This window comes from Musca autumnalis, unplaced genomic scaffold (genome assembly GCF_047663935.1).
Source record: "Musca autumnalis isolate F117 unplaced genomic scaffold, ASM4766393v1 scaffold_3, whole genome shotgun sequence".
Lineage (NCBI taxonomy): Eukaryota > Metazoa > Arthropoda > Insecta > Diptera > Muscidae > Musca > Musca autumnalis.
This window is the reverse complement of record NW_027411866.1, coordinates 71,248,747-71,392,925: the sequence shown is the minus strand read 5'-3', so window position 1 is coordinate 71,392,925 and position 144,179 is coordinate 71,248,747. Positions and strand designations below refer to the sequence as shown.

General features: G+C 35.7%; 2 protein-coding genes across 3 annotated transcripts; one reads left to right on the top strand and one right to left on the bottom strand.

Annotated features, from left to right (window-relative positions):
* Positions 1–35,969: 35,969 nt before the first annotated feature.
* LOC141400121 (uncharacterized) lies at positions 35,970–137,218 on the bottom strand. Its single transcript, XM_073979565.1, has 4 exons — positions 136,010–137,218; positions 57,055–57,277; positions 36,352–37,165; positions 35,970–36,262 (listed from the first exon to the last, which is right to left on the bottom strand). The coding sequence occupies exons 1-3, from the start codon at positions 136,824–136,826 to the stop codon at positions 36,448–36,450; spliced, it is 1,758 nt and encodes a 585-aa protein (XP_073835666.1). The 5' UTR covers positions 136,827–137,218; the 3' UTR covers positions 35,970–36,262; positions 36,352–36,447.
* On the top strand, positions 112,298–117,848 carry LOC141400120 (uncharacterized). 2 transcript variants are annotated; one of them, XM_073979562.1, is made up of 2 exons: positions 112,298–117,051; positions 117,132–117,848. In XM_073979562.1, the coding sequence occupies exons 1-2, from the start codon at positions 113,449–113,451 to the stop codon at positions 117,171–117,173; spliced, it is 3,645 nt and encodes a 1,214-aa protein (XP_073835663.1). In that variant the 5' UTR covers positions 112,298–113,448; the 3' UTR covers positions 117,174–117,848. The 2 variants fall into 2 exon arrangements, with proteins under 2 accessions (XP_073835663.1, XP_073835665.1); XM_073979564.1 differs by lacking the exon at positions 117,132–117,848 and having other exon boundaries at positions 112,298–116,626; positions 116,697–116,839.
* Positions 137,219–144,179: the final 6,961 nt, after the last annotated feature.

Here is a 144,179-nt window from a genome sequence, read left to right as displayed (position 1 = left end):
GGTTACTTCCTACCAGAGTGGGAGGTACCTGGAGGAGTGGGCCGATATGACCCATCTGCGAGCTTAAACTAAGTTTGGTGAAAATATTAGGATTTACAAAATATGGACCCAATCTGGTCAATTGACCAATATCAATCACTTCTTTCAGGCATATTAGGTGGTTCCGGCAGGGTTTTTTGTTGACATTTTGGAACATTATCTCACGAAGTATGCTTGCCCCCAAAACAAATTGTACCGTCGAAAAATCGACCTCGAGCACAACCTGTTACAAATGCAAAATTCATGCCGATCCGACAAGAGTCTCTAAACTGCACTCGTGCTAAAAATTTTGAAAATTGGTGTGGGATGTTCAAATTCATCCAACCGAAATATAAAGGAAATATTATGTTAGGTTTAAAGACGCGCAGCTGCCATGAGCGACAGCTACTTCTCTCGGAGACCTTGTGATCCATTGTATTCATCCTGATAAAGTGCTGAAAAAAGTTATAGAGAGAAAAAAGGTGTTTTGGAAAGAACTAAAAAGACGTCTAACAGAGATTTGAGGGAGATATTGAAAAGATATTGAAGATTTAGGTTTAGAGAATAGAGAGAAAGAAAGAGTGTGTCATTTTGTGGTACAATATATATTTTGTTCTCGGTGAAGCCATTTTAGAACCTTGGCAAAAAGAAAAGTCTCGGATTGGCAAAAGGTTGTCAGAGATTGGATCGTGTGTTCACCCATGATTCGTATTTGCAGCAGATACATATTAAATGATCGATTGCTTCTGTTTTCTCTTCATCTTCGCATATCCTGCAATAGTCCACAGTATCGCCCTTTTCCCATTTGCAGGACATTGATCTTATTCTGCAAAAATTTCAGGTCGTATTTTTTCATGGAGTGTAGGGATGTACTTCTTCGCTTGTAAGGGATAAGCCATATAATCATGGTTCGTTGTACCAAATCTGGCTAGCATTGTCTCGATATCATTGTTCCAACTCTCTCATGAAATGGCACAAGACTGGCTTAATCGAGTTGCTGACTTCAATATCGGTTGGTTCCGATACGTTACGCTCAAGTTCATCCGCTTTTTATTTCCTGCAACGACCCGGAACCCAACACAAGGTATCGATTGATTTTAGCTCTTCCAAGATGTTCTTACAATACAAAACTGCTGCAGACTTGATAGAGTGTTTTATAAGTGATTTAAGGTCCGCATGACTATCCACATAGATAGTCACCGGTCCAGCCATGTCCTTTTTCATATTACTTATCAACTTTCCTGTTTTTTTATTGCAAAGATCTCAGCTTGGAAGACATTAACATTTTCATTTAACCTGTATGAGAGCCGCAAATTGAGAGTATTGCTGTAACTGCCTGCCCCTGTTCCCGTTTCCATTTTAGAGCCATTGGTTATACCTCTATACCGGGAACCGGGTAGAGGTGCGGAGTTGTAGGCCCAGGCCTCTCTGTGGGGTATTTGTACATTAAGCTTGTCGAAGTGTAGTTGTGGTGATATGTATGCGCCATGAATTCATCGCCTTTAGTCGGATAGCACTCTTGGCTCCTTCACTACACGCCTTAACCAAAAATGGATAAAAATTTGGAGGACAAAAAATCGTGTATTACAATTTGAAAGCTTATTGTTAGCTAGCGACACAGTATTTACGCTAGGACAAGGTAATTATACAAAGAAGAGACGGCGCCCTAATGTGGATTATAGTAAAGGAAGAAAACTAGCTTCGGAAGTCTCCTATGAACACGGCAACAATATTAAGCTCTTGATTCATGCCGCCTCTGTTTCGGCCAATTTTTCAAAAGAAAAATATACAAATTATGTTCTCAAGGAAGTTCGGTATCAACCAACTAAAGTGAGAAAACAATTAACTTCGACAGGGAAAATTTAACAACGAAGACTGTTTGTGCCAAACAACACTAAAATCAGCAATTAAATCCCTAACTGCCAAAACATACAAAAATCCCCAATTACTTTACCAGCAATTTTAAGCTTAATATTGGCATCATCTTTTATGTAAAAATTGACATAAATTTTTCTGTAAAAGAAACTGCCTTGACAGCTTCCGCTCAACGTACAAAAACTTATTTCTTGTTCAACATCAACTGCCATACTGGTAAGATCTATGATCTCCAAATAAATCCAAATTGTATCAATCCATCCTGAAACCACATCTTTTTGTTTTCATTTTTTTTTTCTTCCCACACTCCTAATTGGACACATCCATTCCAATCTCTCTTGGAGTTGCAAAGACAAAGTTCTTACTTTGTTTCTTTGCATTGTGCTCATTGTGTTCTATTACAAAACCATGTCCAACTCCCCCGTTATCCCCAACAAAGACATTCTAAGCTTTAAAATATTCCCAATTGCGTTACCAAAATTGATGAAATGCTTGTGGTTATGAAAAAGACGCTGGGATATCCCAATTTCCAATTTATTGAATTTTATTTCCATGTCAGATATTTCTGCTTCTGTTGGACATATTCCAAGGTGAGAGCTTGATAATGAAGCTAAACCATCTGAGCTTTAAATTAATACAAAATGCTGCATTGATAGTTATTGCAAAATTACATAAAATATTAAGATATTTTGAATTTTTATGTTAATGACAATACCTCTGATTGTATTTGGTGTATTAAAAACATGTAAAATGCTAATCAAGAAGACCAGCAGAGCCTTCAATCAGTACCAAGAAGATGTCGACAGTAGTCAAATATAAAATTAAATATTAATTTTTTTGGTTCAGTTCGCCTTAAGTCATTTGGTGTAAAAGCCGGATAGGTGAAAACTTTAATATCTCCCTAAAAGAAATGTTTACGAGTGAAAAGCTAATGCATAGGGATAGTGGTGTAGGGTATCACATAGCCTTTTCTCACTAGTTTTTATATAAATTTCAATATAAGCTACCTGCGAAAATTGTCTATGTTTGAGGAGCTATAACATTCTAGTAACACCAAAATTCTTTGACGATTGACCTATTTGAAGTGGTCTAAATAAAATAAAACCATAAAATTATACAAAAGTCAACAATATATTTTCGGGATAGTAACCCACCCATCAAAAACATCCAACTATGAAACAAGTAAAAAAAAGTGTTAAATTCGGCAGCGCCGAACTTTATATACCCTCCACCATGAAGTATTCTGATAGGGTGGTGCCATGGCTATGTTGGTTATTCCAAAACGGGATCTTATATTCACAATTTATGGTGTAGGCTTTTTTGTCCACTTTGAGACCTAAATGTCAAATTATATCCAATTTGGGCAGAAAATCTCGATCAAAACTTCAAAATGCCTGAAATCGGACGGTATCGTGATATGGGAGATATTCAAATTCAGAAGATTTCTGACCATTAGGAACCCTAAATGCCAAATTAAAGCTAATTCGCTCGGAAAATATAGCTAAAACCTACTGCTTACTTTGAACCTTAACTGTCGAAAAACTTCAACATACTTGAAATCGGGCGGTACTGTTATGTGGGGACTATTCCAAAACATGGACCTTTGTCCACAATTTTTTGTGGATAAGCTGTCGCACAACAAGAACCCTAAATTCGGAATTTTACCTAATTCGTGCAGAAATTGTAGCTAAAAACATCACATTACCTGAAATCGGGCGGAAACGTTATATGTGGGCTCTACCAAAACGTGAACCGATGTAGCCCATCTTCAAACTTTACCTGCCTGCAATTTTACCCTGATCAAGAATATATTACTTTATATAATCGCAAATGATTATTTCAATGTATTACAAACGGAAAACAAACTTAATAAGAAAAAACGATGATTCATTGAAGGAACTGTTTGACGTCAGCAAGAATAAATGTGCAAAGAGGAAAGTAACCTCAGCAAACTGCAAATTGAGAGTAAATCACTGCCTTGGTCATTCCAGAGGCAAACCTGCTGATGCCAATATCACCCACCTATCCGCACCACCTTATCAGCTTTGCGATACCTGTTCCGAAAGTAACACGGACTCATCACGGTGCTCTTGAACCAACTTTAAATGAAAGAAGTTTTTTGTTCATGGATGAGAAAAATCAAAAAAACAAAAAAAATCTACGGAACGCTCACGGTCAAAGTTCACATTTTTAGGGTTTTTTAGGTTTCCACGATTTTGGTGGGAAACCGCAAGCCATATAAAATGGAACTAAAGAAAATGTTGTAGCAGTGAAAATTCTCTATAAGATTGTCATCTATGCTAGTTTCGTAGCTTTTACCATTTTTGAAAATAGAAGTTCAAATTGGGACAATTCACTGACTGTATCGTCTCCTTATAAAACAATGTCATGACTGCAATTTCCCAACTTATCTATCTCAAAAATGGTACAACCTAGGAAAAAACTAACAAATCACGAAAACCTAACAAAAAAACTAAAAATTGTGAACTGAAAAATGTGAGCTCAAAAATGGTATAACAAAGGAACAAATCATAACGGTCAATCCTCTAGAGAATTTTCACAGCTACAACATTTTCTTTAGCCGCATTTGATAGGACTTGCGGTTTTTCAAGCAAAATCGCGAAAACCTAAAAATGCGGTTTCCAAGCAAAATCGCGAAAACCTAAAGATGCGAACTCTGACCGCGGTTTATTTAAAAATCCCTACAGCGATTTTTTTCTTTTTTAGATTTTTCTCATCTGTTTAAGAATCCGCAAAAACTTTGCAGGTGTAAGCGGTTTTTATTTAAAGTTAGTTAAGGCACAGCATACATGGCATTGTTTTATAAGGAGGCGATACAGTCAGCGCATTGTGCCAATTTGAATTTCTATATCTCAAAAATGGTAAAACCTACGAAAATATCATAATGGTCGATCTTGTAAGAATTTTAACAGCTACAATATTTTTTCTTTTTTATTTTCCAAGCAAAATCGTGAAAACCTAAAAAACCCTAAAAATGTGAACTTTGATATTCCGTTTGCAACACATCGAAATATTCGTCGGAGATCCTATAAAGTATTTATATTATTGATCAGCATAAAATTCTATGTCGATTTAACCATGTCCGTCCGTCCGTCTGTCTGTTGAAATCAAGATACAGCTCGCAATTTTAAAGATAGAGAGTCAATATTTTGTACAGAAGTTTTTATTACTTGCAGGATGGTTGGTATTGAAAATGGTATATATCGGTCCACGTTTTGATATAGCCCCCATAGAACGGTACCTCCCGATTTTTAAGGTTTTAGCTTCATTATTCTACCAAAATGGCTGAAATTTGGTACGTAGTCTTCTATAGGTATAAAACTTTCCCCCAGAACTTTGTCGGTATCGGTCCATGCCTTCATATAGCCCCCATAGAACGGTACCTCCCGATTTTCGGTATTTTGAAGGTGTGGCCTCAATATTCCACCGAAATGGCTGAAATTTGGTATTTAGACTTCGTTGAGGGTACTCAAATTTCCCCTTTAAATTTGTCGTTATAGATCCATGCCTTCATATAGCCCCCATGGAAAGGTACCTCCCGATTTTTTGTATTTTGAAGGTTGTGACGTCAATATCCCACCGAAATGGCTGAAATTCGTTATTTAGTCTTCCAATAGCTATAAAATATTCCAGAAGAGTATTATCAGTATAGGTTCACGTGTTCCTATATCCCCATAGAAGCGTACTTCTTGATTTTCGGTATTTTTTAGGTTTTAGCCACATTCTCTTACCGAAATATAGAAAATTTGGTATTTAGTCTTCTTTGAGTCTAAAAACTTTCTGTCAGAAATTTGTCGGTATAGATCGACGTTTTGAAATAGCCACCCATAGAACGGTGCCTCACATTGTTTTACCGAAATTGCTGAAATTTAGTATTAAGCCTTCTTCATACACGAAAGGAAACTAATTATTCCATTTTACTTCAATACAACTTGTGGTGGAGGGTATAACAAGAACTTAACGCCTTTCTTACTTGTTTTTTTTTTTTTTTTTTTTTTTTTTTGGTTTTCCTCATTTATGAAAATTGAAGTTTCAGAATCCGCAAAAACTTCCCAGGTATAAGCTCCTTTCATTTAAAGTTGCTTCAAGAGCACCGTGTCATCCGAGAGTAGTAGGGTAACAGTGCTGTATTAACAAGCAAACAGAAGCATAAGTCAAAAGGCATTGCAAGACGCTTTGTTAAACGCTCAATGCTGTCGTGCCACAAGGCAGCAACCCGCTTTTCGCTAAGGGCATTGAAGATCCTAACCAATGTCCATCAGGAAACCACAAGGCTATCAACACGGAAGTGGTTCGCGTGAAGGAGTACTTGGTAAGCACACTTTATCTGGAGAAGTGGAGCATGCACGTTGACAACAAACACCCTGAGAACTTTGAATATCACACCCAAAATGAATCGACGTAGATTAAGTTGGCTGCGTTCAAATTGCGAGTTGGGAAATCTCAAACAATCTCCAGAATGTGTTACATGAGTTCAATTTATGGGGATCAATTGTGATGATTGTTGCCGATGCAAGAAGCGTAAATACCGACAAAAATATAGGTGTTGTAGTTCGACTGCAGCAGACGTTCGAAAAAAAGTTTACCCCGCGCCCCAGTTCGCCAGTTAACAGCTCCATGTACTGACCGCGATCTTCGCATTGTCATGGAATATGAGCTCTGTGGGTTGACTATATCATAAATCATCGAGCACTTCTTTGTGCAGGATATGATGAGCAATTATGCCAAATCGGTTACTTCCTACCAGAGTGGGAGGTACCTGGAGGAGTGGGCCGATATGACCCATCTGCGAGCTTAAACTAAGTTTGGTGAAAATATTAGGATTTACAAAATATGGACCCAATCTGGTCAATTGACCAATATCAATCACTTCTTTCAGGCATATTAGGTGGTTCCGGCAGGGTTTTTTGTTGACATTTTGGAACATTATCTCACGAAGTATGCTTGCCCCCAAAACAAATTGTACCGTCGAAAAATCGACCTCGAGCACAACCTGTTACAAATGCAAAATTCATGCCGATCCGACAAGAGTCTCTAAACTGCACTCGTGCTAAAAATTTTGAAAATTGGTGTGGGATGTTCAAATTCATCCAACCGAAATATAAAGGAAATATTATGTTAGGTTTAAAGACGCGCAGCTGCCATGAGCGGCAGCTACTTCTCTCGGAGACCTTGTGATCCATTGTATTCATCCTGATAAAGTGCTGAAAAAAGTTATAGAGAGAAAAAATGTGTTTTGGAAAGAACTAAAAAGACGTCTAACAGAGATTTGAGGGAGATATTGAAAAGATATTGAAGATTTAGGTTTAGAGAATAGAGAGAAAGAAAGAGTATGTCATTTTGTGGTACAATATATATTTTGTTCTCGGTGAAGCCATTTTAGACCCTTGGCAAAAAGAAAAGTCTCGGATTGGCAAAAGGTTGTCAGAGATTGGATCGTGTGTTCACCCATGATTCGTATTTGCAGCAGATACATATTAAATGATCGATTGCTTCTGTTTTCTCTTCATCTTCGCATAACCTGCAATAGTCCACAGTATCGCCCTTTTCCCATTTGCAGGACATTGATCTTATTCTGCAAAAATTTCAGGTCGTATTTTTTCATGGAGTGTAGGGATGTACTTCTTCGCTTGTAAGGGATAAGCCATATAATCATGGTTCGTTGTACCAAATCTGGCTAGCATTGTCTCGATATCATTGTTCCAACTCTCTCATGAAATGGCACAAGACTGGCTTAATCGAGTTGCTGACTTCAATATCGGTTGGTTCCGATACGTTACGCTCAAGTTCATCCGCTTTTTATTTCCTGCAACGACCCGGAACCCAACACAAGGTATCAATTGATTTTAGCTCTTCCAAGATGTTCTTACAATACAAAACTGCTGCAGACTTGATAGAGTGTTTTATAAGTGATTTAAGGTCCGCATGACTATCCACATAGATAGTCACCGGTCCAGCCATGTCCTTTTTCATATTACTTATCAACTTTCCTGTTTTTTTATTGCAAAGATCTCAGCTTGGAAGACATTAACATTTTCATTTAACCTGTATGAGAGCCGCAAATTGAGAGTATTGCTGTAACTGCCTGCCCCTGTTCCCGTTTCCATTTTAGAGCCATTGGTTATACCTCTATACCGGGAACCGGGTAGAGGTGCGGAGTTGTAGGCCCAGGCCTCTCTGTGGGGTATTTGTACATTAAGCTTGTCGAAGTGTAGTTGTGGTGATATGTATGCGCCATGAATTCATCGCCTTTAGTCGGATAGCACTCTTGGCTCCTTCACTACAATATTCAACAGGTGAAGGTCAAGTAGTACGATGAGGACAGCCTGTGGAGTGCTTTTCAGGCACCGGTGATTAGTAGTGATGCTGCTCCTTGGACATAGTTTATTATATGAAGCAATTATTTCTTACACAAAGCTTTCCACCATACCAGAGAACCACACTGAAAGAAAAATGCTTCGTTGTATCAATGAACGGGTTTCATTGATTATTTTTCATTGATGCTATGAAATGTTACATTAATACAATGAAATGTTAAGTTAATGCTATGAAACCTTAAGTTAACTAAAATTTAATGATTTTTGGTTTCATTGAATAAATGAAACGTATTTCATTGATGTAATGAAACTTCTAATTTCTTTAAATTTTAAAAAAATATGTGAGTATTGAAACTATGCTGCTTAAAAAAACTAGTATTCAAATATCTTTTAAGAAAATGGTGGAAAATTGGATATATTTGATGTTTTTAGTTGGCTCCAAAATTAATGATATAGTTTCATTAAATAAATGAAATAGTTTCATTAAATAAATGAAACAGTTTCATTGAATAAATGAAACATTTTCATTAAATAAATGCAAGAGTTTCAATAAATAATTGAAACATTTCTGAAGTTCCCAATACTATTTTGCGGAATGAAAAAAGGGTCTGAAAACTTATCTATTTTATGACCCTTATATTATCATTTTTCTTCTAATTATTTTTCTTTATTAAACAAATGTTTTAAATTTTCCACAATCATAAACAGAACACATTTATAAATCTGCCAAGTACATACATATGTGTGTATAGAATCACATACATCAAACATACATATGTATGTACGAATATTAGCAGAAGCGTCTCTAAAAGCGTAACTGTACAAAAATTCCTTACTTGCTTTACTAGCGACTGGCTTTGATATACATACATATTCATTCTCATTAAAATGTTTGTCTCATTTTTTCTACTTGGGTATCAAGGCTTATATTTCATTCATTCATTGTTGTTATGAAGTAAATTCCAGCTGTGCGGTGTGAATGTGCGTGTGTGCGTTTAACAAGCAGAAAACAAGATTAGGCAAAACAACCCTGTCTGCCAAAAAGTTGACCAGCAAATTGTCAACAACATTGTTTTAGTTGACATTATAACGCCGCCAAGTGCGGATGAATAAAAATTTTACGATTCGTGTTTTTAACTTAGAAAAGTAAGTATGTAAATATTGGACAAACTATTTCTGTTAAGTTTTATGTATTCATTTGTTTATATATTTATTTTGGAGAAAATGCCAAGAGTTTGGTGTCCAGCGACAAATAAAGACAAATAAATTACTAACAGTTTTTATGATTTTCAATTTTACTTAATGGTGACAATGCCCAATAGGATCATAAACTTCGTTGAAAGTAGGTATGAAGTGTTTATTGTGAAAAGAAAATACAAATATTAAACTAAAACTCTTTCATGTAGTTTTTATATGTACAGTTGTTTTATGTGAACTTTACATGTGAACTAGTACACAGGGGATGACTAAGCGGCAAAATATGAAGGTAAGTTATTGTGTAGAAAACCAGTTATTTAGTAACAAATTGTTCTTTCAATTTTACTTACAGATGACAACAACCAATGGTATCATTAATGTATTTAGTTAATACCTAAGGAATCAAAAATGACGTATTGTATCCATGGTCAAAACTAATTGCAATAAAATGAATTAAACATATTTAGCGTTGACTTAATTTTTATGCATTACGTGAGTATGAAATGACTTCATAAAATAAATGAAATCTTACGTTACATCAATGAAATGTATCATTGATTTTGAGCCAACGTAAGGCTTCATTGCATTAATGAAAGTATTTCTTTACATTAATGAAAGTATTTCATTACACTAATAAAAATATTTCATTGCATTAATGAAAGTATTTCATTGTATTAATGAAAGTATTTCATTATATTAATGAAAGTATTTCATTATATTAATGAAAGTATTTCATTGCAATAATGAAGAAGTTTCATTGCATTAATGAAGAGGTTTCATTGTACTAATGAAGAGGTTTCATTGCATCAATGAAGAAGTTTCATTGCACTAATGAAGAGGTTTCATTTCATCAATGAAAAAGTTTCATTTCATTAATGAAGATATTTCATTGCATCAATGAAGAAGTTTCATTGCATTAATGAAGAGATTTCATTGCATCAATGAAGAAGTTTCATTGCAATAATGAACAAATTCGTTAAATTTACTTCAATGAAACTCAATGAAACTTTTTTCGTTTATTCAATGAAGCTCTACGTTGGCCCAAAATCAATGACAAATTTCATTGATGGAACGTAAGATTTCGTTTATATTATGAAGCTGTTTCTTTCAGTGCATAAGCAAGAATTGAGCGTACTATGGTCGTGAAGATCCAATGGATGAACTGTGGCTTCAGCCCCCAACTCTAACTAATGGAGTTCTTGCTATTAGACCTATCTTGGCACGTTCTTCGACATTCATGGTGGTCCAGGACGATGCCTATGTACTTAGCTTACAAAGAGAGTTCGTTCTTCGACATTCATGGTGGTCCAGGACGATGCCGATGTACTTAGCTTACAAAGAGAGTTCTAGGAGGATATACCACAACGTGCAATGTTTATACCCAATCGGTTACTCCCTTCGAGAGTTTGGGTGCGCACCATTTTTGGGGAAAGATTTTGAAGTTCTCTTGGGTAGGTACCCGAAGGAGTGGACCAATCTTCGAACTTGATCTATGTTTTGGGCATAATATTACGAGAGCCAAATGAGTGTTAAGACCGAATATGTTTCAGTCAATTTAGAGACGACTTAGCCATGTTTTCTCGTCCGTCTGCTTGTGCGCATGAAAACTCTCGAAGGCGGTAACCGATTGGGTACGAACTTTGTACATATTTCATCCTATCGTTGATCAAATTAGAAGACGGGATATATCGGCCATTTAATTTCGACAACTCCCTTACATATCTTAAAACATTTCTCTTAAGAGAAGTTATAATGCTGAACATGATAACTCTCAACGAGAGTACCCACTTCAATATGTACATTACGTTGGTTTACGGAGAAAGTTCAAATATTTTTGCTTAAGTTCACATTAAGGGCTGTTCGATTATCGACTTTCAAATTTTATTACTCGTAGTCCTTTTGTCCTTTATAATTTCCGGAAAAGTCCATACCTTCCTTAAACCATTGGAACCCTTCACTAAAATTTTTCTGTAGTTCTAAATACATTTTCTGATGCAACAAGTTTAGTTTAGCTTTGAATAATGTGCCACCTTTGTTCATAGACATATTATTGTATCGACTAATATACTATATTATCCCATCGATTCTAATATATTATCCCATCTGCTAGCTCTAATGTATCCATTTATTATCGATTAAAAACCATTTTAAGTCAACGCTCCTCAAAGTGCCAACAACAAATACATATTTGTACAAAACTGAACTAATGAAAATTCATGAAATCGAAATTTAAAAAATATACGTTTATATTGAATTTATGTTTTTTGTATTCTAAATATAAAATCGTTTATAATAAATTTGTTTCATTAACGAAAATCAATTTATAAAAGTAGACCTTTTAGCAAACAATAACAATAAAAGAAATTTAAATAAAGCCATTAAAGAAACATCAAAATATACAAAAAATATCCATACATATATTTTTGAATGAATACGAAATATGTATATGTTTAAACATGTGTCAGTTTTATCATATCGAAGGTAGACATAGGCGAATATTTCACACTTACATTCGGACAAAACTCGAGTCAAATTGAAAACCCACTCAAAAGCACACAAATACATACATACTTGAGGTCGTTATAAATGTTTTCACGCTTTAAATGTGTTAAAAATAGCATTTAAATACGTTATCTTTCGTTTGATACTTAATAAAAATATTTGTTTTGAAGTTGAACTTCGGTTCATCGTTTTAGGTACGATCTCTCATTCACTTAACCCTTAAGGAAACAACAAGGTGTTTTGGGTTTTGTTGTTTTTGTTTGAAGACGACACCAAAATATACACACACCTCATTTTTTCAAGTCACATAAAATACGTGATTTCACTTAAGAGCATCTCAGTCCATTCAAATGGCCACACGACCAAGGGCAGGCTGACAACAACAACAGATTCAACCCAATTTGAAAATACACCATCCGAAAAGCAACAGCTCCACTAAAAAAACGATATAAATTCATTTTGAAATCGTTCGCATTGGGTGAATGTGTTGATAAGCTGAACGTTTAAAAACTATTTTAAAGTCATTTATAAAATTAAGAAAATACTCCAACACCAACAACACCATGAAAAATGTCCACTTCATATTGAGGTAGAAGAATACGGCCCTCGTGTACGAAAACCTCACATAAAAATTCCAAAACTGATCTTTCGATTAGGAGAACAAATTAAAGCAACATAACTATCTATTTTTTTGTTAATGGACACGTGTCTTCAGAGTTTCTCAAACTGTAAATTTTGTGCCTGTGTTGAACTATCACCGACAAATTCAACGAAACCAAACGACACACAGTGGTTCAGAACAGTTTTTTTGCCTGATCAAAACTCTGCACACATATGTCCCAAACATATTTTGCAGCAAACATATATTTGTTTGCAGGCAGTCTCAAACATAACATATGTTTGGGTCCTGCAAACAAATATATATTTGGGTGCCAACAAATTATATGTTTGGGTGTAACCAAATTATATGTTTGGGTGCAAACAAATTATAAAGCCACAAAAAACCAAACACATGCACCAGTGAGCGCCTACTGAAAGCAAGGGAGCGTAAATTTCAATGTAAAACACATTGAAATGTATGCTCACTTGCCCTCAATAAGCGCTCACTGGATATCTGTAACATATACACGCATTTATTAATAATGGTGGTTGTTTATTAAAACGCATGAAAATAAGCAACAAAAGACACATAGGTACATAAAATATTACAAAGAAATACATAACAGACTTTAATAAAAGAAAAACGAAATGAAATAATCTATAAAAAGTTACACTTTTAAAAAGAAATAAATATATAGAAACATCGATGAATGCTTCCCCTTAGTTGTGAAATAAAACACATTTTCCTCAAAGTTGAAATCATCCGCGGGAAATCGGCTTTTGGTATGGAAAATTTGGAATATTTTAAACATACATATGTATGTATGTATATGAAAAATGTATTGATGTAATTACCAATATAAATGCGATTTCTTCCTTGTTCAATAAAATATTTCCATTCACCTTTTTGATTCAATTATAACATTTCCAATTATAAAATGTATTGGGCATTTATTTACTAAAAACACCATTTCTTTAAGAAAACACAAAACACTGTTTTATTCACTCACATTATCGTCTTTACTCAACGATTTTTTTTAGACAACTGAACAAAAGAACAACATAATTATTTTTTTTTCTTTTCCTCTACGCTTGCTACGTTGGTTAACAGCAACAAAGCACGAAACACACGTGGTTGGCCAAATCTTCTGCGTCTCCTATTGCACCACACACACACAGCTCTTTGCCATAAAACAGCATTCCGCATCCGCGAGAGCCCTGTTGTTACTCTCTTTGAAAACATCCTCTCTCCACCCATAAAAAATATGTTCTAACATAAACCAACAAAACAAATAAAAGTGAGATATGTTACAAAATGTTGCAAATATATATTTGTTTGCAACCAGTCCCAAACAAATATTTGTTTGGATCCAAACATATTTCTAACAAATATTTTTCTGCGTGTACATTCAGATATATAAATGACAACGATTAACATATTCTAGAAATTTTGTTATGAAAAAAAAAAAAACTGAAAAGTCGCTTTTTGAATAAGAACGCGTTACTGGTGCTTTGAATTTCGGGAAGGAGAGTGTTCCAAAGACGTATTGAACTTATATAAAAATGCCATTGGATACTAGACTCAGTCGTCTAAAAGGTATTAACCTTCTGCCTCTGTTAGAGCGATTGAATCGCAGTTTGTTGAAGAGATGTTTTGGTTTTTGCTTTGTGATTATTTTATGCAAAATATTAAGGATCTTATATTAAGAAGAGTATTAAGATTGCATCCATAAAGTGAATTAACAAGGAGAGAAACATGTTGAGTTCTCTTTAACCCATATACATATCGTATGATATTGTTGAAAGCAATGTTCAGTTTTCTACGGCTCGACGAGTCACGGTTGGCGAATAGGTCGCAGCCATAAATAAGCCCAGGGACTAAAAGAGTTTTTGCTAACAGTTTTCTAATTTTAATTGGAGTGACGGAATATGTTAGCCATAACCTACGCAATTTAGCATATCGACGCCTCCAAACAATAGTATGCTAAGTCGACTTAGCATGTTTTCAAGTTCTTTATATTTTTATATTTAACGTCCTTTAACTTAAATTCTGTCAAATTTTGGTAATAATCGGACAATCCGAACAGAAGTTATAAACAAATATTTACTTAGCATAGTACTGAAGGTCAAAGAAATTTCCAAACTTTTAGAGCTTGTCCTGCAAAACTCACTGTTCAGAATTAGCACACTATTATTTGGAAGTGTCGAACGTCCTTTAACTTAAATTCTGTCAAATTTTGGTAATGATCGGTCAATCCGAACAGAAGTTATAAACAAATATTGACTTAGCATAGTACTGAAGTTCAAAAAAATGTCCACACTTTGAGAGCTTCTCCTGCAAAACTCACTTTTTAGACTTAGCATACTATTATTTGGAGGTGTCGATATGTAAGGCCAGCGATTGCATTGACGTGCTTTGTCCGGGTTAGTGAGCTTTTGAAAATTACACCTAAATTTTTTGCGTTTGAAACAATATCAATTATTTGTTGGTTTATGATATCCGGAGCTTCTAAAGAAAAGTTTTTATTTTTATGAACAATTAGGTACTTCGATTTTTTTGGATTTAGCAAAAGACTAGCAGAAGTCCACTTAAACACTCGCGAGAGATCTTCACTGAGTTTAGTAACACATTCGTTGATGTTGGTAACTGTATCACTAAGGAATATTTGGGACCAATTATTGAACTTTGTGGTACTCCTTTTGGCACTTGTAACGGCTTTGATTTCGCGTGTCCAACGTAGACAATTTGTAATTTGTTGCTGAGGTATTAAGTTCGTATCTTCATGCAAAAAATGAGTGATCGACATAGTCAAATGCTTTGGGGTGATCTAGAAGAACTAAGAAACTGACTTTGTTAGCATCTATGTCATTTCTAATAGATTCGGATACTTCAACTAGAGCACTTATGCAGCTGTGATCTGTCAGCAAAGACTCGCGTTGAAGATGTGTTGTTATTTGTAAATGTAATATTTTCTGAAATACCTTAGATAAATAGCATAAGGTTGAAATGGGCCGGAAATCAGCATTAGTTTTGGGGATTGGAAATGTATGCTCACTTGCCCTCAATAAGCGCTCACTGGATATCTGTAACATATACACGCATTTATTAATAATGGTGGTTGTTTATTAAAACGCATGAAAATAAGCAACAAAAGACACATAGGTACATAAAATATTACAAAGAAATACATAACAGACTTTAATAAAAGAAAAACGAAATGAAATAATCTATAAAAAGTTACACTTTTAAAAAGAAATAAATATATAGAAACATCGATGAATGCTTCCCCTTAGTTGTGAAATAAAACACATTTTCCTCAAAGTTGAAATCATCCGCGGGAAATCGGCTTTTGGTATGGAAAATTTAGAATATTTTAAACATACATATGTATGTATGTATATGAAAAATGTATTGATGTAATTACCAATATAAATGCGATTTCTTCCTTGTTCAATAAAATATTTCCATTCACCTTTTTGATTCAATTATAACATTTCCAATTATAAAATGTATTGGGCATTTATTTACTAAAAACACCATTTCTTTAAGAAAACACAAAACACTGTTTTATTCACTCACATTATCGTCTTTACTCAACGATTTTATTTAGACAACTGAACAAAAGAACAACATAATTATTTTTCTTTTCTTTTCCTCTACGCTTGCTACGTTGGTTAACAGCAACAAAGCACGAAACACACGTGGTTGGCCAAATCTTCTGCGTCTCCTATTGCACCACACACACACACACAGCTCTTTGCCATAAAACAGCATTCCGCATCCGCGAGAGCCCTGTTGTTACTCTCTTTGAAAACATCCTCTCTCCACCCATAAAAAATATGTTCTAACATAAACCAACAAAACAAATAAAAGTGAGATATGTTACAAAATGTTGCAAATATATTTGTTTGCAACCAGTCCCAAACAAATATTTGTTTGGATCCAAACATATTTCTAACAAATATTTTTCTGCGTGTACATTCAGATATATAAATGACAACGATTAACATATTTTAGAAATTTTGTTATGAAAAAAAAAACTGAAAAGTCGCTTTTTGAATAAGAACGCGTTACTGGAGCTTTGAATTTCGGGAAGGAGAGTGTTCCAAAGACGTATTGAACTTATATAAAAATGCCATTGGATACTAGACTCAGTCGTCTAAAAGGTATTAACCTTCTGCCTCTGTTAGAGCGATTGAATCGCAGTTTGTTGAAGAGATGTTTTGGTTTTTGCTTTGTGATTATTTTATGCAAAATATTAAGGATCTTATATTAAGAAGAGTATTAAGATTGCATCCATAAAGTGAATTAACAAGGAGAGAAACATGTTGAGTTCTCTTTAACCCATATACATATCGTATGATATTGTTGAAAGCAATGTTCAGTTTTCTACGGCTCGACGAGTCACAGTTGGCGAATAGGTCGCAGCCATAAATAAGCCCAGGGACTAAACGAGTTTTTGCTAACAGTTTTCTAATTTTAATTGGAGTGACGGAATATGTTAGCCATAACCTACGCAATTTAGCATATGTAAGGCCAGCGATTGCATTGACGTGCTTTGTCCGGGTTAGTGAGCTTTTGAAAATTACACCTAAATTTTTTGCGTTTGAAACAATATCAATTATTTGTTGGTTTATGATATCCGGAGCTTCTAAAGAAAAGTTTTTATTTTTATGAATAATTAGGTACTTCGATTTTTTTGGATTTAGCAAAAGACTAGCAGAAGTCCACTTAAACACTCGCGAGAGATCTTCACTGAGTTTAGTAACACATTCGTTGATGTTGGTAACTGTATCACTAAGGAATATTTGGGACCAATTATTGAACTTTGTGGTACTCCTTTTGGCACTTGTAACGGCTTTGATTTCGCGTGTCCAACGTAGACAATTTGTAATTTGTTGCTGAGGTATTAAGTTCGTATCTTCATGCAAAAAATGAGTGATCGACATAGTCAAATGCTTTGGGGTGATCTAGAAGAACTAAGAAACTGACTTTGTTAGCATCTATGTCATTTCTAATAGATTCGGATACTTCAACTAGAGCACTTATGCAGCTGTGATCTGTCAGCAAAGACTCGCGTTGAAGATGTGTTGTTATTTGTAAATGTAATATTTTCTGAAATACCTTAGATAAATAGCATAAGGTTGAAATGGGCCGGAAATCAGCATTAGTTTTGGGGATTGGAATTACTTTAGCATGTTTCCACAAGTCTGGATAATCGCTTGTAGTTAAAATATGATTAAAAAGATGAGTGAAAACAGGTAAAGACGCGGAAGTAATATTCGTTTAAATTTAGGATTCATGTCGTCAAGGCCAATAGCATTAGATCTCACTCTAGAAAAACTCCTCATGACTTCCATCGGAACTAGAAAAAGCAATCATTAGATGGAATACCAAGAGACTCGATATTATTACTGTAGAATGAGTTTACTGTAGGTAAAGATGGTATATCCACAAAAGCTTTGTTACCCATGTAATTTCAATAAATTTAAAAAAGTGTTAACTGACGGAACGCGACGGGGTGGGCACAAAAGTACTAAAATTTAGTACCTAGGGGGAAAAGTAGCTCACTTCGTGTAAAACAAACGGTAATTTATTAAAGGCAACAATCCCACCTACCTAACAAAAAAAGCCAACGAACACAATATCTGTTATAGTTTCCAATAAATAGACATTGTTTTATCCAGAAATTTACTAAAATGACGTATTTTCTAAGATACAGTTGGCTATTTTTAAGATAGAGATTTGTAATTTGGTATAGAATTTTCTATTACTCCTAGGATCTTTGGTATTGCAAATGGTCTATATCGGTCCACGTTTTCATGTAGCCCCGATAGAACAGTACCCACCGATTTTCGGTATTTTGAAGGTTTTTGCCTCATTATCAAACCGAAATGGGTGAAATTTGGTAATCAGTCTTCGTTGGGTGTATATAGAACGATACCTCCCGATTTTCGGTATTTTGAAGGTTGTGGCCATAACAACCCACCAAAATGGCTGAAATTTGGTATTTAGTCTTCGTTGGGTATATAAAACGTTCCCCCAGAAAATTGTCGGTATAGGTCCACGCCTTCATATAGCCCCCATCGAACGGTACCTCCCGATTTTTGATATTTTTAAGGTTGTGGTCTTAATATTCCTCGAAATAGCTGGAATTTGGTATTTAGCATTCGTCAGTTTGTCAGTATACCCCCATAGAATGTTACCTCCCGATTTTCGGTATTTTGAAGGTTGTTGCCAGAATAACCCACCGAAATGACTGAAATTTGGTATTTAGTTTCGGTCCAGAAAATAACTCTCAGTATAGGTAAACGTCTTCCTATATCCCTCATATAAGCGTACCTCTTGATTTTCCGTATTTTAAAGGTTTTAGCCGCATTATCTTACCGAAATATAGGAAATTTGGTATTTAGTCTTCTTTGAGTCCGCCAGAAATGTGTAGGTATAAATTGACGTTTTGATATAGCCCCCATAGTAAGGTACCTCCCGAATTTCGGTATTTTGAAGGTTAGCCACACTGTTATAATGAAATTGCTGAAATTTGGAATTTAGTCTTCCTCATAAACGAAAGGAAACTAATTGTTCCATTTTACTTCAATACAACACGTGGCCCGAAAGAAACTTAACGCCGTTCTTATATGTTTGGTTTCCTAACTTTTAATATGTTTACTATCGAAGCGCATATAGAAATTAACAAATGACAAAATTTGGGGATTTGACAAAGAAAATAGATTCCTGAACCATTACGCGACTTAGCCAGGGTATAGGATAGGATTTCTCTACTTTTTTAAGGGTAAACACACAATTTAGAATAATTGTAATAAAATTTAGACGTCCTTGCCTCCCATTATAAATCAAATCAATTAAGGGGAGAACATAGACAGGGTGTGCCGACCATACCTTTCTGGAAAGTTAGATTCTTTCCGAATTTTAGCTGGGCTAAAACGACTCGTGTTTACTTTTGGCAGCTGGTGTTATTTGCTGCGATGGATGGGGGATTGTCGTCGTGTACGGCATTCACACTGTACCTTTGTACTGTCAGCACAGCTATAGGCAGTATGAATGCTTATCAAGCCTGCCTGATAGATACCTTAGCACCTCTCTTTCCAGGTCATGAAGATCTCTCCTGACGTGCCTGGGTGGGGGAGCCTGCCCACTAGAACGTGGCAGGGATGCTCACGTCAGTAATACCCAAGCAAGTAATGCACCGAAAACATCTTGTTGGGTTGAGGTACCGGTAAAATCTTCGTCCCCATTTGTGTCATGAATAGGCACCCTGTTACATTCCTGAGAGCGGCGTTCTGCCAGATTCGAATATTCTTCTACTGCATAACGCTAACATTTGCATACCACACTGGCGCCGCACAGCTTTCCACAGATCGGTCTACTGTTTAATAAGAGGTTATCATGCTTTTGCATGCTTTGTCAGCAACCCAAGTGCTGCCGGCCAGCGACTTAAGAACAGCTTTGGGTTGGGCGGAAAACGTAAACATGCTGTCCAACGTTAGACCCAATATCTTGGTGTTGTTAGTAGTAGGAACCGGGACACCATCGACCAATATGTTCAGTGTGAGCCATATTTCAGCCGTCCAGTTGGTGAACAGTATGGCAGTGAATTTAGCGGCAAATATTTTCATAATCGTCAGATGGTAGAATTCTATGCCGTTTTTAGGGTGTGGAATTTCAAAAGAGGTAGAGGTTAAACAGTTCCGGAGGTATCACCGCGGGTTTTGAACTTCTTGGACTGGTCTCCACTAGGGTTATGACTTTTTTACAACCTCGTATCCGTGTATGATATACTGATGAGTTTTTACGTAAGTTTACATAAAATCTAAATTATAAAGTGATTCGATAAAAAGATTGCGCACAAAAAGCGTTTCAAGTTTTCATTTTTCAGAACTTTTGAAAATTTGTTGAAGTCACTGTAAGCAGATAATTAACTGAAGACAAAGGTATAGGGGCACATGACATAACCAAAATGACAAAACCGTTTGTTTCTCACAAATTTCATCATCGTATTATTACATAAATATCACTTTGTATTATACATAACTTCATTTCATATGTCATAAAAATTAAAAATGGTATGTGCGGGACCTTTTTTATGAAATAAAAGTTATTTAAGACATTAATAGGCCAAAGTTCATTAATTCCTGCAAAAGGAAATAATTACACTGTGATACAAAAGTGGACAACATTTTTTTGCAGGATTTCTGATGCACAAATTCGGTTTTGTGGGAGTCCATAGAAGACGAAAATACCTTTGGTTTCTTTGGGTTACTTCGGGTTTTGATTTTATAACGGTAAATGTAGTGAAAAACTGACTTTCTTGGATTTTCAAATTTAAACGGACATTACTTTTTTTTCCACAACCAATTTGCACACACTGTTTTTCATTATAAAGTGGAGAGTAATGCCTTTCGAACAAGCCATAGATTTTTCGGTTAACAAATGGCTAAGTAATAGTGGTTTAAGTGTGACAAAAACGCATTAAAAAACAGTAAATGTTTTTCCTTGTGCTCTAGGCTGCGTAAACGACACCTAACAGTACAATTATTTACTGTTAGCAAGTAGGAAATTTAGTTGGCTTTACAAAATGGGAAAAATCAACGAAATCGGTTGAAAAATGAATGCGTTATGGCATTTTTTGTTTTTCAACTTTTTGGTTTTTTTCATCATTTCGGTGGAAAAAAGAAGTAATGTCCGTTTAAAGTTGAAAATCCAAGAAAGCCCATTTTTCACTACATTTACCGTTATAAAATGAAAAACCGAAGTGACCCTAAGAAACCAAAGGTATTTTCTACGTCTTCTGTGGACTCCCACAAAACCGAATTTATGCATTAGAACCCCTGCAAATTTTCACTGTAGCACAGTGTTATTTTTACTAAAATTAGATCTGACGTGGAGGATTGTGATTGTGCTTCAATGTTATTTTTATGTATATAATATCTGTGCAACCGCGGATGTATGAAGAATTTTAAGAGTTTCGTCATAGTTTTCTTACCAGTAAATTAAAATGCCTATAATTTTGGTAATTAACGAATTTTTTCGGTAAGTTAGCGACCAAAATAATACTACCGATAGCAACAGTTTTGTAAACATTTACTGGTACTTTTAATTCATAATTTTGAATTTTAAATTTACCGATTTTTGTCGGTAATCAAAAAATGCGTTAGAGAATCCCACTATAGGTGCCGTTTGTTCTCTTTATTTAATGGGAATAATTTTACCCAATCTTACTATATCTTTGGTGCTGTCTAATGATTTACAGAATTCAATGATGGATTGCTCTTTTTCACTGCACAGCTTAAACTTATCTCTGTCTGATTGCCAGGATCAGCTAGTAGCTGATGTTGAAAGCTTTTCGTTTTTAGGGCACGGATATCCCCCGTGATGAATTATTTTTCATTCGGGCTCGTTAGTGTGCATGATGCATTTAAAAGCTGTATCCAAGGAATTCTCTAGAATGGATGCGTTACAGGTCCACGTTTTGATAAATCCCCAACGGTACCTTCCTATTTTCATTATTTTAAAGGTTTTAGCCCCATTAGCACAACGAAATGGCTGAAAATTGATAATTAATCTTCTTTGGGCCCAAAACCGTTTCACCAGATTTTTTTTAGTTCAGACCCATATTTGTATATGGCAAAATTCAAATTTCATTTACAATACCGTCGAAAAAAAAAATTAAAAAAAAATTTGGTAGCACATTCACGATTTTTGGTACATGGGTTATGAAAAAATCGTAGTTTCAAATCTGTTCCCGTTCACAAAATTGGATGCTGCGCCCAAAAGTTATGGAGATTTTATTCCCTTATAAAGAAAAAATATTTAAAAATTCCCTTTGTGTTGTAATAACAAAATGTATATATACATTAGGGCTATAACCAAAAAAATACCACCACATAGCCGTGTAGAGCATGTAAAACTATTATGAAACATGGTGTCAATTGTTCTCTATTGCGAAAAAAGTTTCCGCACCAAATGCATTGAAGTTCTGCAATGCATTTTTAATTTTATCTGTCATAACAACATATTTGCTTTTCATTAAAATTTTTATTTTTTTTTAATCTAATTTAAAATCATTATCAAAGCGTTCTGGACCAATTTGTTCTCAAGTCGCGCCATTTCGGACCATATTAGGATTTTTTGACACTATTGCAATTTTTGGTTTTTCTTTATAAACTCGTGAAATTTATGTTTATATTTTTTTTTTAACCTATCGGAAAAGAGAATTTGGGGTCATTTGCAACGAATTCGCGAACGTTACAGGATGTATTTGTTGACTTTGCTTGTGAGAATCGTATTTGTTTTCTACAAAAATACAACACCAGTACCATGTGGGGAATTTTGTTCTAATAATGAAAACGCGTTTCTAAGATCGATTCGGAGAAAAAAGTCTCCGCACCAACTTTGATTACTAAAACCCTTTTGATGCTTTTTCTACTTATAATTTTAAATTTGCTTTGTTTGAATAAATATTCATAGAAAAAAATACAATTCTCACAGGCAAAGTCAACAAAAACAGCCTGTAACTTTCGCGAATTCGTTGCAAATGACCCCATATTCTCTTGTCCTATAGGTTAAAAAAAATATATGGTAACATGGGGCGCCTTCGCCACGTTTTTTGTTCAAAATGTTCTCATACCGACACCGTTAAAGTTTTTTCAAATATTATTTTTGGTACAAATATTAGCGTATCTTGACTATAAGTTTTGTTATATAAGTGGTTAAAATTTTGTTTTTAAAATATTATTTTTGACAATTTACAAAATGTCTAAAATGTGGCGAAGCCTCCCCACCCATGGGGCAGCTTCGCCATCGATATTGAACATTTTCCAACGGACTCTAAAACTGTAATTAACCATACTTTTTCCTTAAATATCAACATTATGCGAAAAAGGAACATGTTTTCTATTGAATAATCAAAAATGATTCTAAAATTCACAAATAGTAACCGATTCTAGCGGTTAATTGAAATAGGTTCCTTGAATTTAGGTACAAAAATCATAATATAACCAAAAACAAGATACGTTTATGATCATTGATTTTAACTTCACATTATAGTGTGGTATGTCTATAGCATAAAGAATTAAAGTTAAACATGACAAATTTCTGACATTAACCCACCACACCCCTATCATGGCGTAGGCGCCCCACCCCCAACATATCTCATAATATGAATATATTGACATTTGTTATTGTTTTTTTTTTCATGCAAATTATTGGGATTTCTATTCTTCAGTAGTTGTCTTCTAACGGTATAAAATATGTTTTTGATATCACTAAAGGTAAAGAAGATATCACAAAAAACATCTACCATAATTATTTTTCCCAATACCCTCAAAACACAAAACCGCGTGCGTCCGCTATCATACTTATGACACAACTGCCAACTTTTGGGAGATGATAGATCTTCATTAAACTCACAATTTTGCCTTAAACTGATTTTTTCTAGCACTTGTATTTTGCGAGAAAATCGGCGATGGCGTACCCGCCCCAGTGGCGAAGGCGCCCCATGTTACCATAAACATAAAATTCACGAGTTTGTAAAGAAAAACCAAAAATTGCAATAGTGTCAAAAAATCTTAATATGGTCCGAAATGGCGCGATTTGAGAACAAATTGGTCCAGAAAGCTTTGATAATGATTTTAAATTAGATTACAAAAAAATAAAAATTTTAATGAACAGCAAATATGTTGTTATGACAGATAAAATTAAAAAAATGCATTACAGAACTTCAATGCATTTGGTGCGGAAACTTTTTTCGCGGTAGAGAAAAATTTACATCGTATTTCATAATAGTTTTTCATGCTCTACACGGCTATGTGGTGGTATTTTTGATATTTGCAAAAAGTGCAAAAAGTTATATCCCTAATATACATATATCGGTAACAGCATTTAATATCTATCCGTAGACGTATAAATACTTGCTAAATTTATTTTTGTTTTCGCGGGAAATCAACAAATAATGAAGGAATCTTGGAGTAGATTTTGTTTACTCTAACTCAGAGTCCATACAAATCTCTAATAACACTGTGAACCGAAATTTTGGGGGTCGGAAAATTCCTTTTGGGGATGAAAGCTCTTGGTGAGTATATACAGAACCCAGAAGGACAGATCCGCCGAGAGTCGAACTTCCGCGTTATGGCGTGATGAAGTTTTTTCTAGAGACCCTGTAAGCCATGAGGAATTAGCGTTATATCTTTGTTCACTGTTGCTTTAGCTTTTTTTTGAGATGACATGTCTGCACTCAAATCGAATGAGGATTATTTTCGTAGAGCACTTCGACCTTCTAACTCGCTTCCTTCAATGTGCTTTTCGTCCTTTATTTTAGGAGCCGGTATAAAAGTACCACAAGATGAAGTTTTTCAGCTTCGAAGTGTTCTGCAAAAATGTCGCTCAGAAAATTTTAGGTACGGCTCTCATTGACAACTAATCGAGTTTGTCGCGTTTTCGTGGTCCTTTTGTGCATTTACCCTGATTTTGTTCAGAAAAAAAACTATGTTTTGTTTTTTGTATATTCGTTACAGAACATACAAAAACACAAAATACAGTTTTTTTCTGAGCAAACAGGGGTAATTGTAAAAAATGACTATGAAAACGCGACAAAATCGATTAGTTGTCAATGTCTGAGCGACATTTTTACAGAACGTTTCGAAGCTGAAAAACGGCATTTTGTGGCTCTTAAAATAAAGGACGAAAAGGACATTGAAGGAAGCGAGATAGAAGGTCAAAATGCTGTAAGAAAATAATCCTCATTTGATTTGGCTGAAGAAATGTGATCACAAAAATAAGCTGAAACAACAGCGGACAAAGATATAACGCTAATATCTGAGGGCTTATAGGGTCTCCAGCAAAATATTCATCACGCCATATCTCAAAAGTTCGACTCACGGCGGATCTGTCCTTCTGGGTTCTGTATATACTCACCAAGAGCTTTCATCCCCAAAAGGAATTTTCCACCCCCAGACTTTGAGCTCCATTTTGTTGCACAGTGTAATAATAAATTAAAAATACGTACAGTATCTAGACAATTCCCAGAAAAATGTGAGACCAACATTTTAATGATTGGGTTTATAACTTGCATATAGCAGCAACAACAAAAGACGAAAACTTATTGTTGGAATATTATTTCAAAAATATATTTTTTGCTTTAATACGAAAAATTGGAGACAAATTTTTAGGAGTTATTATACTATTTCGCTAAATTTTCATATAAAACCTGAAGTATTTTGCTAAAACTTCTTCATCGTGAAAGTATGTTTGCTTAGTGTGATAGGCAATAGAATTAATAAGTACAGAGTAATGTTGAAATCACAACCAAAGAAAAAACACAAAAGTTAAAAAGCGTGTAATTCGTGAATTCTTTAAAATCAGTTGAGGCGCCTGCACTTTTCGGATACAGCGAGTGCATATTTATCAATATGTATGAATTTATCCATGTTTCATTTAGCCGCCAAAGTGTGCCGTCAGTTGCATCGTACCATTCAAAAAATTTTCAAGTGGGTAAAAATATCGCGATGTGCATATGCCTGTAAGGCGCATCCGATTTCAGTGACCGCCTATTGAAAATACGTCAATATAAAAAATTTTAAACAGATTCGTCAAGAACAGCGGATGTGCCACCACATACTATTTTAGGTTATATGCAAATATTACTCCCGAATATTTATAATTTATGACAAACTTTTTTCATATATTATAATCGCGTATAAAGGATTTCATTTATGTATAAATTTTCAAAGAAAGTCGCGGTTCAATGTGCGGAATTGCCAAAAATATACGCCGTTTTAGTGGATGGATTCGAACGCGGAAGGACTCATTAGATCCAGCGCGTAAAAAAACTAAGATCACGCGTGGTTCAAAGACACTTGTGTCACAGTTACAATTTTTAAAGCCAAAACATAGGTTTTTTTAAGAAAATTTACGCACCAAATTTTCGACTTTGGACTCCTATTACTAGGAAGCTGTACAGAGTTCTACAATCATATAAATTGTTTATGTCATTATCTGTTATAATTATAACATAAATTCAAAAAAACGCCGAAATCAAAACTTCAAAATGTCAGCAACAATTTTTGTGTGATGAAGTGTTTATATCGAAAAACCACACATTAGAACTATATTGCCCAAGGGACATTCCTTAATTCCTTTTTTGACCATAGGTATGAAGGTTGCGAGGTTTGGCCAGAAATCAAGAAAGGACACAAAAAACTTGTTTACTTCAACGCATTTTTACTCTTTTTTTTTTTGTATTACCACCAACACAGCTTCTACCTGAATTATTTGTTATGGTCTATATTATGAGATCGGGGCTAAAACACTTCAATCAATAGAAATATATTTATATTGTATAAAATATTTTTCCAGTTCGCGATTTATTAAATGGTAAACCTCAACTTCAACGATTGTAAAACTTTTTTTGAATATTACGATATAGCCTCCATAGAATGATAAACCTGATTTTCAGTATTTTTAAGATTAATCGAAATTGTTGAAATTTTGTGGTTTTGTGCTTCTACAAAAATGTGCCAAATTACATTGAAATCCTTATAGATTTGTATATATCTCCCGTACATATTTTTTGGTGGCTTAAACTATTTGATGTTTCTATTAACAAACTTGCTGCCGAGGAAGGGGCTGTGCATTTGAGATGACAAATTTGAATGACATCAAACAACGTCTGCGGTCTTCATTTTCGGATCCATTACCTTAGAATATTTTGTATTATTTTATTTTATTGCAGTGTTTTATTTAATTTTATTTTTTTTAATAAGATAATTTATTAATATTTTTTAACAATTAATTTTTTAAACTTATTTAATAAAATATTAAGATACAGCCTTTTATCGCTATCAATAATTTGCAAAATTTATGTGCTATGTTAAACAATAAGTGTTAATGCTAATTCTGGTTTTTAACACCTCATGTTTTTAAAATTTATAAAATATTAACACATAAAGTCACCGATAATATTATAACAATCCCAAAATGGCTTAAGACGATGGCCCTTTTAATAAATTCCAGTTTAATGGAATATTGGAACAAATATTTTAAAACACACAACACGAAACTGTCAACCGAAACAATCGCCTAATTAAGTTACACGTTTTTAAACGCTCTAAAGTGTTTTTGAATTGTCATTTAAGCGAGAATGTAGCTGAATCACACAAAATACAAAAATGCCGCATAATAACCTGAATTACCAAAAAAGAAGTAAACACATACACATACATTCGTATATAATACTAGAAATTTAAGCAGTTTTAAGCATCGTATATTGATAACAAAGAAATAATTTCTCCACAAGAACTTTACTTGAAATCCTCAGCTTAATTGAGCTGCAAAAACCTTTGCAATAATCACTAATACCCTGTCAACAATAATTTTATTTTATTGTTGTGTGTTTCGATATAAAAATAAATGACAAATAAATGGTTTATTAATTAATTTATGAACGTCGCATATTTACAAAGCCATTAAATTGTCTTTATTATACTGATTTTTGTCAGATTTTGTGCAATTATGCAAATATGTAACTAGAGAAATGCATATTAAATACTAAGGAAAAATATACATCAAAAACAAGAAAGAACGTTTTATACCCTCTTACCTTCGTACTTAGCTGGCCCATTACAGAAGATTTGTTCCATAAGCCGAACTAAGAAAAGATCTCCATTTCTCTCTGTTTGTTGCTTCGGTTTTTGGAATACCGCGACCTTCCATCTACTTTTCTACTTGTTTGATCCATCGAAGCCATGGCCTGCAGGACTATGTGTACTGCATTTGACCCGTATTTATAAGCCTTTTCAGCGGGTTCATCACCGGTCATTCTTATTACATGGCCTAGCCAACGCAGTCGTAGCATCTCGATACGTTTTGTCTATACTGATGTCGTTGTATAGCAGATACAGCTCGTGGTTCATACGACGTCGATGTTCACCGTCAACGCAGATTGGCCCGTAGATCTTTCGAAGAATTTTTCTCTCAAACACACCAAGCGCGGCCTTATTTGCTTGCGCAAGTAACCAGGCTTCGGAATAATACATTAGCACGGGTAGTATCAGTGTTTTGTAAAGCGTTGTTTTTGTTTGACGAGATGTGGCTTTGTTTTTAAACTGCTTACTTAAGCCAAACTAGCATCTGTTGGCCAATACAATTCTTCTTTTTATTTCACAACTGATATTGTTTGTTATGTTTATGTTGGTGCCGAGGTAGACGAAGTCTTTTACTTCCTCAAAATTATAGGAACCAACTTCCAGTGTTTGTCCGAGCTCTATGGAGGCATTGCGCATCGACACTATCAACTTTATCTTTTCGCCGTTTACCGCCCATTTCTGCTGGTTCTCCTTCGACCTTCTTTAAGGTATCAGTTACTTCCTTTACTGATCGTCCAATAATGTCAATGTCATCAGCAAGCAAGTAACATGTGGCAGCTGCTGTAGATTTTGCCATTTCTTTTGACATTTGCATCTCGTATAACCTTTTCCAGCAGGATGTTGAACAAGTCACAAGAAATCTCTTTTGGTATTGAATTGCTCCGAGAGGTTATTTCCTATTTTAGCTGAGGACCTAGTTTCAGTTAAAGTCATCTTACAAAACCGAATGAGATATGCGGGGATACCAGACATGGGTTGGAATAACTTTGGGTGTAGGGGGCTGTAGAAGGCTGCCTTATAATCGACATAAAGGTGGTAGGTGTCGATCTGCTTCTCTTGTGTCTTCTCCAGGATGTGCCGCAGGGTAAATATCTGGTCAATGGTGGACTTCCCAGGTCTAACGCGGTATTAGTATGGTTTAATTATTTCGTTCACCATAGGCATTAGTCAATCGTTCGCATAATATCTCCGACACTAACTTGCAGGCAAAAGGTAGAAGACTTATATCCCAATAGTTAGAGCATGCTCAATCTGGATCTATCTTCAGTTCCAGGAAAGTGGCTACTTCGATGGGGTGTAACCACAGATCCATTGGAGTTAGATGAGTAGGTTTGGCAGGGCAGTTAAAAAGGTGCAGACAATAGTGCGGGCCCATGCCGCATACTGGGCAGATGTTTTACGCGGTGCTATCGATACTTGTCCAATAGGAATTTAAACGACTGCAATATCCTAAGCGTAGTTGAGCCAAAACTACTCTGGTTTGTCGTGGCAGCTGACGGTCCTCAGCTGCGATAGATGGGGGAGGACTCCGAGGACTTTATTCACGCTGTAATTGCTTATGGCCTTAGCAACTGCGTCCGTGTGAATGCTAATTAAGCCTGCTTGATATGCCTGTTGATCTAGGGGTTCTCTCCTATATTGTTGGACCTCCATCTCTTAGGCACGAATATCCTTCCTGATATGCCTGCCCAGCAGATAGTGATTGGGATGGTTCTCACGTTAACACCCGAGCAAGTACTGCAACGAAACCATCTCATTCTGTTGCTGTACTGGAAGAATCTTTGCCTCCTCATGTAGATGATCACTGAAGTCTTGATGAGGTACCCTGTTGCTGTTATCAGGGCGGCATTCTGACAAGTTTGAATCTCTTTCCAATGCGTATCAACTAAATTCGGGGGCCAAATCGACCTATCGCGTCATATGTGGCCAACAAGGATTCTTTAGTTCTGCCGGCTAGGGACTTGAGGACCTAGTTTCTGCATTTTAGTTTGTCGCAGATAGCTGCGGCATGAGCGGATGACGTGAACGTAGTGCCAAATGTGACTCCTAGAATTTTGGGGCAGTTTGTGGTCGGAAATCTGCTACCATCGACCACTACATTCAACCCTCTTCTATACTGCGCCGACCAAGTGGTGCACAGAGTGGGCGTAGATTTAGTGGCGGATATCAGCATATTCTTCGCGTGGAAAAAGGTGGTAAGATCGGCTAAATAGGAGTTTAGTCTCTTACAGATGTCATCAGTGTAGGTACTTGACGCCAAGATCATACAATCATCCGCATACATTACCATCTAAATGCCGTCTGGAGTGGGCGGAATACAGGAGAGGTAGACTTTAAACAGTTCCGGTGATATCATCCCATCTTGGGGAACTCGCTTTTTCATTCTACGGGGTTTGGACTTCGTGTTCCTGAATTCAACGTACGACTGGCGTCCACACATATTTTTGATTCTCCAACGTCTCAGACTTAGCCGGAGGGTTGTCTATTCAATAAATTGCGCACCTCTACGGGTCAGTCAACTTAACCTCGCCAAACGTGACTGAGGTCTTATCTTCCCCATTTACTGATTTCGAGAGAGACTTAACCGTTGCCCACAGTTCACTTAAACTGGCACCAATATCACAACTCTTCAGATGATTTAACCACTTCTGCTTATGCTCACCGACTAGCCTCTTAATTTCCAGTCTCAGCTCCCTGAGTCTCATTTGCTAATCCCGTCGCCTCTGTTGGGAAGTTTTGTCTTACTTCGGGTATTCTACTTCTGGTGCGATCCTTCCTTAATACGTTGTAACCATCACAAGGCTGTAAGCTGCAGTTCTTGTTAAGCTTGGTTTCCTGCTCCGCCGCGACCTTGATCTCCTTCCGATTCATAAATTCCACTGTTTCTTCGATCTTACCTCGGAGTACATTGCAATTATATTGCAAAAAAGATGCATTTTCTGGGATTGGAACAACAACGGCTGGTGTTCAATGCTGCGAGTTCGTTTGCTGTTAAGGGGACTGCGGGGGAGTTTCGTAATCTGATGACAAAGGAGTTTCGTAAACTGACGACGACTCACTCGGGGCTGTGTCTGCGCAGCATGCAGCAACATAGTCTCTCGCGTGGACAAGTCCAGAGCAACCCCTTTGATGCACCCACTCCTGACATCTATTACATCTCACCGAAGTTTGGATATGGATATGGCAAACCGAGCACAAATATATTGGATGCCAACAGTTTAGAAAAACGATCTTTACATATCCCGAGCACACTATCTGTATCAGTTACCAAATTACCTTGCTGGACTCTACAAAAGGATGTGCCTGTACTAAAGCCAACAGTTTGATGTTTCACTCTTTGGTAGAATTTTCCGACTTTATTCTGGCTCCTGTACATCTCGATTTTTCACACTCCCGCTTTTCCATTTCTCTCTTTTTCCTGCGGAAAACTTTTTTATTGGCTTATTTTAATATGTGGTAAAATGTTCAAGTTGATTAGAACAATATTGCCTGAGATATGAACTTTGGAAGGGAAAATTTTATAGTGTTTTGTATGCAATATAAAAATTGAAAACGTCTTTTTCTCGAAGTGACATTTTGAAATCCGTGCCAACTCTAGCTCGAAAACATAATGAACTGATTGTCATACAATTTTGTAGGGTTATTAAGGAAATCAAAATCTATACCTTTATCGTTCGATTTATTTTTAAATTTTTTTGCGATTTATTTTTATAAATTTTTAGTTGGACCGACATAGTCCATTATGAAAGCGAATCTTATTTTAGGAGTCATATATTTTCTATGGTTATCGCGCCCAATAGTCATTTCAGTGGGTCATCGTATAACTTTTGGAACAGTATGCCAGGAAGCATGGACTTGTAAACAGAAAACATAATACGGCTGCAAACAGGACCACAGCAAAGATTACAAAGAATCTTCGAAAAGACCCTAAACTGCACTTAAGACACAAATGTTGAACTTTTGAGGGGGAGGTACCCTAACTAGAGAACCGATGTGGGCCATTTTACAAGTTAAACTAAATTTGGACAAAATATTAGGAGATCCAAAGTTTGGACCTATATCAGGTAGATATATTAGACCAACTTAATCACAAGAGTTATCGTGCGCACAATTTTTCCTAACATTTCTGCTCTTTTGTGGGGGAGGTACCTGAAGCAGTGTACCGATATGGCATATCTTCGAACTTGAGCATAGTTTGGACAAAATATTTGGACAGAGTTTTGGACCGAATCGGCAGAACCGTTCGAGTGTTATCATGCGCACCATCACTACACATGGTGCCATAGGGCTTTTTTGCAACTTTCAGACTATTTTCTCAGAAAGTATGGACTTGCCCGTGATGAAACTTGTACCGTCGTATGGGAGGGCACTGAATACAACTTGTTACAATAAAAATCAAAGCGATTCCAAAATTTTGTTTGGGAGGTACCCGAAGTTGTGGACGAATGAATCCATATTGAAACCTCATCTAAGTCCGGTAGAAATTTCACGATGTGCAAAGTATGGACCAAATCGGTTGCTTCCTTCAAGAGTTATCGTGCGCACAAATTTTCCGAGTGGACCGATATAACCCATCTTCGCGCTAAATTTGGACAAAATATCAAGCAAAATTTTGGATCCATTCGGTTGATCCGTTCGAAAGTTATCGTGCGCTCCAGCGAGCCAGACAGACGGACGGACATGGCTAAATCAACTCCAAATTGTCTGAAATGGATTTCGTCCAAACATACTTGGTGTCTAAACCCATTATTTCGATGAGGCACATTTTGCCCGTGTATATGGGCAATACTGCCAATTATTTTATATTCCATTTCCAAAAAATTTATTTTTTTCTTTTCGCGCTACATTAACGATTTTTGGTACATAGGTTAAGAAAAAATTCCCCAGTACAAATCCGTTCGCGAGCAAATTTTTGATTGTTGGGGACAAATGTTATCGCGGTTTTACTTCTGCTTTTAAGAAAAAATATTATAAACACGCTAATTATTTCATTGAGCACAATTGTCACTAAAAAGTTATCACGAAGTGACGTCAATTACTAGATTGCATAATATTTGTAAAATGTTACTCAGCATTCGCGGAATTTACAAAAAATTGGAAAAATTTTAAATGTAATCCGAATTTTTTGAAAATATAGGTCCATTTACCCGTCAGAAATTACAAAAAAGTAACAGTTTTAAAGAAAGACTTCACGGGGAATCAAATGAGACCAAATTTATAATCATCGGGATAGTAGTTAGGATATTATAGCCAAAATAAGCACATATTTGTGTTACAAAAAACTAATTTTGGTTTGGAATAATAGTTTTCACATGCATTCTAGAGTTGAAAATATTGGAAAAATTCTATAGGAGTACTTCTTTTATTTTTCTTGAAACTCCCAAGAAAATGTGCGGATTTTGCTTTATCTACATTCACATAGAAGGTTTCCCATTAAGGAAAGTTATCGGGTTGTTGAAATAAATCATTAGACTTCTTAAACGGAAATAGAGATCAAATAAACCGATTTAACTTATATGCATTATTAAAATATGTGTAAATCGCGTAATTATCAAAATCGTTTTGTCCGCATGTGATTTTCATGTACAGCAAGACCATATCTTTTATTTTGTATATATTTTTCGAAATATAATTTAGACGCTAAGATGTAGCATCGGCTGCATATTAGCATTAAAAAACCTATAAAACATCGCTAATTTGCGCAAAGTTCATACAATTTCGTTCCGCATCCGGTTTTAGTATCACCATGAAAATCTGCATCGATATATACCTATTTCAAGGCAATCAGTCAAGAACCGTGGATGTAGCATCACACACTATTTTTGGGATAAAATGAATGTAGTTCCCTTATCAGTGAAGTTTTTAAATCTCCGTTTCCCCAAAAAGGAAGATGCTGCACTAGTTTTTTCATAGCAGTGCAAGCGGCCGACAGAATACGCGATAATATGTGCGATATTTTCAAAAACATTATTAGGTGATTTTCCCACCTTGGAATTTCTCCTACCTCGCGTTTTAGTAGATGGATTTTAACGAGTAATGATTTATTAGATCCGCAACGTAAAAATCCAAAATTTGCAATCATGCACGAGTAAATCGAATACCAATTGTACAAATTAGACCCGAAATATATGATTTTTAGAAATTTGTTCGCACAAAATTTTCGTATTTGGATACAGATTTCTCTGATCCTGTGTAGGCTACATTCACAACACATATATCAAATAAATCAGAATTGTGAGTTCTTCATTCCTATATATGATTTTTTAAAAAACCTGTTAGCGGAACGAAATTATAAGAAAATTTCAAAAAACACTTAAAATCAGGCTTCAAAATGTCTCGTAAAATATATCTTTGGTCTGTTCGTCCTTGTTTTCAGTGGGAGCATGACCGTAAATAAAGCTGATGTTGAAGAATTTGGCTTTTAACCGAACTGCAGCGGGTCTTTCATTCACTGGGGTGAAGCTGGACACCAGACGTTTTAACCTCCGACCAACTGCAAATCCGCAACCAAACTCATGCTTTGTGTCATGGGAGCTATAATACAGTGCGTCACCTTTAGGTGTTGTTGGGACGCCTTTCCCGTTCCATCGTATTTCCTGTATGGCAGTAATGTCGGCCTTGTACTTTTCAAGTACATCTGCCAATGCGTAAACTGCACCTTCTCTATAAAGAGTGCAAACAATTCAGGTGCAGATTCGCAGATCATGGTCCTTAAAACGTTTGCGGGGTTCGTCAACCACATGGCCACATGGCGGTGCACGCAGAATTGGCAGGCCAAGGAATAGATGGCGAAAACAAGTGGATGAAGAGATGACAAGGCGCGGTATTCCAAAAACGAAGCACTTAGTTCGGTCTATGGAACAAATGTTCTGTAATTGGCCTGCTAAGTAAGTAAGTAAGACTTACCGTTTTCAAGCAAATCGTGAAAACCTAACAAAATAAACCTAAAAATGTGACCCGAACTTCTATATTTTAAAAATGGTATAAATCATATCGGTCAATTCTTTAGCGAATTTTCACAGCTACAACACTTTCTTAAGCTCCATTTCCAGAGGACTTGCGGTTTGCCCGCAAAATCGCGAAAACCTAAAATAAATAAATGTGAACTTCGACAGCTATTTATTTAAAAATCCCTTCAGCGATTTTTTCTTGTTTTTGGTTTTTTTCTCATCTATGAATATTGCAATCGGCAAAAACATCCCAGGTGTATGCGGGTTTCATATAAACCAAGTTAGGGCACACCGTACATGGCATTGTTCTATAAGGAGGCATTACAGTCACTGCATTGTCCCAATTTGAACTTCTATATCTAAAAAATGGTAAAACCTACGAAAATATCAATCATGTAGAGAATTTTCACATCTACAACATTTGCTCTAATACGATTTCGATAGAACTTGCGATTTCTTAGCAAAATCGTGAAAACCTAAAAAACCCAAAAATGTGAACTTAGTTCGCGATTTATTTAAAAAGTGCTCCGGATTTTTTTTTTGTTTTTTGATTTTTTTTTTCAAAACATTGTAGTTTCATAATCCGCAAAAACTTCCCAGGTGTAAGCTCCTTTCATTTAAAGTTGGCTCAAGAGCACCGTGATTGCACTCAGAAATCCCCACATACATTTGAAAAAGGAGAACCCAATTTAAATTAATGTTGTATATCTTTCTGCACCACTTTTGCTGTAATTATTCTCAGCCTCTCCTTGTTCGGCACCTCACCTCCCTGTTCGGACCCTCCATCCATATTTGCAACTTTACCTATTAGTAAACAATACTAAAGTTTTGAATGTTTAATTGCATTTATTTTTATAATACTATTACAACTAACTACTGTACAATTTAATTAATCATATGCAAAAAGTAATTTGAGATCCATATACACAGAATTAATACCAATCAATATTCAATGGGGGCACATGACCTCAAGAAATTTGTACCTCTCCATCTCTATTACTTTTACCACCTTATAGAATGTGTGAACTCTTTGGTTTGTTCTGATTTGGCATCTATGCTGCCCTCTCGCCCCAATATTGCATTGAAGGCATTCAGGAAGGCACCAGGAAGAGCATTGCTCTGCAATTAGAAAGAAATAACAAAATACGAAATTATTTTCTTTACCCGGCTTCCACCGCACCGCTACAACGTCTCCATCAAATGCTCACCTTTTTCTATGGCATTGGCCCGGCTGACGTTAATGTAAAAACACATTTTATGGCAGGCTGCTTCATAAATGGTTGTTGGTGTTGCTTGAATGCATTTCACACTTCGATGGCGTCATCTTCATCATCCGCTTCATTATCGCTTAAAGTGGTTACAGTAGATGTTGCTGTTGTTGTTGGTGCTGCCACTGCTGTTGATGCTATCGCTGCCGTTGTTGTTTTATTATTGATTGCAATGGATGAGCAACTACTATTACTACTGACTTTTTTATGCGGTTCATGTATTTCCGGTGGACTGCCGGGATTCAGTGGTGGACTACAGGAACGTTCAATAATTTCAACACTTTTGCGATTATTTCCATCCGTGTCATTGTCTTCAATACGACTGGGACTTTTATTGTGATGAAGACTAGAACTATTCGCTGGAGAATTTGTGGAGCCAAATGACTGGGTAGCAGTGTGATAATAGCTACTAAGCGATTGCAATGAATTGGAAGCACTTAGCTGAGAGATGGGTGTTGGTGTTAAAGGCATACTCGCCAGTGCAGCACCAGCACTGCTGGACAAAGGATTTATGTGACTCATAGAGGGATACATACGATATGACAGAGGTTTTTGTAAGACAGCAGCTGCGGCAGCTTGTCGATAATAAAGATCTATGGGAGAATTTGGTCCCATGTGATGACTTGGAGGGGTATGAGCATAGGGCCAGGCGCTGAGATACGGTGATCCACCATATAGACGTTGAAAGGCGGCATAGTTACCAGCTTCGGCGAGAAGTTCTAAACCCACTGCGGTTTGGCGTTTCCACTTTGTTCTGAAAATATAAACAATAATAAAACTAAATTTTAGTAGTTATACGTTCATTTCAATTTCAAAATATTGCAGAATTGATGTGTAATAATTCAATTGTCAATGTAACAACAAATAAGAACGTGGGGATTTATAGTTATAACATGCCATAGTCGTGCGTCTAGATGAAGACTTAGGGAAATTGTTCTCCCAAACTATTGAGAGATTTCAACGACTAACAAGTAAAGTCGTCAAGTTCGGCCAGGACGAACTTTTATACCCTCCACAATAAAACAGTCTAAATTAAAATGGATTAATTAGTTTCTTTTCACAATTTTAGGTGGAAAAATTGTTCGACTACGGATACCCCAAATGCCTAAATTATCTAATGTAATCTAAACAAGTAAGAACTACGTTAAGTTCGGCCAGGCCGAAATTTTTATACCCTCCACCACGTGTTGTATTGAACAATTAGCTTCCTTTCGTTTATGAAGAAAACGAAATACCAAATTTCAGCAAGTTCGCTAAAACAATGTGGCTAACCTTCAAAATGCCGGAATTCGGGAGGTACCATTCCATGGGGGCTATATTAAAACGTCGATCTATAACTGCAAATTTCCGGCGGAAAGTTTTCAGAACCAAAGAAGGAAGACTAAATTCTAAATTTCCTATATTTCGGTAAAACCTTCAAAATACCGAAAATAAAGAGGTACGCTTCTATGGATGATATTGGAAGACTTAGGGGGCGTGGACCTATACCGACATATTCAGAGGGGAAATTTGAATACCCCCAACGAAGACTAAATACAAAATTTTAGCCATTTCGATGGATTATTGTTGCCACAACCTTCAAAATACGGAAAATCGGGATGTACCGTTCATTTCTGGGGGAAAGTTTTATACCACCAACTAAGACTAAATACCAACATTTACCCATTTCGGAGAAATATTGAGGGCACAACCTGCTAAATACCGAAAATCGGGAGGTACCGTTCTATGGGGGCTATATTATAGCGGGGACCTATACCGACATATTTCTGGGGGAAAGTTTTATACCACCAAACAAGACTAAATACCAAATATTGAGGCCACAACTTTCAAAATACCGAAAAGGCGTGAACCTATACCGATAAAATTCTGGGAAAAATGTTTATACCTAGTAGATTTTTTTGCTCAGTACAATCCCAGGAATCACGTTTCACAATATGATATAAGATTAGTTCAGAGATATGATTTTAACTAACATGAATTTCACCTATGTATAAAAGGAACTTTAGAATGTTTGTATGACGTGGGAACACACCAAAAATTTTCCCAGATAATAAGTGAAAAACATTTAATTGAAAAGCATTTTAGCATACATACATCCACATAAATAAACAAACTCATCCGAGAGAAAAAAGCAAACTCACACACTTCAAAATTGGATTCGGTAGAGTTTTTTTTTTGTGGTAAAAAATGAAAACGTTTCAATTTCAAAGCACACAACAATAAAATTCGTTATGGAATAATCAATGAAACTATAAATGGCTATAAAAAACGAAACAATTTCTGCATAAACCTGGGTAAATTCTCACAAAACACACTACTATAGAAATACCGTACCAATAAGCATAATTAAGCAACAACAATACAAGAATGACAAGCAAACGTAAGCTACTACTAAATGCAAAAACGGCCCAAGTTCTACCACTAATGCATATGTCAATGCAATTTGAACATCATTAATCATTGACACGAAAAGAAGAAGTAAAAGAGGCCAAAACGGACCAATTTAACAACAACACTACTATTACCACCACAATCACAAGAGTTTATTCCAGGGATTATTTTTCTTTGAAACCTCCAAAAAATGTAAAGTCATTCACAAAATTACACACAGGCCTACGAAAATTTAACAAAACTAAAGCAAAAAAAAATAAGCAGCATCTTCACTTCAGTTCAATCCCATAAATGGTGTCTGGTGTGTTTATATTTTGCACTTAATTGTTTTGTTATACGCCTACCGGCATTTTACAGCCTCTAAATGTTGAGCAATTGTCTGTTACTTTTGTTGTTCTACAAATATCCTGCTGCTACTTTGTGTTGCCCAAAGGTCTGTGACTACTTGGTTATCATTCGGGATCTTATTTTACAATATAATTGCACTTTTTGCTGTTTGCAAAATCCCTCTCTCACTCTCTTTCACTCTAGCCTTAATCCAAGCAAAAAGTCGGTGTAATCCTATTAAAACCAGAAATATTTGTAGTACACAAATGCTGTGATGACGATGATGATGAGGTGTATACGCTGTAAAAGGATTAGTGGGCAGTGAGCGGCTTAATGTGAAATCTCTAAATTGCTTGCAAACGTCGGGGAGTGAGTGATGCTCAGCTCTTGCTGTTATTTGCAAATTTATGTAAATAAGACGGCGCCTAATTTTCATTAAGAACGGCGCCTTTCATTTAATTTGAATGCACTTGTCTAGAAAGAAACAAAAAGAGTTGATTGACAAGACAAAAGATTTAAGACACAAACCTTTCAGAGTTTGGGAAAAAAGAAAAATATTTCTAATAGAAAATGGAATTTGAATGAATTAATAGTTTGGAAATGAATCGATTGTTTTAGATATTAGTCGTAGGAAAATTATTACAATAAGCGTAAATTGTTGTGGATTCTATATTAAGATAGAACAAATGGACGTTTAACCATAAACATTTTAAGTTAAAACATTTATATTAGGCTTATTTCAAATTATAGCAATCTTTTTACTTGTTTCTCTTTCGAATAGAGCTTTTATGATCTTAGAAGTTATTTTTAGTAGGTAGAATCTAGGTCACACTTGGTAACTAAAATTTATTCGTAAATCATTTGAAAAACGCATACGAGGCCTAGGCAACACACAGTGTCGCCAGGCGTCATTTAACATTTTTTTAAAAAGTTTGACAGTTTTTAGCCTAAATGTACTCAGGACAGTTTGTCGTACGACCATGTGATGTGTTGCTTACAGTGACTTGAAAAAATCACTTTGCAAAAAAAACAAGTGAGCAAAGCCTATATATAGTCAGGACGGGACCGACTATTTAATACCCTACACCACTACCCATAAGCTTTTCACTGCTTAACATTTATTTTAGGGAATATTATCGAACTATCACTGAATTAAATATGCTTCTTCCTCTCTGGGACCCCCTTAGGCCACAAACATTTGATGGGTCATCCGCCGTACAGCACTGACTGGGGATCCAATGACTTCATTTGATTCCAGCACATCAAGAAAAGAGGCGTGTTTAGCGATTTTTGTAGCCTGATGATGCTGTAAAAGCGTTCAAAAACCACCATAAACAACCCAACATATCGTCGAATGTCAAACTGCATTGAGTATGCTTCGGCTAAAAACTGTCAAACTTTTCAAAAAAAGTTCAAGTGACGCCGATAGTTTTTATACTCTCCACCATAATATGGAAATATTCATCGTAGACCCCATAAAGTACATATATTCTTGATCAGAATAAAATTCAAAGTCGATATAATCATGTCCGTCATGTTGAAATCAAGATACAACTCGCAGTTTTTAAGATAGAGCTTTGTAATTTGGTATAGAAGTTTACATTGCTCCTAGAATGTTTCGCTTTAAAATATTTCGAAAATGGCTCATATCGGTCCACGTTTTGATGTAGCCCCCATAGAACTGTACCTCCTGATTTTCGATATGTTTACGGTTGTGACCTCAATATACCACCGAAATAGCTGAATTTAGGAACTAGTTCTTCGTTGGGGGATCAGAACCTATAGCTCCACTCATTCATATAATCCCCATAGAAAGGTTCCTCCCGATTTTCGGTATTTTAAGGTTTTGTCTCCAATATGCCACCGAAATGGCTTAAATTTGGTATTTGTTCATCTTTAAGGGTATAAAATTTCCACCAGAAATGTTTCGGTAAAGGCCAGCGATACCCCCAATTTTCAGTATTTTGGAAGTTTAACCACATTATATTATTAGTACAAAATATCCCTTGCAAAACATCAAACAGAATAGGTCCACGTTTTGTATAGCCCCCACATAAAAGGTTGCCCACATTTAAGATTTTTTGAAAATCATAATTACATTTTACTACCGGATTGATTGCTAATTGGAATTTTGTGTTTCCAGAAGATGGAAAACTTACTCACAAAAAACCCATCCATGCATATCCGAGTTTTAGTCTTGCCCGTATTGCCCAATTTTATGTACACTAGACTGGTTTTCAAAGGGAAAAACTCAATGTCGGATTATTTTAGGCGGCAAGAAAGGACGTTCCCGGAGAGAAGTCGGGCCTTTTTTCTCCCTTACACTTAGAGGCAGAATCTAAAGCACAATAACACGGCCCCTTCAACGAATCTTTAAGGACAATCTGATGGTTGCCGTGTCCAACACAATAATACGGTTCTTCAACGAATATTTAAGGACAGTCTGATGGTTGCCGAGTCCAACGACAAGAAGGGGAAGGTAGAAACAAGATAGAAGGCAGAATGGAGAAATCCGGGTGCTCATTTTCAAATCATAACCCTGAAAACGTTTCCCCGTAACATTCCATGTCCGACCGTCTATCTGTTAATTTTGTTTGGCTCGAGGTCAGGTAAAAAAAAACAAGATTTTGTTTTTGATTTTTGATATTTTTCCAATTTTATGTAGAGTTCACGTTTGAGTTTAATTTTCAACTGAAAAATAAAATAAATATATATCAAGTTCGAAAAGGGGGTTAAAAATCACTTAATTGTCTAATCATATTTCGAAATCTGGTCATATACTGAGGGTAAATAAAATTTGTTTCATATACCGAGGATAAGTCTTCTCTTGTCCTTTCGTGGAAAATTGGTTTCTGCCGGTGGTTTTGTTTTTTATCTTTTGTATACTTTTTTTGGCTCGTGGTCAGAGAAAACTAAAAACTAAATTTTGTTTTTTATTTTTAAGATTTTTATTTTGCCAATATTTCGACCATAATCTATGATCATCATCAGTGCGTTTTGACTTTAAAAAGTAAACAAAGACAAAAAATATATAAATATTTCAGGAAAAGCTTTTACACGTTAGGATAATTACATTGGTTTTTTCTTTCTTATCACCACATTCTATTTCTTGTTCTTATTAGAGTTCAGAATACAACTAACTAACTTGTTGGTGTTTTTCAATTATGCTTCTGTATATTTGCGCACAGTGTTCGGTGTCCGTTTTGTAATTTATGCGCTTTTCTGCAGGAATATTTATAATATGTAACATTCTAACATATGTATATCTCCGCTTGTAATTGTTTTCCTGCGTTAAGATTTCCACTTCTTTAAAGTTGGGCGTGTGTCCTGTTAAGGAACAGTGAGCTGCTAAAACAGTTTTTTATTCCATAGGTTTATTTATGGCTCTTTGTTCGGTTTATGGCCATTTAGCCTAGTCTTAAGTTTTTTTTAATATAAAATAACATGTAACTAGCTCTACATTCCTCTTGAACCTAACACAGCATTCAATATGCATTTAAATGCTATTAGTTTCAATGTACTGAATAATGTTACAAAAAGAAACAATAGCGGTTAACACACATTAACCCACGTTAATTAACACAAAACAACAGCATAACATTTTGCAATGCAAATTTCGATTTTTTTAAATCTTAGACATTTGCATCTGTCGATCAATTAAACTACAATTGCTAAACGTTGCAAGCAAAGTCTAATGATGAAAATATGAGTGGCAATGTTATTGCCAGATGATTGAAGACTATAAACCTGGTAATTATTTATTAAACTTGAATATGATCTAAAGTCAAATGCAAATATCAGCAGCAACCACGAGAAAATCATACGGCTGAGATGCCAGTCAGTAGGTGATCAATGCAAAGATTTTAATATGTATGTATGTAACTTGAAATATTAAATCACACAAATGCTTAGGCGAAAAAGCTTTCACTCGTAGTGCACAAGCAACATTTTTGATGTCTTTGTAAATCATCATCAACATTTTGTTGAGTTTGTTTATCAAAATAAAATAAGAAAAAATAAAAACGGATGTTTGGCATTATTGCCAAATGATTAAACAATTAACGTCCACTTATTTAAATTAAAATTTTCCTCTTTTTTGCGAATCGGCGTAAACAAAATGATTTGTTAGACAAATCAAGCCTATGTTGTAACAAATGCCACATAAAAAAATATTTAGTCAACAATTTGACACCGAAAATGGCAGACAGAAACAACTCTGATGATTTTTATGAGCCTGCCAGTCAGTCACCTTAATTGCTATCAAACTTGAATAACTTAATCAAATCCTCTTGAAATAGCATTTGAAATAGCTTATTATTATTATTATTTTTTTTTTTTTTTTGAAAATATTAGATTTCAAACTGTCCAAACTTTGCCCACATTCGGCAGACCAAATCAATAGTAATCAAAAAGTGTTGCCATTGTTCAGATTCATGCAGATTTTTAACGCTATTTCTGAAGTGAAAAATACTGGTTTCTTCTGAGAGTGAATGAAAAATAAATGTTGGTGAGTTCTTTTTCTAATGAAATTGTAAAATTCCGAAATTTTTGTTGAAACTCAGGGGAAAAAATTCCTTGTTAAGTTTCACTCTGTGTAATTTGTTGAGTAAAGTTTTGTTAACCATATTCTCACACCGCAGTGTGATAGAATACCAAAAATGGCAAGACAGGTGTCCCGCCGTTTTTCCATATCTCATCAACTTGTGCGGTTATCGACCTCCAAACGTTTGATGTCAAACGGCATCATTTAGTCAGGATCATATCTTCCAAACCGTTAAGAAATCCGATTTACTCTCAGAGGCAACGTTGTAGCGCTTATCCTAAAGAACAAAACTTGTGAACGCATAAAATCCGTCAAACATCATCTGCAAGGTCAAAATCGGCAAGGTAAAATTTCTATTACAATTTTTTCTCGGGTTGTGGTGTATAGATACCAAAACCGATCAGAAATGATAGAAATTTAGCCTTGCTGATTTTGACTTTGCAGATGATGTTTGATGGATTTTATGTGTTCACAAGTTTTGTTCTTTAGGACAAGGGCTACAACGTTGCCTCTGAGAGTAAAACAAATTTCCTAACGGTTTGGAAGATATGATCCTGACTAAATGGTGCCTTTGACATCAAAGCCTCAAACTATAACCGACACGTGTCTTTTTTGGTCTTCTATCACGCTGCGGTATCAGAATATGGTTAATAATTTTCGTGTTGCATAGTGTTTTGTGTAACCCACCATGCCATTGCACAATGGTCCCAAATCCAAATTTTCTGGTCAAAACTATTTCAACGTCCATTTTGTATTGAAATTAATTATTATTTTTAATAAATTTGTACAAACAGCAATTCTTACGTTTTATCGACCAAAATGACCAAAAACTGCCAAAATTTGTTGAACAGGGTGGTCCCGTTGTGTGGGGTCTAAAGCACAACATTGACCTGTGTTAACAATTTTTGGTACGAAGGATTCATATCTTCCAAGAGGTCGAAATACCAAATTTCAGCCGAATCGGTCATAAAGTGTCGCTAAAATTCACAAAATATCTAAAATCGGACGGTACTTTTATGTGGGGGCTATGACAAAAAATGGACCTATTTTGAAAAAAACTTACACTTACTTGTTTTCTACACTCTGAAACCCTTAAATATGAATTTTAAGAAAAATCGGCTGATAGATGTAGGTATTACCGTTCTGTTTCAATTGGATACTACGTACAGTCACAACAGGTATTTACAAAAAATTCTCCCATCTTAAAATAGAAAAATCCACTTTATTTTAACTGTGGCAAATTTGAGCAAGAATTTATTTCTCAATTTATTAGTTCAGACCCCCACCTATCTTCCAAAATCAATTTGGAGGTGGACAAACTTGGACATTTTTTTAAAAGTTTAAATATATTTTAAACATATTTGTAAAAAATAATTTTTAATATATATATAAAAATTGATTTTATTACGCTAATTTTTCAAATTTTATCGCCCTTTTTGTAAATATTATGAAAGTACTCATTAACAGCTTCCCGATTCATAATAACTTTGGTCTCACATCTGTATATTTATGCAGCGACGCAATACAACAAAAATTGTATATTTTACAGCACAAAGTCCGTTTTATTTTTACATAAAAAAGTGTCAATTTTGGTACTGCGCCAATCAACAAATACTAACGTTATTTACAAAAACTAATTATTTTCAGATGACTTGAGGTGTTTTTTTATTATTCTGTGCAAAAAAAAGTTAAAATTGCGAAACTTCAAAAATAGGGTTTTGGCCAAAAATTTCCTAATTGAAACCTATGTGCATTGCTATCGAAAATGATATTGTTTCTCGATAATTTTTCAACTATTTTGCTCGAGAATGACACACGAGAATGAATAAAAAACGATTCATCCATAGCTTGTTGTTTATGCTATACGTAAAATGTATTTAAAAAATTCATATGGGAATTTTATACAAACAACATAAAACTATTTTTTAGAACAAAACAAGGCGTTAAGTTCGGCAGGGCGGAACTTTTTATACCCTCCACCACGACCTGTATTGAAGTGAATAGGAACAATTAGTTTAATTTCGTTTATGATAGTGGTAAACTTCCTTTGGGCAATATCGGCTAGACCAAAACCTGGATATTCTGGATTTGGATAGTTAACGAACATCTGAAGCACCGTTCTGTTGAGGCTGTATAAAACGTTGACCCTTACCGATAAATTTCTTGAGGAATGTTTTATAATTCAAGCCTAGACTAAATACCAAATTTCCGTTATTCCGGTTGAATAATGTGCTTAAAACTTTAAAAATAGCGAAAATTGGGGGTACTGTTCTATGGGCGCTATACAAAAACATGGAACAATACCGGAAAATTTCAGGTGGAAAGTTTTATACCACCAACGAAGACTAAATATAAAATTTCAGCCATTGCGGTGGGATATTGAGGCAACAACCTTCACAATACCGTTTGGGAGGGTGCCGTTTTCAGGGGGCTATATGAAAAGGACTTAATACCAAATATCAGCCGTTACGGTGGAAAATTAAATACCAAATTAAACCCATTTCGGTGAGATATTGAAAATACCGAAAATTGGGAGGCACCGTTCTATCGGGGCTATATGAAGGTGTAGACCTATACCGACAAATTTCAAGTGGAAAGTTTTATTCAATGAAGAATAAGTTCCATTTTTCAGCCATTTCGGTGGGATATTGAGGCCACAACCTTCAAAATACAGAAAATCGGGAGCTACTGTTCTATAGGGGCTATATGAAGACGTGGATTTATACCGACAAATTGCAGGTGAAAAGTTTTATACCACAAACAAATATCAGCCATTTGATCGGTGAATATATACATTCAACTCTACCACGGCAGTTCCACACGTGACTGGTACCCACATATGTAGGTCTGCATTAAACAGACTGGTGTGGACTGGAATAAGAAAGTTAATATCATACTTCCACTGCTGGTGCGATCATTGCTCAGTACGTTGTAACCATTACAATGCACCGGCGCGACCATGATATTCTTCCGACTAATGAAATCCACTATTTCCTATATTAAGTTTGAGTGCGGTGTGGTGTTATCGATATTAAACGATATATCCACCTAAACATCTCTATTTGCATATGACAGATGATAAGTACTTAACACCTGTTTAGTACTTAGCAGCTGTTTAGTACTTCACTGTTTAGGACTTTATTATTATTATTATTGCTTATTTTTAAGGATAGAAATGTAAAAGAAAATATAAGAAATACCGTTATATTTTATATAAATTGATGATGAGTTTCTAAATAAAGTCAGTCATTTTTAACAAGCCGACTTATTGGCTTAAAAGTAAAAAGTCTTTGTTCACTTACAGCACTATTAAGTGCTCAAAAAAATATAATTACCTTGGCACTTCTGAGTGCCGGTAAATACACAACCTTTTCCTTGCCAGTGGCGTTTTGAAGCGCCGGCAAAACTTGTCAGGCAGGTCCTAGCAGTTCACCACAAATAAAAGAAAAAAAAACACTAACCTTTTTCTACCTGGCGATCCTGCCTAATCAAGCAAGAATTGTCCTGGAAGAAACTTCCGCACCTGCAGCCATCAATCCGGGGCCACAGCGGCTTTCTTTGGAAGAATATTTTTCCCGGCAGCAAAGGCGTGCAGAAGAAAAACTCATTCGCATACCAATAACCGAAAAGCCAAAACATCGTAGAGCTGGTAAACTGGTGAGATTGTGAAAGAAACCTGCCGATTTAAAAGCGCGCATAAATTCAGAGCCACCACCACCATGGGAAACTTCATGCGAATTATGGCAACAAGTGGATGAAATACAAAAACAGATGCCACAAAAACCAAAGCTGATCCATTAAAACATCAACACAAAAAGAATATTATTAGCATGCATTTATTTTAAATTTATTAAAAATACACTTATGTCCTGATAAATACTCATTTAATGAATTTATAACAACACAAAGCTATTTATATTACTGGAATTAAAACTATTTAATAAATATACACAAAACTATGCAAGAAGAGAGAGAAAAGTAAACAATGATGATTGCAAAGCTAAACGTCAAAGTTAGTTATTTGAATACCTATTATGAATACCAAATACTCATATGTAGTACAAGGTTGATATACTATAAGAACTTAAGGAGACTTTAAACTATAAAATACGCAGATAATATTAGGGAAGTTCACATCCATCAATTAATCGAAAATAAATAAAAATATTAAAATTTATGCCAATTCATATAATTTAATAATTAAATGGAGAATATAAATCAGTATATTGCAGAATTGGATAACACTGTGTAACATTTTTGAGACAATCGCGTGCAAACAACTTCTGTCCAGAATTTTATGAAAGTAGAGGACCAATAGGCAAAAACCATATTTGGGTTTTGTTTTCTTAGATCGGGTTCGGTTTTTATGGCCTCATCTAATCATGGTTAAATATCGAATTTTTAAAATAAATCGGGGCTGTATCTCTGAAACCAGTACGAATCTTGTTTTGACATCTGCAGCAAACTTGTAGATATGAGCCAGAAGAAAATATTTGGAGGACTAGTGAACTCGAAAAACTGCACTTATTGTCTCAAATTGTATAATATATCTAAAAATTCTATAATTTGTGTAAATTTCTCAGCGTATCTCCCAAACTGTTAAATTTTTCTTAAAGTTACCTTTGAGAAAATATTCTCTGGAATGTAATGCCAAACTCTTCAGAACATTGCATCGTTGTAAAATGCCTCTTTAGGCTTGTTTATAGCAAATTCTTCAACAACAATTTGGTAAATATTTCGATAACTCATTGAAATCCCCAACATGAGAATAAACAGCCTGTGTGAACATTGTTTGAAATAAGTTTTGAAAAAGGTATGTTATGAAATACCTCTTAAACAACATGAAATAACCATTATAGAGTTTCAGAATGTTCTGAAGAATTGATGTTCACATTATTTGGAATATTTTTAGAATGATTACTTAGTTCAACTCCCAACAGATTAGTTGCTGCTGACCGGAATTTCAGAAATTATGTTAATTTTTCTATATTTTAACTAATTTGATGCGCTAGATGCAGCTTTTCTTAGTTATCTGTTTGACACATACGCTCTACTACTTTATGGCTACAATATTGCCAAAGACTGCAAAGCAGAATTCTTATTAGTTTCGGAGATTACTGGAAAAAAGGCTAATTTTAGGTCGGTTTAGATTAGGCCATAAAATCTAAACCCGATCTAAGAACACAAAACCCAATTAAGGTTTTTGTAGTCTTAATATGTACTTTCAGAAAATGCCCATAAGAAGTTGTTTGCTTTTCCAGTGTTGCACAGTGTAATTTAAAGATAAACTTAAAGAAAAGTATAAATAAGGTTTTTAGAAAACAGTATATAGATGATAAGCTTAGTAAGATTAACAGCTTGAAAACTGAATTTTATAATTTGATTGAAGGTGTAGATATAAAAGAATTGCCCATTCTAAAATTAAAATTTGAAGAACTTTACGAAGAAGTGGAGAATATTTTAAAGAAATTAAAAGTTAAAGAAGAAGTTTCACAGGAAGAAAGTATACTAGATATGGCCGTGTTCGATATATCGACTGTAGGAAAAAACCTACAGGTGTTCAAAGGTGAATTCAAGTATTTGGAAGAATTTATAGCACAATCAGAATTGCTACATGAATTATTAAAAGAAGATGACAAAGAGATTTTCGTTAAATATGTCTATAATTTCAAGCTTTCGAGTGAGGTACGGTGTACTTTAGGCCGAGCAAATAGACCGCATACCTTCGCGGATGTAAAAAAACTATTAATAGATGCATATCCGAATCCTAAAACACTACAACAAGTATTGTCCGAACTAGGTATAACTAACCAGGGGGACTTGTCCGTTTCGGAATTTAGAGAGAAAATAACAGAATTATCAAACCAACTAAGTATGTTCCAGATAAATAGTTTAGCTAAACCATCAGCTGAAACAAAAGATGCAATTTATAAAACAAGCGAAAATCTAGCACTCAACGTCTTCATGAAAGGAGCAAATGACACGTACAAAACAATATTGTTGGCAAATCCACCACAAACATTGAACGAGGCTACGCAAAGATGTATGACCGCAGAGAAGACGTTCGATATTCGAGACAAGAATCTATTTCCAATTAATAAAAGAGACTATAACCATAATTATCGTAGATATTCTGGCACAAATAATAGATATAATCGTGGCAACAGAAACAATAACTTTAACAGATATAGTTATAATAGTAACAAAGGTCAGAATAATTATAACAGGCATATAAATCAAAATGAAATAAATAATACTGGGCATAGTAACAATTCACCCAATAGATATGGCAACTACAACAATTATCAGAACAAAACCGGAAACAACTTTTATAGGAAAAACCAAGAGCAGGATAAACACTTCCAAAGATCATACAATCATATCCAACAGAATAGGAATAACAATGAATTTAGAACTTTTTCTTATGAAGATCAGGGAAACTGCGAAGGCCGGATGACAGAAGATGTTGTCCACGAAGGCCAGGAATAAGAATTTGCAATATCACATTCAAATCAAGTGCATACTTAACATTGGAAATCAATTATATATAATATAATTGATATATAATATAATTTCTTATTGATACTGGAGCTGATGTATCAATCTGTAAGAATCTTAATTTTAGGAATATAAACATAAAAGAAACTGCAAGATTATCTGGGATCACAGAAAAGGCAGTATATTGTTTAGGAACTTCTGAATTAAATTTATCAATTGAATCTGAAATACTAAGTCATAAGTTTTATGTAGTCAAAAATGATTTTCCAATTCCTACTGATGGAATAATAGGACGAGATGTCTTAACTAAATACATGTCAAAAATTGATTTTGAAACCTTCACCGTATCTTTTACGATAAATGAAAACGACATAACGATGCCATTAAACACAAAACCACTCAAAAATAAAATAATCGTACCTGCTAGATCAGAAATTATAGCTCCCGTTGATTTAGAGGTTGAGGAAGATAGTGTAATACTTAATAACGAGGTTGTAAGCGGAGTTTTCATTGCGAATTGTGTAATACCAAAACGTGGTATGAAACACATAAAACTTCTAAATACAACTCATAAACCGGTTAAGTTAGACGAACTGAATTTCAAAATACATAGGTTAGAAGACTACAATATACATTTTTCTAACAATGTTCAGACAAAATGTGAAGAACGATTAAGAAGATTATTAAATAGCTTAGACATAGGATCAAATGACCCGTACGCAAGAAATGCCATCACATCTATAATAACAGAATTTCAGGACATTTTCCATTTACCGTATGAAAAGCTAAGTGTTAATAATTTTTACGAGCAACAGATTCAGACAATCGATGATACTCCAGTTTACATAAAAAATTACAGACTACCAGAGGCACATCTGATGGAGATTAATAATCAAGTCGAAAAACTTCTTGAAGATGACATTATAGAAGATTCCATCAGCCCTTATAATTCACCACTGCTAATTGTACCAAAAAAAGTCGACAGACGATAATAAGAAATGGCGTTTAGTTGTAGACTTCAGAAAGTTGAACAATAAAATTGTCAATGACAAGTTCCCATTAACAAGGATCGAAGATGTCCTTGATAGATTAGGAAGAGCTAAGTATTTTACAACGTTGGATATGACAAGTTCGTTCCACCAAATCAATTTGAGAAAGGAATCCCGTCCTTTAACAGCATTTTCAACGAGACAAGGACATTATCAGTTTAAAAGACTGCCATTCGGACTGAAAATATCTTCAAATAGTTTTTAAAGAATGTTGACTATTGCATTAACAGGAATGGATGCTGCCGCATTTCTCTATGTTGATGACATTATCGTATTTGGATGCAGTTTAAATCACCACAATCAAAATTTGATTAATGTCTTCCGAAGATTAAGAAAATTTAACCTTTAACTAAATGCCAATAAATGCTGTTTTCTTAAACCAGAGGTGGTCTACCTTGGACACCTTATTACGGACAAGGGTGTTAAAACAGACCCAGCCAAGAATGAGATAATAAGAAACTATCCCGTACCCACAAACGCCGATGAAGCAAGACGTTTTGTAGCTTTTTGTAATTACTACAGGCGTTTTATACCTAATTTTGCTGATATTGCAAGAAGTCTAAATGCCTTATCAAAAAAAGAGAGAATTTGAATGGAGCAATGATTGCCAAAAATCATTTGAAACATTAAAAGCTAAATTATTAAAACCTCCCATTCTTCAATATCCTGATTTCTCGAAAAGATTTTTACTGACAACAGACGCATCGAACTATGCACTTGGTGCAGCACTGTCGCAAGGAGAAATTGGGTCTGACTTACCAATATCCTACGCTAGTGCAACATTAACGAAACATGATTTAAATAAACCAATAATCGAAAAGGAATTATTGGCAATTCATTGGGGAATTAATTTTTTTAGACCATACCTTTATGGTAGACGATTTACAGTAATCACTGATCATAGGCCTCTTGTTTCGTTATTTTCCCATAGTAATCCTTCATCAAAATTAACTAGAATAAGGATGGATCTATGTGATTATGATTTTGAAATAATATACAAGAAAGGACGAATGAATACGAACGCAGATGCGTTGTCAAGAATACGATTGAATATTGAAAACTTAAAAGCAATGATACCAATAAGAAGTGAAGAGAAACGAATGTTGGCGATAACAAGGAGCATGAACAAAAATATAGAGAGTGAAGTTACAAATATACAAAAAACTGATACAGGACGTAAACCTGACCAAATTTTCATTTGGGATTGTACTTCTAATTCGGACATAAGGAACATAAAGAAAATAACATTTATTCCTGAAGAAGAAAATGTTAAACCACATATAAAATTACTTAAAGATAAAGTAATAGTATTTTGCAGCGATAATCCATCTGACTTAGAAAAGACTTTGGAGAAGCTGTCTATTACAATGTTCAGATCGGGAACAACTACAATAGCATTACATAGAAGCGATAAAATATTTGAAGTTATAAATATTGAACACTTCAAAAGAAAATTTAATGCCATACAATTACAAATAAAAGAAAAACTTCACATTATCCTATATACCGATCCAAAAAGAATAACGGACAAAAATATGCAATTAAAATTAATATATGAATACCACAACTCTATACATGGAGGGCACCTTGGAGTTAGAAAAACTATTCTAAAATTAAAACAAAGGTACATATGGAAAAATATGACCAAAATGACAAAACAATACGTTACAAATTGCCCTGAATGTAGACATAACAAACAAACGAAACACACTAAAGAAAAATTTACAATAACTGACACACCAAATTCAAGTTTTGAAACCATATCCATAGACACAGTAGGTCCCCTCCGAATGTCCAATAATTATCGATATATCCTCACACTACAATGTGATTTGACAAAATATATAGTCGCCTTCCCAATGGAAACGAAAGATGCAAAAACAGTTGCAAAAACGTTGGTAGAGAATTTCATATTAACTTATGGCACATTCAAAAAACTAAAATCGGACAAGGGTACAGAATTTACAAATCATTTAATGAGTGAGATATGTAATTTTCTCAAAATTAAACAAACATTTAGTACACCGTATCATCACGAATCCTTAGGCTCAATAGAACGGAACCATAGAGTTTTGAACGAATTTATCTTAAGCTATTGCAAAGACGACGAATGGCACGTTTGGATACCATATTTCGCATTTGCCTACAATACAACGCCACATGTAGATACAGGCTATTCTCCCTATGAACTGATATTCGGAAAACTTCCTTCATTGCCCAATAAAAAAATTGATAATATTAGACCATTTTATAATGTTGACGATTACGTCGCCGAATTAAAGAAAAGATTAAAATTTTCTCTACTTAAAGCTAAAGATTTTTTAGAAAAATCGAAAATAAAAAGATTTAGTCAGCAAAACAAGTTTAATCCTCTTAACATAGAAAAAGGTGACCTTGTACTATTGAGGATCATTAATAGAAAAAAGTACCAAGCGCCATATCAAGGGCCTTATAAAGTCGTGGAAAGAAATGGAGTCAATTCTTTAATATCTATCGATGGCAAATTGTATCACAATAATTTACTTAAGAAATGGAGTATGGTGTAATGTACATTGTAATCAAAAATATGTAATTTTATATGAAATGTAAATTTATGAAAATTTTTATTATATGTATGCTTTTTTTTATAAATATAACAAATCAAATCTATAAATACTTAATAATTTTTATAAATATAAAAATTATTCTTTTAAAGGGTGAGGGTGTGGTGTTATCGATATTAAACGATGATAAGTACTTAACACCTGTTTAGTACTTAGCAGCTGTTTAGTACTTCACTGTTTAGGACTTTATTATTATTATTGTTGCTTATTTTTAAGGATAGATATGTAAAAGAAAATATAAGAAATACCGTTATATTTTATATAAATTGATGATGAGTTTCTAAATAAAGTCAGTCATTTTTAACAAGCCGACTTATTGGCTTAAAAGTAAAAAGTCTTTGTTCACTTACAGCACTATTAAGTGCTAAAAAAATATTATTACCTTGGCACTTCTGAGTGCCGGTAAATACACAACCTTTTCCTTGCCAGTGGCGTTTTGAAGCGCCGGCAAAACTTGTTAGGCAGGTCCTAGCAGTTCACCACAAATAAAAGAAAAAAAACACTAACCTTTTTCTACAGCGGTAGATGTGACTGTGACAAACCGAGCACATCCACATTGGTCCTGGGTTTTCCTCCATCTCGGCATGAACCAAACGAATCTGGAGCAGGCATTCCGGCATCGAAGAACCCATCGCAGACGGATTGGTGTAAAACTGGTACTCTTCTTTTTCATTTGCGAATAAAATCGTGCAAATCGGAGCTGTGGTTTCGGATCATTGTGAAATGTTTGGCACGGCCTCTAATACAACGGTTAATTTTTTTGGGGGACAAGTCCCTACTTTATGTGGGTCTACGTCAGGGATACTTCCAGACACTCTTGCATATCACCAAAGTTTGAGTGTGGTGAATGCGGATGTGACAAACTGAACACATCTATATTGGTCCTGAGTTTTCCTCTGTCCCGTCAGGACCAAAACAAACGATACAAATAAAAACATTCGTACACTGAGGTGTAACCGGGTAATTCCGCTATAGAAAAACCCGTGGTCGTGCATTTTTCAAATGCAGTGTGATTTTCCACTGACAAGAGTTTTTAGTGCAGTCTTCAGAAGTTATGAGTTTGCGTTTGAACGCTAACATGATAATATTTTGGGTCAAGCTGGTTTTTGACAGAATAAAGTACATATAAATAATCTTGATCAGGATAACATTCTGAGTCGATATAGGCATATCCGTCCGTCTCTTCGTATGTTTTAAACACTCTAGCATCCACATTATTTGTCAACATAGATCGTACCAAAAATTGTCAACATAGATCCATGTTTTTGTATAGTCCCCATACAACGGTACCTTCCGATATTCGGTATTTTTGAGGATTTTAGCTTCATTTTTGGACCGAACTACCTGTAATTTGGCATTCGAGGTTTCCAATGGTCACAAACCTACTCCACCAAAAATTGTCAATATAGGACCATGTTTTGATATAGCCCCCATATAACGGTACCTCCCGATTTCCGGTATTTTGAGAATTTGTTGTTGACCGAACTATCTGTAATTTGACATTTGATGTTCCCAGTGGTCACTACACTTCTCCACAACAATTAAGGTTCATGATTTGGTATAGCCCCCACATAACGGTATCACCCGATTTTCGGTATTTTGAGAAATTTTTGTTGACCGAACTATCTGTAATTTGACATTCCATGTTCCCAGTGCTCAAAACACTTCTTCAAAATATTGTCAATATACATAGATCCATGTTTTTGTATAGGCCCCAAATAACGATACCTTCCGATTTGCGGTATTTTCAGAATTTTATCTATATTTACTGACCGAACTACTTGTACTCTGACATTAGAGGTTGCCAGTATTCACAACACTTCTCCACAAAAAAGTATCGGTCTATGTTTTACTATAGGCCCCATATAGCGAAACCTCTTGATATTCGGTATTTTTAGAATTTTTTGGTGACCGAAATATTTGTAATTTATCATTTGAGGTTCCCAGTGGTCACTACATTTCCGCATAAAAATTTGTCACTATAGGTCCAGACTCCATATAACTATACCTCCCGATTTTCGGTATTTTTAGAATTTTAGTTGCATTCATTGACCAAATATCTGTAATTTGACATTTGAGGTTTCCAGTGGTCACAACAACTCTCCACGAAAAACGTTCAATATAGGTCCATGTTTTTGTATAGGCCCCATATAACGGTACCTTCCCATTTGCGTTAGTTTCAGCATTTTTGCTACGTTTTTTGACCGAACTACCTGCACTTTGACATTTGAGATTCCCAGTGGTCACAAAATTTATCCACTTAAAATTATGGACTGGAAAGAAACATAATTATAAAATTTTAGTTCGGAACATTTTATGGTAGAGGGTATACAAAATTCGGCCCGGTCGAACTTAATGTTTTTACTTGTTATTTGTAGTTTTACCCGTTAGAGTCGTTTGTGATCCTTTGATATAGTTCCCACGTATATTTTCGGCTGCGCGCTATTTATGTCCAATTTCGATGAAATTCGGAATGTGTGACGGAAATGGGTCCAGAAATAAATTAGCCAAATTATATGGAAATCAGTTGAGATTGCATATAACTCCTATATGTATATATTTAGGCTGATTGGAGGTATTTTATGCACTCAACATGATATATCCATGTATGTATGGTATCATATACCACGCCCCACTTTGTTCCTTTTCTTACGGTTTTGAAAACGAATAACTAATTGGCCAAAAAAAAGTGTGCTACTTAGAGCCATTCAACTTAATGAAGTCAAAAACTACTTTATTGGTTTCCAAAAAAATTAGCACAAAATTTGCATAAAAGTTGGACATCATTTCTTGGACTATTGCAAACCCGTTAAAAGTGCATAAAATTCATTGAAATGATTATAAACAAAACATTATTAATTTTTCGGCTTCACTACCAATCAACCACACTAACCACATCTGAATCTTATAACGTCAACTAAAGTGAAATTTAACGATCTTCGAATACTAAAAAGACTTAATAACTAAATTGTCATCGTTCATTAAGAAACATCTTGGAACAGACGACCAACACAAACCAAACAAAAAATAACTCCATGACAACTGCATTGATTGCATTTAAGCAAAAAAAGATGAAGTGTTAATATCGTTGACACAAACATTTCGAAAAGCAAACGCAATTTAAACCACTTTAAATCTTTTTTTGCCAATAAAAATGCAAATAATCATCGTAACAATCAATAAACCCCACCTTGTCTCCCCCTCTGCAGTTTGACACCATCACATTGCTTACCTTCGATTTTGATACCATGTCTTAACCTGACAATCGCTCAATTCCAATTTATTAGCCAATTCCATACGATCCTGGACACTCAAATATTTCTGACGTTCGAATGACTTTTCCAATGTCTGCAATTGATGATCGGTGAATGCGGTGCGTGCCTTGCGTTGTTTTTTACTTAAGCCCATAAGATTGTCATTACTCTTAATGCTGTTGCCATCATCATCTTTGGCACCTGTAAACGAGAGGAAGATGAGAAGCAAAATATGTTAATAAGAAGAAAAGTAATGTTAAACATTGTTCCTAGGTATGTATGTGTGAGTTTAATATTTTAAGAAGATTTATTTTTTATTAAATACTCTTTTTTATTTGTTTTGGTTTGGAATGAAAATTATTTCCAAACCCGTTATATATTGATTAACTACGACTTTTTGTATAGCTTCTTAATCTCGGCTATGCACCATCCAATTCGTTAAAAAAGAATCAAATCTAAATTAACTACCACAATTAAAGCACCCACGGCGTCGCACAATGTCGCGAGTTCATATTAACTGTGTTGTCGTAGGTGTATCAATTTTGGTACACGTACCTATTATTGACTTACAATCTTCAGGACAAAAAATTGGGTTGGTCGGTCCACGTTTTGATATAGCCCCCATTGAACCGTACCTCCCGATTCTCGGTATTTTGAATGTTTTAGACACAATTACCAACCGAAAGTATTCAAATGTTGTGGTTAGTCTTCGGCAGAGGTATCAAACAATCCAACAGAGAGTTGTGGGCTTAGGTCCACGTTTTGATATAGCTCCCATACAACGGTACCTCCCGATTATCGGTATTTGGAAAATTTTAGCCTTATTATTACACCGAAATTGCTGAAATTTGGTATTTAGTCTTCGTAGGGCGCATTATACCTTCACCTTGAAATTTGTCTGCATAGGTCCACGCCTTCATATAGCCCCCACAGGACGGTACCTCCCGATTTTCGGTATTTTGGAGGTTTTAGCCTGATTATCACACCGAAATGGCTGAAAATTGGTATTAAGTCTCCGTTGGGGGACTTATAACCTTCCACCAGCAATATGTCGGTATAGGCCCTCGTCTTCCTATAGCCCCATAGAACCGTGCCTCCTCACTTTCGATATTTTGAGTGTTGTGACCTTAATATCCAGCCGAAATGACTGAAATTTGGTGTTTAGTCTTCAAATTGTTTGTGAGCATATAATATATCAAACTCTTGACTCTGTATATGAGAAATTTCCTTTAAAAAAAATTTTTGGCCGATTAGTGGTCAAAAAAGCGGTACATTTTTTGTAAAAAATCGAATTTGTTAAAAAAGGGGGTATCCTCTCAGTGAGGTGGTCGCTGAAAAAGAGAAATGACACATTCGTCTGCAAACCTCTGCAGCTGGGACCTTTATATATTTAAAGTACTCACTTTTTACTACTCATACAACAAAAAATATCGATATACACTTTTATACAATTTTTTTCCCACTCCACTCAATTTAAAATTTGCTTCAGGAAATTAAAAAACCTAGTAATACATGTTTGGGTAAATGTAAACACCATATGATTAATATTTACATGCAAACAAAAGTGTAGGCAAGTTTAAAACATCCCAAGAGAACTTAGCAACCATTTTTGCAGCGACCATTACTTTTAAATTTTAAATATTAACGCATAATATAATTTATTAATTTTAGAAAAAAAAAAAACAAAAATACGTATTAACTAAAATTGTCGGATTTAAATCCTCATATAGCAAAAACTACTTCACGTATCATTACCAAAATTCAGATTCTTCTTAATAAATATGTTTTCTATCACTCCCCATCAATAAATTTGTTCACCGAAGTATTTAGTTTTTACCATTTTTGGCCACGGTCGTGACACTGTGCGTCGGGTTCTATGCACCGGATTGATTCGGAGATACATTTATCCAACGGTGGCAATAGATCCCGCAATGCCTGCTCCGACCTCTTTAGATAAATACCCTTGTCCGTGGATCAGTTCATTTTGCCTTATCTCATATACTATGTATAATGGATGTAGGAAATGGGTGAACTTCCAAGACGCCTCCAGTACTACTGCGATAGGAGTTATGTTGTTTTTGTAACAAAGCAAGTTGTTCAATCGTGTATTATTTCAGTTATCAGGTTCTGTTTCCTCTGTATCCAGACTCAAAAATTCTGCAAATGGAACTGGTTGCATCCATAAAGAATCAGGAGACAGGTGGGTAGGGTTAGTTTGCCAGCTAAACAAATGCAGCGTGTCGTGTGGTCCAAATCCACATGCCGGGCATGTGCTGGGCATGAATTCGGGCCCAATACGAATTGAGGTGGTCGCATCGTCTGGATCTTAACAAGTGGTGAGCCAATATGAATTGTCGGACAACTAATTGATATGAGAGAAGACTCAATTCCCCTTCGGCGATGTTGTGGGGAATATGTATGTATGTATGTATGATGTTGCAGACGTCATCCGAGACACGCCGTGTTAGAGACGTTGGATACTCAAGTAACTATGTATATGTGTGTCCGACTCTGCTGGGTACCGGGTCACTGTGACATTGTGGGAAACGAGAAGGCAGATGAATTGGCAAGACACGGATCTCAATCAACAAGTCAAGCTATCACTGTTTCTATTAAACCACCCATATGTCAGGTTTTCGGAAGGTGGAGACGTTCTTTGAAGAACAGGCCAAGGAACTATGGCATAATGAACCAAGGTGCAACGTGTCAAGGGCCATTTGGCCGAATCTTTCAACAAAGAGAACAACTTCGCTTTTAAGTCTGAGTAAATCAGAAATCAGGGTATTGACGGGAGTCATTACCGGCCATTGCTACATCCGAGCTTTTATCGGCAAATGGCAGGATGATGGAGTGGACTATTGCAGGCTCTGTGAAGATGAGGAGGAAACGGAGAGGATCGAGCATATTCTATGTCGTTGCCCGATGTTAACTCAAAAGCGGTATAGACTAACAGGAGTACGCTTTCCTCCAAGCTTAACCTTCTACTCAAACATGGAACCAACAATCATAAACAACATCATTAAAAATCTGTTGTGGCTGGGACGGCGCGACCCATAAGCGTAACTACTTCTCTGACAGTTTTTTCCACCATCGCCAAAAACCACCCTCTCTGTCTTTATTACATCTTCATTATTTCTTATAATTAATTCTTTGATTATTATTCTCCAAACCACACCCCCTTTTTTCTTTATTCTTCTCTCTTTTCTCTTCTCTTTTCAGGTAATTCTGAACCTCCTTTTTCTTTATGGATGATCACAATGGACCGAAAGGTCTCCGAGTGGCGTAGTCAATATACATATATATTGACTACACATCCCCAAACCTAACCTAACCTAACCATGTATATGTGTGAAGGTCAGTTTGTAGAATTCAGAAATAAGAAGTCCAAGACCCCTAGAGTGAAACAGGGAGTTCCCGAGGCGGGTTGACATCTCCGGAACTGTTAATTTCTGAAATTCTGATGATTTTACGATCCTGGCGTCGGGTCCTGTCGTCGATGTCATATTTGATAGGTTTAATATCTACATAGCTGGCTTAGTGCAGTTAAATTAAAATATCCACCGTTTAATGATAGCGCTACACAGGGAAAAAATTTTCTAACCTGCCAGAATGCCGTCCTGAGGCCTGACACCAGTGGACAATCTTCATGCGGATACGACGATTTTACCGGTACATTTGCACAACAAGATTTTATCGATGCAGTGTTATCGCCGCGAGCATCCCTGCCTCGATTTAGTGGACAGGCTTCCCCCGTCTAGGCACGTCTCGAGACATGTTCATGATTTGGAGAGAGAGGTCCAAAGATATAAACGAGAACCTCTTATCAACAACAGGCAGCATTAACCCACTTAGCGCCAGATTTTTTTTGGAAAATTTAAAATTTTTTTATTGAATTCAGTTTTATTTTAATTTTTATGTATTTTTTAATAAATAACTTTTTTTCTTAAAACTTATAGTTTTTCCGGAATCGGGTGTCCGTTAAAACGGACAGTGGCAAAATCCACTACTGTAAATTTGTATGGGAAATTGGAGTTTTTTCCAAATATGTATAAAGTAAACTTAATTTTTAGTCGTACGTATAAAGCCAACTGTTTTATATTTTTAAAGACATTTTCTATCTTCTTCATTTTATAAAATATTTTCCATCGTACGCCCAAATTCCCATACAAATTTACGGAAGTGGATTTTGCCACTGCCCGTTTAAACGGACAGCTAACTTTGCAGTGTAATACAGAATAATTCTTGCTTTGTATTCACAATTTATGTTTTTAGAATAATACTTTTACATCTTTTCTAACTAATCTCTGCGTTGTATAAATGTAACTTGTACTTAAGTGTTTTTAACCATTGTAAGAAAATAAAAAATCACTTCACGAAAAGAGTTATTTTTGTGACCGAACCGCGAAAAACCACGCAGGTCAAATGTCAATTTATGAACGGAAATGACAAACATGAGCAAACAATTATAAAATACAAAAAACCCCGCAATAAAACAAGTATCTAACTGATTTTTAACTGCATTTTTGTGCACATTTTTTGCTGGCGTTTAAACGACCAGTGGCTTTAAGTGGGTTAAATAGCATTCACACTTATGCAGTGGCACAGGTAGTACAGCCGTACAGTGTGAATGCCATACTCGAAAACCAACCCCCACCCATCGCAACAGAAGAACGCCGGCAAACACGAGGGGTTTTAGCCCAGTTAAGATCCGGGCGATCAATTCATTTTGGGCACGAATGATGGCACGACAACCAACACATGCCCTGCATGTGTATTGAGAACACGCTGCATTTGGTCCATTTTAACCACTAACTACACCAAGATGTTGGGTCTGACTATCGATAGCATTTTTCGTCGCAAGCCACAGTTATTTGCGACAAAATCAGAAGTAGGAGCAAAGTTTAGAGTGGGGCAATTTAGTTCTCGGAGCGGATCGATCATTCTAGCTCCTCTTCCCAAAATGACCTATTTCTTTAATAAAGTTTAATACTTCCAAATAGTTCCGAGACAGAAATAGTTCAAAAAATCTTTCTCTTTCATCTTTCTTTTTGTTCCAAATAATCCCGAGACCGAAATAGTTGGCAAGTAATGCAGAGATGGACAATTGTCCACTGCCTAGCTCATCCCCATGTTAAAATAGTTAGTTGGCGTAATGGAAAATAACCACTTGTGGTTATTATTAAACTACTTTTAAACTAATTTCTTTCCCCGCAGGGATCAGCCACCACGGACCCCGCGGGCGCTTGCTGTGTGCACAAACACAATCTCACGTGTGGTGAGTTTCAATCTTACTCTCACCACCGATCGTTTCTAACAAGAAATAAACAGGCAGTGGTTGCAGAGACAGGGAGAATAACTCTCGTGCATGTAACTCACACAAACAGAACTTTTGCTTGGCTGACCCTGATTTACTGCAGGTATCGGCACTAATACAAACGCATTGTTTGCGGTCTCACATATACGACTATCTCTCTTTCCACAAACAGCGTGTGCGTTAATGCATTGCTAAAATTAAACATTATTGAAACAAGCGACAATAGAACCTTCTTCATTGACTTCTGAACGAAAACTGAGTGGTGGTTGTTCTGTTGTTATCAAGGGCATGTGTGCCCTTTTTTGCCGGATGCTGATTTAATGCCTTACTTTCTTACTCATTGCATAACAAGTAACAACCCTGCGGGAAAATAAATTTGTTTCAAAATAGTTTATAACTAGTTTAAAAACAAGTAAGAAAAGTCTATAGTCGGACGGAGCCGACCATGGGATACCCTATACCACTATCCCTGGACAATCGCTCTCCACGGAACTTCTTTTCAATGATTGTGAAAATTGAATTATCAAAAATATCAGAGATGTAATGTATAATACTTATGACCAAAACCAAAAAGTTATCTAGCATGACAAAGACATTTTTGTAGCAGGAAAAGAAAATTTAGTTCACATAAAATGTTATGAAACCCACTTATGTAGTACTACTACTTCCGTTGTCTAACCGCTATGTTATTGAAATTTTTACCAATTTCACACAAAAGTTTCAGTCCATTTAACCCGCTAAGTATTATCTGATCTTCACGTTGGTTTGTACGCTTCTTCTTCATCATAAACTCAAACTTTGTTTACAATTTTGCGGGTTATTATTTTGACCTACAGAGACGCTACAAAATTGGTTATAATTTTGTTTTTGGTCCATTTCATCCCTTGAATATTTCACGATCATCACCAAAAACTAATCATTTCTATTCAGGCCCGTTGGCCCCTTAAAAAATTCGTTACAATCGGTCCATAATTGCGGCCTTAAGCTTGTTTACAATTTTTAATGGACGGACACACATCGCTAAATCGCTTTATCTCGTCGAGATATGAATTTTGGTATACCAAATGTAGCATGGGATAAAAATGTGGTTCTCTACACAGAACCTATTATATATAAGGCAGTAGGCCCGTTATCGAGCAAACACTTTATTGTAATTTACATCAGAGGAAAGGTCAGTATTTTTTCCATATATAGGCTACTTTGAAAAATATATATGTCCTCAAGGAATTAAAATATCGACCAAAAATAAAATTGTTATATTTTTCATACAAAAGTAATGGTCCATTTCACCCGCTAAAGAATATCAGATCATCATTCAAAATTCTAGGCATCTTTTTCGACCTATACTCTTACCCGGTGCAAAATTTCGTGACTATTGATGTATAATTGCGACTTCTAGCGAGTTTATTATTACACTACAAACAAATGACGGGATATATTAGGCTGTAACTCTGTTATCTGATCATGCACATCAACATAATTGGCATCAATTGAAAGGTCAAGCGTTCCACTTTCAAGTATATCCCACTTGTCCGGAATGTCACTTCCAGGAATTAAGATATTAGCTGTATATTAAAAATTTTCACACAAAAGTTTTGGTCCATTTAACCCTCTAAATATTATCCAATCGCCATCTCAAATTGCAAGTTTCTCCTTTGTGATATACTCTTACCTTATTTAAAATTACGCGTTGATCGGACTATTATTGAGACCTACAGAGCCGCTAGAATATTGGATAAATATTATGTTTTTCGTCCATTTCACCCGCTAAATATTTCACGATCATCACCAATAAGAATAGGGATCTATTCTGATCTGAACCCGACCTCAATACAAAATTTCGTGACGATCGGTCAATAATTGCGGCCTGGAGCGTGTTTACAATTTATAATGGACAGACGGACGGACGGACGGAGGGACGGACAGACACACATCTCAAAATCGCTTTATCTCGCCGAGATATGAAGATTGGTATACCACATTGGGGGTCTCCGACGAATATTTCGCGGTGTTACATGAATTTTTACCAAAACAAACTTATAATACCCTTTTCCACATTGTGGTATAGGGTATAATAACCACAAGTGGTTATTTTTCGATTATTTTCCATTACGCCAACTAACTGTTTTAACATGGGGATGTGCTATTCAGTGGACACTTGCCTCTGCATTGTTTTTAACTAGTTATAAACCTATTATTTGACTTTTTATAGCCAGTTTAAAAATGTTGTTTTTGTCTTAAAGAGAGACAAAAAAGTATTTTTTATTTATTATACCCTCAGCCTTTAGGCTATGAAGGGTATATACACTTTCATACGGGCAAAATGTGCCTCATCGAAATAATGGTTTTAGACCCCAAGTATGTTTGGGCGAAATGTGTTTCAGACAATTTGGAGTCGATTGAGCAATGTCCGTCCGTCTGTCTGTCTGTCTGTCTGGCTGGAGCGCACGATAACTCTCGAAGGGATGAACCGATTCGGTTCAATTTTTGGCTTTCGTAATATTTTGTCCAAACTTAGTTTAAGTTCGAAGATGAGCTATATCGGTCCACTCCTTCCGGTACCTCCCCCACAAAAATTCGAAAATGTTCGGAAAATTTGTACGCACGATAACTCTTGAAGGGTGTAACCGATTTGGTCCATACTTTGCCCATCGTGGAGCGTGTACCAGACTTAGATCAGGTTTTAATATGGACTCAATCGGTCCACTCCGTCGGGTACCTCCCACCCAAATTTTTTGAAAAGTTCAGTTTAGGAACATCTCTCGAAATGCTTTAGCAACTTGTATTCACTGCCCTCCATACGACGGTATAAGTTTCATCAGGGGCAAGTCCATACTTCCTGAGAAAATAGCCTGAAAGTTGCAAAAAACCCCTATGACACCGTGTGAGGAGGTTGGAGGGCAAAATAACTCTCGAACAGGTCTGCCGATTCGGTCCAAAGTTTGGCCTTAGTAATATTTTGTCCAAACATAGTTCAAGTTCGAAGATAAGCCATATCGGTCCACTCCTTCAGGTACCTCCCCCACAAAAGTTCAAAAATGTTCGGAAAAATTGTGCGTACGATAACTCTTGAAGAGAGTGGCCGAATTGGTCCATACTTTACACATCCTAATATATCTACCAGATATAGATCAGGTTCAAATATGGACTATATTTGTCCACTCCATCCGGTACCTCCCACTCAAAATTTCGGATACATGTTCACTTTAAGACCTGCTTTCGAATCACTTTGATTTTTGTTGAAGCAACTTGCATTGCTGCCTCAATTGCGATGGTAAAATTTGTTTCAGCGGCAAGTTCATACTTCTTGAGCAAACATCCCTGAAGTTCTAAAAAACCCCTATGGTACCATATGTAGTGGCTGGAGATCCATTATTTTTAGTATCTCCTCCGCAAAACTTTTGATATTAAATCCTAATCAACATTTTTCTCAGTTCAAACGCCCAAAATTTTTAAAACTCCCTAAATACATGCGTTTTTTGGAAAAAAATTGTTTTAATATACACAGGCTGAGGGTATATCTCTGTCGGCAAAGCCGACTGATACTTTTTTACTTGTTTTTTATTTCTTTTAATTCTCTCTGTTGCTTTTATCTTTGACTTTTTATTTTGACATCAGTTGTTTCTCAGTTATGTCCCCTTGTTGTTCCTCTTTTGGCATGTCGAGTCTATCAAAACTAGCTTGTATAATTGTATGTTGCATTTATATCGAGATAATTACGAAAGTGTATATAAGAATTATTTGCGTCGAAAACACGCTATTGAACATTCAACGTTTTCAACTGGTTGATGACTTTTCAACTAATTTATAGTTGGTTGTAGATATCCCCCAATGTAAGGAATAAGGTCTGTACGATAACCCAAAAATGTGAAAGCTGTTCGATAACAAAATTGTCCTGCAAAAGGGAGCGAGTTGTGAGAGACTTTTTGACAGTTCTGTGAATGAGAATTTGCAAATTTTTGCCGGGAAAATTTGCCCCGTACAAATTTTTAAGTTTTGCTAGAAAAACTAATTGTTCCTATTTACTTCAAAACAGTTCGTGATGGAGGGTATAAAAAATCGGCCCGGCCGAACTTAACGCCTTTCTCACTAGTTTGTGGACAAGGCCTGCCTGCCTGCATACGGATTAAGTGAATAAAATATACCAACGAACACATTTGCCTTGCTACAACAACCACAAAATAACACCATCATGTTAATATATGAACTATACTTATATTCATTTTCTAAACGAATGTAATTTAACACTTCAGCGGAGATTTATGTCACATTAAACATTTTCTAATTGACAATTAATCAATTGGGGATTAATATAATACGCCAATGGTTGGTTAGTTGCTTTGCTTTGCTTGCGTGAGTTAGCTACAAATTACTAACATGATTCTGACAATTATATTGACTGTGTTATTAAATGCTAAATGGAAATACATACACAGCACATAATAAGGAAATCAGCAATTTTTCCGGAAAACATATACGGCAAGATCAACTTATACATTGGCAAAGAAGACTAGTTTATATTAGCAGCTAAACCGAAAACAACAATAACATTAGAAGAAATAGCAGAAGTTCAAAAAAAGAGTAAGACATCGTAATACATTTGTATGAATGTACGTAAATTGTAAAACATTTCCGCAAAATGTGGTTAAATGTTTTATTTGTAGACCAAACGGCAGACAGACAAATTGCAAAGCCAACCGACAGGCGACGGATGAAAGAGGAAAAACACAAAACACGCCACACTTAACCCACAATTGTATAGTTGGCTTTGCTGAGAGTTAACCAAAAATGTTAATGAATTAATGAACCTATGAACAAAGCCTGTGGCTTTTAAGTTCCAACTGCAACAGCAACAACTACAAACAACTATCTTCCACTACTAGCGGATCTAAGAAATTTTCTGCAAAAGGGTTTTGATTGCATATTACCATCACCACAAAACCATTTAAGACCAAACTACAATTGTAGTTGTAATGCGCGCCATGGAAGTGGAAACTGCACTTAAAGTGTAAATGATTTAGTTCAAATTAAATGCTTTGGTAAACTTCATGAAGTATGCCAATTCCAAAGGTAAAGAGGAAATATTAAACTTCACGATGTGGTCGCACAGTGGGAAACTATTAGTAGAATAAATGAAATTATAAATTCTTCAACTAAAATGTTTCTAAGTTCGGGCAGAAAAAAACGAAATTCTGACTAAAATTATTTGATTTTTCGTTTGGGCAAGACCGAGGTATACCCTCAGCCTTTGTGGATTCTAACTTTCATTTATGGACAACAGCCGACAACACAACCCAAATACTTATCCTCTAAAATAATATAATGAGGAGGTTTTCAAAATTATGTGGCATTTTTATACCCTCCACCATAATATGTAGGGTATATTTATATTTGTCATTCCGTTTGTAACACGTAAAATCAGCATAAAATTCTAAGTCGATATAACCATGTCCGTATGACCGTCCGTCGGTTGAAATCAATTTTTAAAATATAGCTATATAATTTGGTATAGAGGTTTCTATTACTTCTATGATATTTTGTATTGAAAATGGGGTGTACCGGTCCATGTTTTGATATAGCCCCTATAAAACGGTACCTCCCGATTTTCGGTATTCTGCAGGTTATGGGCTCAATATCCCACCGAATTGACTGAAATTTGGTATTTAGCCTTCGTGGGGGGTATGAATCTTTCCTCCAGAAATTTGTCGGTATAGCTCTATAAAGCCCCCATAGAACGGTAACAACAGACTTTCGGTATTTTGAAGGTTGTGGGCTCCTGCCGAAATTGCTAAAATTTGGTATTTAGTCATCGTTGATGGTACACAACTTGTCACCTGGAATTAAGTTCACGCCTTCATTTGGCCTCATAGAACGGTAACTTCCGATTTTCGATATTTCGAAGGATGCGAAAATCCACCGAAATGGCACAAATTTAGTATTAAATCTACTTTGGAGTCAAAAACATTTCCGATGGAAATTCGTCGGCATAGGTACACTTTCGATATTGCCCCCCATAGAACGGTACCTCCCGATATTCGTAATTCTGAAAGTTGAGACGTCAATATCCCACCGACATGAGCAGTGTTGAAGGTATAAAAAAATTGTTTTCCCGTCTGTAACGTATTGAAATAATTTGTGACCCTATAAACTATATGTATATATATTCCTAATCAGGATAAAATGCTGAGTCGATCTAGCTATTTCCGTTCGTCTTCTGCAATCACCAAACATCTAAAATAATTGACCAAGAACGGTTTATTTTTGCACCAGTGTGATTTTTTCTATAGGTAGGTTAAGTTCTATGACGAGCTATATCAGCCCACGGTTTGGTATAATCCCCATACAACGGTACCTTACGTTAGTTTAGAATATTTTAAAGTGGAGGACATAAAAAGTTCGACCCGGCCAAACTTAAAGATTTTTGCTTATTATACCTTACACCACAATGTGGAAAGGGTATTATAAGTTTGTTTTTCCGAAAATGCATGTCACACCGCGAAATATTCGTCGCAAGTTGTATACCAAAATGCGGAGATAAAACGATTTTAAGATGCGTGTCCGTCCATCCATTAAAAACTGTATTAAAAATGGCACAAATTTAGTATTAAGTCTACTTTGGAGGCAAAAACCTTTCCGATGGAAATTCGTCGGCATAGGTACACTTTCGATATTGCCCCCCATAGAACGGTACCTCCCGATATTCGTAATTCTGAAGTTTGAGGCGTCAATATCCCACCGACATGAGCAGTGTTGAAGGTATAAAAAAAATTGCTTTCCCGTCTGTAACGTATTGAAATAATTTGCGACCCTATAAACTATATGCATATATATATTCCTAATCAGGATAAAATGCTGAGTCGATCTGCAATCATCAAACATCTACAATAATTGACCAAGAACGGTTTATTTTTGCACCAGTGTGATTTTTTCTATAGGTAGGTTAAGTTCTATGACGAGCTATGTCAGCCCACGGTTTGGTATAGTCCCCATACAACGGTACCTTACGTACCTTATGTTAGTTTAGAATATTTTAAAGTGGAGGACATAAAAAGTTCGACCCGGCAAAACTTAAAGATTTTTGCTTATTATACCTTACACCACAATGTGGAAAGGGTATTATAAGTTTGTTTTTCCGAAAATGCATGTCACACCGCGAAATATTCGTCGCAAGTTGTATACCAAAATGAGTATCTCGAGGAGATAAAACGATTTTAAGATGCGTGTCCGTCCATCCATTCAAAACTGTAAAAAAACTCCGGGCCGCAATTATGGACCAATCGTCACGAAATTTTGTATGGATGTCTGTTTCAGACCAGAACAGACCCCAATTGTTATTACTGATGATAGCAATGTATTTAGTGGGTGAAATGGACCAAAAACAAATTTTTTGTCCGATTTTGTAGCGACCCTATAAATCTGATCAGCGAGAAGTTGTAATTTGTGTTCAACCGGGCCGAACTTGTTATACTCTCCACCATGAGTTGTATTGAAGTAACATGGAACAATTAGTCTCTATCGCTTATGTAGAAGATGAAATACCAAATTTCAGCAAGTTCGGTAAAACAATGTGGCTAACCTTTAAAATACCGAAATCCAAGAGGTACGGTTCCATGCGGGCTATATCAAAACGAATATCTATATCTAAAAATTTTTGACGGAAAGGTCTTAAACTCAAAGAAGACTAAATACGAAATTTTCGATATTTCGGTAAAACCTTCAAAATACCGAAAATCAAGAGGTACGCTTCAACGGAGGATATGGGAATCCGCGGACCTATACTAATAATTCTCTTCTGGAATATGTTATAACCCCAATAGAAGACTAAATAACAAATGTCAGTCTTTCGGTGGGATAATGACGTCACAACCTTCAGCATTAAAAATATCGGGAGGTACGGTTTTATGGGGGGTATATGAAAACGTGGACCTATGCCGGCGAACTTCAATCAGAAACGTTTTTACCTCCAACAAAGACTAAATACCAAATTTCAGCAATTTCGGTGGGTTGCTGTGGCCACAACCTTTAAAATACAGAAAATCGGGAGGTACCGTTTTATGGGGGCTATTTGAAGGCCTGGGCCTATACCGACAAATTTCTGGGAGAAAGTTTTATACCGCCAACGAAGACTAAATACCAAATACCGACAAATTTCATATGGAACGTTTAATACCTCAAATGATGACCAGATTCCAAATTTCAGCCATTTCGGTGGACTATTGAGGCCTCAACCAGCAAATTACCGGAAATAGGGAGGTACCGTTATAGTGGGGCTATACTTATTCGTGGACCTATACCGACAATTTTCATATGGAACATTTAATACCCCAGATAAAGAGCAGATACCAAATTTCAGCCATTTCGGTGGAATATTGAGGCCACAACCTTCAAAGTACCGGAAATAGGCAGCTACCGTTCTATAGGGGGCAATATGAAGGCGTGGATCTGTACCGTCAACTTTCTAGGGGAAACTTTTATACCCACAACGAAGTATAATACCAAATTTCAGCCATTTCTGAGGAATATTGAGACCACAACCTTCAAAACACCGGAAATAGGGAGGTACCGTTCTATGGGGGCTATACTAAGGCGTGGACCTATACCGACAAATTTCATATGGAACGTTTAGTAGCCCAAATGATGGCCAGATACCAAATTTCAGCCATTTCGGTGAAATATTGAGGCCACAACCTTCAAAATACCGGAAATAGGGAGATACCGTTCTATGGGGGCTATACTAAGGCGTGGACCTATACCTACAAATTTCATATGAAATTTCCGATATTTCGGTAAAACCTTCAAAATACCGAAAATCGAGAGGTACGCTTCAATGGAGGATATAAAAATCCACAGACCTATACTGACAAATCTTTTCTGGAAAATCGGGAGGTACCGTTCTATGGGGGCTATATCGAAACGTGGACATATACCGACGAATTTAAGTAAGAAAGAGTTTTACCTCCAACAAAGACTAAATACCGAATTTCAGCCATTTCGGTGGGTTATTGTGGCCACAGCCTTCAAAATAACAAAAATCGGAGATAAACGTTCTATAGGGGCTATATGAAGACGTGGATCTATACCGACAAATTTCTGGGGCAAAGTTGTATACCCCCAACCAAGACCAAATACAAAATTTCCATTTCGTTGTGATAATGAAGCTAAAACCTTCAAAATACCGAAAATCGAGTGATACCATTCTATAGGGGAACAATGTAGCCCATTTGCAATACCAAAAATCTTAGGAGTAATAGAAACTTCTATACCAAATTACAAAGCTATATCTAAAAATTTCGAGGGTATCTTGATTTCAACAGACGGACGGACGGACATGGTTATATCGACTTAGAATTTTACCCTGATCAGGAATATATATACTTTATAGGGTCTCCGATGAATATTTCGATGTGTTACAAACGGAATGACAAATTTAATTATACCCTCCATATTATGGTGGAGTAAGAAGTAAAACCTTTCCATCGGTGTCAATTATGTAGATAAACGAGGTTAGATTACATATTTACAGTATAGTATATGCAGGGAACCCACAGTTTTAATTGCGTAGTGTAACCATAATCGCGCTAGAGATCGCAGTTATATTTTACTTTATTGTGGGGGCATATTCCCACAAAATACGAACACGAAACTTGAAAACCAACTCTTGACCTCTCCCTTGATACAAATTTCTCAATAATCAATGATGCCAAAATATCAATGAATTATATCAATAACATAAGTGTCGCAATCATATAAAATAAATTCCGTAGCACATGGTCGGCCCCGTCCGACTATAGCCCTCTTTTACTTGTTAATAGCAATATAATGTTTTTCAAAAGTTGGGCTTCGAACCCAATCAATGCCTCAACCAAAGTTTTATCATTTTTATTGGTGATGATTTTGCAGGGCACATTTCTTTAGCGGGTAGTTTTCGAAGTGATAACCCGCATAGATTGTGTCCAATTGAAAGAGGGACCAAAATCCTGTTAAATCCGATCGGGAGCATTTCTTACGTTTCAAACGTCACCCATTCGATGTTTTAAATATGATTCTTTGTTTTGTAGTTTGAGTTGGCATTTCTTTGGTTGTGACGGCACAGTATGCCAACCTTTACATTTTCCGATATGAGTCGATCGGTCGAAATATATGTTGAATGGTGCAAAAAAACGTTTGGCCAATCAATTAATAACACTCTGAAAACTTGTCTCCAACTTTTTCTTTAAAAACCCCCACGGTGGCCTCTCACTCACACCAACCATGAAATAACCATCTCCACTGTCAGTCATATATAAAACCAAAGAAAAACATATTCCATTTTTCTTGTTGTGGTTACTACAAAATTATGTAAATCTTTTGAATTTTCATTTAGTAATGAAGAAAAAAACCTGAAAAGATAACATCAAGTTTGACTTTTATATAAATGACGGATACACAAAGTAAAACACAACAGAAAATGGGAGAACTACTCGTACATGTTAACATTATTCAGATATTTTGCGGTGATATTTAAACTCTGTTCCATTAATGTGAAAATTGTGGTTAAAATCTGTTGGTTGCAGGAGTACTACAACTACAACAATGAGTTGTTATAACTCTGTGACAGAATGTGGAATTTTTCTCTATGAAAGCCACAACAAGAAATCTGGAAGACTACATCCAACACCCTCACCGCCCGTAGAAGACACTTTGTGTTTGGGTCAGATATGAAGAGGATCACTTTTGTATTGTTGCAATTTTGTTGGCATAATGGGCATTGTTGTTGTTGTTTGTGCCTTTGCATTTTACTGTATAATTAAGTGATTTGTGGCTAAATTGCATTAAACATGGTTAAATGCGCAACTGTAAATGGCTTGACTGCCGCCAATGTTTTTGTCGTTTTTTTATTATATGCCAGTTACCAGTTGGTTTTCTTCATTAGTGGGTTTCGTTGTTGTAGAGTAAATTTACCGCTTCGTTGCACATACAATTTCTTCTTTCCTGCCACCAAAAAAAACCGCACAAAGAAATTTCCCCCTACCCTTCCCCCTGTAGATCATTCAAATAAAAACTTTTGCTAAAAGTTCTTTGTTTATTACATCAAATGTCGGGTTTTGTTATAATCTGACTTTTATAATACCTTTGATGGTAGTTGTTGGTGTTATATGTTTGCATTTCAATTAAGTTAGGTTGCATCTCATGTTGGAGGTATTATCATCGGCAAAATGGAATTTGGTTTAATAATGCAAGCTAAGAATACAATAACAAATGTTGCCACAGCATCCCCGAAGGGACAATGGAGACTTCTCTCATAGCAATAAGTGCACACCGATTCATATCGGCCAAATGATATGGGATCTACTTTTGATCTCCGAGTCCGAACGGGGCGTGTCTTACGACACCACTTGTAGAAACGCTTCATGGCTGAAATACTCAGGAAATGTAAGCCAACATTACGATGGGTGGATGCCATCGAAGAAAATGTCGGCAATAAAGCACGCATCAGGATTTTATCGGGGATATTGCATCCGTATGGATGCTATCCAAGTCTGCCTGTTAGGCTCGTTGATCCAGAATTTCTTGGTTATACCTTTGGACGTCTCCCTAGATCATGACTTTATATCCTGACGGGCCCGGCCATTGTGGCAGCAATGTTCACGGTGATAACATCCAAACAGGTACTGCATCGAAAACATCTTGTTGTGCTGATGCACAGAAAAATCTTCGTCTCCTCATGAAAATGGTACACTGGTGTCAAGAGGAGGGGCCATGCTGCAGTCTTCAGGGCGGCACTCTGTCAGGTTTGAATATTCATCCACTGTATAGCGCTAACTTATCACAGATCGGCGTATTGCTTTGTAAGAGAACAACAAGATTTCTTTGTCCGCATTCCAAGTTCTACCGGCCAGCGACTTGAGGACAATGTTCCAACTTTTGATCTTGCAGCAAATAGCAGTCGTTTGCGCATGCAATGAATGTTGGACCCAATATCTTAGGGTAGTTTGTGGACGAAATCAGGATGCCATCGACCAATATGTTCAGGAGGAGACTAATTTCAGCCGACTGTGGATTGAATGCGGTGGATATTTTCATATTCCTCATATGGAAGAATTACACTGAATGGGATATTGCAGCCTTCAGAATACCGAACATCGGGAGATACTCTTATATGGGGGCTATACGAAAACGTGGACCTATACTGACAAATATCGAGGCAACAACCTTAAAAAACCGAAAATCCGGAGGCACCGTTCTATGGGGGCTATGTGAAGACTTGGACCTATACCGTAAAATTTCAGGCGGAAATTTGTATACCCCAACCGAATACGAAGTACAAATTTCGGTCATTTCGGTGGAAGGCCACAACTTTCAAAATACCAAAAATCCGGAGGTTCCGTTCTAGGTTGGCTATATGAAGACGTGGACCTATACCGACCAACTTTAGGTGGAAAGTTGTATATCCCCAACGAAGACTAAGTTCAACATTTTAGCCATTTGGTTGGGGTATTGAGGCCTCAACCTTCACACTTCCGAAAATCCGGAGGCACCGGTTGGCTATATGAAGACATGTATCTATACCGACAAATTTCAGGTGGAAAGTTTTATATCCTCAGCGAGGACAAAATACCAAATTTCAGCCATTTCGTCCGGATATTGAGGCCACAACCTTAAAAATCCTGAAATCGCGAAGTAACGATCAATGGGGGCTATCTTAAGACGTGGACATGTACCGAAAATGTTCAGGTGTTAAGTTTTTTACCCCCAACGAAGACTAAGCAACAAATTTCAGTCATTTCGTTGGCATAATGAGGCCACAACCTTAAAGATCACGAAAATCGGAAGGGACCGCATTATAGGAGCTATATGAAGACGTTTACCTGTATCGAACATTTTCTTGTGGAAAGTTTTATACCCTCAAATAAAGACGTGGACATATTCCAACAAAATTCAGGTGTAAAGTTTTATACCCTTATTGATGACAAAATACCAAATTTCAGCCATTTCTGTGGGATATTGAGTCCACAACCTTCAAAACACCGAAAATCGGGTGGTACCTTTAAATGGGGGGCTATATGAAGACGTATACCTACAAATTTCAGGTGCAGCGTTAAATACCCCGAAGACTAAGTATAAAATTTCATACATTTCGGTGGGATATTGAGGTCACAACCTTCAAAATACTGAATATCCGGAAGAACGTGGACCGATAAACCCAATTTTCAGTACCAAACATCTTAGGAGCAATACAAACTTCTTTAAATGTATCTTGATTTCAACAGACGGACTTGGTTGTATCGACTTAAAGTTTAATGCTGGTCAAGAAAGTATGTATATACTTTATAGGGTCTCCGATGAATATTTCGATATCTTACAAACGGAATGACAACTATACTTATACCCTCAATTTTATGGTGGAGGGTATAAAAATATATAGAGAAAAGCCGATAGCCTTTGTTGCTAGTGCTTTATAATTATAACTTTATTATATTTTGTTATTATAATAAAAATTTAAATAAATATAAAGAGAAAATCAGCTTCTCATTCGTAAAGAAGAAGTAAAATAAGTAGTTACGACAAATCTAATTTGCGCGACATGCCATTTTAAAAATAATCGGTTAGTAAGGGGTTTTGTAATGAGTATTCTTGCTAAGTACCATACTTTTCTGATAATTAAAATTTTCAATGTAGCTAAGATGCGAAACTTTCTATTGAATAGACCAACAAAACCTAAAATAATGTAATTTGCCTTATCATACCGCCTCCTTACAATTAATCAAACCCGCCACCAACATCTTCTTAGCACCCAGAGCAAATGGTTTCCTATCATTTGCTATTTAAACATTCTGCATGTGTGCGGTAAATGGTATGCTTGTACAGTTGTTAAACGATTATCGTTATTTAATCTCTGAAAGCCAAGAAAAACAACAAAAATAAACAAAACTTTAAACAATTTTCATTCACAGCAATTCTGTTCGCTTTTGTTGGCAATTATTCATTTCTACACTTGGTGGAAATTCTCGCTATTTATGCCACGACAACATTCTACAGTACTAGCGTAAAAAGGGTTAAGCTAACAGTAAATTCTACTTAAGTTTTAATATATTTTTAATTTTTTAGTTTATTCTTGCTGTTCATTCAGACGTTAAATAAGTTTGCGTGCCTTGGGTCATATATGTTTGAAAATTTAATGAACAGATAACACTATGGTTGGTCGGTCGGTGGTATAACTGAATGTGATAGTTGCACGATATTACAACGAAAGACTTAAGCAACAAACATGCTTGCCGTTTTGTTTTGGCCAAAAACTGCAAGTACTGCAACAAGGAGACCACAGAGTAATTTTTCTTCTTCTTCTTTGGTGGGTATAAATTTTGTTTAACAAATTTTCCATGGAAACAAACGTTAAGTGTATATTATTAAAAATGTGTTAAGCATAAATTATAATTATTTTGTTCAGTTCGTTCTTGCCTTCTCTCCGTCTATAAATGAAAATAGCGACAGCACAAAAGATGTTGTTAGACCGTTGGCGCCCAATATTGCAACTAAGTTGAGTGGAAAAAATGGTTATTTTACGCAAAAATAATTTTTGTGTGTTAAAAGAAATGGAGTTGTTAATACAATGTTGTAAAAGTGTATATATGTAGAGATCAAAATTTCTGGGTGCTGGGATCAAAAATACCTTTAAGCCTAATAGTCATTGGTGACGTAGGGGGTGGAAGATACCAAGGAACGGTCCTGACCGGTTTTTAAAATGGCAAAGCCCAGGATTTATCTTGCTCCCTCTTTCATCTCAAGTGGACACTGACCTCCCCTTGGTGTCACCTGGGGAACTGCCTTTAACACCCGTTAAAGGTAGTGAGCTAACATGTGCCGCGCGTTCGGGTTAGTAACCCTCCCCTAGAAAAAACAGCCTACTATGAAAAAATGAAAGAAAAGAAAAACAAACCCCTCTAAAGTTGACGAACCCCGCAAACGTTTTAAGGACCATGATCTGCGAATCTGCACCTGGAATGTTCGCACTCTTTATAGAGAAGATGCAGTCTCGCATTGGCAGACGTACTTGAAAAGTACAAGGCCGATATTACTGCCATACAGGAAATACGATGGATTGGGAAAGGCGTCACAACAAAACCTAAAGGTGACGCACTGTATTATAGCTGCCATGACGTAAAGCATGAGTTTGGTTGCGGATTCGTAGTTAGTCGGAGGCTAAAACATCTGGTATCAAGCTTCACCCCAGTGAATGAAAGACTTGCTGCAATTCGAATAAAAGCTAAATTCTTCAAAATCAGCTTTATTTGCGCTCATGCTCCCACTGAAGAAAAGGACGAACAGACCAAAGATATATTTTACGAGCGCTTAGAAGAAACATATGACCGTTGCCCTGCCCATGACTTTAAAATCATTCTAGGCGATTTTAATGCCAAAATTGGAAAGGAGAATATCTTTGGCCCAACAGTCGGGAAATTCAGTCTCCACAGTGAAACATCTGACAATGGTAAGAGGCTGATAGACTTTGCAGCTGCAAAAAACATGGTAGTTAGCAGTAGCAGATTTAATCATCTCGATATTCATAAGGGCACCTGGCTGTCTCCAGATCAGAAAACAAGAAATCAAATTGATCATGTTGTGATAGATGGAAGACATTCATCGAGCGTGTTGGATGTACGATCGTTCCGAGGCGCAAACATTGATTCGGGCCACTACCTTGTTGCAGCAAAGGTACGCACCCGCTTAAACGTAGCAAACAAAGTACGAACAGACACAACATGAAAGTTAGACATCGGTAAGCTACAATCACAACAGATAGCCACAGCATATTCCACTCAAATAGCTCAATTGCTTAATCAAAGCACTCCTCATCCCGATAACATATCAGCGCAATGGCAAAGCATTGGCCACTCCATGCAAACAGCCGCAAAATCCATACTTGGATACTAGAGACCTCCACCAAGGAATCCATGGTATGATCAGGAGTGTCGTCCTGCCACCGAAGAGAAATATGCGGCATATAGGGCTACTTTACAATCCGTAGCAACGCGTGGCGCACGAGAGAGATACAGGGAGAAAAGGAGAGAGGAGAAACGTCTTTTCCGCATGAAAAAGAGAGGGATGGAAAAGCGGGAGTGTGAAAAAATCGAGATGTACAGGTGCCAGTATGAAGTCCGAAAATTCTACCAAAGAGTCAAGCATCAAACTGATGGCTTTGGTACAGGCACATCCTCCTGTAGAGACCAGCAAGGTAATTTGGTAACTGATACAGATTTCAGGATATGGAAAGAACATTTTTCAAAACTGTTAGTATCCAATAGCAGCGAAGACGACGAAGATACCACAGTCCCAATCCCAGAAGATGGTATTGAATGTATACCGCCAAGATAAGGTAAAGACAGCAATAAATCGGCTGAAGAATAATAAGGCAGCAGGAGCTCGTGTATTATTTCAGTTATCAAGTACCTCTGTGTCCAGACTCAAGAATTCTGCAACCTGGACTGGTTGCGTCCATAAAGAATGAGGAGACAGGTGAGTGGGGTTAGCTGGGCAGTTGAATAAATGTAGAGTATCGTGTGGTCCCAATCCACATGCTGGGCATATGTTGGGTATCGTGGCGTCAATTCTGGCCCAATACGAATTGTGGCGGCTGCATCGTCCGGATCTTAACTGAGCTAAAACCACTCGTGTTTGCCTTGGCAGCTGGCGTTCTTCTGCTGCAATGGATGGGGGATGGTTTCCAAGTACGGCATTCACCCTGTATCTTCGTACTGCTTGCGCAACCATGTTGGTGTGAATGCGATTCAAGCCTGCCTGATAGGCTCGTTGATCTGGCGGTTCTCTTTTATACCCCTGGACCTCTCTCTCTAGATCATGAAGGTCTCTCCTGACGTGCCTGGGTGGGGGGAGCCTGTCCATTAAATCGTGACAGGGATGCTCACTGCAGTAACACCCAAGCAGGTACTGCATCGACAACATCTTATTGTGCTGACGCACCGGTAAAACCTTCGCCTCCTCATGAAGATGGTCCACTGGTGTCATGAGGAGGCACCCTGTTGCAGTCCTCAGGGCGGCATTCTGGCAGGTTTGAATCTTTTTCCCCTGCGATGCGCTAACCTTTGCGGACCACGCTGGCGCCGCATAGCTTACCACAGACCGGCCTATTGCATTGTAGGTGGTCAACAAGGTTTCTTTATCAGCACCCCAAGTGCTACCGACCAGCGACTTGAGAACCTGGTTCCTACTTCTGATCTTATTGCAAATAGCTGTGGCATGCGCGGACGACTTGAACATGCTATCGAACGTTACACCCAGTATTTTAGGGTAGTTAGTGGTCGGAATCAGTGCACCATCGACCAATATGTTCAGTGGGAGCCTCATCTCAGCCGTCCATGTGGTGAACAGCGTGGCTGTGGATTTAGCGGCGGATATTTTCATATTCCTTAGATGGAAGAACTGCACTAGGTCAGCTATGTAGACATTTAACCTATCACATATGTCATCGACGATAGGACCCGACGCGAAGATCGTACAATCATCCGCATACATCACGATCTCTATGCCGTCTGGAGGGTGTGGAATTTCAGAAAGGTAGAGGTTAAACAGTTCCGGAGATATCACCCCTCCTTGGGGAACTCCCTGTTTCACTCTACGGGTTTTGGACTTCTTGTTTCTACAAACGACTGGCGTCCACACATATAGTTGATTACCCAACGTTTCAAACATGGCTGGAGATTAGTATTCTCTATATCCTCGAACAGCTTGGCATGGTTGACGGTATCGAAGGCCTTCGGTATCGAAGGCATCCTTGCCAGGCTTCAGTAGCGGGACCACCGTGCCAACTTTCCAGGCATCCGGTATAACATGGGTGGTTAACGATAGGTTGAGGACACTTGTTAAATACTCAACTCCAGGTTCATCCAGCTGCTTAAGCATTACCATCGATATTCGGTGCGGGCCCAACGCTTTGGATGATTTAGCGTTTCGGATGGCATCTGCAACATCGCTCATCGTAAATTGTGGTGGTCCCTCCTCGGCTGGAAGAGCTCTTCTTATACGGCGTAGCACACTTCTCTTCGCCCTATCACTCTCGGGGTGCTCTATGAACTGCCGGTTAAAATAACACGCGCACCTCTTTGGGTCAGTTACTGTCGCGCCGTTGAAAGTAACAGAGAGTGATTTAACCACAATTTACTTATTCCTGCACCAATGTTGCATTGCTTCAGATGGTCTAGCCACTTTTTCCGCTTATGTTCGCCCACTAGCCTGTTTACTTCAAGAGTAAGTTCTCTAACTCTTGGGTCTTCGGGGTTCGTACGACGAAGCTCATCACGTTCATTTGCTAGTCCCGTCGCCTCTGCTGGGAAATTTGGTCTTATTTCGGGTATTCGACCAGCAGGTATATAGCGAGCGGCTGCTTTAGTGATGATGTCTCGGAAAGTTCGCTCAGCTACCTCTCTGAAGCGGTGATTGGTAAATTCTCTGAAACCTTGCCAATCAGCTTTCCCATGGTTCAGGAAAGTACGGCGTTCAGAGGTTATGAAGTCGGGTGGTCTGTTTACGGAGACGATGATAGGGAGGTGGTCCGAACTAAGGGAAATGACGGATTGCCAGACCTGGTGACACAATGGTGATATCTGGCGAGCTGTGGCAGTTTCCTCTAATCCTCTCAGGAGCGTCTTCATTCACCGCGCAAAACGTGGAGCTATCGATTTGCTCTGCCAGCGCTGTACCCCTCTGGTCATTACCTAGGACGGAGTGCCAAAGCTCGTGATGAGCATTGAAATCCCCTAGCACCAGACGGTTATCGCCCTCTAAAAGCAAACTAATATTGGGCATATAACGCCGGGCACAGCTACTCATCGGCGGTATGTACACATTAAGCAGCTCTACCTCGGCAGTTCCACACTTTACTGCTACCCCCATACACTCCATGTATGGGTCACTAGAGCCAAGCTCAAGCGAGATAGGTCTGTACTGGACAGACTGGTGTATTAGGAAGGCAAGTCCTCCTCCTCCGCTTCTTGTGCGATCCTTCCGCAAAACGTTGTAACCATCACAACGTAAGCTACAGGTGGCGGTGAGCTTTGTTTCCTGGATCGCGGCGAAGATGATGTTTTCCGATTCATAGAGTCCACAATTTCACTGACCTTATTGCGGAGACCGTTGCAATTGAATTGCAAGAATCATGCATTTCCGGGCCGTTGAACAACAATATGTGGTGTTAGATGCTGCATTTGTTGTTGTTGGAGAGAATGCGGGGGCGTCTCGTATTCCGACGACGACGAAGAGTCAGACGACGACGTAGAAGACGCACTGGGTGATGCGCTGACGCAGCAAGCAGCCTTCGACAGCCCGCTGGGTTCAAAGGTATTCCAAGCCATGTCTGAATTTGGTATCCCCGCAAAGCTCATCCGGCTTTGTAAAAAGACTTTAACTAACACGAGGTCCTCAGTTAAAATAGGAAAGAACCTCTCCGAAGAGTTCGGTACCAAAAGAGGTTTCAGACAAGGAGACAGCCTTACGTATGATCTCTTCAACATTCTGCTAGAAAAGGTTATACGAGAGGCAAACGTCAAAAGAAGTGGCACAATCTACACCAATAGTCACATGTTACTTGCTTATGCTGATGATATAGACATCATGGGCCGATCAGTGAAAGAAGTATCTACATCTCGTCAAACAAAAATAACGCTCTACCAAACACTGATACTACCCATGCTGATGTATGGCTCCGAAGCCTGGATACTTGCGCAAGCAGACATGGCAGTGCTTGGTGTGTTTGAGAGAAAAATTCTTCGAAAGATCTACGGACCAATCTGCGTTAACGGTGAATATCGACGTCGCATGAACCACGAGCTGTATCTGCTATACAACGACATCAATATTGTTAAACGTATCGAGATACAGCGATTGCGTTGGCTAAGCCATATCATAAGAATGACCGATGATGAACCCGCTAAAAAGGCGTATAAATACGGACCGCTTGGCGGAGCACGCAGAATTGGCAGGCCAAGGAATAGATGGCGCAAACAAGTGGATGATGAGATGAAAAGGCGCGGTATTCCAGAGTGCGAAGCAACAAATAGAGATAAATGGAGATCTTTTCTTAGTTCGGCCTATGGAACAAATGTGCTGTAATGGGCCAGCTAAGTAAGTCATTGTTTAATTTTACTATTTTACGAAAATAACAATACGTCTGGGAAAGTACGATCGATGAAGAATATAACAAATAGTTGATGAAGAAACTGTTTGACATCACCAAGGTAAAATGCGTTTTGCAAATTGAGAGCAGAGTCCGCATTGGTTACTCTAAGAAGAAACCTGCTGGTACTAATACCTAGTACCAGCCAAGCCAAAGAGGACAATGGAAGCGACTGTGTCCACACTTACCAGCTCAGAGAAACCTGATTGTTACGCAAAATAGCACAGACTCATCCGACAGCTGTACAAGTAGTCCTTGAAAAGATGACAATTCAGTATCAACGAGCAAACCTGTGACGATCAGCTGTGATGCCTGCGTTAGAACAAACTTGAATGCCAGCCGTTTGACTGCAGAAAATGTTCAGCATCACGCGCTGGATTGCGTTCTTCCCGTTGTCATGGAATATGAGCTCTGTGGGTCGACTACATTACCAAATATAGAGTACTTCTATTTGCAAGATTTGGCAGCATAGGGCTGTTGCAAATTATGGTAAATGTCGACTGCATTTCTTGGTTCTTTTCCAGGATTTGCCGCACGGTAATTACCTGCTCAATGGTAGATTTGCCTGTTTCAAAGCCCATAAGTCTACCGTTTTTATACCCTCCACCATAGTATGGAGGGTGTACTAAGTTTGTTTTTCTGTTTGTACACTGAAAGAAAAATGCTTCGTTGTATCAATGAACGGGCTTCATTGATTATTTTTCATTTATGCTATGAAATATTACATTAATACAATGAAATGTTCATGTTCGTTCATGCTATGAAACCTTACGTTACCTAAAATTTAATGATTTTTGGTGTCACTGTATGATATATGATTAGGTCATGATAAGCTCAACTAATTCAATTAAATAAAAACTCTCACAAATAAATGACCTTCGTCATAATAAGACAACAATTAAATAAAAATTCATAGCATGAGCCCGACTGCCCCGGTTTAGGTTTGAACCTGGATCCTCTCCAACAAACAGACAATGTTGTCGAGGTCTTAGCGTTCTAAGCCACTGCCAATCTATCAAACTTCTGAACTGGAAGGCATTACAATTCATGAAGAAAAAAGTCTTCGATTGTATATGTGTGTGTATTGAAGAAGGATTCTAGGAAGACCAGAGACACTAGGCTCAATTAATTAAATTAAATAAAAACTCTCACAAATAAATGACCTTCGTCCTAATAAGACAACAATTAAATAAAAACGGATTTCATTTATGTAATGAAACTTTTTATTTCCTTAAATTTAAGAAAAATATGAGAGTATTGAAATTACACTATGCAACACTGAAAATGCAAACAACTTCTAGTATGCATTTTTGAATGTACATATTGAGGCTACAAAAACCCTAGTATGGTTTTGTCCTGTCAGATCCAGTTCGGATTTTATGGCCTCATCTAAACCGGGCTAAAACTACAGTTTTTTTGCATTTATCGGGCCTTTATCTCAGAAACGATTAGGAATTTGGCCTTGCTGTCTTTGGCAATATTGTAGCCCTAAACTAGTAGGATTTATCTTTTGAACGGACCACATAAGAAAAACTACATCTAGGGCATCAAAATCGATACAATATAGAAAATTTTACATAATTGTTGAAATTCAGTATCAGTTATACTATTATGAGTTGAACCAAGTAACCTTTTGCAAAAATCATCCAAATAAAGTTCTCAGTAATTCTTCAGATCATTCTGAAACTCTAAAATGCTTACTTCATGTTGTTTCAGCGGTATTTTGCAATTACAAAATGTATTTCAAACACAGCTCAGACCAACGGTTTTCTTTCTCACTTTTCGGATTTCTCCACATTAATGGCATATTTATTAAATCGTCATTGAAAAATATGCCGAAACAAAGTGATAGAGGCATTCAACAACAATGGCATGACCTGAAGAAAACATTACGAAAAAATTATCGGTTTTGGAGATATGGTGCGAAATGTATACAAATTATGGGAATTTTCGATATTTTATAATATTTCGATATTTGAGGCAATAAATGTAGTTTTTCTAGTTCATTTTTTCTACAAATATTTTACTTTTGCCCTTATCTACAACTTTTCTTCTGAGATAAGATGAAAATTCACATAGGTTTCAGAGATACGAGTATAGCCCTGAACTTCTTTAAAAAAGCAATATTTAACCATGTTTAGATGGGGCCATAAAATCCAAGCTGGATCTGACACAACAAAACCCAACTAGGGTTTTTGTCGTTTGGGTATGTACTTTCAAAAAATCTTAAGCTCAAATTTTTTGCACAAGATTACCTTAAAAATGTTGCACAGTGTTATGCTAAATATTATGTGCTTCAAAAAACACTAATACGTAAACATTTTTTAAGAAAATGGCAGAAAATTTAATGTTTGTAATGTTTTTGGTTGGCTCCAAAAATTATTGAAAAAGTTTCATTAAACAAATGTAATAGTTTCATTGAATAAATGAAACACATTAAATAAATAAAACAGTTTCATTAAATAAATGAAACGTTTTTGAAGTCCCTAATACTATTACTAGATCGATTTACTCGCCTTAGCGTAATTGTAGAGCGCTGATTTTTAAATGAGGAATTTTTAACTATATATGGAACTTATCTACGAAAAATGTATGTCATCTGTGGGCTGAGCTATGGATGCCTAAACTTTTACGAATATAGACGAGCGAACAAAAATAAGTTACAAAAACAGGAGATTATAATATCAATTTTTTTTCTAATTATTTGCTTTTTATTAAACAAATTTTTTAAATTTTCCACAATCATAAACAGAACACATTTATAAATTTGCCACATATGTGTATGGAATAACATACACACATACATAAATACATACATAAATACATACATTGATACATACATATGTATACATGAATATTTGCAAAACCTAGCAAAAGCGTCACTAAGAGCATAACTGTACAAAAATTCTTTACTGTAAGTGATTGCCTTTGATATACATACCCAGCAAAATGTTTGCCTCCAAAGATGCAGTTAAATTATATGTACAAGTAATGTGGAAGTGCATCCAATTATGCATTTTCACTCATGATTTTTACAAGAGCGTGACTACTGAAAGATGCACTCCAAAGCACTGCATTTTAACTAACCCTTTGGCACTGCATTTTAACTGACCCTTTACACTGCATTTTAACTGCAAATGGATGTGATTCTTTGGATTGCATCCAAAAGCGGTTAAAATCTGAGGAATTGAGTGCCTTTTTTATGACTCCGTTTGAACTGCATCAAAACATGCCGTGATAGAAGTAGTCTACATTGCACTGCTTCCAATTTATTTTGCTGGGTATTCATTCTAATTAAAATACATATCGCTCATTTACTCAAAGAGTGGCATAACTAAAAAAATGCGTTTTCTGAGTTAGCAATTTTGTGTCAAATTTTCATGCTGATATCTCTAAACTCGACGAGTTACAGCTCATTTACTACGAGTTTCGCATAAATCAACACAAAAGTTTTTTAAGTTTATGAAACACTAAAACTCTTCAAATCATGCTTGGTCTTGCACAGAAATTTTGGACTGATATTTGGCTAGCTGTTTGCAAAATATGGTCCAAGTAGTTATTTTAATTTTTGTGTAATAATCATTTTAAGTTGGGAAGTCGAATTTCAATAGCCAACTTAAAACCGTTTTTCTCGAAACTTGATTTTTTGAGATGTGTCACTCTTTGAGTAAATGAGCGATATGTTTGTCTCATTTTTTCTACTCGTGTATAAATACTTATTCTCTATGTATGTTATTCTCAGTTGTTCTTTGTTATTTATTTCAGCGTTAGGCAAGAGAGCGCACATGTGCTCTCAATAAACGGTTCTCGCTCCACACACACAATTCAACTAATTGAAAAAGCATGCACTCACACAATGACACCCCGCAACTGATTTATTTCATTTTTGTTGTGAAGGAAATTCCAGCTGTGTGGCGTGAATATGCGTGTGTGCGTTTAAAAAGCAGAAAACACGATTAGGTAAAACAACCCTTCACTCTGTCACAACAATAAGCGCTGTCTTAAGTTGATCAGCAAATTCTCAACAACATTGTTTTAGTTGACATTATAACACCACCAAGATGGATGAATAAATATATAAAATCTAAAGAAGAGTGGAATGACGGAGAAAATGCCAGAGTTTGTGTCCAGCGAAAAAGGACAAATAAATTACTGACATTTTTTACTGGAAACAATGCCCAACTTCGTTGAAAGTAGGTATAAAGTGTTTAATACAAATATTAAACTAAAACTATTTCATGTAGTTTTTATGTGTACAGTGGTTTTAAGTTAATTTTGTATGTTGTATCCCAACATCATGGACGTACACAGGGGATGACTCAGCGGCAAAATATGAAGGTAAGTTAATTTTTAGAAAACCAGTTAATTTAATTTGTTTATTCTTTCAATTTTACTTACAGATGACAACGCCCAATGGTATCATTAATGTATGTAGTCAATGTGCAAAAGGAACTATATGGAACTATCTAGTTCACTTCGCAGTTCCAATGGCCCACATTTTTTCTTTGAACAAACTGCGTATACTTAACATTACACGTTATATTTCAATGTTACCTCATACGTTTTGGAACTGGTACAAGGAACTAGGAACTAGATTACCCAACTCTAGTGTTGTACATGGTCATGGTTGACATGGTCAAAACTAATTGCAATAAACTGAATTAAACATATTTAGCATTGACTTAATTATTATGCATTACGTGAGTATGAAATGACTTCAAAACATAAATGAAATCGTACGTTATATCAATGAAATGTATAATTGATTTTGATCCAACCTAAGGCTTCATTACCTTAATGACAGTATTTCATTGCATAAATGAAGAAATTTCATTGCATCAATGAAGAGGTTTCACTGCATTAAAGAAAAAGTTTCATTGCATCAATGAAGAAGTTTCATTGCGTTAATGAACAAATTCCTTAATTATACTTCAATGAAACTCAATGAACGTTTATTCCATGAAGCTCTACGTTAGTTCAATATCAATGACAAATTTCATTGATGGAACGTACGATTATAAAGCCTTTTCTTTTAGTGTAACGCATTGAAATATACATTTCCGAGTAAAGTATATATATTCTTAATCAGGATAAAATTCTGAGTCGATATAGCCATATCCGTCTGTTGTAATCAAAATAATTGAGCTGGAGCGATGTATTTTTCTCCATAGGCATGTTAAGTTCGAAGATGGGCTATATCGACCCACGTTTAGGTATAGCTCCCATATAACTGTACCTCCCGATTTTCAGTATTTTGGGAATTTTTGCTATATTTTTTGACCGAACTACCTGTTATTAGACGTTTGGGGTTCCCAATGGTCAAAAAACTACTTCACTAAAAATGTTAAAGACAGATTAAGGTTTTGGAATAGCCCCCATACAACGGTACCTCCCGCTTTTCAGTATTTTGAGAATTTTAGCCAAATTTTTTTACCAAACTACCTCTAATTTAATATTTTTGGTTCACAAAATATCTACACCAAAAACCGTCAACATAAGTCCATGTTTTGATGTAGCCCCCATATAACGGTACTTCCCGATTTTCGGCATTTTGAGGATTTAACTACAATTTTTAACCGAACTACCTGTATTAGATAGTTGAGGTTCCCAGTGGTCACAAAATATCTCCTCTAAACATTGTCCACATAGCTTCACGTTTTGGTATACGTAGTTTTGATTTTGCTGCCAATCGTTTTAGTGCGAATTCGATTTTCCTGCCAAAAAACTAAAATATTTGCACTTTTGTCAAATTTTCAATGCAAATTACACATTTACCTGCTAATCATCTAAGTGCGAATTTTATTTAACTACCAATAAAATTTGGAAAAATTAACGCATTTTCACTGAGAAATTTGTATTTACCAGCCAAAACTAAAATCACGTCAGGCGACAGTTGCTAACTTGCTATTTTGTACAGAAGAAAACTGTTTTACTGTAGACAAACTTTGATATTATGGAAAAAAATTAGTTAGGCTTTTTTAGTCGTGGGAACTCGTTCTACGAACTTATAATTAATAATAATTATTAATTATTCCACAAACATCCCAGAAGGACAAGGGAGACTTCTCTCATATCGCATCTGCAGCTTCAAGGCATATTTATTGTGTCACCTGCAGGTTGTTGCAATAATACAAAGAAAAAGTTAACATCACTTTCTTTGCAACAGAAATTTAATGACAGATTTGGAATTAAATATTACGATAATAATTGTTATTTAATTCCATTTTGGTTATTTTAGTTTATGCAAAATAAGCTTTTTGATCATAGCTTTGTTCCTTTACTTTTTTAATGGTAAGGGTGGTAAAAGAGAAAAGTGTCAAAATTGCTTCTCATCAACATTTTTACCAGAAAAGTAAAGGAACGGAAAAATGGTACATCTGGCAGCAATGTCAAAAAGAAACATAAAAAAATCAATTTTCGTCTTTTATTTTACAGTTTTTAATTTAGTTTTGCCAGCGTTCGACTTTTTCTTCTGGTATTCGTCCTTTTTGTTTTTCATTGTGAAATAATCGTCAAACAAAAGTCGAAAAATCAGTGCTGCCATTTTTTACCTGCAGAAATTTTGCTGGTAGTCTGTGGTAGAAGAGAAACCCATTTTCGTTCTCTCTCCACTCTCACTCTCTTAAAAATTGTTTCCAGTTTTGCCACTTTCGGGGTTAAGGAACGCTTTTCAGGTTAAAAATGGTAACAAATGGTAACCTCAGGTAAGTAAAGGAACACAGCTCATATGTTTTTATTTTTTTCACTATTCCTCTCCAATTAGTTTTCGGATATCAAGAAATCAGAAGCTGAATATTGCATGAAGAGCCAATTCTTTGGCAGGTGAGCAAATAGGATAACTGCCACTTTTTGGCAGCTAAAAATATTAAAGATAAGTGCGAAATTCGCTTTGCTGCCACAAAATGCGTGCAAAACTTGTTTTGGCATCTAAGTCAAAACTACTTTAGTCCCATATAACGGTACCTCTCGAGTTTCAGTATTTTGAGGGTCTTAGCTACATTGTTTGATGGAACTACCTGTAATTTGAATTTTGAGGTTCGCTGCAATTATAAAACTTTTCCACCATAATTTTCCACCATAATTTTCCACCATAAATTGTAAATTGTAAAGATAGATCAGCGACGACAGAAATACAACCAAAGCGAAGAAATGTATGAACGTATGAGTGAAAAAAGCAACAACCACATTATGTTTTTATTTGGTTTCATTCATTTACACTGTACGTGAGAGAGAGAAGCAAATGCAATAAACAACTCAGCGGGCGCCCTCACTATACGATCTAAGCAAAGAAGCTCGTCCCTGAGATAGATAGACACTTTGATATAGCCCCATAGGCTATACCTTTCACCTGGCTGAACACATTTTTAGATTAAATTAGATATAATATATATAATTGTTCCACAAACATCCCGGACGGGACAGGGGAGACCTTTCTCATATCAATGAGTGCACCCCGATTCATATTAGCTCAATGATATGGGACCTACTGTTTATCGCCGAGTCCGAACGGCGTGTCTACGACACCACTTTATAGAGAAGTTTTACATGGCTGAAATACTCTTGAAATGTCGCCAACATTACTGAGGGGTATTTTGCCACCGTTGAAAATTTTGATGTTGCCTGGCCGGGGAATCGAACCCACGACCTTCTGCGTGCAAGGCGGGTGTGCACCACGGTGGCACCCAGATTAAAGATAATTTAGGTTTTTAGATTAAATTAGATACTTTAGGCAATTGGAGTATCTATGATCGAAAAATGTTTCCACCTAAAATTGTGAAAGGAAACTAATTATTCCATTTTAATTAAGACTATTTTATGGTGGAGCGTATAAAAAGTTTGGCCCGCCGAACTTAACGTTTTTTTACTTGTTAATTTTTGCCTTAAAAACAAGGCCAAATTAGGCATAGTGCAATGGGATCACTGTGCAGTAATTTTTGAAGGACAATTTAATTTTTTTCTCGTCTTCTAATATTAACAACAAATATTTGACCCAACACATAAAACTCGTGTCACATGAGACGCGTGCGATTTTGATCCCTATAAGATCAATTCCATTTCATACCGGTTTGAAATTTAATATATCGCATATCACCTCAGAAAACATGAACAGTTGTCAAAACTTAAAGCTTAACTCTAAACGAGAAAATTAATTAAATGATTGATGTTTATGAAGTCGGTCAAAATATTTGAAATTGATATTAAAATTGCTAAAAATGGACAAGTAATGTGAAGAAAAATTTCTAAATTATTACACTGAAAAAAATATGGTAGCGGTATAACGTAACCAATAGAAATGCGTAAAAATCCAATTCCAATTAAAAAAATCATTGATGAAAATGTAAAATTTTCTGGTCTCATTCATTCAGAATAATAATTTATCATTGAGCTAATATCAATAGGGGTGTACTCATTCTTATTAGAGAAGTCCCCATGACACCTTCGGGGATGTTTGTTGTGTAAATTTTGTAAAAAGTCCACCACATTTGATTATTATAAATCCTGTGATACCATTATATTAATTTTTGTCGGTGTTGGCTTTCACGCACTTAAAAGGTACTACATCAAAATGAATGAAGCGTGTGATTGTCTGTCCTTCTTTTTGCACTATCACACTTCACTTTCTGCTTCATTCGAAATCATCCATCGGCAATATGTTATAATGTCCAATAATATGAAAACACACACAATTTTGTGACATGGAAAAAACTGCTATGCTTAACATTTTTTAATAAATACCTGAATACCTGATAGATAAACTTTAAAGGCTTCATCGCGTCAACCGAAAAATATTTTAGGGTTACCAACTTGTTATAAATACATACATATATGAAATAAACATTAAAATGATGATCACAAAGATGATCGAAATGATGAACCTGTTGATGATGACCAACCAACCACTTAACAACTCATCAATGTTAAACAACATGCAAAGTTAAAACGTCATTTTGGCTATCATTTTAATTATTTATGTTATTTTGATGATGAGTTTGTTAATATACTTATATCATTAAAATGAACAAGATAAAATTGTTGCTACATGTTGTGGATTTTTAAAATATGCATGTAGAATCGAAAACAAAAATAATTTTTAAAAGTTCATCATTTTTTTTTTTTTTTGCTGTTGAAATTTTATGGGAAAGGTCAATAGCACCTGTAAATGTTTTAAATGCTTTTATTTCAAATTTAAGGAATTTATCAACATTTCTTAAACTATTTTCGATTAAAATGTATATTTGGTACATACATCATCATCAAGATAGTAACAAATCTAAATTTGTAAAAATGTCAGATAAAATACAGATATCAAAAAACCGATACCGATTCATTTTAACACGGTTTGGTTTTTGGAATTTGGAATTTTCAAAACAAATTGTAAATTTAATTTGTCGTTACAAACGAAAAACTGTATTTTCAATCATATTCGAATGGGAGTAAATAATGAAACCAAAAGCCCGGAAACGCTTGGTTTTAGGATACGTCATTACAACAAAATCTGCAATGTTACCACATTTTCCGAAATTCATCTTCCTTCCACCGGTCGAGCAAATTGATAGCTCCACATTTTGCACGGTGAACACAGACACACCTACGAGAATAAGATGAGGTTGCCACAAATCGCCAGACATTACAAATGTGACACTCGGTACTGGCAACACGTCATTTTCCTTGCCTCAGATCATCTTCCGACCATCGTCTCCGTAAACATGGAAATTTTCCCAGAAGGCACGACGGAACTAGCAAATGAGCGAGATGAACTTCGTCGTACGAACCCTGAAGACCCAAGACTAAGGCAACTTAATTTGAAATCCCCAGGGTAGTAGGCGAACATAAGCGGAGAAAGTGGCTAAACCCCCTGAAACAATGCAACATTGGTATCGGATCAAGTATATTGTGGGCAACGGTTAAATATCTCTGAAATCCGGTAAAGAAAAATGGATGTTACTTTCAACGACGTGACAGTGAACAGGTGCGCCTGCTATTTTAACTGACATTTTAAAAAGCACAACGAGAGTGTTAGGGCAAACAGGAGTATGCTACGCCGTATAAAAACCCTCTAAGCCGAGGAGGTACCACCACAATTTACCATGGACGATGATGCAAACGTCATACGAAACGCGAAATCATCTAAAGATTGAGGCTTACTCGGAACCTAAATGGTAATGCTTAAACAAGTGGACAAACCCGGGGTTCAGTATGTAACAAGTGCCAACGTAAAGCACTAAAACAGCATTACACCCCATATGCACACATTTTAGTTTAGTACTGAAGCAGAACGGACTGTGGCACAGTTATGGTCTCGCTTGACCTATAGAAGGCCTTCGATATCGTCAACCATTCAGAATTCAGAAATAAGAAGTCCAAGATCGTAATGTACGCGGATGATTGTACGATCTTTGTATCGGGTCCTTTCGACGGCTGACATATGTGATCGGTTAAATGTCTACATAGCTGATTTAGTGCAGTTTTTATATTCTCAGCATTTATGCTAACGAGGGTATATACACTTTCATACGGGCAAAATGTGCCTCATCGAAATAATGGTTTTAGACCCCAAGTATGTTTGGACGAAATATGTTGCAGACAATTTGGAGTTGATTTAGCCATGTCCGTCCGTCTATCTGGCTGGCTGGAGCTCACGATAATGGATCTACCGATTCGGTCCAAAATTTGGCTTTCGTAATATTTTGTCCAAACTTAGTTTAAGTTCAAAGATGATTCAGAAAATTTGTGCGCACGATAACTCTTGAAGGAATTAAACGATTTAGTCCATACTTTGCTCATTGTGAAATTTCTACCAGACTTAGATGAGGTTCCAATATGGACTTGATCGGTCCAATCCTTCGGGTACCTCCCATACAAATTTTCGGAAAAGTTCAGTTTAGGACCTGCTCTAGAATCGCTTTGATTCTTGTTGTAGCAACTTGTATTCACTGCCCCCCATACGACTATACTTCCTGAGAAAATAGCCTAAAAGGTACAAAAAAACCCCTATGACACCGTGTGTAGTGGTTGGAGGGCAAGATAACTCTCGAACGGGTCTGCCGATTCGGTCCAAAATGTGGCCTTCGTAATATTTTGTGCACGCTTAGTTTATCGGAAAAGTTGTGGCCACGATAATTCTTGAATGGTGTGACCGATTGGGTCCATACTTTACATTTCCTAATATATTTACCAGATATATATATCAGGCTTGAATATGGACTTTTCCCACAGAAAATTTCGGATAAGTTGACTTTAATACCTGCTCTCGAATCACTTTGATTTTTGTTGAACTTGAATTGTTGAGAACGATATTATGTTTTCCGTGGACAAGTCCATGCTTCCTGGCATTGTTGTCCAAAATTTATACGATGACCCACTGAAATGACTAGTGGACGTGATATCTATCGAAAAGATATGACTTCCTAAATAAGATCCACTTCCAAAATGGACCATGTCGGAATATTCCTTCAAGTACCTCTTCCTCAACACTTTTTAACATTAATCCTAATCAACATTTTTGTCGGCAAATTCAAATGTCCAAAAGGACCACAAAATTCTGAAAAGACCCCAGACATAGGCTGAGGTTATATTCTCTCTGAATCAGAAATTGTTGGTAAATGTCAATGATTTGGTATAGCCCCACATTACCATATCTACAGATTTCACGTATTTTGAAGCAAACTCGTGATACAAAATTAATATATTTTTTATACTGCATAATTATTGTGTTTGGTTATTTTTTTGGTCATATGCTGAGTATACATTTCCGTCAGCACAGCTGACTGATACTTTCTTACTTGTTTGACATAAAATAGGAACAGTGAAGTTGTCATATTAAAACAGATCACCTTTATACCTCTTGTTTTACAACAAATTACTAAAAACATAACCTATTATTAATCTCACAGTAAGTTTCCACCCGCCCCTCAAAATTTTTTGCCTGTCAGTCCAATTCCAAACGAAGCAATGATGAAAATATTAGCTATACAATTAAATGTAATGCGTATCGGACAAATGAGTTTAAAACTTGTAAATGGAAAGATGTTATTATTAATGAATAGAAAAAAATTTAAGCCAGCTAAGCTGGTAATGGCCAAGTAAACAACAACAATCATAATGTGCAACAAAGCGGCAAAAATGCAACAATTTTGCACATTTAAAAACAACTTGTTGTTGGAATTTTCTGTTCAGACACAAAAGTAGAAAATTGAAATGTTGTTGTTTTTGTTCTTGTTGCAACATCTAAATACAAATATGCCAGTATTTTAACGTGTTATTAAAAGTTTAATCGAAACGTTTTGATTTTATTTTTCACATTTGTAGCTAGTTACGCAGTTGTTGAAGCGGTCGTTGGAGCAGCAGCAACATCAGTTGAAGCAATGCTTGACTAGTTGCAGCACTTAGTTGTAATTTTAAGCTTAAGTGCACGGCATTCTAAAGCAATTGCCCATAATTGTGTGTTATGTTTTTAATTTTTTTTTTGTTTTCATTTTGAATCGTTTGTTGTGTTCTTTATTCTGTTATACCCTACTGGGCAATGCTAGCAAATTAATTTTGATTATAACCCCCTGTTTTTGTAAAAAATGTTTTTCTTCTCACACGAATTGTCAAATTTTGTAGATCGATTTACTCGCCTATGCGCAAATGTAGAGCGCTGATTTTTAAATGAGGAATTCTTTACTAAATATGGAACGCGTCTACGAAAAATTAGGTCTGTATGTCATCTGGGCGCAGAGTTATGGATGCCTAAATTATTAAGAATATAGACGAATGAATAAAAATCAGTTACAAAAACTGGGGGTAACATTACAACACATTGAAACACATTTGCTTTCTGAAACAGCTCCAAATCTAGAAAAACGGTATAACTATCAATTATCAAATATTGAATAAGTAGATTAGAGAGTTGTGCGACTCCTCAGAGAAATGAGATGGGTCTTTAACAAAAAATAATAATAATTCACACATATTCAGACCAATCACGAACAACAAATCCGTGCGGAATTTCTCCATTTGTCCGTTTTTCTATTACGAGCAAACTCTTCTCAAGGAAAGAAAATGGTATGCAGAAAATTAAGTATCATGAAGGCTCTCAAACATATAATTTACTCCAAAAAATCTTCCTGAATGGAATCTATATATATAAAAATGGTGTAAAAAATGTATAGTAATTCATAAAATGAGAACGGCTAGGCCGATTTTTGTAAATTTTTTTGTCAGTTATTCGTATTTTCGAGGAGAAGGTCTTTACGGAAGAAAATTTTGGCCGGGCGAACTTGTAACACCCTCCACCAGTTTCCTTTCATTTAAATTTCAGCAATTTCGGTAATACAATGTGGCTAACCTTCAAAATACCGAAATTCGAGAGGTTCCGTTCTATGGGCCCTATATCACAACGTCAATCTATACAGATCGAACGAAAGTAGACTAAATACCGAATTTCCGATATTTCGGTAAGATAATGTGCCTAAAACCTTCAAAATCAAGAGGTACGCTTTTATAGGAGATATAGGAAGACGTGGGCCTATACTGATAATTCTCCACTGGTATATTTTATAATCCCATGGAAGACTAAATAACAAATTAGAGTCTTTCGGTAGGATATTGCGTCACAACCTTCAGAATTACGAATATCGGGAGGTACCGTTCTATGGGAGCTATATAGAAACGTGTACCTATATCGAGAATCGTGAGGTACCGTTCAATGGGGACTACATGAAGGCAGGGACCCGTATAGTCAAATGTCTGGGGGAAAGTTGTATACCCCCAACAAACACTAAATACCATATTTCTGCCGACAAATTTAGAGGAGAAAGTTGAATACGCTCAACAAAAACAAAATACACAATTTCAGCCCTTTCGATGGGTTACTTTTATACCCACAACGAAGACTAATTAACAAATTCCAGACACTTCGGTGTAATATTGAGCCCAAGGCCTTCAAAATACCTGTACCAAGAAATTTTTGAGGAAAAGTTGCATATCCCTAACGAAGACTATGTACCAACTTTCAGCCACTTCGGTGTGGTAATGGCTCTAATACCTTTAAAATACCGAAAATCGGGTGGTACCGTTCTATGGGAGCTATATCAAAACGTGGACCGATATAGCCCATTTGTAGTACCAAACATCCCAGCAGTAGAAACTTCTGTACCCAATTACAAAGCTCTATCTTCAAAATTGCGAGCTGTATCTTGATTTCAACAGACGGATGGACAGGGTTATATCGACTAAGAATTTTACCCTGATCAAGAATATATATACTTTACAGTGTCTCCGAATAAGATTATAAATGCGACCTGTACTTTGCGAACAAAAATACATGGGCAAACGGACAGACGAACATGCATAAATCGGCTCAGAAAGTGATTCTATGCACATTAGAGTGACCAAAAAAATTAATTTTTGCAACTTCTACGCACATATGAAATTATATGGCAATCGGTTAGGTTTAACCTGTCAACCTAGCGATCTTTGTTTCCATAGTAATTTGTATGGGGCAAAGGTGCATTTTCACGAAAATTCTCTAAATGCCACAATTATGGTCCAATTGATGATAAAACTTTACCAGTTCATAATTGTGGCTAAAAAATATTTCCACAAAAAATTTGAAAATCGGATCGGATTTTGATATAGCTACTCGTATATAGGGCCCAAAATCTGCCAAATATGCATATTGGAACTATATCAAAAAAGGAAGAAGGGCATTTCACAATCGACTTTGTCGACCATACCCTTTTTATTCGTTTGCTTTTTTGTTCTCATTCAATTTCATTTAGCATGGATTTAATGAAACACAAGTGTTCAAATACATTTAACTATTTGTATGTGTATGTAGGTTTGTTTCATTTTGTTATTATTATGGTTTTTTAATAGCCCATGTTTCATGGCGATTTGTTGTTCTCTATTTGCTATTAGTAATTTGTATTTTTTTTATATATGTATATTTTGTTTTATTTGCCATAGAATTTGATGTGTAGGTTGAACTGTTTTTTTATGGTTGAATGTAAAGCATTTTTTGTGATTTAGTTTTATTTTTTTGTTTGTTTCATTTCATTCGAAATGTAGTAATTTGCCGTCGTTTTATGACATGCACAATTTCAAGTTTTAATTTGATCTTTTTGTTGTACTCTTCTATAAATATTTAGTTTAAATATCGTTTATAAACAATTTCCTGCCTGTTTTCAACGAAAGAGATTATGCATGAAATAAATATTAAAAAAGAAACATGGCAACAAACTAGAACAAATGCAGCAACAGTAGCAATTTTTTTTAAACAAAAATATGAACAGATTTTTTAATAAAAATGTTGTCGACATGCTTTCCTGCCGGACAATTAAAAAGTTTTGCTAAATTTACTTGTATTTCTCACAGTTTTAGTTAATGAGGCCTTAATTGTCGAGTCGAACATACATACATATGTATGTAGTTATCAATGAGATTAAAAGTGTTTATATAGAAAAAGGTCAACTAATAATAAAACTACTTTAAAGGGCTCTGAGATACGTGCATATATCGCTTATGCCATAAATTTTAGAGATAATTCAAAAGAATAGCCGATTCCTTAGATCACACAAGACAACAATAAAATAAAAATTTTAGCATGAGCCCGTCTGAGGTTTGAACCTAGGCCCTTGCCAATCAACAGACAATGTTGCCGACGTCTTAGCGTTCTGCCCTCAGCCTTCGAGTTTTTCGTGTTCTCCAGACACTACATATGTTGCTATAGTGGTTTTTACACCTTTCGAGCTGTTTTCTCAAGGAGTATGGACTTGCCCCTGAAAAACATTTACCGTCGTAATTGAGGCAGCGAATGCAAGTTGCTTCAACATAAATCAACGTGATTAGAGAGCTGGTCATAAACCTTTTCCGAAATTTTGTGTGGGAGGTAGCCAAGGAGGGGACAAATATAGTCCATATTCAAGCCTGATCTATATCTGGTAGATATATAACGATGTGTACAATTGTGTACAAATGCGCGTAAACATTTTCCGAACATTTTTGAAAATTTTGTGGGGGAGGTACCTGAAGGAGGGACTGATATAGCCCATCTTCGAACTTAAACTAAGTTTGGACGACATATTACGAAAGTCAAATTTTGGACCAAATCGGTTGATCCATTCGACAGTTATCGTGCGCTCCAGCCAGCCAGACAGATGGACGGACATGGCTAAATCAATTCCAAATTGTCTGAAAATGATTTCGTCCAAAGGAAGTATAGACTTGCCCCTGAAAAAACTTACACCGTCGTAATGGGAGGATTCGAGAGGAGGTCTTGAACTTCACATTTCCGAAATTGTGTGTGGTTGATACCCGAAAGAGTGAACGGATATAGTCCATATTCAAAGTTTATCTATGTCTGGTAGAAATATTACGATGTGCAAAGTATGGACTAAATCGGTAAGTCCCTTCGAAAGTTATCGTGCGAAAACAATTGTAATTTTGTGGGGCAGGTACCCGATGAGTGCCAACGTGTCGGTATACGTATTAAAGATCAATAGTAAATCTCATGGAAGGCCTCAAGGATTTTAATATGAGTCTAACAGATTTTCTAATAGAAGAATTTAAGGTTATGTATACATACATATGTTGTAGATTAAGTGTATGTGGGATGTGAAACAATTACTCCACAGCGTATATCCAATATTTTGCAGTAAAACTGAGGTTAGGTGTAATAATAAGAGTGTAACACAGGGGATGAAAGACACCAAGCAACGGCCCTGAGCGGCTTTAACAAAGACCAGGACTTGTGTGAGTCCCTCTTTCAGCTCACGTGGACACTTACCTCCCCGTGGGGTCATCTGGGGAGCTGCCTTTAACACCCGCTATACCGCGTGTACACTCATAAGAACGAAAAAACATCGTACCATGAAAAAAAATCAAAGAAAACAAGTAAAAAAGTATCAGTCGGCTTTGCCGACAGAGATATACCCTCAGCCTGTGCAAATTGAAACACTTTTTTCACAAAAAACTTATGTATTCAGAGGGTTTCAAAATTTTGGTCGTATGAACAGACAAAAATGTTGATTAGCATTAAAGTTCAAAAATGTTGCGGAAAAGGTACTTAAAGGAATGGACCGACATAGACCATGGGTGTGCCATAGGGGGTTTTTAACCCTTCGGGCTGTTTTCTCAATAAGTATGGACTTGCCCCTGAAACAACTTTTACCATCGTAATTGAGGCAGCAAATGTAAGTTGCTTCAACAAAAAGTGATTCAATAGCGGGTCTTAAAGTGAACTTATCCAAAATTTTATGTGGGATGTACGGGATGGAGTGGACAAATATAGTCCATATTCGAACCTGATCTTTATCTGGTAGATATTATGAGAATGTGTAAAGAATGGACCAAATCGGTCACTCCCATCAAGAGTTATCGTGCGCACAATTTTTCCGAATATTTTTGAACTTTTGTGGGGTAGGTACCTGAAGGAGTGGACCGATATGGCTTATCTACGAACTTAAACTAAGTTTGGAAACAATATTACGAAGGCCAAATTTTGGCCGGAATCGGCATTTCCGTTCGAGAATTATCTTGCGCTTCCACCCATAAACATGGTGTCATAGGGTTTGTTTTTCAACTTTCAGGCTATTTTTTCAGGAAGTATGGACTTGCCCCTGAGGAAACTTGTACCTTCGTATAGAGGACAGTGAATACAAGATTTTACAACAAAAACCAAGGCGATTCGAGAGCAGGTCCTAAACTGAACTTTTCCGAAATTTTGTGTGGGAGGTACTCGAAGGATTGAGTCCATATTGGAACCTCATCTAAGTCTGGTAGAAATTTCATAATGTGCAAAGTATGGACCAAATCGTTTACTCCCTTCAAGAGTTATCGTACGCACAAATTTTCCGAACATTTTCGAACTTTTGTGGGGGAGGTACCGGATGGAGTGGACCGATATAATCCATCTTTGAACTTCAACTAAGTTTGGACAAAATATTACGTAAGCCAAATTTTGGACCGAATCGGCAGATCCGTTCGAGAGTTATCTTGCGATCAAACCACTACACACGGTGTCAGAGGGTTTTTTTGCAACTTTCAGGCTATTTTCTTAGGAAGTATGGACTTGCTCCTAAGAAAACTTACAGCGTCGTATAGAGGACAGCGAATACAACTTGCGTAAACAAAAATCAAAGCGATTTGAGACCAGGTCCTAAACTGAACTTTTCCGAAATTTTTTGTGGGAGGTACCCGAAGGAGTGGACCGATTGAGTCCATATTGGAACCTCATCTAAAATTGGTAGAAATTACACGATGTGCAAAGTATGGACCAAATCGGTTATTCCCTACAAGAGTTATCGTGGGCACAAGTTTTGCGACAATTTTTGAACATTTGTGGGGGAGGTACCTGAAGGAGTGGACCTATATGGCCCATATTCTTAAACTTAAATCGAATCTGGACAAAATATTTCGATACCCAAAATTTGAACCGAATCGATTGATCCGTTCGAGAGATATCGTGCGCACCAGCCAGCCAGACAGACCGACAGACAGACGGACGGACATTGCTAGATCTACTCAAAATTGTCTGAAACGGATATCGTACAAACATACTTGGGGTCTAAAACCATTATTTATATGAGGCACATTTTTGGTCGTATCAAAGTGTAAATACCCTAAACGCTGAGGGTATAAAGAAAAAAAAAACAAACCCCTCTAAAGTTCATGAACTCTGCAATAAAGGACCCTCGCCATAAAGGTAATACGATGAATTGGGAAGGGTTTCACAACAACACCTAAAGGTTACGAACTGTATTATAGGTGCCGTGACATAAAGCATGAGTGTCGTTGCGGATTTGTCGGAGGTTAAAACAACTGGACTCTAGCTTCACCCAGGTGAATGAAAAATTTGCTACAATTCGAAAAAAAACTAAATTTTTAACATCAGTTCTATTTGAAGGGCCTGCATCGTCCGGAACTTAACTAGCTGGGCCATCTACTGCGATAGTTGGGGATATCTCGGAGTACAGCATACACATTGGGTTTTATACTGACTAATTACGACATTCGATTCGATCGAGTATTTTCTCGTGAATGAAAAAATCAAGCTATGAAAACCTATGCGTTCTTCAAGGAACATTAAGTAGGTAGATGGTTAAAAATGCATTTATTTAAAAAAAAATAACAACTAAAAACAAGTGAGCCAAGGCTATAGTCGGAACGGGGCCGACCATGTGTTACCCTACACCACTACCCCCGTGCATAAGCTTTTCACTGGTAAACATTTCTTTTAGGGAATATAATCCGAATACCATCAAACATAATATGTCACTTTCTCTCGGGACGTCATAAGCAACCAAAATTACGTGATCATCCGATCAAAATTGCGACCTATAGCGTGATTGCAAAAAATGGAAGAATTGGATGCATTGTGGTATCTCCCTTGTTTGGCCACCTTCGCCAACCTACTTTACACCAATTTAAAGGTAATATTTTCTTCTTCTATTGACAGGCTTTGCCGTTGGAAACCCCTATTAGAAGCCGATATATTCACAAAGAATAAAACTTTGAATCCGACTATCACTACAATCAGTAGGCTTCTTCCTCTGTGGGGCCCGCATCTACCCCCGTGACTATCCGATCGTGACTATCCGATCAAAATTCCAACCGGTGCGTGATTACAAAAAATGGAAAAAAAATATATATGTATATATTACTGACTTTTGCGATATCTCGGTTGTTTTCTCACTTACGCCAAAATACTTTGCATCAATATAAAGGAGATCTTTTCTTCTACCATTGGCGGGCTTTCTTTTTGGAATACTCCTATCCGAAGCGGAGATATTCGCATAAGAAAAAACGTTGACTTTTCTCCACATAAGCTTTTTGCTTATTCCGACTCGTGAATATTATCCGACCAGCACCAAACTTAATAGGCTTATTCCTCTGTGGGACTCGCATCAACTCCCAAAAAATTCGTGACCATCCGATCAAAATTGCGACCTGTAGCGTGATTACAAAAAAATTGGAAAATGGGATACATTACCGACTATTGCGATATCTCTGTTGTTAGACCACCTAAAACAGCCTACTATACATCGTTGTAAAGGTGATATTTTCTACTTTCCTTGCCAGGTTTTGCTTTTGATATACCTCTTAAAGAGACAGAGCTATTGGCTTTGAAATAAAACGTTGACCTTTTCTCCAAATACGTTTTTGCCCATTTCGACCCCTGAATATTATCCGACCATCATCAAAATCAATACGCTTCTGTCTCTGTGGGATCCCCAGTAACTCCCAATATTTCGTGACGATCCGATCGAAATTGTGACCTGTAGCGCGATTTTGAAAAAAATTGAAAAATGGGATGTATTACCGACTATTGCTATATCTCCGTTATTTGGCCACCTACGTCAACCCGCTTTGAATCATTGTAAAGGTGGGATATTCTGCTTTCATAGTCAGGCTTTGCTTTTGGAAGATCCCCAACCAAAGCTGTGATATTCGTTATTATAACTCAAATCGCAAAAATAAAAAGATGAGTTGTATTAGCGACTATTGCGATTTCATCTTTGTTTGACCACCTACCACCTTCTATACATCGTTGTAAAGGTGATACTTTCTACTTTCATTATCAGGTTTTGCTTTTGATATACATATTATAGATGCGGAGATATTCTCTTTGAAATAAAACGTTGACTTTTTCCCCAAATAAGTTTTTTGCCCATTCCGACCCCTGAATATTATCCGACCATCACCAAAATCAATAGGCTTCTTCCCCTCCGGGACCCTCATCAACACCTGCGACCTGTAGCGTGATTACAAGGTTTAGATGGACAGACGGACAGACGGACGGAAGGACGGACTGACGGACGGACACACATAGCCAGATCGACTCAGCTCGTCGAGACATTCAATTTGGTATATATAAGTATGGGTCTACGACCATTATTTCGATGCGTTACAAACTTTTTGGCCAAAACCAACTTATAATACCCTCCCCACATAGTGGTGTAGGGTATAAAAACAAAATTATGAATGAAAAAATTAAATATTTTTTGAAATCGTTGAACAATACTTTGAATAATAATTTCTGAATGAAGTTGTGACAGAAAAATGTACGAAATTATTTCTTTTTGTAAAACTTTTTGACATTGTCCTAACAGATTGCTAATGTATCTACCTTAGTAAATGTACGATTGGTGGCGCGAATAGGTTTTCATAGTTCGATTTTTTCATTCACGAGAAAATACTCGATCGAATAGAATGTTGTAATTAGGCCTCAGGTCTGCCTGATAGACTTGTTGATCTAGAAGTTCCCGCTTATACCTTTTGACCTCTCTGTTTCTAGATCATGAAGATATCCACTAGATTGTGTTAGGGTTTGTTCCCACTTCTGATCTTGTCGCAAATAGCTCTAGCTCGGGCGGCATGCTTAAACATGCTATCAAACACTATACAATATTTTGCGATAATTTGTGGTGGGAATCAGCACAACATCTACCAATATGTTCAACGAGAGGCTTATTTCATCCATCTATGTGGTGAACAGCGGGAATTTTTATCCTGCTTTCCTGGATTCGAGAGTGATTTTACCATTGTATTGTTTCAGATGGTCTAGCCACTTTTTCCACTTATGCTTCATACGACAAAGCCCATTACGATAATTTGCCAGTCCTGTCGCCTATGCTGCGAAATTTGGCCTAATTTCGGGTTTTCGACCAGCAGCGAACGTCTGCAGCTATGTTGATGACCCGGAAAATGCTCTTAGCTACCCGAGGATCTGAGAAAATGGGCAGCTTTCCGAAGCGGTGAAAGGTAAATTATCTGAATCCTTGCCAATCATCTTTTCCATGGTTTAGAAAACTACGGCGGTCATAGGTTATGAAGTCGGGAGTTATGTTAACAAATACGATGATAGGGAGATGGCCAGAGCCAAGGGAAATGATGAAGGGTTGCCAGGACACATCTTTTATTTGACCAGGTGCCACAATGGTGATTAGATTGGTTTTAAAACATCTATGTCGGATTTTTTAAGCGGCGCAACCGTAAAGTATTAAGAGCACTATCGGAACATGTTAACACGTTTCACTGCGCCTCAAAAATACCATAGTAATTTGTACGGGACCAAAGATGAATTTTCACGAAATTATTGTCCAATCGATGAGCATTTTTACCAGTTCATTGCTGTGGGTAGAAATAGAATCCTACAAAGATGTATAAAAATCGGGAACGATTTTGATATAGTTCCAATAGTATATTTGGACAATTGGGGAATTAACTCAATATACATATGTTACAGTTTCCGAGAAACTGCTATTTTTTTTCTCCAGAAATTGTCAAAAATTACATATTTTCGAAAATGGGGGAAAATTGTCTTGCCCACACCATATAATATTTTGACTTAATTTTTTTGTTTCCTTAGTTTCAATATTTTTACTAGCTAATGGCTATACTATACTATATCGTCTGCTCCGTCGGAAAAGGTCGTAAGTCCCTCTCAATAAATTTTTCAGGAGGAAGAAAAAACATTCCAGCGCTTTCTGTATTAAAGATTTTATTATGGTGGTAAAGGCAGTATTCTTCGTTTATTTATTCCGCTTCAATACCTGTACTTTGTTTGATAAAATTCCGACGCGTTTGGGAGATAATTGGATGTCTTTGGACTTACGACCTTTTCCTTGTACAGTTTTGTATGTTTGTAGGGACTTACGACCTTTTCCTACAATTTACGGACGTTTTTAAAATAAAATATTTTACTTTACAAAGCAATGTGGAAAGGGTATTACAAGCTTGTTTTGTCCAATATTCGTGTAACATCTCAAAATATTCGTCGTAGACCCCCTCCCTCTGCCATTTTTTCATATCTTGACGAGATAAAGCGATCTAGCTATGTGTGTCCGTCCATCCATTAACAATTGTAATAAAACTCCAGGCCTCAATTTTGGACCCATCGTCACGAAATTTTGTGGAGAGGTCGGGTTCCGACCAGAAGTGACCCCATTAGATGTTGGTTATGATCGAAAGGTGCGAAATGGACCAAACACACAATTTTTACCCAGCATTGTAGGTGCCCTGTAGATCGCAGTAATATTCCGATCGGAGCGAAATTTTACAAATGATTTGAGTTTAAGACAAAGAATAAGCTTGCAATTTAACATGGTGATGAGATAATTATTAGCGGGTTTAATGGACCAAAACTTTTGGGTGAAATCTTATATATAAAAGAAAATGTGTGTATGTTTGTATGTTCCGCATAGACTCAAAAACGGCTGAACCGATTTTTTTGAAAATTTCAGAGAATATACAAGGAACAACCGGAGTGAAAAGGCTCTATATTTTTTTGAATTTGGGAGGGGGCGGGGGCAGGCCCTATTTTTTTTAAAAAGCTTTTTTGCTAAAGTTATGAAGATATCGGTAAGAAAATTAATTTGCGAGGCAACTGTTGTTGAATCTCCGGCCCTAAGTACTTATTCCATGTAATTTTCAGATTATGCACAGGGATGTACATTTCGGAGGAGCGGGTTACACGTGTGCCCTATTTTTTAAATGCGCTATATACATTTATAAAACTTACGAACGATTCCGTTTCCCCAATCCTGGCTACACATTTTAGCAATAAGACCCGACCACCCCCACTTTCTTAAATATGCTACAAATCAATGGAAATACCAGATGTTATGCGTAATGAAGCTTTGGTCTTATCGGAAAGCAAGTGTTTAGATTAGAAGGCAACATATCGATAGCTATAGTTTCATCAGGTATATAAGATACATTTTAAGAAGGTGAACACAGTCGGCATGCCTCAAGTCATCAGTTATTTGGCGGTATGTTAAAATTATATATCGACACCAACATTTCTGAAGATTTTTATACCCTCCACCATAAGATGGAGGGTATAATTAAATTTGACATTCAGTTGTAACATATCGATATATTCAGCGGAGACCCTATAAATTATATATATTCTTGATCAGAGTAAAATTCTAAGTCGGTATAACCATGACCGTCTGTCCGTCTTTTGAAATTAAGATACAGCTCGCAATTTTAAAGATAGATCTTAGTGATTTGGTATAGAAGTTTCTATTACTTCTAGGATGTTTGGTATTGACGCCTTCATATAGCCCCCATAGAACGGTACCTCCCGATTTCCGGTATTTTGAAGGTGTGGCCTCAATATTCCTCAGAAATGGCTGAAATTTGGTATTTATTCTTCGTTTGGGGTTTTTTGTTTTTGTCTGCAAACCATGTAGAATCTTCAGCATGTAATGTCTTCCTGGGCTTAAGAAGTTTATCATCAGAGCTTTTAGAAACCATAGGAAGCTAGACCCATGACACCATCGTCTAATTCCATTCCAAATTCATACTGCTCTTTGTTAGCAAAAACCATTATGTCTTCAAACAATTAAATAAACATTGCACTTGCCCGTCCGTTAGAAGGTATTACTTTATTCAATTCAGAACACAAACTAATCTCGTTATGCGAATAAATGTCCCACAAATTACCAGTTAATAAAGTTAAGTAAGATATACGAAAGTAAAAATCTTGGTTTTTTAAATTGTTTTCAATATATGAGGTATTTGAACACATACAGCATCCCAATTTGTATCAATGAAAAGGCCAGAAGTCCATCTTTCATAATCAGTTCGCTTATAGGGAAAAATAGATTTCAAATGTAAATTTTCAATATAAAAATTATCACATTTTTGTTCAAAAGTTTGGTCCAAAGGCTCCGCCAAATATCATCCGATTATCATCCAAAGGTGTAGGCTAGTTCTTTACATTGTACCCCAACCATGGATGACGTTAAACATTATATCTGAACTAGATTAGCTGTAGTATTCTTTTAAAGTATACATTTTCCTGTGGACTTACGACCTTTTCGTACTCAAATTTGTACGTTTTGTGGACTTACGACATTTTCCGACAAGGGCAAAACATATAGAAAAATGCGACATACTACCATTTTCTTTGTATCATACGACGTGTTTTGACGTGTACTATCATCCTGCAACAAAAACGCGATTTTCAAAAAAAGTGGACTTACGACCTTTTCCGACGGAGCAGACGATATGCTTTTTTTACATGTCTGTAGTCATTTTGTCTTCAGAAACATATTTTAAAAATTTTCATTATATCCCAATATACCAAAAAAGCTTGAGAATTATATTATACATAATAAGCTTACTAACATAAGCCTTAAGCTTATAAAAGACTTGGGAAATCAGTTGTTAAAAGCTTATGTCATAATTGTAGAAAAATCGAAACGGAACCCTTGTTTATAAGCTTACCCTTGTAATTGTAGAACAAGCTTATGCAATTAATATTATCTTAAGCTTACCCTTGTAATAGTAAAACAAGCTTACATATATTTTTTTTTTAATTTTTTATTAAAATTTTATAAATTCAGTTCATATTTTGAGATTTAGTTATAAATTAACAAAGTGTGTAGTGTATCAGTTATCATTCTTATTTTTTTAATTTAAATTAAGTTGATTAGTGATTTAAGTTTTCACTCTATGATATAATTAAAATAATTATATTTACAGTTACGTTTTTTGGTTTTATAATTGTTTCGCATCTTTATACGATTTTTCGCGAACCGTCTTGAATGAATGTGTCGTTGGAGTTGTGGAATCTATAATAAGTAGAAATTTAGTGATAATTTTTTCAGTTAATTTTGTAAATTGAACTTACTTTATATAGCCGTTCTTGTGCAATAGTTGTGCGCCTTGCACTCTGTATGCACGGTTTCGATTCTCAGGTCGGGCAAAAACATCATACTCTCCAACGGTGGCAAAATATCCCTCAGCGTAATGTAGAGGACATTTCCCGATCAACCATGAAAAACTTTTATACAAGTGGTGTCGTAAAACAATCCGTTCGGATTCAGCGATAACAAGTTGGTCCCATATAATTAGTTGGTCCCGTGTCTATTAGGGGATGTGTATGGGAACATATGTATGAATGTCAATTATATAATTATTCAAATTTTCATCACTTTCACTTTGTTCGCATTCACTTCTTCTTTCATCACAACCGCTATTTATGTCACCAATCCTGAAAACTTCGTCTGATTCGTAATTTTTTGGTTTTTAAGAATTCAACCGAACTTCTTCATTGACTTTTTTGTCTTTCAACACTTTTCATATTATTTGGCATTGCAATTATATTTTAGCACAACACGGATATTTATTTGTTAACACAACGCGGATATACATTTAATTACATAAGAACTAAAAGATCACAAAAAAAGTTTCTACAAAAACTAATTTATCAACAAATGTCAATTAACAAAATACTTTTCAGGCAGACTTAAGAAAAGTTTGTGCATGTAATAGTTTTTCAAGCATTGTTAAAAATTGATTGTGAATTTTCTATTTTTATAATATTATTCTCAAGTCCTATTACTTTTTATTTTTATTTGGTATGTTGGGATGTCACTAAAAATTCTACTTTTCATTTATGTTTGGTTTTGATAGTGATTGAGTTGTGCTAAAACAAAAATTTTCCCCAAAAAAAATGTTTGAATTGTTGTTGGCATAAACATAACAATCCATTCATTCATTAGTTCACTCCGTCCGTCATTCACACAGTCAACCATTAGTTGTTAGGTTATTGGCTTTCTGGTGGATTTCCATTATTCATTCACTTGTGTTACCTTTTATACTTCTATCCTACATACAACATTGTTGAAATATTTAGCAATGTGTGTATTGTAGTATCGGTGTGTTATGGCACGATATGGTGTCTTGGGCTATAAGTGATTTAAGTTTTAATATTTTTTAATCTAATGAAAATAAAAGCTTTATCATTTGGTTAATGCATAATTTAATACCTTCAAGAATATTGTGGAATTTGTAATTATAACCAACAGAAACAATAACAACATGATTTTATTACCAATGAGAACATTAATTGGCAGTAAGTGTATAATAATAAATTATTTATCATAAATAAGTATGAATACCTATATAAAATAAGATAAAAATATTGATAAAATTTGGGGATATTTCGCGATTCAACAAAGTGCAGTGGTATAATATTTAAGGGTCCCATTAATAAAAACAATATTTTAGCAATTATATCATATAGGTACTACATATGTATGTATATGAACATTTTTTGTGAGAGGTCTCAGCACCTGAAACATGCATTTTTAAGAATATTTTTTAAAGAAAAATAACCTCTCTCGAGGATATCTAAGTTAAAGATTATGGCTTGGAAACTTTAAATTTAGACTATTATTCTTCTAACACCAATTTTAAGTAAAGACATTATTTCCTACTATTGTTCCACGACCCAATCAACATCCCCCGATTATTCCCAATTCAAAACTTATAGCTTCATTTAAAATACAACAACAAATACTTGTTGTAATTAACAAAACAACAAAATCTAATTTCCGCTTTAAAATAAGCCAATAACAATTCAAATAAAATTCATTACAAACATACAACGGGGGGTAATACAACAACAAGAAAAACGTCCTGCCTCCCCCAACGGCAACACATTCCCACATTCAGGCATGCACACTTCACCTGTCGTCTTAATGAACAAATAACCGCGTAGTCGTTGTTGTTTTTCTTCTTGCGTCAGTAATGCGAACAACAACAACAGCAGCAACAAGTTAACAACATCTCAACATATTCATACATTTCAAATGGAAACTGATTTACTTTCCATTTTCGAGTGCAGTGCGAGTGATTGCAGCCGTTGATTGTTGAATAGATATATTTTACTCGTATCTAGCTGGCTGACCATTCAAATATCCAGTAGTCAAATGCATTTAAACTGTTACAAATCTGAAACATTAAGGCAACACATGAGCACCTCAGCTTTTATATCTTTTCTCGTCAAAATGATTTTCAAAAAAATAATAAAAACAAAGACCCCATGAAACCGGAGTAATTATAAATCAAAATTAGATCCAATGTTGATTGAAATGAGAAGCAAAAAAATATAACCTTTAGTGAGATCAAGGTATTGTTAACATTCATTCATACCGTAGTCTCATTGATGAATTACGACGGTTGCCTTATAGAAATTGACCTTTGACATTATGCACAGTGGAAAAGAATGATGTTTGAGTTGGGGAAAAAAACGAGCATCAGGTTTGTTGGCTTCTGATTGACTGGTACGCAGATTTTGACATTTTTGGCAGAGTTTTTAACATTTCTATCATTTTTCCGTTTTTGTTCTTTTTCAACCAAAACTTTGCCCTATATTAACAACATTCCGAATCAAAACTATTGTATTCGCAGCAGTGGAAAAGGACCCACGAAATACAAAAGATCGATCGGTACCGTTACATGGGGGCTATATTAAATCGACAATTCTCTGTACGAATGGTTTATAGCTGGGGGTCCGATATAGCCCATTTTCAATACCAAACTTCTTGGGAGTAATAGAACATTCAGTACCAATTTATAAAGTTATCTCTTAAATATTGTGAGCTGTATCTTGATTTTAACAGACAGACGGACATGTTTATATCGACATTGAATTTTCGGCTGATCAAAAATATATTGTACTTTATAGGGTCTCCGACGAATATTTCGATGTATTACAAACGGAATGACAAAGTTAATTATACCCTCCATCTTATAGTGAAGGGTATAACAAGTAAACAAGTAAAAAAACGTTAAGTTCGCCCGAGCCGAACTTTTTATACCCTCCACCATAAAATAGAATAGAATAATTAGAATAATTAGTTTCCTTTCACAATTCTAGGTCGAAACATTTTTCGACTATGGATACCCCAAATGCCTAAATTATCAAATCTAACCAAAAAAATGTGTTCAGCCTGGTGAAAGGTACCGCCTATGGGGCCATATCAAAGTGTCTACCAATCATTACAATTTTTGGTGGAAAAGTTTTATAACTACAAAGACAAAAGACAAATTACGGGTAGTTCCGCAAACAATGTAGCTAAGACCCTCAAAATACCGAAAATCCGGAGGTTCCGTTATATGGGAGCTATATCAAAACATGGACATATGATAACGATTTTTAGTGAAGAAGTTTCGTGACCACAGAGAACCTCAAATGTCAAATTATAGCTAGTTCGGTTAAAACTTTTAGCTAAAATCCTCAAAATACCAAAAAGCGGGATGTACCGCTATATGGGGTCTATACCAAAACGTGGACCTATGTTGACGATTTTTGGTGGAGAAGTTTCGTGGCCACTGAGAACCTCAAATGTCAAATTACAGCTAGCACGGTTAAAAATTGTAGCTTAAATCATCAAAATACAGAAAATCGGGAGGTACCGTTACACTGTGCAACATTTTTAAGGTGATCTTGTGCAAACAATTCGAACTGAGGATTTTTTGAAAGTACAGACCCAAACGACAGGAAACCCAAGTTGGGTTTTGTTGTGTCAGATCCAGTTCGGATTTTATGGCCCCATCTAAACATGGTTAAATATTGAGTTTTTAAAGAAATTCGGGGCTATATCTCTGAAACCAATGCGAATCTTCTTCTGACCTCTGAAGCAAATTTGTAGATAAGGACAAGAATAAAATATATGGAGGAAAAAGGGACTCGAAAAACTACATTTATTGCCTCAAATTTCAAAATATATGCAAAAATTTAACAATTTTTATTCATTTCGCACTGTATCTCCAAAACCGCTAATTTTTTCTGAATATTTTCTTTTGGGAAAATATTCCCTGGAATGTAATACACAACTCTTCAGAACATGTCATTGTTGTAAAATGCCTCTATGCCGTTGTTTTCAGTACATTTTTCAACGGAGATGTTGGAGGAGATTACTATTTATGTTCATGTCGAATTTTGTTATTTATGTTAATTTTATTTATTGGACCGGTTGATTTTATACTTTATTATAATTTATTTGAATATTGTAAAATTATTACTTTTACGGTCCAACCTAATGTTTTGTTTGTTCGTTCCACCCTAATGTGTGTAGTACTTGAACTTATTCCCTTTTGTGTCGTGTCCGTCGCAACGAGAAACAACAACAACAATGCCTACATAGTTTAGGCATTTGTCTGTTATTAGTTTCATCGTCCGTTTTGTGTTCATGGGCAATAACAACAACAATGTTGGTTATGCAGTTTGTATGTCAGTTCTGTTTGTATGCATATTCGTACATACAAATCAGTAACTGTGGCCCTTTACATTGTTTTATTAATTGTATGCTTTGTGCGAATTTCGTTTGTTGATCGTTCTATTTGTTTTGATCGTTTCAATTCGATGTTGTTTCCCTCTATTATGTAGCCCTTTAAGAAGGGATTAGAAATAAGGAAATCAGTTGTCAAATAACCGGCTTAACTAGCGAATCAATAAATTTGTGAATTTTTAAACGAAAAATAAACAGTGCGTTTTATTTTATTTCGGGCGCAAACAAATAGAATCTTTCTGTCAAACATTTTGGCGACCGTGACAGGACGGTTGTGATTAAGTTAAAGTAGATTAATTATAAATATAATTAATTGAACAAACCTTTGAATAAAGTGGAAATTTTCGTGGTTCAAAATTTTTTGGATTTTCGTTGTTGTTGCTGTTGCTTAACAGATTCGCTGTTGCAACTTAACCAAATAGTCGTCCACTTTATAAACACAAACATTTTCGTTGATTAACTTAAATCACTGCCGCCGTGAAAATTATTTTGATTTCTCGAAAAGAATAAATATTATTCTTTAACAGAAAGTTAATTTTTGTGTCGCTCGAAAAAAGTTGGTGTTACACAATCTTAATTGGTGACACATATACAATCATACAAAATTTCGTGGAAAGTGTTTGTATAATACACTTATACAAAAAAGGTTGTTCTAATTGGTATTAGAAAACAATACTTCGACGAAAAGACACCATCTTGAGTGAAACCTGTGATTTTAAAAATATTTTTTGGCGCAATTATTTTAAAAAATCGAAGCTACTTTCTCTTCGTTGAATTTTCTCGTTTCTCTTACGTTGTTCTCAAATTGGTAAAAATGCCTAAAGACGTTATGGAGTCTGTGGAAGAGAATGCTAGTAGCTCGGAACTAGCTTCTCTTAAACAACAACGTAGCTCAGTGAAAAAGAACATTACAAACATTCAAAAGAAAGTGGAAAAAGATGGCTCGAAAATGGATTCGACCATTTTAGAATGTCGGCTCGAAATATTAGAAGAGTATTTTAAACAGTTGTGTGATATACAAAGTAAAATTGAAGCTCTTAATGCAAATGACAGTTCTCGTATCGATTTAGAAGAAACATTTATCGTGACAAAATCAAAAATATTGAAATTGATAAAGAAAAATTGTGGTCCAGTGTCTATGGAATCTAGTTTCATGAACGCTTCAATAGCTTGTGGTTCAAATTCTCGTTTGCCTTCACTGAAGTTGCCCAATTTCAATGGAAAATATAGTGAATATCAAAGATTCATTACTGCGTTCCATAATATCGTACATGAAAACCCATCGATCAGTATAATTGAAAAATTTAATTATTTGTTGAACTGTCTTTCGGGTCCTGCCTTAGCTGTCGTCGAAGCGTTTCAAGTTTGTGAAGAAAACTATGAAAAAGCTTTAAATCGATTGGAAGAAAGATATGACAATAAAGTGCTCATATTCTTAGAACATATCGAATCGTTGTTCAATGTTCCACAAATGCCAAAAAGTGATAGTGTCTCATTGCGCCATCTTATTGATACCGTATCTGCTGTTCGTGGTTCGTTGTTGTCGCTCGGCTCAGAAGCAGATGTCATGAATGCAATTTTAGTGCATATGGTGCTTTCAAAAGTGGACATTGAAACAAAAGACAACTATGATGAGAAACAAGACTTCAAATCGTTGCCCTCATGGGACCTGTGCTACGAACTTTTAAGTCGTCGTTGTCAGTTTCTCGAAAGTCATAGAAAGAGAACTGAATTTCCTGAAAAAGTCATTCCAAACAAACATAACTCTCCTAGATCCAATCGGTCGGCTCATACTTTTGTCAACTCAAATTCGAATTGTTCATATTGTAACTCAAGTGAACATAACCTCTCAACTTGCTCGTCGTTCGCTAACATCGTTGTTTCGGAACGTTTTAATTTCGTAAAACGTAATGGACACTGTATTAACTGCCTTCGAAAAGGGCATATGGTCTCGAAGTGTTCCTCAAAATCTCGATGCAGAGTTTGTGATTCTGCACATCACACAATTTTGCACATCTTCAGTAGCCCAGAACAACCTACTACATCGAATTCGAATGGTAACTCACCGCAACCATCAACCAGCTCAAATCCAGTTTCGTTCGTGGCTCGTTCCTTTCGAAGAGCTATAATTCCGACTGCAGTGATTCTGATGGAGGATAATTGTGGTTCATTTCATACTGTAAGAGCTTTACTCGATTCGTGTTCTGAGTTGAATTTTATTTCGGAAGAAACAGCGAGGAGACTCAAACTTAAATTTCGTCCATTCTCTCAAGAAATATCGGGAATTGCAGAAGTTCGAACTTCAATTAAGTTTTCTGTCGACACTACAATAAAATCAAGAAGTAGTTCTTTCGAGTGGTCCTCCAGTTTCGCAGTTACCAAAACAATCTCGTCTCGTCAACCTGGTGAATTGATGAATACATCACAATGGAAGATTCCGCAGAATATTGAACTTGCAGATCCGTTGTTCTACAAGCCTCAACGTATTGATGTCCTTCTCAGCGCAGAAGTTTTCTTCGATTTGTTATTAGATGGTCGAATTTCATTGGGAAATGATCTACCGTGTCTCACAAATACTGTTTTCGGCTGGATAGTTGGTGGTTCGTCGCCTTGTCGTTCAAATTCAAATTCATTGATGTGTAACTTAATCGTAAGTACACGAGAACAAAATATTGATGCTACTTCGAAACAAATCTGGGGAATTGAAGAGTATTCCAAATCTTCTACACCGTGCAATGAAGAAGAACAAGTTTGCAAATATCACTTTATCGAAAATAGTCGTTTTGATTCTTATGGAAGAGTACAAGGTCGTCTTCCATTCAAGAAATTACCCAATTATACTGGTAACTCATTTGAAATATCTCGTAGACGTTTTTTGTCGCTCGAAAGTCGACTTGAACGTGACTCAACTTTGAAATCGATGTATGAAGCAATCATGCAAGAATATGTGTCGCTCGGGCACATGTCGCCCTACAACCAATCGTTGAGTAATTCGTCTTATATAATACCTCATCATTGTGTTCTCAAGCCTCAAAGTTGTTCTACAAAGCTTCGAGTCGTATTTGATGCTTTCGCTCACACTTCGTCGAATCATTCGTTGAATGATAAATTGATGGTCGGTCCAATAGTACAACAGGATTTGATCACCACACTCTTTTCGTTTCGTTGGATCAAATACGCTCTCACTGCAAAAATATCAAAGATGTATCGGCAGTTTCGGATTGAAGAACCTGGTAGAAGGTTTCATATTATTTTGTGGAGAAGTTACAAAGTTGATTATATAAAGGTATCCCAACTTATAATTGTTACTAATGGCTCATCGGCCGCCCCATTTTTCGCAAATCGTATTTCGTTTCTCATTGCAGATAAACATGGCATATTTAATCCTAGTGGTTCGAAGGTCTTAGGAATAGATCTTTACGTCGATGACGTACTAACTGGCTCCGATATTATCGAAACTCTAGCTCTCAAGAGGGACGAGTTAATACAAACCTTGAATTGGCATGATTTTGAAATGGCTAAATGGAATTGCCAGCATGCGTCGCTCGCTTCGTATGATGATACAAACATCGTCATAAAAACATCGGACAACGACATTTCCAAAACATTGGGAATGTCCTGGAAACCTCGGCAAAATGTCTTCCTTTATCGCCTCGAGTTGCCCGATGTCACAAATCCTACAGAAATATCAATTTTGTCGTTCGCATCCAATAATCTTCGATTTTCTGGGAATTTTAAATGTTTGAAAGTTGCTGCTAGCAAACTCCAATTTTTACATCGTCGTACTTCAGTTTTTCTCTTCAAAGCGTGGCTCAAATCAAAAGACATGATAGTTAACTTCGTCTCACCATTGATTTTTTGTACCGATTTCGAGAGAGAACTTCATCGGATCAAATTACACTCGTCTGCTCTGAACTGGTTTATGACAAATCGTGTCACAAAACCCAGAGAAGGAACTCAAAACATGTTTTGGAAACATGTACCAGCCAAAAGTAAACCGGAAATTATTCTATTTCGTTGTTGTTGTGTTCCGGAGTCATCAATTCTCGTTTGGTTTCGTAGTTGCTTGGTTCTCCTAGAAGTCTTCGTTTGGCATGATAGTGGGGCAAAATCCATCATAAATGTTCCAGAATTTCGAAAAGCTGCCGCCACCAATACTATTATTTGTGGGACTAATGTCATTTTGGACATTATAGATAAGCTTTTATCATATTTATATAGTATACGAATAATCGTTGTTGTTTTTTGTATCTCCAACAGATGGTCTGTAGATCTGTTCTTGAAGTTTGTCGATGTCGTCCATTCAAACTTGTTGAAAATAAAAGTTGTACTCTGGAAAGTCTTCTCATTGCTTTGTTGCCCATCTGACTTGCGAAACATTTCAATTGACAAAAACCGTCAGTCGTCATTATATTTGGTAAATCAGCAAGATAGCACTATCGCTGTGAAATGTGCTCCAATTGGTAGCCGCTTAACGATGTTGTCCTCTCCACATAGTACTTATCTACAACCATGTTGTCCATCGATTGGTTCTGCTGACATCCAATATGTTCTATGCCGTCCCACTACAATTGGATCCTCCATCACTAACTACATTTGCTTTTGAACCTTACACGCTTCAACGGGCGGAGGATGTTGGAGGAGATTACTATTTATGTTCATGTCGAATTTTGTTATTTATGTTAATTTTATTTATTGGACCGGTTGATTTTATACTTTATTATAATTTATTTGAATATTGTAAAATTATTACTTTTACGGTCCAACCTAATGTTTTGTTTGTTCGTTCCACCCTAATGTGTGTAGTACTTGAACTTATTCCCTTTTGTGTCGTGTCCGTCGCAACGAGAAACAACAACAACAATGCCTACATAGTTTAGGCATTTGTCTGTTATTAGTTTCATCGTCCGTTTTGTGTTCATGGGCAATAACAACAACAATGTTGGTTATGCAGTTTGTATGTCAGTTCTGTTTGTATGCATATTCGTACATACAAATCAGTAACTGTGGCCCTTTACATTGTTTTATTAATTGTATGCTTTGTGCGAATTTCGTTTGTTGATCGTTCTATTTGTTTTGATCGTTTCAATTCGATGTTGTTTCCCTCTATTATGTAGCCCTTTAAGAAGGGATTAGAAATAAGGAAATCAGTTGTCAAATAACCGGCTTAACTAGCGAATCAATAAATTTGTGAATTTTTAAACGAAAAATAAACAGTGCGTTTTATTTTATTTCGGGCGCAAACAAATAGAATCTTTCTGTCAAACAGGAGATTTAATAAATATGACAATAATGCAGTGAAATCCGAAATGCGAGAATAAACTGTTGGTGTGAACTGTGTTTGAAATACGTGTTGTAAAAGATATAATGCAAACTACCGCTGAAACAACATGAAGTAAGCATTTTAGAGTTTCAGAATTGTTGTGAACTTTATTTGGAAGATTTTTGCAAAAAGTTACTTGGTTCAACTCCCAATAGTTTAGCCGATACTGACCAGAATTTCAGCAATTATGTAAAATTTTCTATATTTTATAGATTTTGATGACCTAGATGGAGTTTTTCTTAAGTGGTTTTTTCAAAAGATAAGTTCTACTAGTTTAGGGCTACAATATTGCTAAAGACAGCAAGGCCAAATTCCTATTCGTTTCTGAGATAAAGGCCTGAAAAATGCAAAAAAGTGTAGATTTAGCCCGGTTTAGATGAGGCCATAAAATCCGAACTGGATCTGACAGGACAAACCTCTACTAGGGTTTTTGTAGTCTAAATATGTACTTTCAAAAAATCAATACTAGAAGTTGTTTGCATAGTGTTATATGGGGGCTATACCAAAGCATGGACCTATGTTGACGATTTTGAGTGGAGGAGTTTTATGACCGCTGAGAAGAATTCGAAGTGTGTGACAAACTTGCTCTAGCAAAAAAATTGTGAAATTATATTGAAATCGGTTCAGATTTGGATATAGTAGGGTTTCATATAGTTGCCCTGCCCGACGTTGATGCTTTCCTTACTGGTTTTAGTTCAATGATATATATTCCTCTTTTTATTCGAGTACCCACGGTTAGTTGAATATTGTGTGATGGCTATATAATATTCAGACATCGAAATTGGCAAAAAATTTTGAAACACATTGAAGAATCAGTTGCGAACCTACATATAAAGAATATATGGGAATTTCTGAGTGAAATCGGACACTTTTTTTCAAAATGAGGTTTTTGATTTCCTTTATTTTTTGCTGTGGTGATGCTGCTCATCAGCAAAACATTTCAGTATATTTTCAGATTTTTTTACCAACGACTCCAGAGATATCGCGAGATATCGATTGTGAAAATGGATTAGCAATAAGTGTACCAGCTAATCAATTTTCAAAATCTAAAAATGGAGCAGTTTTTAAAAAATTTAATTTTTATTATTTTTTTTTTTTTTTTTTTTTTGTTATAGTAACAAATGTTCCACACTGGTATAAAGGCAAAATTTTTAAAAAATTAAGAAAAACTAGAAATCTTTCGAATCCCACTACCAAATAAGACTTAACATTTTTGATTGATCGTAGTTTAATACAAAAAAAATTAAGAAAGTCGAAGGGGTCAATCATTGTTAAAAATTTATTTTAAATATTAAATAGCGAAAATTGCATCGAAGCCCACTGTGCATTTTTTTTCTTTTTTTATCAAATAAAATGATAAAACAACCAAATATACAAAAAAAGATTTTTTCAAATTGGACCAATATTAAAGAAGTTATGAGCATTTCTTTGCGTATAGTTTTTTACAGAATAAGACTTTTTCAAGGTGCGATATCTCTGAAGTCGTTGGTCAAAAAAAAATCTGAAAATATACTGAAACTTTTTGCTGATGAGCAGCATCACCATAGCAAAAAATTAAAGAAATCAAAAATTTCATTTTGAAAAAGTGTCCTATTTCACTCAGAAATCCCCATATATTTTTGATCAAGATAAAATTCTGTGTCGAATGCTCGTCTTTTGTAATCACACCAGCGCACAGTGGGAAAAATACCGATCTAGCGTGCAGAAAATCAAAAAATGGACTTAAAAGAAACCATGAAACTTTAGTACAGTATTAAACTAGTTGACGGTACATTGAACATAGATATTTTTTACAGTGTTCACGATGATGTTTTTTAGTTCTAAAATTGCGATAGACATGTGCTGTCTGTGAACATAGTATTTTCGAATCTTATGTACTTTTTGTTTATCGTAAAGGTATTTTACTAAATTAAAGAGTTTTATGAGCCCAAAGTTATGTTAATTAAGATGTTAGGGGCTAATTATATGTAACGTCCATTTTATTCCATTTCTGCAATTAAAACAGGGATATAGTGTAAAATCGGATGAGATCGGATCGAGATATATTTTTTATTTTTTATATATATTGTCTAGAATAACCTCTCAAATTATTTCCTGCAAATTTTTGCGATTTTTGACTTTTTGCCATTTTTAAGGAAATATGCCAATTTAGCACAGGATGCTTTTTAAAGTTTAATTCAAATAAAATGGAATGGAATTCTGGAAAATTTTTGATAAAAAATCTCTGATATCAGTTGGAATTGATCACAGCATAGCAGATAAGAAAATAACAAATAAAAATGTCCGTAATGCGGTTCCTAGGAAATGGGAGAAAATGTGAGAATGAAAAAAGTAAAGGGCCTATAAACAAACTACTAAATAAAAGTTTTTATTGCTTAAAAGAGCATGCTGTGTTGATTTTGAACTCTTATTATACCCTCCACCACAAATTATGTGTATTCAAACCAGATTTCAGCCGTTTCGGTTCGATGATGTGACTGAAGCCTTAAAAACACCGCAAATCGGGCGATGCCGTTCTATGGGGGCTATATAAAAACGTGGACCTGTACCAATAATTCTATGTCGGAATGTTTTATACTCCCAACGACGACTAAATGCCAAATTTTAGCCCTTCAGGTTGCCAGAAATCTTCAAAATACCGAAAATCCGGAGGTACTATTTATCGCAGCTATTCCAGAAAAGTATTAAAAAATACAAATTTGCCATATATATCAACAAATTAAGTAAAATTGTCAATTTAAATCTGTTCTTATCCAAATAATGGAAAAACATACAATACAACATCGGCTTTTATTTTCTGCACGCTAGAACTGTATTTTTTCCCACAGTGCAAAGTCCGCAATAATTGAGCTAGAATGCTATACTTTTGCACCCAAGTGTCTTTAACGGTACTTCCCGATTTTAGATGTTTTGAGGAGTTTAGATACATTTGTTGACCAAACTAGCAGAAATTTGACATTTGAGATTCCCAGTTGTCACAAAACTTCTCCATTGAAAATTGTCAGCATAGGTCCAAATTTCAGTATAGGCATCATATAATTTTAACACCAATTTTTGGTATTTTCAAGATTTTAGCTACAGTTTTTGACGGTAATTTGACATTTGAGATTCTCAGTCGTCACAAAACTTTTCCACCAAAAATTGTCAATATAGGTTCACACTTTGGTATAGACCCCATATAAAGTCCCAGAAATATCCCCTTAGAAAATTGAATGCCCAAAACCGTTACATCGTCTCTAGTATTGTGACATATTTGTAGTCTTTACATTACCTACTTTTCTGTGTGACAGCAGAGTAGAGTATAAAATAAGGTATCTCCTCATAAATTACTTCAAAGTTGTTGAAACCATTTAAGATTAATTTTGTGTGTGGATTGAGAATAGATTTTAGGTACACCCATCCACTTAACAATTCAAAATTGTTGACATTGTATATCTTCACAAATGTTTGATGAAACCTGTCAAAACTTTTCATTGCAACATTTCACCCCACATTACAGCAGCAGTTGAAGTGTAATTTAATATTGAAGCAAGATCACAAATTAAAACAAAAAGAGATACACAAAACGATCATAACAAAAGTGAACTGTAACTGATATTTTGTTTCGATTTCAATAGAAATTTAGACATTGTAATGATTATTAGAAAAGTATATTTATATGTAGGAATGAGTGGATGATTGGTTAGATGATGATTGCCTGACATACAGTCCCTCTGTTGTTGTTGAGTTCTCTTTAGTACACAAAAAAAAAAAAAAACAACTATAAGAAGTCGAAGAAGAAAAGTGAAAAATTAAATTCAATTAAAAGTAAACAATCTCTTAACAAGGTGATATTGTTGTTGTTGCCGCCATTGGTTTGGCTCTAAGCTGTGTTACATACATATCAGCCTGGCTGTATTAACATTTTGACCGTTTTCTTTTCTCTTAGCATTTCAGTTTGATCGACATTTGTGACATTTTCTTAGAGTTTGTTACGTTTTTTAATCGTTTAAGCGGCTTAAAGAAACCGAAAAAATCAACAACGTTTACACAGTCTTCATGTTAAGCGGCCAGTTGTATTTTTTGTCCTCACTCCATTTACCCCAGGCAGGCTGATAGTAAGACAAACTCACACAACTTATGGGTCAACTTCAAATATAATTCTTGAATGAAATCTTCTACCATTTGATAGTAACGAGAGAGAGAGGAAAACATTTTTGTTGAAATTTATACTTTTTGTTAGGTCTAGCATGAAGTCAGCATGAATTGAATTGAACGAAAAACAAGAAAATATTAAACGTTCAGTGTCTCGTTATAGTTGTAGTCGACGTCAAGATGCTTGAAACGAAAACAAGTTGGGTAATTGTTCAATAAATGCGTAAAAATGTTGAAAATGTTTAGACGGAAGGATCGAATAAATGAATGAAATAGAGATTGTTTGCATGTTTTGGAAAAAATAGGCACGGTCTTTTCTATCGTATCTTAGTACTTTAGACAACACGGTAACGGAAATTCTTCTATTAGTCGATCAATTGAGTCTTTACGTTTAATTTAATGTGAGTTGGAGATGTGAGAAAATCCATAGTCATGCTTCTTATGGGGTGATGATCTAATACAGTGGAACAGACTGAATAGGATGAGAAAAAAATATAATATCTCTCCAATAGTGATTGGAGAATGGGTTACATATAATTAAATTGTTGGTCAATACCAGATATTAAATATCTTTAAGAGCGATGTTAAGTTTTTATATTTCGATTTTTAGGAAATAAACAATATTTATACCCTCCACCATAGTATGGAGGATATATTAAATTTGTTTTTTTTTTTTGTGTGTAAAACATCGAACTAATCATTTGCGACCATATTAAGTATATATATTCTTGATCAGGATAACAATTCTAAGATTCTCTAGCCATGTCCGTCTGTCTGTTGTAATCAGCGTCTGTCTGTTGTAATAGCGTCCTCAATAATTCAGATAGAACAACGGTACATCCCGATTTAAAGTATTTTAGCTACGTTTTTACCGAATTAGTTGACATTTGATGTTCTCAATGACCCAAAAACTTCTCCCCCCATATAACACCCCATTTATAGTAAGCGTCATTTAAGGATATTTTGAATGTATTGGCCACCGAATCGGTTGCAATTTTTGCTATTTTGTGTTTCCAGAGGCTAAGCAACATTTCTACTAAAAATCTTTATATAGTCCTCGTTTTGATATAGATACCATTGGACGGTATCTCCCAATTTTCGGTATTTTGAAGGTTTAAGCTATACACCAAGACCTCGCGTCGTTTCACTTTGCGTTGTTTTCGAAGTTGCGTCGTTGCTTAGTTAGTACCTACTTTCACTATGCGTCGTTCGATTTTCGATGTTACTTTGTTTTAAGTTTGAGTGTCTAATTTTTTATACCCTCCACCATAGTATAAAGGGAATATTAAGCTTGTTTTTCCGTTTGAAACGCATTTGCGACACTATAAACTGATTTAGCCATGTCCGCCTTTCACCCCGTCCCACAGAGGGGAAATTTGTGTTAAAAGTTTATCAAAAGCCCTAGAAAGCTCATTTATAGTCGGATTGCTATAAAATTTTGCACAAAGCATATCTTCTGTACAAGGATTAATCCTATAGAAAATAATGAAAATCGGTCCAGATTTGGATGCAGCTTCCATATATATTCGCATCTGATATGAGATAAAAATGCACCAAAATCACTTAAATTTGACACATGCAACCTGAACTGGCCTAAAAAAACATTGAGCCAATTTTCAAACAAATCGGTACAGATGTATATATAGTCCCATATGCATATATTTCATTCCAAATTTTATTTTTTGAAACTTACTTAAATTAAATTTTTCTCATTTCACGTGAGAAAAGTCGTGAATATTTCTGAATATTGCAAACATATTTGATAGGTGTTGGTTTAGTCTCATAAATAAGAGTCCCGGTTATAAGGCGGAACAGAATTTAGTGTGAGTAAACGCTGCAATTCCATATAAAAATATTTCATATTTTAGTTGAGAAAAATTGGATTTTTTCGGAATGGCGCAAATATGCGCAATTTTTTATGATTGAATCTGATATTTGAGACTCAAGCGCATAAAACATTAGAAGAACATATGGTCGGGAAACGACGGGGAAATAGACTTTTTCACTATTGAACTTGTAGTAATCTTAAAAATTATCATAAAAAAATGTTCATAAAGAGGATATGTATCACCATTATTAAAGAGCAAAGATGTAAAATCAATCTGAAAATTTTAAATGCTAATCTTGTTCGGAGACTGTCCAAAAACAATAAATCGTGAAAGTATAAATTTTCGCGAAAATAATGTCATTTTAATGTTCACCTAATTTCTTAGTTTTCGAAAATTTACTTTTTGTTTTCAGTATGGCTGAGTTCAATCGACTGCTGCATTGGATTGGTTAATCTTACAAAGTCGAGGATGGTTATAGCAAATGTAGAACAGAGTCTGGTTGCCGTTTATCAACATTTTTTTCATAAAAAAACGATTTTATATTTTGAGTTTTGAGCAACTTTAGGCCTATGTTTCCCCTCTGTGCGTCCCTTTGTTGTAATCACGATTTGATTTGACATAGAGGTCTGATATTTTGTAACATGTGTATTGGGTCTGTGCTTAGATCACGTTCGAAGATGGGCTGCATCTAAACACGTTTCAGTATAGTCCTCATGTAACGGTACCGCCTGATTTCAGGTATTTTAAGTGATATAGAAACTTCTCCACCAAAAATGAAGAACACAGGTAAACGTTTTGTTATAGCCCTCATGTAATGGTACCGCCAGATTTCACCTACATTTTCTGGCCGAATTAGATCAAAATAGCATAAATCTGGCATTTAGAGTTCCTATTTGTTCAAGTAATTTATCCAACTAAAATTGTGTGCATACGAAAAAATAGTGTTTTTTACTCTGGAACCTATCTCCGAACTTTACATGGCTTTCCATAGAAAATCTTAATTCGCTTTGCGTCGTTTCACTTTGAGTCGTGTTTTTTTTTTGGAACGTATTTACGACGTAAAGCGAGGTCTTAGTGTATTATCGAACTGAAATTTGGTATTTAATCCTCCTTTGGGCTACAAAACTTTCTCAAGGAAATTTGAGGCGCTCAGCGCCAAAACGGCCTAACCCACATTTTCAAAAAAATTAAACTGACTATGCTGGACGAACCGGAACCTTTTGTGATATATACTTAAAAAATCCCCAATTGCATAGGTTAACCCTATGTTATTCTACATGCCGTAAACTGTTTTTCCTTTACTGAAAGTTTGAAAAAATGTGGACGCCAAAATGGCCTAAGCCACATAGGCAAAATCGAATACTGAAAAAAATGCGTGTGGGTTAGGCCAAAAACGCATGTTACGTTTTAGTCAGGAGTATATTTGAAAAATAATATAAAAATAAATTTTCGAGAAGAATTTGTAAGTAAAAACCAAAGGTTATGTCATAAAGTTGACTTACGTCCTGGCGTCAATGTAGAATGTAAAAAGTTAATAATGTATCGCGATCAATGTGGTGGCCAAAACCGTAACATAAGAATGAACACTATTTGCACATACATACATGGTCAATAATTCGGCCTTCTCAGTGGAACGGATAGACCACAAATTTTTAGTGTCTGGTCATTCATGCCTACCATGCGATCAAGATTTTGGTCTAATTGAAAACGAAAAAAAATATTATAAGGGCATTTTTACGCCTGATGATTGGGATCGTGTAATCCTCACGGCAAAAAGGGAACCATGTCACTTGGTAAAGATGACGACAGATGAAATAAAAAGCATATCCTCAATTGAGAAACTAGTTTTTTTTTTATTTCACTTTATTACAACTGAGTTAGAAAAAAACTCATCAAGCAATATTTCATTAATTTACAATACATGATTAGTATAATTTTGAGGATTATGTGAGTTAGTAATTCAGTAATTACACTCTAAAGATGATAGATAGCTTTCAAGACTTAATTGACTAAATCCATTGGAGTTATTCTTCTTAGCCTTCTGCCGTTTCTGTTAATGTGATTATGATAGATGCCTGTCATATCTGTGTTTGTGTGGTGAAGAAGTTTGATAGTATACTTCTGAGCTTGCAGTTTAATTTCGTCTGCGACTAAGTTTATACGAAGATCTCTGTGTAGATCGGAATTTCGTACGTACCATGGAGCTTTTACTATAGATCGTAGGATTTTATTTTGTATTTTTTGTATCTTTTGGATTTCGGGTTGATTTGCACATCCCCATAACTGTATACCATATGTCCATATGGGTTTAATAATTTGTTTATATACAAGTAGCTTATTGGTTATAGTAATGTTTGATTTTGTTGAGAAGATCCAATTTAGTTGATTTAATTTCAGTTTAATTTCCTGCACTTTTTTCTTCACGTGCTCTTTCCACTTAATCTTTGTATCAAGAGTCATTCCCAGGTATTTTGCTGTGTTAGCATATGGAATTTTGATGTTGTTTATGAAAATTGGTGGTGTGCGTGGGTTATTTTTATTAGTAAAAAGCATATGAATTGATTTACTTTCATTTAATTTAAGTCTCCACTTTTTTGTCCATGTTACTACTCTATAAAGAGCAGTTTTTAGTTTATCTGTTGCGATTTCTTCTGTTTTACCACTGGCTAATATAGCTGTATCATCAGCAAATGTACCGAATGTAGACTCTGGTGATATTGGCATATCGGATGTATATATAAGGTATAAGAGTGGCCCAAAGACACTCCCTTGAGGCACACCTGCTCTTATTGGTTTAAGTGAAGAGTACTCATATTCAACTTTCACTCTAAAAAAACGTTCTTCCAAGTAAGATTTTAATATTTCAAACATTTCTGTAGGTAAATATTTGTGAAGTTTAAATAACAGGCCTTTATGCCATACCTTATCAAAGGCTTGGCTTATATCCAGAAAAACTGCAGATACTACTACTTTCTTATCAATCGCTGTTTGCGCCATATTTGTTATTCTGTGCACTTGTTCAATTGTAGAATGTTTTTCTCGAAAACCAAATTGATGTGTAGGTATTAAGGTTCTGATTTCAGCTATTTTCTTGAATCTGGTAGCAAGAAGTTTCTCAAATATTTTGGACATTATTGGAAGCAAGGATATTGGCCTATAAGATTTCAAGTCATTTGGTGGCTTACCAGGTTTCTCTACGACGATTATTTCCGCAACTTTCCACTGTAATGGCACATGTCTCAGTCTGAAGCATGCATTTATAGTGTATAGTAATTTTCTGATAGCCTTTTCTGTAAATTTCTTTACTATTTCCGTGGTAATTAAATCGTATCCTGGAGCCTTTTTATTGGACAGATCTTTATTGATTACTGTTTTCAATTCACTAACTGTTACCGTTTTTAAAGGGTGCGAGTCTATTTTATTGACAGGTGTAGTATTTTCCTCCGATGTTTGCACTGGTAATGGGCTAAATGTGTTTTCAAAATGCTTAGCAAAAAGTTCTGCTTTGTCTTGATCCGTTCTGATCCAAGTTCCGTGGGGATTTTTAATTGGAGGTATTTTTGGTTTAACTTGGTTAATATGTTTAGTAGCTTTCCACAGACTGTAATCGCCTTCTTTAGATGTAGACAGGCTCTTCAAATAATCTGACATATTTTTATTGTCTTCATTTTTAATTAACCTCTTGAGCTCTATAGTCAATTGATTGAGTCTTCTCTTGTTTTCTGTAGTTCTGTGTTTTTGCCAAATCCTCCTTGCTTTGCGTTTAGCTGATAACTTTTCTCTTATCGATTTTGGGTAGTTTTTGTAATTTGCAGTTTGTCCGGTGTTTCCCGTAATGCTTTGCCAACAGGCCTGCTGAATAGATTGAATGAAGCTTTCTAGATCGTCATCAATATCATTTCTAGATTTAAGAGACGTATTTAGTGTTATATTTTCATCAAGTAGTGATCTGAATAGTTCCCAGTTAGTTTTCTTAGAGGTTAATGTAGCAGGTATTGGTTTTGTGATTATATAGTCTCCTACAGTTAAGATGAGTGGTGAATGATCCGAAGACAATCCTATATAGTTTTCAATGTGTAGATATGATTCGGGTAAATTTTTTACAATGAAAAAATCAATTAAATCCGGTATAAGGTTTGTATTTGTTGGCCAATATGTAGGCTCATTTCCAGATATTACTCGGCACTGGTTTCGTTTTATAGATTTGAATAATTCATAGCCTTTTGGGTTAGTTAGTCTTGATCCCCATAGCTTATTTTTGGCATTGAAGTCTCCTCCAAGTATGAAGTGATCTTCTAAGGTTTTGATCATCTCAGTATAGTCTGATTCTTTAATTGAGTGTCTCGGTGGAGAATATAATGCTGCAATTTTAAAAGCATTATTGGAGTTCATGTGAACCACAACCGAGGCAATTTGAAAAATGTCTGTTTCTATTTTAAGATCTTCATAGTGTTGTAAACTACTTTTGATTATGACTGTCGCTCCTCCACGAGCTCTTTGTGAGGGATGAACAGAATGGTAGAGCGTATATCCTTTTATATTTACAAAAGATGTATTGGTGAGATGGCTCTCAGATATAAGTAATATATCAATTTTTTCTGTATGTAGAAATAATTCTATATCATCTAGGTGCTTAACAAGACCATTACAGTTCCATGTTGATACTCTGAGGAAAGGCATATTTTAGGTAAATTGATTAAGTTTTTGGAAAATTTTATTGTTTAACTCGTTTTGCATATCGAGTCTTTGATTTATTTTTTCAATACTCTTTAGGAGTTCTGTTAACATGTTTTGATGATGATCGTTTGTAACTGATGCATATGTTTTTCTTTGCGAATTAGTTTTGACTGATTCGATATTATTATTTGAGAAGGAAGTTTGTTTTGGTAGAGCTTGTTTTGTTTTATTTTTGAATTATTGTGCTGGGATTTGCTTTCTGTTCTTTCATTTGTGGTACTGTAGGGCGTGATTTTTCTCTGATTTTCTGAAGCTCTTTTGCAACTTCACATCCTCTATAATTTGCTGGGTGATTTCCCAAACAGTTAACACATTTAGGCAATTCGACTACTTGATTTTCGCATTCATTAGTCAGATGTTTACCTGCACATTTAACACATCTAGGTTCTCGTTTGCAGTATTGCTTCGTGTGGTTGAAGCCTTGGCACCTCTTACACTGTGGAATGAGATTTGTGGTACGTTTTAATGGTTCTATTTTTACTCCAATCTCGTTAATAAATTCAATTTTGTTAATGTCATTTATGCTATCAATGTTTGAGAATGTCACTCTGAATAACGGCAACTTTTTATATTTATAACCATTGTCTGATTTTTCTTTTTTTATTATATTAGTGGCATCTAAAGGATGGAAGCCTTGTGCCTTTAAGTCATCCATAATGTCTTCTTTTGGACATGTGTGATGCAGACCACGAACCATTATTTTATGAGGTCTATCTATTTTATTTTCATATGTATACCATTCTATATTGGAATTATTTAAGTAAGAAGAAAGTGATCTGTAATTATCAGAATCATCAGTATTCACTTTCCACACATTATTATTTAGGAATAAAAGTTTAAAGTTTTGAATATTTGCTGATTTTAATATGTTTTTGATTTCATTACATGTTGTTATCCCCACAATATTGATTGGAGGAGGTTTTTGTTGTTTAGTTTTAGTTGTTTTTGTTAAATTTTCAGTTATTGTAGACACTGGTGTTTCTTGGTTTGGTGGATTAAGTACTTTTTTAGAATCTTTGTTTTTATTTTTATTCTTTTTGGACTTGTTGAGTATCCAGTTAGTTTCACGTTCTAATTCTTCTTCGTCGGTTTCGAAGACGACATTTGTTTTTTTGTTTTCTGTTAATTGCAAATCTGCGGAACAGTTTTGTTTTTCTGTTGGAATTTCTTGATCTGTGCTAATATATTGACACACAGCGTTTCTCAGTTCAACATTTTCTTCTCTTAGTTGAATTAGTTCGATTTGCATATTTTTTATAATATCATTAAGTTCTTCTATTTTTTTATTTAAGTTGATATTTTCATTTTGAATAATTTGAATACGGTTGCCTCTAAGAGGTGTTCCGCCACCTGGCGGTGGATTACCCAAACTCATTTTGGATTAATGCAAAGTGATTTCTTTAAGTGTAGAATAGTAATGAACACCACCACACTGATTCAATTTAATTCCGATCTGGCAACACCGATAATATGACAGATTGTGCAAGCAGATCAGCTGTATTTTGTTGTTTATCGTAATTAGTAGTGATTTTTGTTTTGGCACAACTTTGAGTGTTTTTATGAATAATTTTTTGTGGAATTTAAAAACAAATAAAAATACGCGGTAGACGCAGTTCGACGATGTTCAAAATAATGACAACGTGCCCGAACCCGGTAACTTCACGATTTTTATTCGTTTGACGATTTTTAAATTGAATTTCTATTGTTATTTGGTTTTTTGTTGGAGCTATAAGGAGGTATGTTGTTTGTGTATGAGTTTATTGAGAAACTAGTATCAAACAGAAAAATCTCCGAAGACAAGACTTCAAAAGATTCAGCTTAAGATTCAGTGCCTTCGATTCAATTCGATTTATAATTCAATACAAATATTCAAATAACATAAATGTTTTATTTCAAGAAGTTAATATTTCAAAAAGGAACTCCAGCAACTACGTAAATTCGAATTGGAACCGCTTGATCCGGGAGGAAGATTCAATAAAGCTGCAAAGTTTAAGAATTTACAGAAACTCAAAGAGTAAATAAATATCCAGGAAGAAGACCAATAATTTTTATTAATATGTATCAATTAAAACGCTCACAGTTATTTTTATTATTCATCTGCATAACTTTTGTTTTAATAAATGGAAACAATATGGCCTAACCCTCAGTTCCTATCAATATATTGTTTTTAAATGGATGCCAAAACGGCCTAAGCCACTTTAATTTTTGTATTAACTGATTAAAACAGTCTTTATCTATGTAAACTAATACCTAATGATTAACCTAAAACAAATATTACAACTAATATGTATTTATGATTAATAAAAAAATTATAAAAATATTTTAAAAACTTGTTTTCTTTCAACTTCGTTTTTCTCAGAACCATTTCTATGTGGGTTAGGCCGTTTTGGCGCTGAGCGCCTCATTTGTCGGTATCGGTCCACATTTTGATATGCCACCCATAGAATGGTACATCCTGATTTTCGGTATTTTGAAGGTTTTAGCTTCATTATCGCACCGAAGTTGCTGAAATTTGGTATTTAGTCTTTCTCAGAGCAACAAAACTTTCCCCCAAAAATGTTTCGGAATCGGTCCACGTTTTGATGTACCCCCCATAGAACATTGCACTCCGATTTTCGGTATTTTGATGGTTTTAGACTCATTATCACACCGAAATGGCTGAAATTTGGTATTTAGGCTTGTGTAGGACCACAAAATTTGTGGGTATCGGTCCACGTTTTGATATACGCCTCATAGAAAGGTACATCCCGATTTTCGGTACTTTTAAGGTTTTACCCTAATTATTACACCGAAGTGGATGCTGTTTGGTATTTAGTCCTCCTTTGGGCTACAACACTTTCCCATGGAAATCTGTCGATATCGGTCAACGTTTTGATATACCCGCATAGAACGATACATCCTGATTTTCGGTATTTTGAAGGTTCATTATCTCACCGAAGTGGCAGACATTTGGTATTTAGTCTTCTTCGGGATACAAAACTTCCCACGTTTTGATATACCTCCCACAGAATCTACATCGCGATTTTAGGTATTTTCAAAGTTTTAGCCTCAATATAACACAAAAATGGCTGGAATTTGGCATTTAGTCTTCGTTTGTGGTATAAAACTTTCCACCTTAAATTTTTCGGTATAGGTTAACGTCTTCATATAGCCCCCATAGAAAGGTTCTTCCCGATTTTCGGTATTTTGAAGGTTGTTGCCTCAATATACCACTGAAATTGGAGTATAAAACTTTCCGCCAGAAATTTTTCCGTATAGGCCTTTATATAGTCCCCTAGAACGGAACTCACAAATTTTCGACATTTTGAAAGTTTTAAAACCATTATAACAAATTTTAAACATTCCTTGTAAAAAATCAGACAGCATACGTCCACGTTTTTGCAAAAGACCCCAATTTATATGCCATTTAGATATGACACCATTAGCCGGATTTAGCGCATTATCAGGTTTTATTTGCTAAATCCAGCCAAAATCTACCAGATTTCCCATACAAAAATAAATCCTCCTATTGAGTGGATTTGTTTTAAATCTGGCATAAATCCTCGTATACAACTCTGTTTTTAGCAACATGTTGCTAGAAAATACAAAAAGTTGCAAGCTGGCACAAGAAACAAGGTAGATGCATCGGTGAATTGCTACACTAAAAATAATTTAAAATGTAAAAATTTGTAAACAAGGCGGAAGAATTAAATTTGTTTTGATGTACAAAGTTGATTTTAATCAACCAAGACTAATATTTATGATGTCTAAACGATAAAATAATTCGTTTATTTATTTTAGATGGGCAAACCGCGATAAAATAATAATTTATTTGCTCTTTAGTTAGCATTACTAGCATAATGTGCTAACATTTTCAGTATTAAACAATACATTTGTAATTTGACGTATGTTTTTTGAGACGAATTCAATTTACAAAAAATTCTTTTGACGTTTTACATTCGTTCAGATGGGCTGATGCATCTACCTTGGTAATTGTGCTATGAACAAAAATCAGCTGACTGCCATTTAAATCCTCCAAAATGTATATCTAAATGCAATGAGATTTGTACTGGATTTATTAAATCCAGTAGAGGATTTATGGCTAGTCTAAATGAGCTATTAAAATGTTTTAAAATTTAAAATTCGATAGGAAATTTGATTCCGTTGTTAATTGAAATGTTGTGTTCCCAGAAGATAGAAAACTTACTCGCAAAAAACTACCCATTCACATATATGTAGGATTAATCTAACCTACATGGACCGGTATTGCCCAATTTTATGTATGTATATCGAGGAATTTTGTCAAATTTTGGAACAGAGATTGCTGTAATTTGTAATTAGCTGTAATTCTCTTTTTCTTACTCATTTTATTGGAAAAAGTGATTAGTATATGATTTTGTTTAGTTTTATTGCAAAACCTTCCATTAAAATTAGTTTTATGCCACAAAAATAATCATAAAGACAGCAAATGTGTGGCGGGTAAAAACTCGCAAGATTCCACCCGAAAGTGTATTCGATAGCGGATGCCGTAATCCAAACACTGAAAATATCGATCGAAGTAACTCGATCACGTACGCGAGAATTAGGCCCCAGTACGGCGCATTGAAGTTTTTGTGCTACCCTTGGTTAAAAATTAGTGTAATACCTCAAAATATTGGCTGGAAAGGCTATTTCTAATTGACTTTTTTATTTTTTTTTTTCAATACAAAGTTTATTTTTTGTATGTATGCAACAAATTCAGAGGAAAACAAGTCCCTAGGGGAAATGCTGTGAGGTATCACATCACATCCCTCATTTACTTGTTTTTTATACCCTACACCACTATCTGGGGAGGGTATTATAAGTTGGTTTTCGCCAAAAAGTTTGTAACGCATCGAAATAATGTTCGTAGACCCATACCATATACCAAAATGAATGTCTCGACGAGTCGATCTGGCTATGTGTGTCCGTCCGTCCGTCCGTCTGTCCATCTAAACCTTGTAATCACGCTACAGGTCGCAATTTTAATCCTATCGACACCAAATTTGGGTTTTGATGAAAGTCCCGGAGGGGAAGAAGTCTATTGATTTGGTCGGATATTATTTAGGGGTCTGAATGGGCAAAAAACTTATTTAAAGAAAAAGTAAACATTTTATTTCAAACTGAATATCTCCGCTTCTATATGGGGTATAGCAAAAGCAACCTGCTAATGAAAGTAGAAAATATCACCTTATATTTGATGTATATTTCGGCTAAAGGTCAGTGAAAAGACGTTGTTTGTGTTTAGTTTTAAATTTTTATTTATTTATTTTTTTTTTTTTTGTTCCAATATTTCGGTTGACTTCGTCAACCATCTTCAGGGATAAACTACAAAAAGAACAATCATTTACAATTTGATAATAACAATTATAACACAAAGATTACATTTAAAGAGAAAAGCCTCTGCTTTCTTACGCCGTTTGAGCTAAACTAAGTTTTTCTTTCTTGTTGTCTTGAGTGCTTGTTGACTAAGTTCCTGTATATTTGTGCACAGTGGTCAGTATCAGTTCATTCGTTTCATTCACATTTCTAAAGTATATCGTTTTTTTTAATTGCTTTCTTGCGTTAATATATCCACATCTTTGCAATTTGGCGTATGTCCAGTTATCAATATCACCTTTGCAACGATGTAACGTAGGTTGCCGTATGTGGCCAAACAACGATATCGAGATATCGCAATAGCCGCTAATAGAACCCAACTTTTCATTTTTGCGATTTTAATAATAATGACGAATATCACAGCTTTGGTTGGGGACCTTCCAAAAACAAAGTCTGACTATGAAAGTAGAAAATCCCATCTTTACAATGATGTAAAGCAGGTTGGCGTATCATCCCATTTTTCCACTTTTTTTTAATCACGCTACAGATTGCAATTCTGATCGGATCGTCACGAAATTTTGGAGGTTAATGCGGGTCCTACAGAGGAAGAAGCCTATTGATTTTGGTGATGGTCGGATGATATTTAGAGGTCGGAATGGACAAAAAATTAAAAGTCAACATTTTATTTCAAAGCGAATATCTACGCTTCTATATGGAGTATATCAAAAGCAAAACCTGCTAATGAAAGTAGAAAATATCGCCTTTGCAACGATGTAAGGTTGTCATAGGTGGTCAAACAACGAAGATATCGCAATAGCCGCTAATAGAACCCAAATTTTCATTTTTGCGATTTTATAATAATGACGAATATCACAGCTTTTGTTGGGGACCTTCAAAAAACAAAGTCTGATTATGGAAGTAGAAAATCCCAGCTTTACAAAGATGTAAAGCAGGTTGGCGTAGGTGGCCAAATAACGGAGATATCGCAATAGTCGGTAATACATCCCATTTCTTATTTTTTTGTAATCACGCTACACGTCGCAATTTTGATTGGATCTTCACGAAATTTTGGGTCCCATAGAGGAAAACCCCTATTGATTTTGGTAATTGTCGGATATTATTCAGGGGTCGGAATGTGACAAAAACTTATTTGGAAAAGGCCAACGTTTTATATCAAAGCGAATCTCTCTCTTCTGTAAGAGGTATATCGAAAGCAAAACCTGGCAAGGAAAGTAGAAAATATCACCTTTACAACGATGTAAAGTAGGTTGTCATAGGTGGTCAAACAACAGAGACATCGCAATAGTCGGTAATGCATCCTTTTTTCCATTTTTTGTGCAATCACACTACAGGTGGGAATTTTGATCGGATCCTCACGAAATTTTGGGGGTTGATGGGGGTCTCATAGAGAAAGATGCCTATTGATGGTTGGCATACATCACTTTTTTTTTATTTGAGTTGTACTGACGATGCGTTTCAACAAAATTGATCTGTATTAATGAAGACATTCAGAGCAAAGGCGCTAAGCTATCCCAATTTTAATATTTTGAATTTTACCAGTCAAAAGCTTATGCACAGGGGTAGTGGTATAGGGTATCACATAGTCGGCCCCGACCCGAATATAGCCTTGGCTCACTTGTTTTTTTTTTTAAATAGCAAATGTTTCATAAAGGAAAAAAATTATTGACAAATTTTAAAAAATTTAGAAAAATAGTTATTATTCGAATCCCACTACCAAATAGGACTTAATATTTTTGTAACTAATCGTAGTTTAATACAGAAAAATTACCGCCGTTATTACTTGTTTCAAATATCAGTTTCTATTTGAAAAAGTGAAAAGTCCTTGTACTGAAATCATTTATTGACATTTAGTTTTATTATACATTTTCACTCTTCGGAGGCATCTTCCTTTGTTCTTCCTGCATCTTTGGAAGACATGAAATAATTCACTGTATTTGGAAAGCCTAGTGACTTCACTCATAGGTGACACTAGTTACAATTTAACAACTCACAAAATGAAAAACAAAAACACTCACCACAATCACTGTCACTATCATCGATAGTACTGGCCTGATCACCACTTATGCTGCTATCCCCTCCACCACCACCGGCAATACCCCCACTGCCACCGTTTCCAACATTATTGCCTATACTTATGTCCCGGTTATCACCTCTCAAGTATAAAGGTTGGGGCGAACGGGAACGATCATCTGGGTCCAGATTTTGAGAATGTTGGGATGCTGTTCTATATGCCAAATCATCTAAATCTCTTAAACGTTCACGCTCATTATGACGCTGTATGGCAGCATAGTGTGCGCCAGCGGCTGCACCAAGCATTTCACGTCCGCCGGCAACGGAAAATCCCATTAAAGCTGATGGAGGTAAATGAGCTAAGGGGGAATGGTGATGGTAAGGTGGAAAATTGGTGGAAGTTGCTGCTGGGGGTGGTGGTAAATGATGTTGTAATGAAGACGACGTAGAGGAGTTGTGTGGCGGCGGCGGTGGAGAAGTGTTAGGAGAGTTATCCTGGTGATGATGATGATGTTGATAATGAAGACGATGATGACGTTGTTGTAATAATTGTTGCTGTTGCGCTATATAATGCTGTAAAGCGGCATGGTGTTGTTGTTGTGGTTGTTGATGGGTATATTGAGATTGTGGACTTTGAGAAGACACTGCTGCATCCGTTGTCTGATTTGTTTGTTGTGCTGATAAAATATCCGTTATCATAAACCGTGAACGTGATGCATGCAAGGCCGTTGCCAATGAATCTGCACTAACCCGCGTGGGTGACAAATCTACAGTTGAAGAATTTGTAGCTGATGTAGACATTTCAGGAGGCATAGTTGTCATTTGTTAAAAATATTGTTAAATGCTTTATTTGTAACTCTGTTACGAAATTAAACTCGTTTGCACTTAGAGAGATTTGTTTGTTGTATTTTTTTTTTAATTTTGTTTTTAACTAATTTGGCCCTTATTTTGGGGGTATTACACTTGGCACTTGTTCTAAGCTTTCAAATATTTTTTGATACTTTTTGTCAATTATTTACGTTCTACACCCGGAGAGCCAATAAAACATAAACAAAATTCGTTTATTTTTGTTTTTAAGAATTTTTGTTTATCATCGTTTCATACGTCGCATAATCATAATAAGCATACGGCACAGATTTCACGTCTTAGCTTAAATGCTGTTCGACCGATACTAAAGCCTAACCAGGTGCTTTGGCAAGTGAGTATTGTTTCTCTATGTGAGTGTATGTGTGCGAGTGATGTTAGGGATTTGTTAATGGGAGAAGAAAAACCAGTAATTTTTAATGTGGTTCCCAGTGTTTCTGTTTTTCCTCACAAAAACAAAGCACAATTACACCTTCTCTACCCACTCGCCAAATACTCCATTCTCTCTCTGTGGCGACAGTTGTATTTAACTCTCTTACTATTGCTGTTGGCTAAAATCAATCAACCATAGCAACTCCCCTTTTTAATTGTTCCACAAACATAGAGCTGTGCTCTTCTAACATCAGTATTTTTTCAAAATAAAATGGTGTACGAAATGCATATTACGTTCGAGTTTTTCGAGTTTTATTGGAGCCCATTTAATGCTCTCTCTAGGTAATGATATTAATATTGTTCACTAAATATTCATATATTTGTACACCAGACGGCATGTTTGTCTTGTCTTGTTTGGGTGGTCATTTATTGATAGTAATTGTTTTCAATTGACATTCATTATTCTCTTATAAAACAACATTTTGTTCCCTCTGCTTCTGAATTTATCAAACAATCAAATATATCATATTCACCATAGTCTCGCTGCCAATGCCTGAAAAATCAATTCTTTAACTAAGTACTCATCCATATAAATCAACACAATTTGAAGTTTTTTTTCTTTACTATTATTCCGAATTATAAGTATTCTATGGATTTCAGTGAAATAAAGTGAATTTCTTAAAGACGAGACACATGTAGTGCGCATGAACTTGTCAATGGTAGTAAATTTAATTGAAATATTATCTTATATGTAATCACAATTAACATTGTGACAATTGACGGCATATCTGATAAATATTTAACAAGTTTAGTTCTTTACCAACAAAGAACTAAAGGAAAACATACACACATTAGCAAATGTTTGTAAAATTGAGTTTTCCATTAACAGTAGGTAATAATTTTTCATATAGAATCTGTTTTATTTAACAATGCTGGTCGAGGTCAAACCATTTGGCGAGTTTAATTCTAATAGCAAACAAGTAAAAAAGTGTTAAGTTCGGCCGGGCCGAACTTTTCATACCCTCCACCATAAAATATTCTGAAATAAAATGGAATAATTAGTTTTCATTCTTGTCCCCAACTTTAAGTGGGTACGTTAAAATGTCAGATAATGTACATAAAATGCTTCATTCGGGAGACCCTTTTTTATGGTGCCTATATCTAACTATGTATGTTAACAATTTTTGGTGGGCTAGAAATTGGGAGGTACCGTTACATAGGGGTTATAATAAAACATGGACCCATTTTGACAGTTTTTGATGGGAGCCTTTAATGTCAAATAACTCCTAATTCGGTTAAAAATTTTAGCTAGAATCCTCAAAATACCGAAAATCGGTACATAACGTGGGAACTTCAAATGTCATTAACAGCTAGTTCGGAGGTATGTGGGCTATACGAAAATATGAACTTAAATGAACAAATTTTGTTGCAGAATTTTTTATGGCTTTTAAATTTCAAATTACGGAATGTTCGTTCAAAAATAAAGCTAAGGTACGGAAAATCGGGTGGTTTGTTTTGGGGCTAAACCAAAACATGTACCTACGTTCGGTTAAAAATTTTAAGTAAAATATTGGGGCTATGTTGAAAATTGTTGATGCACTACAACCTTCAAATGTCAAATTACAGTTAGCTAAAATCGCCAAATTACTGAAAATTGGGAGGTACCGTTATATGGGAGCTACATCCGAACATTGACCTATGTTGACAATTTTTGATGGAGAGGTGTTGTGACCACTAAGAACTTCAAATGTCAAATGACTGCTGGTTTGGTTTAATATTGTAGCTAAAATTATCAAATTACTGAAAATCGGGAGGTACTTTTATATGGGGGCTTTGTCAATACATCGACCTTTCTTGACAATTTTTGATGGAGAGGTGTGGTGACCACTAAGAATTTCAAACGTCAAATGTTCAAATTACAGCTAATTCGGTTAAAACTTGTAGGTACAAATCTCAAAATACCGAAAATCGGGAGGTACCGTTGTATGGGGCTATATCAAAACATGTACCTATGTTCATTAGGGTTATGACTTTTTGACATTTTTCCTCAAAAATGATTTCCTGTAGCAGGGATGAATGAACTTTTTCCTATTAATCACTATGCTATCGTTTATTCCATTGAATTATAAAAAAAGTTCACGCACAAATCGATTTTAAAAAAATATTTTTTTGAAAAAATATATGAAATGAAAAAAAAATTTTTTTTCAAAAAATTATTTTTTGTTGCACGAATGAATAAATATAAGCCTACTAATAACTATAATAACGTTTATTTCATTCAAATATTAAAAAAGTCGCGAAAAAAGTCACTTCGAAAAATTGTCCATAATTTTGATAAATTCAAATTTTAAAATCATTTTGTGCGTGAGGTTTTTTCACCGAATCACCTTATAATTAAGATTTTATGTAATCTTATGGCAAAACTCATCACGCTATGATACAGGGATATGAGGTTGTAAAAAAGTCATAACCCTAATGTTCATAATTTTTTCGAATATAAATTTTTTGGTCACTTAGAACCCTAAATATCAAATTATAGCTAATTCGGTCTAGAAATGTGATTTAAAACGTCAAAATACCTGAAATCTGGCGGTAACGTTATATGGGGGCTATTCCAAAACATGGACCTATGTCCACTAGTTTTGTTATATAAGTTTATTGACACTTAAGAACCCTAAATGTCAATTTATAGCTAAATCGGTCTGAAAATTTAGTTAAAAACGTCAAAATACCGTAAATCGGGGGGTACCGTTATATGGGGGCTATACCAAAACGTGGACCTATGTCAAAAACTTTTATTATATAACTTTATTGACACTTAAGAACCCTAAATGTCAATTTATAGCTAAATCGGTCTGAAAATGTAGCTAAAAACGTCAAAATACCGTAAATCCGGGGGTACCGTTATATGGGGGCTATACCAAAACGTAGACGTATGTCCACAACTTTTGTTATATAAATTTATTGACACCTAAAAACCCTAAATGTCAATTTATAGCTAAATCGGTCTGAAAATGTAACTAAAAACGGCAAAATTCCGTAAATCGGGAGGTACCGTTATATGGGGGCTATACCAAAACGTGGACCTATGTCCACAAGTTTTGTTATATAAGTTTATTTACATTTAAGAGCCCTAAATGTCAAATTAAAGCTAAGTCGGTCTGAAAATGTAGCTAAAAACGTCAAAATACCGTAAATCCGGGGGTACCGTTATATGGGGGCTATACCAAAACGTGGACCTATGTCCACAACTTTTGTTATATAAATTTATTGATACTTAAGAACCCTAAATGTCAAATTATAGCTTAATCGGTCTGAAAATGTAGCTAAAAACTGCAAAATACCGTAAATCGGGGGGTGCCGTTATATGGGGGCTATACCAAAACGTGGACCGATATAGCCCATCATCGAACTTGACCTGCCTGCAAACAAAAGACGCATTTTCCCAAAATTTCAGCGTTCTATCTCCATTTTTGTGGATGCTAGAGTGGTTACCACAGACGGACGGACGGACGGACGGACGGACGTGCACAGATCGACTCAAAATTTTACCCTGATCAAGAATATATATTAGGGTTATGACTTTTTTACAACCTCATATCCCTGTATCATAGCGTGATGAGTTTTGCCATAAGATTACATAAAATCTTAATTATAAGGTGATTCGGTTAAAAAACCTCACGCACAAAATGATTTTAAAATTTGAATTTATCAAAATTATGGACAATTTTTTGAAGTCACTGAAAATAGATATATAATTGAAAATAAACTTTAGAGCCACATGAGATAATTAAAATGACATAAAATTTATTTCTCACTATTTTTCTTCAATTCTGAGAATTGTAAAAATGTCATAAACGCTTTTATTCAAAAATATAATTTTTTAACAAAAACAAAAAATTTAAAATTTTTTCAAAGTGACTTTTTTCGTGACTTTTTTAATATTTGAATGAAATAAACGTTATTATAGTTATTAGTAGGCTTATATTTATTCATTCGTGCAACAAAAATTATTTTTTTGAGAAAAATTTTTTTTTTCATTTCATATACTTTTTCAAAAAATTATTTTTTTAAAATCGATTTGTGCGTGAACTTTTTTTATATTTCAATGGAATAAACGATAGCATAGTGATTAATAGGCAAAAGTTCATTCATCCCTGCTACAGGAAATCATTTTTGAGGAAAAATGTCAAAAAGTCATAACCCTAATATATATACTTTATAGGGTCGCAAATAAGTATTTCAATGCGTTACAAACGGAAAAACAAACTTAATATACCCTCCATACTATGGTGGAGGGTATAAAAAATGTACAAAACTGTAGGAGGATATAATAGACAGTAATGTCGGATAATCATAATAATAATTTAAATGGACAAATTCTCCCGAAATGTGCAAATGAATTCGTGAAAAGTCAAATTTGTTAAACTCTGAGGCATATACTAATTTTTTACATACAAAGATAGGACAAACTGTATCCGTGTATTGTAGATTTATTAAAATCAATGCCTATGAAATGACGTGGACTTTGTAAAATTCCATCTAATGCACAATTATTCAGAAATCGATTATACCTATAAAAACAAAATATTTCGTCATTACTGATTTCTAAAACATTTATAGCATATTAAATAGATACTGAGACAAGTTCGCCTGTACAAACTTTTTATATCCTTGAAAATATGGAAAATTAGGCGGTTTATCGAAACGTGAACATGTACCAACAAACTTCTGGTGGAAAGTTTTGAAGCCCCAACGAAGGCTAAATACCACACAGAAAAAAACTTTCCCGATAAACAGTTTTATCAACATTTTTAACAAAACAAGTAAGAACGGCGCACTATAGGTAATTTGTACAGGTTTTTAGGCAAACATTTGTTTCCAAAAATATTCAAAACTCGCGGTATAAATCGAAGCTAAAATCAAAATTTCGAAGACAAAATAAAAATGTTAAAAATGTTAAATAGATATGATATTCAGTGGAATGGTGGCGGTGTGTACTTTCTTACAGCAGAAAAAATCGTCAATAAGTTCGGCCAGTCCGAACTTGTTATTCCCTCCACCACAAGTTGTATTGAAGTAAAATGGAACAACTAGTTTCCTTTCGTTTATGAAGAATACTAAATACCACATTTCAGAAAGTTCTGTAAGACAATGTTGCTAATCTTAAAAATACCGAAATTCGGGAGGTACCGTTTTATCAAAATGTTCGATCTATACCTACAAATTTCTGGCAGAAAGTTTTTAGACTCAAAGAAGACAAACTACCAAATTTCAGATATTTCGGTAAAATCTTCAAAATACCAAAAATCTGGTGGTACGTTCTATGGGGGCTATACGAAGGCGTGGCAAGTATCATATGGAACGTTTGGTATCTCAAATGAAGATCAAATACAAAATTACAGACATTTCGGTGGAATATTGAGGCCACAGCTTTCAAAATACCGGAAACAGGGAGGTACCGTTCTGTGGGGGCTACATCGAAACGTGGACCTATACCGACGAATTTCTGTCAGAAAGGCTATTACCTCCAACAAAGTCTAAATACCAAATTTCAGCCATTTTGGTTGGTTGCTGAGGCCACAACCCTCAAAATACCGAATATCGGGAAGTACCGTTCTATGGGGGCTATATGAAGGCGTGGGTCTATACCGACATGGATATGGAACCAACCTTCATAATACCGGAAATAGGAAGGTACCGTTCAATGCACAGTGGATCCACCCATTGGCCAAAAATAAAAAAATGAATGGTAAAATTTTAGTACAACATCTGGCAACTCCGACATCTATGACATGGACCTTTTTAAAATATATTAATTTTTGTTTCATTCGAACACGATCTTCTTAATAATAGCTTCAAATTCGGAAAATTTGACTAATATTTTTTGTTGTGAGTACAACCTATATTTTAATGCAAGTAAATATATTCAAAATATCGCGAAACTAATATACGTATAGCAAAATAGTATAGTGGATTTTGAAGGAGGAGGTCATAGCTTAATTTTCATTAAAAATTGTGTTTTAGCGTGTTGTGGAATTCTAGTTAGCTGCATATTTTCTTAGTGTATTTTGTAATGCCAATTCAATCAGATACTTAAACTTGACATACGGTTTTAGTCATGATGCCCACCAGTGCCCACCTCGGAAATCATTTTCTAATGTAGTTCATGGGTTTAAGATTATTCAGTATTAAAATCCGCTGCCATCTACTGCCAGACTATAAATGGTGGGTCGCTGACTAAAGCGACCCTAGAATAGGGTTTCTATGTATATATTAGCGTATAACTCTATTATCTGACCACGTACATTAACATAATTGGTATCAGTGGCAAGATGATGAAATCTTCTTCCAAATTTTTCTTACGATGGCGGTACGTGCCTTTCAGGAAGAACGCTTTAAGATCTATATTAAAAATTTTACCAATTTTCAGAAAAAATTTTGATTTTTTAAATCCCCTAAATTGTTTGGATTTTATGTTGTTTTGGAGATTGTTTTGTTTCCCCAAGCCTATTTTTGCGTCATAAGATAATTGGGTTCTTTGTTTATGTCATTTTGTATTAACAGCATAAAACAATTCTTACCGCATACCCCCTCCAGAGGGGAAAGAGGGTAGAATGTTACTTTCGTGGTTTCTTAAAACACTCTTCGCAGCAGCACAAAGCTGTAATCGGCGCATTGGCTTGATTTTTACACTCTAAATATTTTTGGCCACTTTCTACATACAAGTGGATCCACTGTGCAATGGGCGTGGACCTATACCGACAAATTTCATATGGAACGTTTAATACACCAAATGAAGACCAAATACAAATTTTCAGTAATTTCGGTGGATTATTGTGGCTACAACCTTCAAAATACCGAAAAATTGGAGGTACCGTTCTATGGGGGCTATATCAAAACGTTGAGTAATAGAAACTTCTATACCAAATTACAAAG

Excerpts from the sequence above, each read along its gene's own strand:
- LOC141400121 (XM_073979565.1), bottom strand. The coding sequence starts at position 136,826 with ATGACAACTATGCCTCCTGAAATGTCTACATCAGCTACAAATTCTTCA. Across the intron at positions 57,278-136,009 it reads TGATAGTGACAGTGATTGTG|GTGCCAAAGATGATGATGGC; the intron begins GTGAGTGTTTTT and ends TCTCGTTTACAG. Across the intron at positions 37,166-57,054 it reads ACATGGTATCAAAATCGAAG|AACAAAGTGGAAACGCCAAA; the intron begins GTAAGCAATGTG and ends TTATATTTTCAG.
- LOC141400120 (XM_073979562.1), top strand. The coding sequence starts at position 113,449 with ATGCCTAAAGACGTTATGGAGTCTGTGGAAGAGAATGCTAGTAGCTCG. Across the intron at positions 117,052-117,131 it reads GTCAGTCGTCATTATATTTG|TACTTATCTACAACCATGTT; the intron begins GTAAATCAGCAA and ends CTCTCCACATAG.